Genomic DNA, 121,896 nt, shown 5'->3' with positions numbered 1-121,896 from the left:
CACATGAAATTGATGGAATACAAGCATCATATATTTTCATAAAAATAACCAAGCCACTTTATTAAACTATGGAATATTTCTTCTAAAAAAAACTATGGAATATTAAATGCTTTTTCAATTTTTCCCGTAATCTTTAACTTTATCACATTTAATATTACTCTACATTTTTTTGGTAAGTTCTTTTCACTTATCGTATCAATAGTTACTACTATATCACTGTAGCATATTAAAATTAATATGATATTAAAAAATTAATTAAAGTGGAGAGAGAAATTTATAAAATTAGTACATTTTAAACAAGATAATTTTAATTATACTGTGGATATTTTATGTTTAAATTAAGAATGATAACTGATTTAATTTAGCAATTTTTTTATTTATGTAAATTAATTAAAAATATTTTACAATAAATAACGGAAAAGTATTAAATTATCAATGTTAGTACAAAATTCAAATTTGGATTAGGAATGGAAAAGAAAAAAATTGTCAAACATTGGGTGCGGTAAAAAACGATCAGTCCATTGATCTGTGGTCGGCTATAACTGTATTTCTTTGCTTTTCTATCTATGTTTTCATATCTAAAAATGGTATATCTGACAAGGGTTTTATTAGGGTGGCAATGAAAATATCACAAAAATTTGACCAATGTAATAATGTATAGTAGAATGGTAGAAAATTGAAAAATGTAATCATGCCAAACACGAGAGAAGAGTGAGGGTCATGGATGTGGTGCTGTAGTCCCTACTTTTGATCAATGTGTCAGGTCAACCATACCTCGCTTTTCACACCACAATCACAACTCTGTGTAGCCATCCAAACAAAGAATCTTGGCCAAAAGCAGACCAACCCCCAAATACAATTTCACACACCAACGCAAATAATAAATCACATTTTCGCCGCGTTAAGTACGGAATCCAAAGATTCCCGCATGGACACAAGTCACACAACTTTTTATTTTTATTTTTTTCGTATCCACTTTCCTCACCTTGATATTCACCTCAATACCCCTCAAAGGGAAATTTTTGAATTAGTTTAAATAATTGATTTAATTTGAATTTTAATATTTTTTTTAATATAGATTTAAATATTAGGTTTAGACAAGTAGAGTCTAAATCAACTTAAGCTTATATTATTTTAAATATTCTTATTTTGGGTAAATTGACACATTTTTTTCATTCATCTTCAAAGAGTTTGAGATGATAACAATTATTTATTTATATTATTTTCCTAAGCTTATTTACTTGTTATCACATGTTAATTTACATGTAGATTCACTTTTCTTTTTTACTTTATCCCCTCTCATTTACTGTCCATTTTATTGGATTTGCATATTCATTGTGCAAGGTAATTTGGGGACATTTTCCTTTTTTATGTTATTATGATATTGGTTTATAATATTTATGGATTTGTTAATAGTTAATTTTTGCCAAAAAAAATTATTTAGTCATTGATAATAGATTTTCTTCTTCTTTTAATTGTGTTTTTTTTATTCACATGACTTAAATTGAATAAATTACTTAAGGGATTTAACTTAATTTCACTTAAAACCATGACAAGTTGGTATTAATAAACCCAATTGGTTAATTTGATCAACTTCAAATATGAATAAATTAGATGACACCTGTGTAAAATATTTATATAATTATCAATTATTATTTTCAGTTAAAAAATCTATTTAGCCACCTATAGTAAAATTTTACTTTTTTTTATCCATATAACTCAAATTCAGACATTACTTAATGATATAAAGTTTAGTTTCACTCAAACAACTAGGCAATCTAGTCAAATTCAAATATGATTAAATTATGTTAGTTCAGGTTATTAAACAAAATTTTCAGAAAAAAAACAAACTAAACCACCTTAGGATTATTAAATTTAATCAATTTAAATTAAATATATAATAAATACAATCCGATACCAGCCTAGTTGTCTATCATTAAGCGCGTATTTGAAATCCAATCCAAAACACACATATATTAGGAAAAATCACGTCCAAATTCAGTAAATAACGCATAAACGATAAGAAGTTGCTTTGTATTGATGTGTCTTAATTTATATGGAATTCGAACCAAACATGTTGTAAAATTGTATTCTATAGTTCCTCCTATTTTACTTGACGTTTAAGATTATTATACAAAATTAAGAAATATAATTAACATTTTAAATTTTGTAAAAATTGTTATGTAATTTTCCGACATTTTTCTTATCTTTCATATTAATTAGATTTTTTCATTAACATTTTTTTCTTCTCACCCATAATAAATAATTAAAGAATAAAAAAAAATTTTATTATTACTTCATTAATAAAAGTAGTAACAATAAAAATGGAGTAGTATTTAATTAAAATAAAAAAAAAAAAAATGGAGTAGTAAATTTTGTGGAGGAGCAGTAACTGTAACACACACTCGGTGGAGTTACCGAGGGGAACAAAGACGCGACGACCCGAATGCGGGCACCGAATCTTTTTGTCCTGAATCTGAATTTCTCTTTCCTTATATATAAAATGAATCTCTATCTTCTTCCCTCTTTACGCCTCCTTCGTTATCTGGGCATGATAGTTTGCGACTTCTGGGACCATAGTCTCGCTCTGAGTTAGAGAAAAACACCAAAACCACAAATACTACCATCATGGAGCTGAGTTTGGATTTGAGTTTAGGCTTTGTTCCCAAACCTCTTTCCCTGTTTTTCGCCGACGTTTCTGCGAACAGAGACAAAGTGGCCACACTCGATGGCTTCGTGCAGAGATTGGAGGAAGAATTGAAAAAGGTCGAGGCTTTCAAACGTGAGCTTCCTCTCTGCATTCTTCTCCTAAACGATGGTGCGTGCTTACCTTTTGAATTTCAATGTTATATCATTGCTGTGTGTGTGTGTGTGTGTGTTTTAGTAACGGTTTTTGTGTTGTGTGTGCAGCTATAGCTAGATTGAAGGAGGAAAAAGTGAAGTGTTCGGGAATGCAAGATCCGCCACTGAAAACCAGTTCTGGAGGAAACAAAAATGAAAGCTCTGAGAAGATGAATTGGATGAGTTCAGCGCAGCTTTGGAGCACTCAGAAAACCAAATCGGTAATTCTAAATTAATTTACCATTCTGGAATTTTTTTATTGTGTGTGTGTGTGTTTTTTTTTTTGTTTTTGTAGAATTGAGACAAGAAGTGTTTGTTTTTTTTTTTTTAACGGCAGAGAAATGAGGAAGATGATAGGTCTGTGCCAGCGAACCCAATTAATGGGAATTCGTGTGTCCTCGAGAAGGAGGGTTCCCAAGTTCCGAGGTTTGGTTTGATGGCTCGTGCTTCTGAACTGAGTCATAGCAATTCCAAGAGTGTTGGTGGAGATATTAGTTCTGGCTCCTCTTTGCTCCGTGTTGAGGTACAGAGTCAGCCACAACCGCCGCAACATATGCAACAGAATCCGAGGAAACAACGCCGCTGCTGGTCGCCGGAGCTTCACCGCCGCTTTGTGGACGCTCTTCAACAACTTGGTGGAGCACAAGGTAGACCTAGTTGACTCTTTTGTCTCATGAATTGTTTTAAAAAATGGTCTGTGACTGCAATTTGAACAGTAAAGTTGAGGTTTTTTTGGGATGTTTCATGTTTGATACCCATTTATTTGTATTTGTCCACAATTTCTTGTAATTTAAAAAGTTGCGGTAATTTAAAACCTTTAATTAAGAGAATTTGTTGCTTCTGCCATCTGAAATTGAAACTGGGGGTCTTGTCCTTTGTGGGATCAATGCGTGTACCTAATGTGTTTATTTTGTTTTGCAGTGGCCACTCCTAAACAGATTAGAGAACTGATGCAGGTGGAAGGCCTTACAAATGATGAAGTGAAAAGCCATTTGCAAGTGAGAGTTTTTTTCATTTTTTGTTTTTATTCTTTGGTATTTGATCATATTAGACCACCCACAGCACAATTAAAGAACATATGTTGAAACCTAGGTCTCCTAGTCTTTGGCTTCTAATTGGATTCACCCAAAACACAACCCATGATTATTAATTATCACGGTTAAGTATTTTATGCCTCTGGCCATTTTTTGTTGTCAAAAACTTATATGGGTCTGTGGTTTATGCAGAAGTACAGGCTTCACGTTAGGAGATTTCCAGTTTCTTCAACTGGCCAGGCTGATAATGGGTCATGGATGTCACAAGATGAATCTGGGGATAAATCAAAGGGAAACAACATGTCACAGTCTGGTTCTCCACAAGGTCCTCTCACACCTCTGATCCTAGGAGGAGGAGGAGGAGGATCTGCTAAGGGTCTCTCAAGCCCTGGACAGAACAGTGTGGATGGAGAAGATGAGCAATCTGATTGCCGGAATTGGAAAGGAGGGCTCCACCACCACCAGCTTGAAGCTGATAATCAATGCCTCTAATATTTTGCAGATAAATTATAATACAATACATAAATGATGAAGAGTTGAAGACCCAGAATTTGACAACATAAGAATAATAGATCTAACACATAGAAGAACTATAGGGATCAAGTTTTATGCTACCATTATTTTAAACTGTTTGGTAGAGAGCAACTGAGGTTTTACAAATTTTTCGGGTTTCTTCTTTTTTAAACTCGGTATAGTTGTATGGAGCTTAACTTTTACTGGGCAATTTTCATAGATTAATCCTCAATTATGCCATGTGCTTTAATTTGTGGTTGGTTTGGCTTTTGGATGTTGAATTTTATGCCAGATGCCACAAAGGTTTATTTCAGGATATTATGAACACATGCTCAAGCTTATCTGCTAGCTTTTGCATCATTAACGATAGTGTTAAATCAGTCTCTGCCATGATCGCATGAGAATATTGATGGACACTAAGTGTGCTTTTCAGCATTTTGGCTGGATCTTATTAAGGTTGACATAAAGTGTCAGGATTTTTCCAACAGCGTATCAGTTGTCAATATTCAAGAATGGCTTTTTCATACATCCAACTTAGTGGTAATCTTTCACGCGTAAATTGTCTCTCACAAACGTGGGTACGTTTAATCTTCACCTTGCTTTCTTCTTTTTTTCTTCGCATCGTGTACTATCAAGTATCAGCAGATTTCCTTGAGATTGAAAGGCTAAACAAGGCTACTTTTTGGGTAAGAATAAATTGCGGTTATTCTTTCACGAGCATCTATCCTCGTAAGTTACTTCAAAAAAATATATGCCTTTATTATACGAGATTAGATAACAAATGTGCTTAATCAAATCTGGTTCATTCAGCATAAAAAAAAACTGGTTCATTCCAAAAAAAATAACATGGTTCCATATACTTTTATTATACAATTTTATTGAAAATGATTATATGAAATATTTATATATTAAAAAAATACTTCATATTTATTAAATAGTTATATTACAAAATTAAACCAATGCATTTTAATTGCTCATCACATCCAAACAACCATTTTCAGGCTAACATATCTTTGACTCATACAAATATTGAGCTGACAACTAAACGTGCACATCCTACATGTTCATGGTGACAGTTTTGTCCCTCATTTAAAACCATATTTTTCATGGTTTCAAATGTTCTCCTTGACCGTATTCAATTATTTGGAGAACCAATTACAAATAATTTATCAAAGTTTTCAAATATTCTATTTGGCCCTATTTAATTATGTGGAGAAACTAACAAGTACAAATAATATATATATATATATATATGTATGTATATATAGTTTAACATATAGTAATTTTTATAAACACAAGAAGTATATAATAATATAAAGTACAAAAATAGAAAAGAATACATTAAATGAATAAAGTAATTTTTTAAAATTTTAAAGTATGATAGGAGTCATAAAATAACTATAACTTTATATAACTATGTAAAAAACTTCAAAATTTTGGGATGAACCTGACCTTAATGAGTCACCCCTTAACCCCTTCCCAACCTTGGTAAGAAGAATACTCATATGTTCACTCTCATATCTCTTGATAGAACTTGTTTGGAGGGCTGTTCAAGAAGAATTAATTGAAAGATGGAACAAAATTTTCCTTCTTCGAATACATGCAGCTTTTCTCTCTCACCCATGATTTGTTTTTGTTGTCATTTTCATTAAGTGTAACTAAATTTCTCTTATACATAATTCTACTTTTTTTTTTAATTTTTCTATAATAATCCTCTTAAAGTTTGAAAACATTATTACACTAACACATTTGAAAACATTACACTACATCTTCTCAATATTTTTCTCAAATCTTACACTAACATTCTCTATAAGGGAGATGAATGTAATGATTAAAAACACACGGAATAAGTGTTTTCGTAATTATACCAAATGTCAAGAAATGTTGCTGTAATTTACTCAAATAAAAACAGGTTTGCGTAGAGAATATTTTGGTAAAAGAAATTCATTAAAAAGTTAGGGTGAACTTAGAAAAGGGGTTAGAAGAATAAAAAATCCCAGTGTTTACTGATGAGTTGGGCCTTCTCACCCGGTTAGAACCCATCCATAAAAATGACCCGTTTGGATATCCGAGCCGAGACGGAAAGGGAAAATCGAATTCTTCCGCCGTCCGCGGTGGAGAGTAACCATTTTCATATTTCAGTTCAGTGGCTTAAATTAAAAACTGAAAATATTTAGCATCACCCAAACACCAGAAGTTACCCTTTGGCGCCAAAAACGAAACCTTAGGTACGTTTCTGACTTTACTAAACTGCTTTGAGTTTGAAGCAATTAACTCATGCGATTCTGTGACTGACAGGAAGCGAAAATGAAAGAGATTGTGACTGTCCAAGTTGGTGATTTCGCCAACTTCGTTGGTTCTCACTTCTGGAACTTTCAGGTTTCCCTGCCTATTTTTGTTCCTTTTAATTAAATATCAAATATTGATCTTCTTCTACACATTTTGCTTTGTTTATTGAGTTTATTTTTTATGCGTTGTCAATGTAGAGTTGCTATATGTCTTTTAAAGTAGTTGTTATAAAAATCAACAAACTTATCATATACAGACAATTTGTAATCAGATGAAAGTGTAATATTTCTTTATACTATCACTGCATGCACTGTTTACTCTAGTTTGTTTATTTCGAATTGAGCTAAACCTTGTTTCCTTTTTTTCCCCTGTTGAAGTTGCTTGTCTATAACTGATAGTACTGTTAATTGAGCATGTTTATTGTTTAATCATGTAATGTAACGTTTAATTTGTGTTCAATCTGTAAGGATGAGTTGCTTGGGTTGGCTGAGGATCCCTTTGCTGATTCTTTCTTCAAGAATCAGGATCTTAACATGGATGTGCTTTATCGTACTGGTGAGACACAGCAGGTGCAATTTTCTGCAGTTGAACTATAATTCTTTTTTTTAAAAAAAATAAAAATAAATATCTTGTATTTAACATTGTAACTAGAACTAGAAGTATGTCATGGAAGATAGAATGAGAGGTTGTGTTTGGACTTTTCTGGTTGGTATACTGCTATCTAGTGTCTTCAGTTCATGTGCCATTTCCACATTACCTGTTGCACCAGTTCAAAGAGTAAAGTATGGTTTAATTTGTTTGTGTTACTATTAACTGATACTCTTATTGTCTAGTTGGCATGTTTTTGGTGGTGGCAAGGGAAAATAGGAACAAATGATTGAAATCTGTACTTCAGTAGATTAGAAGGATTAGATATTATTGTTATGCTTACACCATTTTTGGTTAAATATGTGCAGGGTATCCCTTCATATACTCCTCGCCTACTTTCAATAAACTTAAGAGGTATTTAATTTTTAAGTATTTAAATTATTGAAGAAAAATATCAGTTTTGTTCCTTTTTGGATTTTGTATAGGATCTATTTGCTTCCATCACTGTTCTTTGAGTTGATGCTGCTATGTGGCAGCAAAGGATTCATGGTTATTCTTACATTCAACTGAATTCTGAAAAAAGAATACTGATTAAAAATAATTAGTTAATTACTAATATGTAGTAGTACCTGTTTAGTGAGCATATAATGTAAAGGTTCATTAGTAATTGTTTAAATTTTATGATACTACTAGTCAACCAGTCTTTTATTTTTGGACATGGAAATCAGGACAGCATATCAAGTTGATAGGAAAATTGTACACCATATATAACAGCATATGTTGGTTGTAGACAGTAGATATTCAAGATTGTTGATTTTTCATCGAGGTCAATTCTAGATGTTCAGTTTCGATGTGATTCCCACATATTAAAACTTTTTATGCAACATTATAGCCTTTCCTTTTTGCCCTTAAAGAGCTGAAGAAAACACAATATCTTGTTTATGTGGTGTTTCCTTCTTGGACTTCAATTTTTGTTTCAAGATCCTTGCTACTTCCATTTATTCCATGTTAAATATTGTCTTCTTTTGATCTCATTATGTTAGAATGTTTCAATTTAAACTTTTTTCAGCCTTAGATTAATTATATAATTTCTTATCCCTTTATTTTTCTTTTGGTGCAAGCACAATTTGTACCCATCCTACTTGTAATCTATTTGTGGGATTTTTCAAACTTTTCAGGATCCCTTGGATCTATGAGTTCACGTGGTACATTGTATACGGAGGTTGCTTCCACAACACTAGATGTTGTCACCTGGTGAGAGCTTTTAGTCTATACTTTCATAATCATGGTTGAAGAAGGTTCTCTCTGAAATGGATGATATTGGGAATGCTGATTTCTGCTGTGTGAATATTCTTTGAGTTACTAGTTTTTTAGTGGATTCATTGCTTTTCTTTTGTAAATATTAGCAATATGGAGATATCATATAAGGTCAGTTTTGAATAGTTGACATATGAAATACCTGAAAACTGTAAGAGAGAGGGCAGTTCTTTGCTACTCAGAAACATACAAGAAAACTCAGATTTAAAAGTATGCATAAATATTTAAAACGGTAAATTTCCTCAAATATTTAACTTGCAAACATTCTAATGTTCTGTTTGCATGTATCTTCTATTTTTTTTGTTGAGCGTCAACTTTAAGCCTTTTAGGGTATTCAAAATTTGAAATTGTTTTGCCTGCCTCTTTTTATTGGGCATGGAACCTACTTCATCGGTTATATCTGTCATTGTCTCATGGTTTAAATTTATGTTGAAACGGACTGAATGCCCATACACCAATGTGCAGGACGGGTGGAGTTTCCACCCAAGCCTCTGAACCTTATAAAAGAAATTTGTTCTTACAAAGTCTTTATGAAGAAGAGGAAAACTTGAATATGATAAATGAGATCCGTGGTTCAAATAATGGTTCTCAAAGTGAGTATGAGGATAAGGATATAACTGAATGCCTAGAAAATGGTGTACAGTTTTGGACAGACTACTCAAAAGTACATTATCACCCCCGGAGTCTATATGAATTAAATGGAGTTTGGGCAGATGTTGAGGAATTTGACAATTATGGAATTGGAAGGGACTCCTTTGCTTGGGCTGCGCAAGGGGAAGAAATTAGTGACAGGCTTCGATTTTTTGTTGAAGAGTGTGACCATATACAGGTAACGATTGTTTGTGGAAGAAATTAATGATTTTTTGTATGGTCCTTTTTATATATGAAAATGCATTGCATATGCCTTGACATGAGTAATTTAGTTCAGTAAATATAAACTCTATGCCAGAAGTACAGTAATCTTGATTCTCTAAAATGCTTAACTAACATAATTTTGCAATTCACAATGTTACTTTTAAGACTAGATATCTTGCCGTTTTCTTGTGCAACTTTGTAAACTTTGGTGTGTTATTTTCAGATTGATGTTATTATATCTGTAACTTCAAACATAGGGCCTTTGTCCATTAAATTCTAAAAGAAATTTAATTTTCGTTTGATGTGCCCTGTACAATCTTTAAATTTTGGCAATTTTGACAGGGATTTCAATTTGTTGTTGATGACTCTGGAGGTTTCTCTGCTGTGGCTGCTGAATTTTTAGAGAATATTGTAGATGAATATACAAACATTCCTGTCTTACTGTATGCTGTCCAAGGTTCTGGTTCACGCACAAATCTTCAGAGCAGGAAGCATACAGTCTTAGAGGATCTTCATGATGCTGTATCATTTTCAAGATTATCATCCTTCTGTAAACTTATTGTGCCTGTTGGTCTGCCCTCCTTAAGTAAAAGTAACGATCTTCATCACATACAATTTATTATCTTAGACAACACAATAGTCAATACCCTTCCTTTGATAATAGGCAGCAAGTATTGGTGTTTGACATGCTGCTACTTTACTAATTTAAATGGCTGGATATCATTGATGGCATTGAATTGTGTTGTACTTTATTGTAATATTGATACAATTTCCCTTACTGATGTTAAATGTATTTGTGTTGGCCGGCAGATGTACAAATTATAGATTCCAATACTCTTATTCAATTTTACTAAAATTTCTTTTGATGTCATTGTAAGTTTCTTTTTTCATGTAATTTCATAGGTAAAGCTTCCAGATTCCTCCACATTGAAGATGCGAAGCATTACCACTCAAGTGCAGTTTATGCTGCAGCACTGCACTCCATTAGTCTACCTTTTCGAATGGTTCCAGTTGGGCCTACTTCAGATGCTTGTTCTGTTTCTGGTGCTGTAGATGTTCACGGAGTCGTACAAATGCTATCAGGACAAGGAAGGCAGAATATGGTGTCAGTTCTGGATGTTGCCATGCCAGCACCAGCTTTAACTGGTAAATGTGAATAATTCTTTTGGGTAAATCTTGATAAGAGATGTATTTGATTGGTCTTTCTCTTGAAATTCAGGGGTACAGAATGAATTGTCTCTGTTAGAGATTTTGCAGCCGTTGACCCCACAAATAGCAGAGGATGTTGAAGACATGCAGGCTATTGAACACATGACTGTCCATGGAGCTCTTGCATCAGGTATTGGCTACAGAGATTTAGCGATTACTATTTTTTTTTTCATGTATGTTTTGCTTGTCTTTAAGGGGAGCCTTGTCTCAAAGTTAGAATTGTTGCCATGTGTGACTAGGAGGTCACAGGTTTGATTCGTTGAGTCAGCTTCTTGCAAATGCAAGATAAGGCTGCGTATAATTGATCCATAATGGGTCCATTCCCTCGACCGTGCCATTCTGGGAGTCTTCTAGCACCTGGTTGCCCTTTACGTTGTGCTTGTCTTAGTCTTCTAAACTTAATCAAACAGTCTCTCCACTTCAATGTTTTTGGTCCATATCTAATAAGCATATTGGTTTAATTTAGTGTATAGTATATTTTCTAAATTTCAACTTCACCATTGTGTAAGACTTATCATGAAAACAACAGATTTTGGGGTATCTATCTTTTATTAGTTATTGAATTATTGGAGGCAGCAAAGCAACATGTCTGTCCTAAAGATAAAATAAAAATATATACAAATACATGTTTCGTGGATGCAAAAGAACTCAAATATGTTAATAGAGGTTTGAAATGAAGACAACTACCAAATTTCTATCATGAAATGTTTGATAATACCATTGATTATATCTCTCTATTAATTCTGAATGAACCAAGTGATAAATTACTATATAGTTTTATGTTGTAGCATTATAGCATAGTATAACAAGTGATATTTGGTCCTCGGTTTTTGCTCTTTTATGAATCCACTATTTTTTTTTTTGTTATGGAACTCTCTTAAGTTAAATCGACATAGATTCATCAATACTTGTATTTAATTAGACAGATAAGCTCACTTATATTTTGAAGTTAAAAAAATGTGTTTCTTAGGTACTCAACCATTGGTTAGTTTAGGTAGGTTAGTGGGATGAAATAATTTAAGAAAGGTATGTTGCTTATCAACATGATTTGTTTTCCTTATTTAGCCTATTTTTCTATTCTGTTTCTTTCCTAAGTTCACTCCTTTGCATGATTGTTTTTGTCTCAAGTCTTAACCGTTCGCTGTTTTGGTTCTATAGAAGGTCATCGCGCTTCAGTTGGTCAGGTAAAGGATACCGTTGATGCTGCTTTTCTATGTGCCGATACAAGGCCAATGTTCTGCCATCTATCTGTTGCTCTTAGTCCCTTGCCAATCCCCTTGCCTTTTCCATCAATCTTTGGGAACAATGTTGGCCAGCACGGTGAATTAATGAGTGGTCAAATTACTAATTCTTCACCAAAAGGATCCCTTGTCATCCATTCCATTCCCATGGCTGCCAGATTACGATCTAGCAGTATTGTGTTACCATTCTTGGAGAGTAAGCTGCGAAATCTTCACCAGTATGGAATCCAACGACGAGCAGCGGGGGCAGAGTTACTTAGGACTTGGGGCTTTGGCCAGGAAGAATTGGTGGAAATGGAAGAGGTGTTGTCTAAAATGGTTGCGGCATTACATTCTCCTCATTTGTCATCAGATTCAGATTAGAATATATGCGTTGTTCTTCCCAAAAAAATAAAAATGAAGCCAGGTAAAAATTTGTAAGGTTACTACTTGTAACAAATTTGAAATTTGCACTGTGGTGCGCTGGCTGTTCATGTCTTTTGGCATTGTATGGGTTTCATGCTTTTTGTTGGTAAATTCCTCGAAGCCACATAGTTGATTTTTTCTTTACAGGTATAAGAAGTGGTATAAAAAATGACATCTGTGGTTTTGTTTCTTCTCATTCTTGGTAACTTGGGTGCTTGCCCGTGGTTTGAATATTCATCATGTAGTTATTGAAGTTGATTCGTGCGGTGGCTTTCTACTTCTTCCAATCTGGTTGCGACTCATGCCTTACTTTTTACCAAGACATTATTTACCCTAGATTGCTGATACTCAAGTTTTCTAGAATCTAGAGTTAGTCGTTAGTGTTGTTTTTTGGTCTTTGACCTGGTTTTGCATCACAAAACGTTTAGTTTTAATTATTATGATGCACAATGGTTTTCTATCTCCAAATTTAAATTGAATTAAATCCACTTTAAAAATGTAACGGGAAAAAATAGGTGTAAAGTTTTTATTTCTTGACGCATTAAAGAAAACCTTATTTCTTGAACGTGAAAATAAAAATTATTTTCGGCTGATGCGGGGTATAGAAAAGGAAAAAAAACTAAAAAAATCAACAGTGTGAATAACAAATAATGGTGTAAAAAGTATTAGCCTAATATTTACGTGAGTGTTGATTTCAGTTCTGTTTATTTAAGCCCTCATCTTTATGCTGGCAGGGGGAGCTTATTTAAAATGAACAATACACTAGACCTAGAGGCTATCTTCTGCATTTCGAGGAGTTATCAGCCTTCACACGATGTTTTATGTCTTTTATTTTAGAACTTATTGTATAGTTTGAGATTATGTAATTTTAACCAATTTCTATGGGACGCATTTTTTTTATTATTTAAAATATGATCATGTATAATATTGAGATTGATTGAGATAACGTAATTTCTCTAGGCCAAGCTATTTGTAACACAAAGTGGAAAAGTAGTGTTCGTTTTCTTTTTTGTTGGTTTGTTCTCCTCTCCTTCCAAACTTATAGTCTAGTACTTCAAGGATGAATAATGTATAAATATATATATAAGGAGCTAAAAATAATATCGGTGTCAGATCATGAGACCCCACGAAAAATGCTTTTGACAACTTTGATCGATCCACCTTGTGTTGTGTAAACGTGTAAGCTGTTATATATATATATATATATATATATATATATATATATATATATATATATATATATAATAATAATAATAATAATAATAATAATATGTAGTACTTATCACTCGAACCTGCCGAAGATTCCCAACACCAAGGCTATTCTTGATGCATAGGATATGAGTCTATGACCCTTGAGGTTGTGGGGCTACACTGTCAACGTACATGTTAGTGTTATGTTATTGTTATCATAAGGAATTTTATCATTCTTATATTTTTCACTCTTCAATCAAATTCATCCCTTTGACTATAGAATAAGACAATACATCAATCCGGAAACATAAGATCCCCCACTATTGTTTCCTTTATCCTATTATGCCATTCTCCCCAATTTGTTGACATCAGAATTCCCCTGGCAGAACCTCATAAGTCAACACGACGTCACCGTGTTCAGATTTTACAACAATATATAGTATATGATTTGGGTTTAATGGTGTAGTTCATCACTTACTATTTACCATTAATAAATTTATTCCCGTCATTCGATTTGCGTTTCTCTTGGCCAAACAAAAGCATGATAATATTTCATTGTAATTTCAGTACAATAACAGTTTGGTGAAATGAAAATTGAAAAGAACAATGCTATGAAATGCTTATGCAGTAGGGTATCCACTGCTTTATAATGCTATTTTTATTACTTTTATTAACATACGCTACTCTAAACCTTGTTCCAAGGGAAATCATTAAGGAGTTAAAAAATAAAGAACTTGTTTTTTTTTTTTATCAAAATTATGGGGGAAATGTATTAGTAACATTAAGTGTTATACTGTTTAGTGGATTTTTTTATTAAACCTTTTTAAATAATAATCTTAAATAAACCGTTTAAATATAATAAATTTTAGCTAATTTCATCATATTTAATGAAATTATATTAAAAGTATATTCTTGTATTCAAAATTTAATTCCAATAACTCCTTTGATTTTCCGTGATCTACTACATGACTTTCAAAATGCAGAAAGAGTATTCATGTTTGAAAAAACTCTTCTAAAATTGCAGTCTTTCATCAATTCACATGAAGGATAGTCTAGGGGATGAAATTCATTTTTTAATGAGATTAAGAAAACTAAATCAATTTATCTGAATTCTTAATTAGCATGAAATAGTTTTCTCACTCTTTATATTCAAGCCTAGAGTCGTATTTATTTTATAAAACCAGTATCAAATATTTTCTTTTCTATTTTCAATTTTTATAAAACTTTTTTAAGAAAAGTTTTTTCTCTCAACTAACTAATGTGTTAAAACACAAACTAACATTATAACAATCACACACTTCAAAAAAATTCAATTAAGTAGCATTTATATGTATCGTTTCCGTGTATTCATACAATCGGTTTTCATAAAAGATTCTATAAGTTCACCTTTTTTCTCCATTACATCATCATTTATCTTGTCACCCACTTTTCTTTCTTCTATTCCTATCTTTCTCCCTTGTTTAGAATTTATTGTAATACTTTGATGTACAAACAATATCACTCTTGTATTTTTTGGGCCCCAAGCGCATGCCGCATCAAAGTCAATTAACGAAATCGGTGAGCAGCAACCCACGGTACGTTGAGTGATACTTAACATATTGCAACACAGTATGAACAATATAAGTGGACTATTATATTGGACAAGAAGACACTTATTAATTGACTTCATGCAATCTTTGTGAAAAGAAGAACAAAAATCTATAATCTTTGTTTGGTCAACTTACCACGAAAACTTTCATCGCGAAAATTGTCGGTTGTGTACTAATCACTCCATTAATGTTGCGCATGCCGTGAAGCTGTATTTCTTTGAAGCGTTTATATCATTATATGTGCCATTTTTTACTTTATGATCTATTTATGAGCAATAATAATAATAATAAAATGTTTCCCGAAACCGTCGAAGATGCAGCAAAAGATTGCCATGACGAAATGAAATTAGAAATGTGGATTTTACAATACTTACAAAATTCGAATCCTGCACCAGAACTCTACATATATATTCCAGTGTGAAGACAGTACTGGTAATTATTTATAGCGTCTAAGCATATTTCTTGTGGGAGCTGAATACTTCTGCAAAACCTTAAGAAAGTTACGTGTTAGGGTGTTGTTTATTATTCTCTAACGTGACATTTTATGCCACTATCAGTCTTTATGTACAATATTTTTATTGCTAATTTACGAGTCGGTTGATGAACTTATACAGAATAATTTGCCGCACATGTCGTTTATATAATGTAATGGTGACGGCAGTAAATACTCTCGATCGCTTCTAGGTTTGAGTTTTAAATATAATGAAATATTATTGAGATACACACACGTTAATTTATGATAAAAAAGATAAATTAAAACCCATAGATAATACAAGCAACTGCTCAATGGGAAGAGCTTAGAATAACACTCGCTAATCTAATTCTGAAAATAGTTATTTTGCATGCAGAATCTTCTGAAAATTATAATACAGTGAAATTTGGAATAGTTAAAATCGGACCGGTCAGTGACATAAAGATGTAAAGTTTCTAAACATTCTTTTAAAAGTAAAAAAATTTAAGAAATTTAGAGAAAACCGATAAAAAAATGAGCTAGGTTGGATGAATTCAAAGCTTATTAAGTCTGTTTTTTTTTTTTTTTACCAAACTCAATCCGTTTTTATATTAATGCCTATCCAAACTAATGTTCAGCTCTACTGTTAATTCTTAGATGTAAAATTAACAATTTTTAAGGTTGGTTACGAATTAGAAATGGTAAAACTTAATTATTTATAATTCTAGAAAATCGTTATGAAATTATAATTTTAAATATACAATTTATAATTAATTAATGGAATGATTTTATTTTTTAAATTCTAATTACATGATGAATTCCAGACATCAAACAAACAGTTATATATATTTTTTCCAATACATTATTTGTTAGAGAATGAACTCGATAAATATATCATGAAACGCATTGCATAATGCAAAATAGGCAAATTTTACTCAAACGTATGGCATAGCTAGTGTGTTACAAATCTTTCTTCCACACCGAAACGACAATAATAGCGTATTTGGATTTTTATCCAGCTTTGAAGTAAATCACAAAGAAAAAATTAGTTGCTATATTGGTGTACCGTGATGTAAAATTTTGATCAAATGTAAATCACATATACTAATCTAAACACGGATGAATTGACAAACACGACAGATTTAAGGGTTTTAAAAGCATTCTGAATTCTGATTTACAATTTAGTTTTTGACGAAAAGAAAATAGGTAAAATGTAGCTACTGCTTTTAATTTTGTTTAAGAGGAAACAAAAAGGAACAGCAGATCTTCAAGATCGGTGAAGATCTTACTTTTGCAATTGTCTCTAGCTAGCTTGGTTGTCTCCTTTCAAAGCCAAGCAAACCGAAGCGGATTAATGAATCTAGCTCTCGCACGTGCGCTTCATTGACCCCTCTGTCTCTCTCTCTCTCTTTGTTATCCGTTTGTATCCGGCAGGTAAGAACTGAAGAAGAGGGCCAGAAAAGAATTATTTAGAGATGTCTAGTGTATAAAATGTTATTTGATGCCCTGCAAATTCTATTTGAGGGATTACAATTTACAATAGTCGCTGAAGACTATGCAATATAATTATAGTCAAATAGTGATGCAACAACTATTTACATGCATGTTTGAAAATCTTTTAAATCAGTGCATGGCACATAAACATTAATGTGATCTCTAATATAATCCATTTGCTCAAAAGCAATTATGGCAAATCAAGATAAACTGTTTTTCATTCTTATTATTGAAGCACTCAAGATATAAAACGCGAGTGTGTTGTGATTACTATTTAAGGATGCCAGAAAAGCAGACCAAACCTATTGCCGGGAAATAGGATGTATCTTGTATTAAATACCAACTTAATTTTCAGCTGGCATGTCGGCTTCCACAAATTACCTTTCAGAAGATTAGCTTGTAATCTCTTTCATTAGGTAAAAATCAGCAATCACAAGGAGGCTAATGCAAACAAAATGCTAGAATAGCCATTCTGATTGCAAATGCCAAGGACTTGGATTGAGAGATTGCCAAATTCCAGTAACACCCCCACAGATACCTTATAGCTTCAGAGCACAACATAGGCTTTTTGGAACATTTCCAACCTAGATATGCAAACTTTATTTTGTTATTCAGCATAATGTTTTGACCCGACCACCGTGGAACGACAAATTGAAGGTGTTGGTTGGTTGAGGAAAATATATTTTATTTTCAAAAGTTTGTATAAAAATATAATCATTTTATTATTTCATACATTTAAAAAAAAAATCATAACAAGAATATTTTTTATAATTAAAAATAAAGCATATAATACAAAAAAAGTGTTAAAGCAAATAGCTTTGACCTGAATAATTATATTTATAACTTCATTCTTTCATCTTTCATCTACTTTATTTATTTTCCTCTTATGTCTCTCCCCTCATTTTGCATCAGATTTCACGTCTATCACTATCTTTCTCATCCTTCCCCTACTTGTCTAGACTTAACATTTGCTTACTGTTCTGAGTTCTCTCATAATTGATGAACCAGATCACACGCCTCTCACTTTGAAAAGACCATTCCCCTAACCGACCCTCTGTTTCCTACCTCGAGGACTGATATTCGCTTTCTCCTGCTACCTAACTAGATTGCCCTCGTAATGAAAAAGCTAGCTAATAATTACAATCCCACACAGAAAAGCATAGAAATAATCATCATTCATAAACACATATCAGTTCACCAAAGTTATTAAAAAAAAACCCCACGTGAACGGACCTACATCAAGAGCCATAATAAATTAACAGCAGAAGAAGGGAGCTAAAAGAAACCAAAAATAGAAGAGAAGAAAAGAAAAACATACCTAGGGTGAAAATTGTTGGACTCAAAAACACAAAAGGCGCAGAGCTGCAAAATTGGAAAATCAACAAGATGGACCAACACTCCTACACTCCTCGCTCTCAGAATGTTGCCGGTGAAGGGGAAGTTGTGACTCATGATGGGTTTGTTGCTTCTGCTGCGGAGGGAGAAGTAGCTGAGCCGCAAGAGGAATGTGATGAGGATGATGATGGTGGTGAGGTTCCCCTTGCTGTGGTTGCTGTTGCATGTGGTAAGCGTTATCGAATGATCCCAAAGCCAAAGAAGGAGACAACTGATCAGCAGAACCAGCAGCTGGGGACACCTGGCTGAACCCACCAGCAGAAGAAGCCGAACCCATATCGAACCCACCACCACTGAACCGTAGAAACTCCTGCTGCTGTTGGTGTTCATAACTTCTGAACATCTCTTGCTGTTCCCTCGCCGCCACAGCAGCAGCCAACTGTTGCGCCTCCAAGATCTGCTGCTGGTGATGGTGGTGGTGGTGAGGCACCGGCTGCGCGTCGCGAATCACCAACTGCCCGCCGTGAACGGAGGCCGTCGCAGTCGGCATGTTCCCATACATGGCACCGGGAAAAGGGTTGTTAGGGTGTTGTTGGAGCATGGGAGCGGGAATTCCTTGTAGTGCTTGGGGACCAATATAATTTGCGAGTTCTTTCTTTGCATTGCTGAGTTCGACCTGGATCTGCCGGAGCTTGTGCTGGAGGACGGAGATGAGGCCCACGCAGCCGTAGACGGGGTCCCGGAGACGAGCCTCGGCCTCGTACGCGAGGGACTTAACGGCGTCGTCTCGCTGCGCCGCACTGAGCTCGTTGAGCAGCTTCGCCACGTTGCTGGCGCCGAAAACCTTGTGTACGTAAGCGAACCTCTGAGGATTGTCCGGCGGAAAGTACGGCGCGAACACGCACTCCTGTGTGCACTTTCGCCTCAGAAACTTGCACGCCGCGCACGGCGAATTCGATGATGATGACATCTTTTCCGATCTCTCTCCTTTTCTCTTTCTCTCGTCCCTCACACACCAAGGCAGCTTCTGCGATTAATTAAATCGTGAAACCATATTATATTAGATGAAATCTCTAATAAAAAAGAGTACTAGTACTATGGTTTGTTTCTCTTTCTTCGAATCAGCGATCTAATTAGTATCTAGCTTTCACAACCCTGCAGTACCTGATTTTGATTTTCTACACAAACAAACAAGAGAGAGAGTCAACAATGATAACAATAATAATTAAATCGTAATAGCTGTAAAAAAAAAAAAATAGAAGGCATGGAAATTGAGGAATCATTGAGAAAAACAAAATGGGTTATTATTCAACGAAGCTTCATGTTCCGATTTGTGATCGCAGATTTTAAAAACAGATTTCAAACGTGATATTATTAAACTAATCAAGGTCATTAAAAGCGTCTCCTAATCCTTCCTCTTTCTTTATTTTTTTCCCTCAAGAAATTAACCGACACGAAAACGATTCAATCCAGGAAGGAGAAAATAATCTGAAGCGAAAATCAATAGCATTGGCGCAACAAGAAGAAGAACGTCGAAATCTTGAAAGACGAAAACCTCAGCAGTTTTCTTTGAAAAAAAAAAGAAGAATGAAAAGTTGCACCAGTAGATCTGGATATGGCGTTGTTTGCGTGGTGGTGAAGTTTAAAGACACGAAAGACACGCCGAAGGGTTTTGCCGGAGAAAAGAGGGGATGAGATGAGATCCATCAGTGGCTCATAATCGAAATTTGTGTGATTTTGGAAACAAAAACGGTGAATATATAACAAGAGAGAGAGAGAGAGAGAACTTACTGCGATCTGTGATTAGATGGAGCGGCGCAAAGGAAGATAGAAATTGAGACGAGGCTGTGATGGCTGAGAAATGAGAGAGAGAAACAACGAAGACGAAACGAAAGAGAAGAGAGGGGAATGATATATAGAGAGGGAGGGTTTTGTTTGTTTGTTTGTTTGTTTGTTTTCTTTCTAGTTTCTTGAGCACTACTGCCACAAGCGCAAGAGCTTTCAAGACCAGCTACCCTTCCCTTCTTCATAAATCTATCTTAATAAATCCTATTTCGTCCTACCCTATATATGTCTTTTACTATCATTGTTATTTACAGTCACTATCATTATTTTCTTAACTGCCTTCTCTTTTTTAGCAATACTTCATTATTTATTTATTATATATCTTATCTTTAACAAATTTAGACTTCCACATTTAATATTTGTTAATATCACTGAGAGACCAACTCACAATAAACAAAACGCATATTTTTTACTAGGATTTTTCTGCCTTCCGCTAACATATCGTCATCAAATTCTTGATGAGATAATATAGTTCTACGAGCAAATGATTTGTAGCTTTTTGTGATGTTGATCGTATTCAAGACTTTCATATAACCTTACCTAGATCTGTTGTGGTGTTCATTGTTCAATTTTTGCGACAATTAATCGTCATGCATGTGTGTCATAAATCTTAAATGACAGTGGTGTACTAGCATAGGCATTGAATTTGTAGTTCCCAAATTTGACAAACTCAATGCATATCAGTTTGAAAATAAGATTACTGATATATATAGCTGTTGTCTTATGGTTTATATTTAGTACTACTATAACAGTTTCTTCCCAGCTCCATCTCGGCGCTTTTTTCTAATTTAGTTTAGAACGTGGAATTGACTAGTTAATCTATATTTTTTTATTCTCCTCAGGCATAGATATCAATCGGACTCAAACTCAATATCTTATAGACATTGTGATAGGACAATTAATTACTCTAAGAACCAAGGACCCCGATACTAGTAGATCTATATACATATTGTTTTGTAGAACCTTCTCTTCTTCAGATAATAATTAAGTATGAAAACAAGTGTTTTAAAGTTGCACAAAGCTTTGTTTCCCCTCAATTCTTATTTTAGAATTTTTCAATTTTTCGATTAAAATTTAGTTAAAAGGAAGAATGCCGATCCATGTCATGACTTGGTGCATTTTTCTCATACCAAATAGCACCACTTAATTTTTATATTTCATTTTGACGTTTTAACATTATGAAGACTTCAAGTGAACATACATATTAAAGAAATGTCGGTCACTGGTTGCAAGCTAAACTCTTTTTAAGTTGTGTTATGTGAAAGTTGTTTTCACAAGCCTATCAAGTGTTTGTAATTGAGTCACCCTTATTAAAAAATAATTTCTATTGTGGCCAAGTGTGTAAATGGTGAACTATAGTAGTACTGGCATTGGGTGAGAAAGAAATAAAGAAGCATTTGAATCCTAAGGTCCCGGACAATGTAAAAAAAGTGAAAAATATAGTAAAACAAAGAGTGGGGGGAGGGGGAAAGTTTGATAGTTAAGTTGAAGATCAGGCTTTTGCTGCGAAACGCAATGATGATTGTATTTTCTTTCTTTATGAACTGCAGACTGCAGCACACGTCCGTGTACCGTGCGCGTCAACCCTATTGTCACCGCTCGCTCCCGTATCCTCTCTCCACCACGCAACGCACAGGGACATTTCTGTAATCTCAAATTGAAACCCTTCCTTGCACGAGGAACGAGGGGGGTAAGGGGGGTTTGAGTGTGACCTGCTATTCCCGGTCAAATTGGATCCGTACCCAAAAAGAACAGTGGCTATTCTCCATTCCTCTCTTCCACCCCCGTTCTTGACTACTGCGCACATGCTGCACAGTCGTTTTGATTGACCTGTTACCAGCTTTTGGTATTTTCACTCATTCATTCACTTTCCTGAAGTGACTAAACCTTAAGCTTCCTCCCCCGCAAATAACTGTTCTGTTCGAACGCATTCCCCTCCCAACTCAGCCGTCACTGCTCAGGTTTTTTCCTTTTCCTTTTCAACTCTCACCATCCCCAAACATTACAGTGCAATTAGGGCATCAGCTTCAATTTAATACCACTTTAATATAAGTATTCAGCATATTAAATATCATATTCTGTACTCCAAATTATATTTGCTTTATTGCCACTTCCAAGTAAAAAAATTTCACGTACTACTACGGCCATGTGCCCATGTGTGTGAGTGTAATATAAATGTTGTTAGGTTTATATAACACAACCCATGCTCCATTTTATTCTCAAACTTTAATTGATTGTTCAAATGCCGTGCCAATGATCCAGCTTTTAATTTCGTGGTCCAACGGACACTAATTAATCTCAATAACTCGTACTCCATCCTCTCTCAATTATAAGTAAAAGAAAAAAAAAAGACATATTTCACATTTATTAAAAAAATTAATTAACTCTATTAAATTATGTTTAATATTTTTTAAAATTATCTTTTATTAAATCTTAATATCAAATATAAAAAAGTCTTTGACCTCGTTAAATAAAAATATTTTGAAAAACATGTTATTAAATAAGACATAATAATTAAAATTTACTTATATTTAAAATAATAAGATAAAAAAAATAAGAAACTATTATTGTTTATATCTGCAACAAAGAGGGAGTAACTTTTTTTTTTTCAAATGTACGTACAATAGTAATTCGCAAACTTTTGGTCGAATCACCAGCAATATTCTTGAGTGCAATTTTAATTATAGATGTGTAGACGTGTAGCTTATAATTTTAATTGTAATTTGTATTATGTGTTTTTATTTATCCGTATCAAAGACAGGTAGAAGGTTTTAAATAAATTGCTAATTCACACATTCTATTTAATCAATTGAACAATTAGATTCCTCTAATTATGTATGTATGAGAATTGATTTACGTTACTCAATAATTATATGATTTTTTTATTTAAGTTTGAAAAGAATAAATATTGAACATTAAATTATATATAAAGGGTTAAACCTATAAAAGGAATAAAATAGGCGAGTTTATAAAAAGAAAAATCTCAATAAGCATGAAACATTGAAAAAAGGAATGTAAGCAACACTTTTTCTTACATTCTCTTGCTGACATTATATCTATAATTAGATACAATTTATTGTAAATCATTAATTTGGTTGAACTAAACTTGTTATCTAATGATTTTCTCTCTTAATTTAGAAATGAAATTCACCAAAATTTATGATTTTCAATAATTTATAGTTAATCATGAAGAGAGTGTAAAAGAGAATGACACTAACATTCCTAAATTACAAAATACAAAAATAAAATGAGAGATATTGATTGACTATCTTTTCAACTTTATCCACAACATTATTCTATCAAAGACAAACTATTTGGTATTTGTTCCTTTTTTTTTTTCACAAACTACAAATGTTTTCAATGCACGGAATCAAAAATTAATTTCACTTGTGGTACCTGAAAAATGAAAGATGTTGATTGACTATCTTTTCAACTTTGCCCTCCACATTATTCTATCAAAGACAAACTACTTGGTATTTGCTCGTTATTTTTTCTGGAATAGAAATTATGAATGTTTTTCAATATATTGAGTCAAAAATTAATTTTACTCCTAATAGAAGTAAAGAAATTTTACATACTGAAAAAATACAGATTATCTCAATAATAGAATATTTTCCCATATATAAATCTAGTTATATTTTATACTATTGCATCATTCCTTTGAGTTTGTGAATTGTTTATTTAAAAACCAAAAAATAATCATTTCAAGTGACATGTGCACCAAATTAACCTTCGTATGTACAAAATGTAGTGGTGTTTTAAAAAGTCGTGTGTTTTATACACACACGAAGCGTATCACGTGGGAGGAATAAATTTTAAATGTACAATTAAAATTAATTATTAAAACTAAGATTAACTAAAATGATCCATGTATAGTTTTATAACTCTTCTCACCTTACACTCTTGCTATATATATATAACACATGTTTATAGACGTACAAATGGTACATTTCTAATTATATTATAAGAAAATTATGGGTAAGCTAATATAATGCAATAAATTGCACTTCAGCACCATGTAAGCTTGCGTTCCGTGTCTATTTGTATGCAACTTGCATTACTTAAATTACATTTTGTTTCGTACACCACCACTAGTTCAAACTTCAAACTATTCATTGTTTAAGATAACGTACACATAAAGAATATTAATTGCACACATTTGAAGAAAATCACTATGATAAAAGAATTTGGATAACAAGTTTTTATTTTTAAACCCATGAACCTATTACCCTAGCCATTGTTGCGACATTTTTTGATTTTTTAAATTATTAGTTGTATATTTATTGTATTTATTTATTTAATTATTATTCATATTTTTTAAAATAAAAGGATTTTTAATCTTTTGGACCTGATAACTCTATTGCAAATCGACACATCATTGATGGAGTTTGTTTATTTTGGATTGAATAGAAAGATGTGCAAATTCAACCCAGCTAAAACTAAAATATTTTAATTAGTTTAAGTAATGGATTTAGTCCAACTTGTCTCAAAATTAACTTGTGTACACTTGTAAAGGTATTAAATGTTTTTTCACGAATGCCTTTGGAAAAAAAACTAATTACTAATTTTTTAATGAATATGATAGAAGTATTATATTATTATATTACTAAGTTATGTTAACTTGGTGAGAAAGGAGCCTTTATTTTCTCTTTAGCTTTCCCAGGCTTGAAGTTTCAATCTTCGATCTGGTTATACGTCAGGGCCGGCGAGATCCCATATAATGCTGATATCATGCCACGTGCAAGTTACTTTATAATACCCCTTCTTGCACCTACCCATGTAATGCAGTATACTACTGCGAATATGAACATGAATATGATATCAAAGTTCATTGTTTTAACGCTTATATTGAGTGCAAATGCAATAGTAACGCAATTTATGATTATGCATAGAAATTCACGCGTAAAGAAAATGACAATGCCATCCCTATAATTTGAAAACCAACATTACTTTTTTTCAGCTTTCCCTCGTAAATCGGAATACATAACACTTCCTAATCCTGTGAATTGTGATCAACTGGTCGTTTTTTCAATACTTGTATCATAAGGTTTCGATCAATAGGTGAATTTCCGCTTGTTTGATATAATTATTTATTCATTTTATCTCATTTCTGTCTATTTCTGTTGAGAGTCCTACATCGCATATTTAACAAATTTGATGAATGTTTATATAGTTAGGTAGATTTTTTCGGATGTCTTTATTGGTTTTTAAGGAGACCTTTCGAATATCTTTGTTGTATTATAAATTTAATGCTTATATCACTTTAAAGAAAAAGTTGTTTGACTTTTTCAGTTATTTAAAATTTTAAATATCATTTAATATTAATTTTCAATTATATGTTTATTGTAGATCGAGATATAGCAGTGTATAAAATATTAATATAGTAAATAAAAAAATAATGTACTAAAAAATTAGAAATAATATTAATGAAACAAGGAGATTTATAATTCTTCTTACAAAATAATCTAGGAATACTCTTTGGTTGCAGGACTAATACGAAATTTTATTTAATAACAAAAATATTTAAGTATCATGATATTTTGTTAAAAGCTACAAAATAAAATCCATTTTGTTTTAATTTTTTTATATGTTAATTACTTTTTTATTATGTTACTGGTTTAAAATAATTATCGACTTTATTGAGTGGATTTTTTCTCTCAATTAGAATTACATTTTTTTTTCATTTGAATTAGAGATTTTATTTAATAATTCTAAGTTAAATTTCAGTCAAACTAATGATATGTTAGTTCTATATATTGTATGAATAAAATTGACTGTGGTGTGTTATCTAAAGTCTAAACACATTGTAAACGAAGGTATCAACGAACAAAAGGTAACACAATGTATAATATTGTTTAAGAAAAAGGGATAGAAGAACCGACACAACATGTGTTCTTGATTGTTAATACTTATTAGGGATACAGCAACAAAGATCGAAGTAATCATACATTTTGAACGGGGGATAAGGCCATGGTGATGTTGCTTAATTATATGTTTTGTGAGGTAATAAAGAAATATAGAAAGGAAAGAGCGATAGGTGAAAAGAAAAAAAAAAAGAAGAAGAAGAAGAAAGATCCCTGCAGGGCAGGGGGCAAAAGGGTGGGAGAATGATGGTGGTAAGTCACAGTGACTGCAGGAGCAGGATGAGCAGACCAGAGTGATGCAGTGACTCAGTGTGTTGGTGAGCAATTGCGTACAGAGGGACTCTTCTCATTAATGTATTCTCTCTCTCTCTCTCTCTCTCTCTCTCTCTCTCTCTCTCTCTCTCAGGTACATTTTTTGTTTCTTTGGTTCATACTCACTTCGGATCATTGTCTTTTCATCTTTTCCTTTCGTCCTTCTCTGTTCCCCCTCTCTTTCCTTTTCTCTTTCAGAACCCCATTAATTATGTTTTATCCACCCCACAATAATCGCCAACCTCAATCAATGTAATTACTCTAACATACAATTCAAGTGTTACTTTGTTACTACCTTAAATTCATGCCTACTTTTTATTTATTTATTATTATTATTAATTACATACAGACACATTGAAGTTTATATATCCAATTCAAAAATGGGCATTTCATGCCTATTTTTTAACTTTCTTTTGGGAGTTTCACTCAACACTCAAGACTCAAGACTCAGCTATCATATCAAAATATGGAACTGTTTTTACTGTTAATTAGGGGTATATTATGGGTTTAAATATTTTGAGTGCGAGTAAAATTAAATCTGCATCAATCATTTTTTTTTACTTATGGTCTATTTTATATAAATTTTTTAGGTTTTAAATAATGTACGGTAAAATACTTTTGTTCTTTAATGATTAATTATTTCTTTCATTTAAAGTTTAACTTTTGTACAGTTAGGAGTTATCACTTTACATATTTAATTGATTTCTTTATCAAAAATGTGGTTAAAAAATTACACCGTAAATGCGACCAAATTATGACACTTGATAAGAATTAAGATCATGGGAAGATCAAAATGAATGAAAAAGATAGAGAATATAGTTATATAATTGAGTTATCGAATTAATTCAGATTTAAAAATATAAATATAATAACAAAACCAAGTATAACTAATTTAGTTTAAATTTAAAATTTTAAAAATCGATTAATTGAACCGATCCAAACTTATTTCTTTATTTTGAATTATCGGAAGTCATGATTCGACAACACCCCGCTCCATTAAGTACAATAATTAATCAGCTACATCCACAAATGCTCTATAATGGATGCTTTTTCGATCAACAAGGTCAATCCGCGGTACACACAATTGTGTACAGGTCAGTGAAAAAAAAGCTAAATATAAGAGTTTACAAAGCAAAAAAAAGGCTGCAGAAATTTAGCTTTTTGCGTTAAATACTGTACAATATTGTTATAAAGAAGCAATAAAATATAAACATCTAAAAACTATAATTATTTAATTGATATCTCTCACTGTTTTTTCTTCTATCTTCTTTTCTTTTTGGCACATTATATCACCTATTACATTATCACTTCTTTCTCTTCTATCTTATTCCCTCTCAATGTGTAAATTAACATTGACTATCCACAAATCTTTATTCATTGTAAAGGTTTATTGGTCGGATTGGCTAAATAAAAATGATAAGTGTCCATACTTTTTAAGCTCAATATTTGAAGAGTTATGGACAAGGACAACCCAATTTGACAACAATAAGGGTTAACCCATTAGAAATATTTAGTAGAATTAACTCTAATAATATGATCTAGGGAGTAAGGCAAATACAACACTCAAGCCGAGGGCATTTCTACGCCTGTCTCAGACATGATTGAGGTGTAATAAGCAACACCCTCTCCTCACATGCGAGAAAGGTAAGATACACATTAGACCCCATGAAAAGGTGAGAATCGCTATGTATGGGCCAAATTAAAGGACACACTTCATAAATAGGCTTAATCCTGTAGACTGTAGTTACACCAACTTACGCATAATAACAAAGGCCCATTAGGGTTGTTTGAGTTCATATATCAAGCTTTAGAACTCCCTAACAAGTGTGTTCTCTAGCGTAAGCGGGTTAGTAGCTTGATGATAAAATTAAAGTAATATTTTTTCGTACAAAAATTATTGGTAAATGAGTATAATGCAATTTTTTTGAAGAAGGGTATAGTGTAATTATAGTTAGAGGAATGTTATTTTTTCATAAACGTTTGGATTTATGTTGAATTATTTAAAATTTCATTTAAACATTAAATAATGTGATTTTGATTAAATGTTCACATATTTTATACTATATGTTGATTGATGAATTGATTTTGGATCTGAAATTCATTTTGAGTTGAAATAATTTTAAAAAATATTTTGTGTTAAATAAAAAATTATATTAAATTGCATTACTAACTTACTTTTACAATAATAAAAACATTCAGATACAAAATACTTTCGTTTCAAAATCAATCACTAAAATACACATTACACCAATGATCGTTTACAAAAAAAGAATACAAAAGATAGTACTATTAATTAACCAACCGTACTAAATGAGAAATAAACATGGATAAAGGAAATGTCAGTTTCAAGTTTTAAATGTCGAGAGTACACGTTCAATTCGTCACCTCAATTTGTATATTTATATAAGGGTATAATATTATTTAAAAAATTAATTTATATTTTAAAATGATAAATAAAAAATTTGAGAAAAATATTTTCCAAAAAGAACATCATCTAAAAATGAAAAGGTAGGAAGGAAGGAGTAGATGTGATATGTGTGATGAATTAGTTGCATGAGAATTGACCAGGTGACCCTGCAGCAACATTCACTCAAAGCACTGGGTTTTGTCTCATATGGGTGGAACTCAATTATTTCCCAACCCTCCAAAACTTGAATTCTCCTTCCTTGTCATTTCCTTTTTCCTAATGCTTTTTGTCGCTGTTGACTTAGAAAATGGGAGGAGAACTGGGGAGTCCATCACGTGCATGGATTTGACATGATGGAATGAATACCAAGGAAACTTTATTGTCATTATTACTATTAAATGGATGACATGAATATTCTGATGCCATCAATAACGTCCCCTGCTCTGCTCTGCTGTGTTGTCTGATTTTACTACCTTTTTGTCCTCTCAGCCAACCAATACCCCACTCCATCTCTTTACCTATGCCCCCAAAGGGAACCCTAACCTTCTTCTTGTTGGTAACTGAGATTTTACCTTGTTTGAGAGAATCATTTTATTTTCACCGCACCGTCATGTTTTTTTTTTTCCCAATTAAATTCCTGTAAATTTATCACATTACTATAATGATGAGATTTCCTGTAGTGTCTGAACATATAAAACGCTCATACAATAAAAAAGGACATATAGAACGCCATGTTAGACTTTATGAAAGCATATTTGTCAAACATATCAATAGGGTATGGTGAGTTTGGGAAACAACTTCACTAATCATACACGCCACTAGGAAAGAGGGACCAACCAGACCCAGCAACACGTTTAAAGTCGAACAACATGTTAACAATATATAATGCAATTCTTGGCTCACAAAGCCAAAATGTTTGATAGAATCTTGAGGCGCTGCTTGCAATCATCTAAAAGTTGTACCTCTAAGAAGCGACATTTTTTTTTATGAGCACGGGAATGATCGTTAAATTTGAGCCTTCTTATAAAGTTCAATTCTACTAATAAACAACAATTTCCACTGCAAATAATGACCATCCAAGGCCTAGCCATTCAAATCCAAAAATGCATGGACCACTATTTTATTGAGATCTTATGCAATTTTAATGGAAACAACCTGTTACACGTACGGTGCAGTTAACAATTAGTTTCAACTTATAAATTAATACTAACTAGTATAAAATAATTCAGACATTACCGCATGAGTATTTATTTTCATTTGTCTTTACACTGTTGTCTTTACAGCTTTGTTTATGACTTTACCGCATTTCAGTTTATACCTTTACTTTTCGCTCTATCCATACTTTCAACTACTTTAGTCGATTAGGGAAGTTGCTTAAGAACCTACAATTAATAAAATAAACCTTCCTTAATACAATTGGCTAATTAACAAGAATTCACAATGTTTTTCTGTCAAATGATTCGTTTAACTACTTAACTGATACATTTAGCTAATAAAATAATAAAAACATTAACTGCAACAATTTTTTGTCACTGCTAATTTATTCTTCAACAAATTTAGGTGTGTTTGCTAAATTAAAATAATTTTTAAGTATTTTTTTCTTGAGGGAAAATAAATTAAGTATTTAACTATTAAGTAATTGACACTGTATATATAAATGTTTTTATTTTACAGAAACATTTATTCTATAAATGAATTTAGAATTAAAAAATATAAAAATATATTTCATTTTAGTTGATTTTTTGTCTTATTAAAATACAAGAAAAGCTTTCCAACAAAAGCACAAGAAAAAAAGAAAAAAAAAAAAAAAACACACACCGCATACCGTGGAAAAGCTCGTAGCTAAAAAAACAAAATGAAGCATCCCCAATGGCCACCAGAAAGTTATTTGGGCTGAAAGCAACTGCAGCTTAGAAGACAGAAAAAGGCATTATTAGCCTATTAGGGTAAAAAGAGCAATCGAGTTTTAAGAGGGTGGTGGGCTTTCACAGTCATTGTCAAAATGATTCCACCCTTCAAAAGTTTAAAAAGTACAAAATAATGCACACATAAGAATAAGATGTTGATATCGCACATTAGAAGGTGTTAATAGTGAAAATTATATTTATTTTTGAAAGAAAAATATTTTTAAGATAATATAGAATTTTTTATTAAATGATTCTTTTAATAAATAAATATTTAAAAGTGAGATATAAAATTTATTTTTGATTGAGTTTTTTTAGTCAGACAAACAAATTAATGATAGAGAATTATTTAATATTTAATGCAAATTACGATAATAATTTTGATAAATATATTTATTTTAGTTATAATAAAGTTGTAATTTATAAGAAAATAGAATAATTTTTTTATAATTTTAGTACCTTGATGATTTTTAAATTTTCATTTCTTACAATTAATCAATATTAAAAGATTATTTCTTAATATTTCATCGAACATCATATCTTAATAACAATATTAAGAGAAGAAAAGTAGACAAGTTAGGCCGTCCTTTTAAAAAAAAAAAAAAGAAAAACCACTCTTCCTATTTCTCTGTCTCCTTCTTTAGAGGGTCATAAACAAAAGGTCATTATTGCTCTGCAAGCAAAAGATTTTGGAGTTTTCGCATGGCACGCACGGTAGCGTGTGCGGCGGGTGCTAGTACGAAATGAATAATCGGCATTACCATTAGTGAGCATTCCACTTTTTTTTTAACACATACAGATAAACTGTAGTTCCAACATAAACCTAAGCTTTGAAACCAAGCTTTTCTTTTTGTCATTATTACCAGTTTGTTAATAAACAACAGATAAAACTACTCGAAGGAAATGTTAATTATGTGAAACCGGGCGTTACTTTAGGTCCAAGTGAGGTCCAGTTTGAAAGGCCCAAAATGATTGGCCTGGAAAATGGTGATAGTTCAAGGCCCTGGAGCCTTAAGCCCAAAATTTCTATTTATTGGACAGCCGCTGATATTATAATAAATCATAGCAAGGCTTCTTACCACAGGGTCCAAGATAGTGCAGTGGTAAATTCTTTTGCCTTTTGATTGACGTAGAAGGGCTTTTCCCCGATTTGTATTTGAAATTTTGGAGGATGCTATTTATGTAATTCATTTTGAGAAATACATGGTTCCAGTTAACTGAAATATTGATTGATTGTTATTATTTTTTTTTTATCGGTGGAATAAAAAACGAATAAAAAATTACAATAACTCATATATTTTGTTCGGTGAAGTGAAATGAACTTCCTTTGGTGATTGATTGTCCTTTATCATGTTGTATTATATGAGGATATTCAAATAAATTACTTGAGAAACATTGTTTCCTACTATTTTGTTCCGTTCTCCTTCCATTTTTCCACAAAGTTGTTTTTTGGTTTAAATGGATAAGAAGTTTCGGATGAATGCATGATTAAAGTTATGTTTAAGAAATTTTTTCGTTAGTTTTCTTCCCAGCAAAGTTAACTAATAGTTGGTAGGTATAATTGATTGGAATAAAAGTATTTTTATAAAACTAATATAAATTTTCATCATATTTATAAGTTTGTCTCTCTCCTTTGTTTTTCTTCCAAAAATGGGGTGTAAGATTTTTGGTTTTAGAATAATAATAGAGCATACAGGTATTAACATGATGCATGATGGAAAAAGAGAATAGAGTTAGAGGCCTGAATACGTATGTATTAATCTTGTGATGATGGGTCAGCATTATAGAGAGAAAAGGTAGGAAGGGTTGCACATCTGGCAGCACCCGGATTTGGCGTTGGTAAAACCGCTTCCTTGTCTGCAGAAGCATGGGCACATAACAGATTCAACAATAATAACGCAGCTGAAAGACAAATCTATCCATGATCTAATTTCTTAATTCCCTCTCCTCTGCATGCACAACAATGGCTATCATATACGCACAATGAAGCATTGTAGAATATATCCATCGCCATGCGTTGGTTCCCTACCCTCATCTTCTCCCATTCTCATTCTCAGTCTAATTCATCAACATCAACTTCGTCCTCATCTTCTTCGGCGACTCTAAAGTCTTCCCCTTCGACGTCCTCTGCCTCCGAACCCAGGAAGAACAGCCGCTCCGCCTGGTTCTTCGGGAAAAGGTCGACGTCGACGCGTTCCAGGAAGCTAACCCACATCGCCGACTTAGACGCCCTTGTCGTGCCCCCCTTGTCTCGCTCCCCCAGCACCTTCGATCGTTCCTCCACCTCATGCGTTCAGCCTCAGCCTTTGCCCTTGCCCAGAGACGCTGATTACCGTTTTCCCTCGCCCAAAGATGCCGCCGTCGACAGACCTGACGCCGCCGCCGTCGATGTCACCCTCAGCCCTGGTTTTCGAATGCGCAGGTAATATAAAATAACCTGATTCCCATTTCATTTGGTGCATGCATGATGCATGGTTTCCGGTTTCATTATGTAACTAGTAGGTCGTTATTAAAATCATTTTTCATGTTTTCGTATTTAAATGTTTATTAATTGTGCTTGTGTGCAATGTAACCAATTCTGCAGGTTTGTAGTCAAGTACTTTATTTCTCCATCCTTTCAACCAATTGGTCAATTATGAGGAAAAAAATTGGTGTACAAGACGACAAAGAAATAAATTAAGAGAGAAATATAGATCTAAAAAAGTAATATGATACTACATTAATTAGAAGAGAGACAAAAAAAAAATGTATATATATATATATATATATATATTTGTAATACAGAGGTATTTATGAATATTAGGATTGGTGTGGGAGGATTTGGTAGCTTGTACAAGGTTTTGAGTTAATTTATTTGAAAAGAGTATGTTTATTTCAAGGGCCATAAAGCTTTATTGTTGGTTTGAAATTATAATTTTATTGGGTGATTGGTGGGTGGATTTGTGTGTACAGTGTTTTTGCGAGGCAAGAGGCAGTGAAAAGTGTGGAGCAGGCGGAGACAAGCAGTCAAGGAGATGGGTGCTGGTTCCCTGCAAGAAGTGCTCCAACGAGTCCTTTCGCCAGTCCGAAAACTTGCATTAAGAAAAACGATGATTTTGTTCCATACCATTACGTCTCACCCAAAGGAAACCAGTTCTGGTCAGCACCAGAGATGCCCACATTCGACACTTCCCACCCACCTCCCGCTTTCTTTGATTTATCAGCATTACGCACCGATAAAATTCTTTCTCCCCACCAAAGCCCACCCGGAAAAAGCCTCGCTGCCCCACATCCAAAAAGCCCAACTGGCCCTTCTTCTTCTCTATCCATCCCCCCCAGGTTATCCCTTGACACCTCCATAGCACGTCGTGAAACCAATGCTCTTCTCACTGTTCACCCCTTACCTTTGCCTCCTTGGGCTGGGCCTGGGGCCCCCATGCTTTCCCCATCTTCTTCTACCTTTTCCCCTCCCTTGGCTAAGACTGAACCCATGCCCATGAAAAACCAGTGGCAAAAAGGGAAACTTCTTGGCCGTGGTACTTTTGGAACTGTTTATGCTGCCACCAATAGGTATGCTATGTTATCTAGTACAAGTTTCATAAGCATTAATGCTATTTCCATTCTCTCTTTCTTGGAATTGAAGCTCATTTAGGACTCCTTTTTTTTCCTCACAGAAAAACTGGAGCATTGTGTGCAATGAAGGAAGCGGAAATATTTTCTGATGATCCAAAGTCTGCAGAGTGCATAAAGCAGTTAGAGCAGGTTATTCATCTCAATAGTTAATGGAGTATATACAACTGTTTATTTATTAACTGTGTAAAATACACTAACTTCCATGTTGTATTTTTAATTAAGATTGTCTCACCTTAGCTATATGAAGTGTTTTATTTACCCAAAATTATTTCCTTTCTATAATTCACTTTATACATCCTCATTACCAATTTCTACCTTTTTTTTTCCAGGAAATTAAAGTTCTTAGCCATCTGCAACATCCAAACATTGTGCAGTATTATGGTAGCGAAATAGTAAGGAAGAATTCCTATTCATGGTGATTAGTTGCCTAAAATTATTCATTATTTATAGAACTTCTTACTAATATCTTTGGGTTGTGTTTTAACTAGGTAGAAGACAGGTTTTATATTTATTTGGAATATGTCCATCCCGGTTCAATGAATAAATATGTTCGTGAACATTGTGGTGCAATAACAGAATGTGTTGTTCGGAATTTCACGCGCCATATTCTATCAGGCTTGGCTTACTTGCATAGCAAAAAAACAATTCATAGGTACTGTTCACGTGCATGAGAAATATCTACCAGATATTTGCGTAACCATTATAAAAATTATTAGTTTTTTTTTCATTCTTTCAGATATTACTAATTCAATTTGGAACTAGAACATCTGATGTCATTATCTTTTTCATTTGTTGCATGTGTGCAGGGACATCAAAGGAGCTAACTTGCTAGTTGATTCTGCTGGTGTTGTTAAGCTTGCTGACTTTGGGATGGCCAAGCACGTGAGTTGTAGAATTCCCCTTCTAAAGATAATCATATTCATATCCCGAGAGAGAATGGTTCTCTCGTTGTACTACTATTTTGGATTTCTACGTATGATCAATATGATTATCTTTTCACTGTTAAAAAGATTCCTGAGGGAATTTGCATTACAAAATGCAGGCACTAAGTTACAAGTACCAAATTTTTTGTTTTGGAAATTTCTTATCTTAGAATTTTATTTACCCATTACAGCCATTGCGGAATATCGGGTACATCTGCTAATTTCTATTGGCTGAATATGTATCTTGTGCTTTAGTGCTTACTTGTAAATTTGTGACATGTACAAAAGTGGTGTGTCTCCAAGTTCTATATATGCATGCGTTATATAATTTGAATTTTTTTATGACATATATATAATTATGGTTTCTCCAATATACCATTGCCACTAGTAGCTTTTGTGTCCCCAATAATACTTTTGGGATGTCTATGTCCACAGCTAACTGGACATGTTGCAGATCTTTCTTTGAAGGGAAGTCCATATTGGATGGCTCCAGAGGTATATACTAATTAAGTTTATAACTCTATTACTCCACGATGTCTCATGCGTTCTCTATAGACACTTATTCCTCATACATGCAGCTTTTTCAAGCGGTTGTGCAAAAAGATAACAGCTCTGACCTTGCTTTCGCTGTTGATATTTGGAGTTTGGGTTGTACAATTATTGAAATGTTCACGGGGAAGCCTCCTTGGAGTGAGTACGAAGGAGTAAGTACCTGCAAACAAAATTTCTTGTCTTTTATCAGTCTGCTATTCAGGGCACTTCAGCCTCGTGTAACATAATTATAATTCTCTTTCTAATAGACTCTCTTCTGATATTGGTTAAAATTTATTTGAATTCCACTAGTTTAAAAGGAGATGCACCAAATGAGAAATGAGTCTCATTTAGTGAGACCTACATCAATTTCACCAAATAAAAGAGTGTGTCAAAAGGTGTTAGAGAATATAATGTTATTATTTCCTTCTCAATATTGGTATAAGAACCCCAATATTCATTAAAAGAACATTCTTGATTGTTTCAATAACTTCATATCTAGACATGGTTATACAAGCTTAAGTGAGATGCTGAAGTTTTCTAATGGATATTATAATGCACATAAACTTTTTATATTGCTAAAGTTTGGTTTAACAACCAGCTTAAAGCATATTTATACAATTTTTTTCGTTTGTTACAGCTTGTGGATTCAGTATAGATGCTATATGTATACATGTCCAATTCATTTTCTAACTAGGGGTGAATTCTCATCTAATTATGCAGGCCGCAGCTATGTTTAAGGTTATGAAGGATACCCCTCCTATACCAGAAACATTGTCAGCAGAGGGTAAAGATTTCCTAAGACTTTGCTTTATAAGAAATCCAGCAGAGCGACCAACTGCTTCAATGTTATTAGAACATCGATTTCTGAAAAACTTGCAACAGCCAGATGTTTCATCTTCCATGCAGCTGTATAATGGAACAAACTTGATGGTAATATAAATGTTGTGACTCTTATACAGTAGTATTTGTCATATTATGGTATTTGGTATTAAATTCATCTAATGTTGGCAGGATATCCATAGTCCCAGTGAGTTGTCTGAAAATAAACTTGATCAAATTTCTATTCAAAGTGCACATATTCCTAAATGAAAATTGGTCACTGAGAGGTGAGAATTTCTCACTATTTCTTCCATAGATTAGGCAAATATCTTCCTGCATATTTCATTTTAAACAATGAATTCATGATCCATCCATTTCATGTGCTGAGATTAGGCAAATATTTAATATCTAACAAAATAACTTCTATCTGACAGTGGCATTGCAGTGCCCTTCTCGCTCTACTATTGAAGTACTTCCTTTCCTCACTCTCTAAGTCTAAAAACTCGCCTGCAACACTCTCAATGAGATTTCTTTGTCTCTGTCAAATATGGCAATAGCAAAAAATGGTATTTAATTTGAAATGATTGCGCTGGGAGAAGTTCTCACACATTATGCCAATGGCTTGAGTTCATACGGACTTTGTTTTAGGTGACTTGCACTTGCACTTGCACCTGGAGATGTTGCAGGTTGTTTCCCGGAATCATCATTGATGCCCCTTTAAGTGACAGGCTTGTTCACTGTGGAGTTTACCGCACGAGAATATAGAAGCAGATTTTGTATAATATTAGAGTGATCCAGCAGCCACACGAGTCCAGTACAAAAAATTAACGACAATAACATCATTCTTTTTTCCATTAGATTGGTTCATTATTCGTTACACACTGATCGAATAACAACATTGTATTTCGTTTTTTAACAAAATTTCCGTATAAGAAAACCTAATGACACATGTAATTAGGTTTTCAATTTTCATGCATATAATGTTAAACTGAATTAGATTAACCAGGGGTTTACTTTTCTAGCTGAATTGTTTGAACAAAATGTATGAGTAGATATAAGTTCCTTAGGCTACAATTCAATTAGATTATATTGATCCCTGTTTTAAATGAGGCAAGAAATAAAAAATGGCTAATAATAAATTGAAAAAAACTGAAACTTTCCTTTCAAATAACTGTTACTACAACAAATAATCCTTAGCAACATTTTTTTGTCAAACACTTATTAAAAATATTATATAGATATAGGCTATATATAATATTTAATAAAATATCACGAAAATATATTAGTAATTTTATTTATATTTGATAATATTTTTTAAATGTTACAAAAAGCTTGTAGCAACATTTTTAATAAGTATTAGAAAAAAAATGTTACTAAAAGTCTTATGTGCAATAATGTGTGATAATCAATAGACATGTGTAAATCTTCAATAAGAATTTTTTTTTATTGTTAAAACTAATGGTGAATAAATCTTCAATATTTGTGGTTTCAGATATTCTTATAATTTTTTAGTTATAAAATAAAGAAAATATCTCTTATATTGTTCAAATATTAGGAGATTTCTAGAGAAGATAAATGTGTTTGATAAAATATTTTAGTTAGTTTTTATATTTTTTTATTTGGTATTTTAAAAAACATACGAAATATTTATGATTTAATAAAATAGAGTTTTAACTTTTAGCTACAATTAACTTTTCAATTTTCATTGATTTTCTAGCTAATTTTGTCTAATAGACATTTAAAAAAAGCATAATAAATAGGTATATTCAATGACGATTGTTCCCACTAGAAAGTATAATGTATTCTTAATCAAATCTACTTGTAATGTCAAATATTTCACGTCATAAATGGCTATTTCGGTATAAAAAAGAAAGTTTACCTAAGCAATATCTTCGATAGTTCCACAAATATACCTACACATATATCTGATCAAAGATTTTTTTTAAAAATCAATATAAGATTTTCGTCCCTTGAAGCCAAAGTATTTTAAGAATTACATGCCCTTCATTCCCTGTTTTGCGGCCTCTTGTTCAGCAGATTGTGGGATCATTATTTGGTCATAACATCAAAAGTCAAAACCACAAACTACTAGGTTTGTTTTCTCCAAATTAGTGCAACAATTTAGTAATTTATTCCTTTTTTTTTTTGGAAAATCCTATTTGTTACGCAAGCAGATTTCATAATAAGTGCACAAGTTATTCCCATAAATTTTCCTATTACATATTTTTAAATATTTTTAATCAATATTTATTTTAAAAAATCACCACCATCCATTTTTACATTCGCGTATAATTGTGATTTTTCTTTTGTAACAATTAACATATTCCCTCTGTCATGTTGATAGGCATTTGTATTAAGCTATACTAGAATGCGATTCCTCTTATGAGAAATCTGAAATCTAAATATAGACCATTAAATCATATTAAATGACTAAGACTAAAAAAATGCTCATTTTTAGGTGATTATCAATATATGATTTTGTGTTAAAAAAATCAATATATGATTGTATAATCCGAATTTAAAGGTTTCATTTATCATCATAATAAAATATTTTCATGAGAGTAGCCCCAGCTATATTATATGTCTATTTTTTTTTTACTGGAAAAGATCTCATATATGTGTCTATTCTTTTAAATATTACTAAAGTAAATTTTAAGTCATAAAACATAACTTAAATTCATATGTTTAAATGAATTTCACTTTCCAATTTGACATTAAAATAATGTATTTCATATAACATGTAAAATTGACTCTACGTACCTCTCTAAACTGGACAGACACTAATATTCTCTTAATAAACATTTTAAAAAACAGAATTAAGTAGTAAATATTAATAACACTGTATTTGTCTGGTACTATATCATAGAAATGGATTTGGGCTTGGGCATATCATTGATTAAGAATGGCATTTGATTCTTTTGTCTTTTGTAACGGCGTGACCTGGTGACAAATAGGCGTGTTCACGTGCATTTATTTCACTTTCTGTGTCCAACTTTACTTGTCAATATTCCATTAGTGCCAGAGAGAGAGAGAGAAGGTGAATTGAGCCATGGAACCTCCTCCATCACAATCCATTGAAATTTCTGGCCACGGATACCAAGCTGGGGATGATACACAAGACAAGGTCATCAATGAATGGTATTCTTCTTTTTCTTTATAAAATTTGATGTGATGTGAGATATAATATGTCTGATTATTGAAATACTTTAACTTTTGTTTTCTGGATATGTAGTTGCTCTTGTTGCTATGACTGTACACAGGGTCTCTTCGATTTCTTGTGCTGCAACTTTTGTTAGAAGTCTTTAGATTAAATTTCAGTGTTATTACTTAATACCAGCAATATGTAAAGTCATTGGGACATAGGTATATCGAGAAGTTCTTTTCCCATCCCCTTTATTACCATAGAATTGATGGATGATCAGAATTAACTAAGAAAAAGTTGTGATTTTTAGTTATTGTGACTTTTAGTATGAATATTCTTCGTTTCTCTGTCTTTTGGGATGCCTTTACTTTACCAACTGAATTTGAGTTTGATACTATCCAAACCGCGTTGGGAATTTCAGTAATTTTTTTACTAGCAGAGGACCCTTTTACCAAAAAGTAAAGTGGGCCTGCAAAACTCCTTTTCTCCTTTTACATGTTTGATGAATGAAGTTATTTTATCTGAATCACAATACGCTTTCTGGATAGTAAAAATGAACAAGTACCAAATACTCAAATAGTATAATATTAACTGTAACAATTGTTCATGGTGCTAGTGGGATTCAAGTAATGTAATTCCAAACAAATTTTTGAACTATATTCGAAGAATTAATCGGTTCACTGTAACATTTATGAATAATGGGCATTTGACGCTAAAAGAAAAGAAAAAAAAAAACATTCTCAAAGCGAATTGTGTAAAACATTTTGAATTCAGTTGTGATGCAATCTGTCAGAATGAGACCAGTTCTTATGTTTTGGGCTGAATAAGACCTACACTTCATAGTTTATTAGGCTTGGCTAAGGAGATGCTGATTCTATAATGACAAGGAACGCGTTTTGCATGTTAAGGTGTGAGGATCCTTGAAAGCGAATAAGCATATCCTTGAATTTAATTATTGGGAGTTAAGTAAAACAAAGGGATTATGTGATAAAGTATTAGAAAAAAAAATACATGACTTTAATAAATGTTATTAAATATATTTATACATCACCACCGAATATGAAAATCAAACTGATATGAAATTATTGAAACTTAACTAAAATTTTTGAGTTGAAATTATATATATATATAATTTTTAATATGCGTCAAATATTCATATTTAAAATCTTGTCCCTTAAATTTTACTTAGGAATCTACGGATGATGTGTAGCTAAAAAATTATTATTCTGGAAAGGCGTAAGTATATTTTTTATTCTTAATAAATAATTGATGTTTGTGTTTGTTTCTTAATAATTCTTTGTTTTGTGTTGAATTTAATAAAACAAAATTTTTGTTTTTTCTCTCTAATAAATTATGAAATTTTGTGTTTGTTTCCTTATAATTTTTTTCATTTGTTATTTGTTGAGTCTAAAAAAATTATTAATTTATTAAAGAATAAATGTAAAATTCATTAATTTATCAAAGACTAAAATGAAATATTAAGGACCAACAACAAAATTGTTATGTTAGTAGAGGTTGGGTGCAAAGCAAAATTTATTAAGAAACAAATAAAAAATTAAATATTTATTAGGGATCAAAAACATATTTAAGTGTTGAGTAAAAAAAATGTTATGGAAGCAATTATTGAAAATTGAAATAAACATAATGTTCAAGTGCAACAAAATCTTTTGATAACAAGGGAAGTTTGTTTCGTAAAATCTTTTTTCATTGTTAAGAATATTATTTCTAGAAATATAATATGAAAATATTATTCATGGATATTTTAAGAAAATATGTTTGATTATATTTCAATATTCTTGAGAATATCTTTTAAAATTAAAAACAATTCAAATGAAAAATACATAAAAAAATTAATAATATTTTAGGAAATAATTTTCCTTATTCCCGTGAGAATATGTCATTCTCATCTCTCATCATCATGGAAATAAAAATGTAAAAAATTATGATAAATTTATAATAAACATGGGTATATAATATTTCCATATTAAATTCTCATGAATGAACTTTTATTACGTGAAACAAGGCATTCTAAGAGAGTGGAATATTCCCTTGTGCTTGTGTGTAAAAGGGAATTTATAAAAATATAGACGAGTTTGTTGAAATAAATATTTATTTTACAATAAATATTTATTTTAATAAAATAAATATTTTTTTTGTTTTTTTAGTGTATTTATTTAAACAACTTCTGCTTAAGAAATTTAATTATTTTCTATCTATTTTAAGAAACAAATCCCATCTGTTTTATAAATAAAAACTTATATAAAAATTATTTTAAAGCTTTTGTATAATTTAAACGAACTCATTCATGATTGATAAAGATTATATACCAAAAAAATGTAACAAAAAATAAAGAATAGAAGACGGACCGTCAAGGGGCAGGCTATGAGCTGAATGTGGACTATCGACTATTGATATTCAATTTAATTAAAGGGACATCCATTCTATAAACCCCACTATTCTTCACTGGAATCCAGGTCGGAAATCAAAGATTAAAATTTCTTTTTTTAAGTGCGTCCACGATAATAAGGCGATTGGTCTAATCCAATTTAGTATCATTATCTAGTATTTTGCGTGCATGAGTTGATTAATTTATTTTATGTCAATTAGTTCAACTCGCAAGGATTATCAAACTTTGTTTTTTCAAGTGCATGGTATATATGTTTTAATTCCCCGTTGGTGAACATCCATCAAGATATCTTTGGATATTTAATGGTGAATGTATTAAAATAGATGGATAAAGCAAATTGAAGTCTAACAAAATGAAATAGAAATATATAATAGAGTTAATATTTCAATATGCTCTATCAAGCTCAAAGAGAGGAGAGTGATTACATACATATCTCGCAATTAAAGAGACTGAGGTGATCTTCCAATGGTGATTTCCTGTGCTCTGTATCAGTAGGGTATACTTGCAATGAGTTTAGCACTTAAGTCGTGGATTAGGGAAAAGAGGAAAACATATATTTATTATGTTAAACTTAACTTATTTTAAGAGCATATTTATCAGTAAGGTTTTATTGTTAAACAACCTGCTTGTGGAGTTGCACGATTGGTAATGAAGTGGCAGACAAAGAGAGTGAGGGAGAGAGTTGTTTCTATAAGCAACTGCCATATCACACAATCATCCATACATACAATTTGCAAGTGAAATAAAATTCTACAATCCAATAGCGTTTCAGAGATAAAAGTGCTCTAATTAAAAAATATTACGTTTGACTAGCTTAAACTAATTAAACAACATATATATCTCACATAATAGCAGTTACGTGAACTTGATCATGTCATTTCCCACAGAATGCATGGTTATTATTTCCTGTTTTGCTAGCTTTTATCATGACTGTACACACATAGTCCACCACATGACACACACAGTCAAATGTAACGCACTTTCGGTATATATCTATGATTTCTGCCTTCAAAATTCTCCTCCTATTCCCTCAATGCATACGACTTATCCTCAAAGTGCAAACTTCGCAGTGTTGGGACAAGTAGGAAAAAAGAAAACAAGACACACAGAGCACGCTGATAGTGATTATACTCTTTGTGGGAGAAGTATAAAGTCTCACACAATAGGTAAATAAAGACAAACATAAGTGTATATAAATATAGAGAGGTTAGGTCTAATTAGTTTGCATTTTTTGGACGATATAGCTCCTATGCTTGATACAAATTCATTCCAATTTACACAAACTCCGTTGGACCTGTGTGAAAATTCTAACATAGTATCCGAGACTAATAACAGTTCATAACAATCCTACCAAAATAAATTAAAAAGAAAAGAAAAAAAAGACTCAAAGTCTCAAGAAGCACAAGCTTAGACAAATTAAAAAAAGAACAATATGAAAAACAAGCCCAGGCAATAAAAAAGTAGCTACAACCTAACTAAAAAAAAGTAGTCCAAGGCTAAGATGGTACCTAAGTTACAACTGGGCAATAAACAAACCAACCTAATTAGACTTAAAGAAGTGTTAGAGAACTATAAAGTCACATATCGGTTAATAAAGACAATCAAAAGTCTCTATATTCCTCTCGTGCTTGATACTATTTTAGTATAGTCCACACTCACTCTGTATTGGACTTGTGTGAAAATTTGAACCCTTGCAAGGCCCCTATTTTCTTCATAGGGAGACGTAATGTGTCAACTATGCAGTGTACTTTATTGAATGTAGTCTTAAAGCTGTAAATTTTTTTTATCAGATATATATCATACTACATCATCTTGCCACTTAGAGCAATTGTTAACTTCATGAAGTGGGTCTACGCAAGTTCTTCACTCCATTAACGACTTGTTACACCAAAACAAAAATAGCAGACAATTTGGATTTGTACCAAACTAGAGTGATAGGGACATGGATAGTGGCTCTGCCACTCTCCAATAATACCAAGATAGTAAATGTTTTATTTTTTCCTATAAATGGTTTTAGTTTACAGCTTATTGTCACAAGCAATTCCAATTGAGTTGTTAGCTAATTTCTCTCGTTGTCATATTCTAGTTTCAACTTATGGAGTTTACCTCTAATAATATGCTTCCTTTTGTTTCAATGTTTTGGCTTGTGTTCCTAAGTCCTTTAGTGAACTGTCAACTTTATTATAATTTCTATGACTCAACTTGTCCAAACCTGACCGGAATTGTTCGATCCAACGTGTGGTCAGCTATGGCCAAGGATGCAAGAATTGCTGCTTCTCTCTTGCGCCTTCATTTCCATGATTGTTTTGTCATTGTAAATATATAAGCTGTCTCAATTTTAGTTATTCTTTTAGTTGGGATAATTTTATAGATTTTTTACATGTGCTGCTTCTTTCATTTTTTGTTACAAAGGGATGTGATGCATCTGTGCTACTTGATGATACGGGCACTTTAAAGGGGGAGAAAAACGCACTGCCTAATAAAAATTCACTCAGAGGATTTGAGGTCATTGACACAATCAAGTCTGCATTGGAGAAGGCTTGTCCATCCACTGTGTCATGTGCTGATATACTTGCTCTAGCGGCAAGAGAAGCTGTTAATCTTGTAAGACACCAATTTTTAACTATTTGGAATATAGTATTTAATATATGATATTAGAAATGCATGGATGCAGTTGCAACAACTTTCCTGTTTATCGTTTAAAACGTTCTATTTTGATCCTATAGTTAGAATTATTTTTACCTTTTAGTTCTACCCGTCTAATGAATGTGACACAACTCATGTAATTTGCATTCATCTCAAACAACATTAGACGGGACTAAAAGATAAAGAGGGGTAATTGTAGAGATCAAATGATAGAGTAATTAAACAAACAAAAAAAATATTTAATAGTTGGTTATTTGATTTTGGTCATAGTTTAATCATATTGAATGTATACATCAAATCAAACATATTAAAACCTTTGGTAATATTTTCAGAGTAAAGGTACATTTTGGTATGTGCCTCTGGGTCGTAGAGATGGTACAACAGCAAGTGAGAGCGAGGCAAATAACTTGCCATCACCCTTTGAACCTATAGAAAACATTACCGCCAAGTTTATATCCAAGGGTCTTGAAAAGAAGGATGTGGCAGTACTCTCAGGTTGGCTAATTAATACTTCCTTCACATTTATATTATATGCTTCAGTCTTGCAGGCTAATCATAAGACCAAGTTTACAAATATTCATGTCTATGTAACGAATGTATAGGTGCACACACTCTTGGCTTTGCTCAATGCTTCACGTTCAAGCCTAGGCTCTTCGACTTTGGTGGCTCTGGTAAATCTGATCCAGCACTTGATGTTTCACTCCTACAAAATTTAGTGAAACTGTGTCCAAATCAAGCTGACTCTGACACCAATTTGGCTCCCTTGGATCCCGTCACCACCAACACATTTGATAACATGTATTACAAAAACATTGTGAACAATTCGGGGCTGCTTCAGTCAGACCAGGCTCTTTTGGGTGACAGCACCACTGCTTCACTGGTCAACACGTATAGCAAGTGGCCTCTTATGTTCTTCAGAGACTTTGGAATATCTATGGAGAAAATGGGTCGCATAGGTGTACTCACAGGATCACAGGGGCAAATAAGAACAAACTGTAGGGCTGTTAACTAGATATATATCCGGCCATTTGCATTTGCTCTTTGTTGGCTTTTAGAAAACTTTGCAGAATGCAGACTTCTATTATATAAATGTATAATAATATGCTAGGGCCTAGGAGCATGTTTGTGTGTTTCGATAATTAATGGATGCAACTAGATTTAATTATCAAATACTGTATTTTTCTTTCTGTCGTGAAAAAGTTAAGTTTAAAGAAAAAATACCTCCTCTTATAAATCTCTCACTGATGTACAAATATTATTGTTACAACGTTATTATTTGACAGCAGAACCTAAAATAAATAAAAAAATCTGAGACTAAAATAAAAACATAAAGAATTAAAATAAAAAATATAGCAAAAAATTATGAGTAAATTGCACAGAATTCCTAAGATTATCTCATATTACACTATGATACTTTTCTATTTTATAACGATACTTTGAGCCTCTTCTTGAGTTGGTATGATATTTTTTTTATGGCCAGGAGGGTATTCAATGTAATAAAGGCTCAAAGATTAATAGTCTGTTTGGATGAAACAATTTAATAGGAGAATTCATTATTTTTTAAAGAATTTAAAATGATTCATGATAAAATAACTTGTTTGGATAGAATATTTGAAAAGAGATTTAATTTTTGATATTTTTATGAATAATTTTAATTGACTAAAACAGAGAGATTTCAAATTCTCTCAAAAAATATAGAATTTGAAATTCTTTTTTTGGATATGTTCACTCTAACTCACGTTTTTGCTCACGACTCTTTTTCGCTCAACACTCACAACTACGGGTGACTAAAGTTTTTACGGCCGATATCGACATAAGTTGTTTTTCACTGACGTTGGCCGATGTTATTTCGGTCAGAATTTTTTTGTATGATGTCAACCAAAACTATTTTTTGTTGATATCGGCTAAGTTTTTTTTAGATGATGTTGGTTAGGGTTATTTTCTCATTGACATCAGTCATGGGAAAATTTTGCTAACGTCAGCCAAGGATTTTTTGGGTCGTTATCATCCAGGTTTTTTCAGTTGATGTTGATCAATTATTTGTTTGGTTGACGTTGGCTAGATTTTTTCTATTGACATTGGTCATGACTAACTTTTGAGTAAACACCAGTTAGGATTTTTCAATCGACGTCAGTTAGGTTTTTTCAGTCAACATTAGTCAAAGCTATTTTTTAGTCAATATTGGCTAGGGTTATTTTTTAGCTGATGTTAGCTAGGATGTTTTGACTGATGTCAACTAAATTTTCTTAGCCGACGTCGGTTAAGATTTTTTTGCTGATATCGACTAGGATTTTGTATCTGACATCAACCAGAGTTATTTCTTAACCACATTAACTAGGTTTTTTTGTTGATGTTGACTAGGGTTTTTTCTACTAATACTAGCTAGGTATTTTTGATCGACATCGGACATGACTATTTTTAGTCGACATCAACTAGGTTCTTACAATCGACATCCACTAGAATTTTTTTGGTTGGCATCGGTCAGAGCTATTTTTTAGCCAACATCAGCCAAGGCTATTTTATAGCCGATGTTGAGTAGGATTTTTTGTCCGACATTGGTCAGGGCTATTTTTGAGCCGACATCGGATAAGTTCTATTGGTTGACATCGACCAAGCTATCTTGTAGTCAATATTGGATAGATTTTTTTGTCAACGTCTGCTAGGATTTTGTAGGCCGACGTTGGCTAAAAATAGTCTTGGTCAATGTCATTCGAAAAAGACCTTAGCCGGTATTATCCAAACAAACCCTAGCCGACGTTGGTAAAAAAATCTAGCCAACATCAACTTAAAAATAGACTTAACCAACGTTAGCCAAAAAATAGCCCCAACTGACATCAGCTGACAAATATTCCCGACATACTTTGACAAAAAAAATTCTATTTGACGTTGACTAAAAAATAGTCTTGGTTGATGTCGTTTTAAAAACATCACTGGTTGTGGTTAGACAAAACAACCCTAATTAAAATTATCAATATTTTGTATTTATAAACCCGCGTAAGCGTTTTCACTCAGCGCATGCCCCTCCGGATAGAAAAGAAAGCCACGAATCATATGTCTTCTTTCAAAGACTACTTGCGGGGAATATCCGTCCGCCACAAGTGCGGCCTCTATGTGCCTTTCGATTGCAAGTTGACTCCGGAATTATTAAAAATTGAAAATATTTTTTAATTAATATTTCAAAATTAGATTGTGTTTATTTTCTATAAAGTTTAATATTAAAATTTTATCTATTTAAAATGTAAAATTGAAGTTTTGCATATAGAAGAAATTAAATTGCCCTATCTAAATAAAGAATTTAAAATGAAAGAAATTTGAATTGATTTATTCAAACAAAACATTTGAAAAATAAAAAAAAATTAAAATCAAAGCAATTCAAATTCTAAATATTTTAAATTCTTTGAAATTTTAAAATTTCTTATCCAAATACAAGATAAAAGATTTTCGGTAGGATTCAAAATCGGAGAAGTATGGAATATAATAAAGGCAAATTTCAAGAGGAGTGGCTTAATTTTCTCAAAGGTCATTTAAGCCTAAATATAACATAGTTGTATTAAGGATAGTTCAATAACTTGTGGTGCACCAAAATAAATAATGAGTTGCTTTAAAGAATTACCTCTGATTTTTTAGGTTGTTCCCCGTTATTTTTTTTTATCAAATGAGGGCCATAACAGCAAATTAACTATTGCATATCCATTGGGAGGGTAAGCCCATACAATAATAATCACACCCAGAGAAAAACATGGGTTCCAACCCAGATGTCACGGGCAGCATTGGCCAACCAATCGACAACGAAAGGGCTACATCTCCCTTGTTCCTACTTTTGTTTCCTTTAAACTTCGGTACGATGCATCCTCTATGATCCATCGGACTCGAGCTAGTTTCCTTTCTTCTTTTTTGTTCCTACTTTTGTTTTACCCAGTATTAAATTAAAAACAAAGCCTTTGATGCATATGTAGTGTTTTTTAATACATTGAATTATTGGTATGTTGTAGCTCAAAAGTTAAATTCCTATTTAAGATATTTTCTGTCCCGGCCTATAGAATTAAACTCACATGTGATTTTACTTACTTTTGTGAATTTCTGACGCTGATTTATCACATGAAGGAATTGGAATTAATCGGATGAATACAAACAAAGAACTAATCTTCATTTCGCTTTCTATCTTTTCTTTACCTGCAGTTTCAAATTAATACACATTTCTTATGTTTTGGTTAGGGTAGGAATGAAGGAAAATGACCCTGACAAAGAAAGATAGATAGAAAAAATGGGCGAATATTTGTTTTTTTTTTCTTTTCTTGTTTGTTGGGGACAAGGAGGGTAAGCATGCGCATCAATAGTGGGGCTCTCTGATATGAAAATTCTGAGGTAGGTAGTCATCAATGCGTGAACCACCATGTCTTCTTCGTGCATGTTCAGCCTTTTTTTCTCACTCTCCCCATCATCATCACTACTTTCCGTTGAGGTTCCCTCTTTGACTTTCATTAAAAACTCCTTCGTGTTTCGATTCTTAGTAACATGATTACCAAACCCTTTTACTTACATGCCTCATTATTGTTTGAGGAAGTCAAACTTTCCATTGTAAATCGAATTAAACTTTAAAATTGTTTGATGCTATCCTCTCTAGACAAGTTAAACCATGTCACGAAAACGAAGAATTTGAACTTTGACAAAGTATAAAATGCATCTGAGTTTAATTTATGATGTATTATCTAGCTAGGAATCAATTACCTTAACTTCCCTTTTATGGGCATACCAAAAATCACGGATTGGTGTGTGAATGTGAATATCTGAAGTACCGATTTGTTGCAACTTTCTTTCAAGTGTAATGAAGAAAGTGATTTTTGAACAATGCAATCAATTAGTGACAAGGAAACTAGCTATCAAAATGTTGCATTAATTAGGAATGATTTGTTTTATCCATTATGTGCATCTTAAGTCATATCACATCACGATAACTGGTCTCTATTTTGTCTGTGTTAAAAAAATGAATAATTAAACTCTTAAGACAAGAGGCAAATTCTGTCATTTGTGGAAGTTGTTGATTTTTGGACGGAAGTTCTTAACACTATTCTATCCAATTTGAATTTTATCAAGATACTATAGTTCGTTTGTTTTTCTTTTTTTTGCTCGACTCCTACTTATTTCCAAAACACTGGCATACAAGGAGTGCCAATAATTACCACAGGATTTGGCGCCAAATGCCTAGCCCATTTCAGGAAGTCATCATGTCAGCTTCCAGCATCATCAATATAAAACACAAGTCAAAACAAGAAATCAAGTGCAGCAAATAACATAATCATAATAATGGACAGGATTTTAGAATTAAGTATGATAGTGTACTGTATGTGTGTTTCTAAATATATACTAGTATATGACAATTGTGTTTCAAGTGAGTCCAACTTAAATGATTCTATTCAACATAAAACACTAAAATAATCTTAATTTGGATGCCAAATACTCTAATTATATATATATATATATATATATATATATATATATATATATATATATATATATATATATATATTCTTAACTAAGTTTATTTCCTGTTACAACATTGCTGAGGTGATTATCAGAAGGTAACTTGTCGCTATTAAATTTCTAATAGAAGGAATTAATGATTAGATACAGTTGACTAAGTTTCTATAAATGACGCACAGTGTTACTTCATCTTTAATTAATCAACCTCTTAATTATACTAATATCAATTAACCTCCTGTAATGACTAATCAGTGGGTGCCAAGGGAATATAGCATATAATTCAGCAAAAATGATCAGGTGCCGATAAAGAAAGTAATACTACTAGGCTACTAGCTAGCTGAATCTGATCATCAAGTGCTGAAACATAAAATACGGGTCAGGATCAGAAGTGTGGGCTATGTACTTTTCTGCTTTTAAGGCGGCAAAGTAAAATGAAGTTGCAGAGGAACATTTTACGTACGTGGGGAGCTGAATCATGTTGATGGCGTAGTGAGTGGGCAGCAAGAACAACATAATGAATCTATATTAAGTCTTCGGATGAGGTTCCAATTCAAAACCAAGACAACAGAACACAAAATATAATGATCCTAATAATAATAGGACTAAACTTCAATTAGGTGTGATGTTTATTATCAATAATACTATGAGAGTGTGGACTGTGAGAATGGAATATAACAATAGTAAACAAGAAAAATGGAATAAAACTCCATTAATAATGTTCTAAAGACAATAATTAAAGACACCTTATCGTAAGAATCTCTCGAACAGTAGTCTCTTAATATCAGTTAAATTTGAAGAGACATGTAGAAGAACTTTGTAAGGACAATAATAATACATCTTTTTTTATTTGAAAGGCCAATAATAATACATCTTATATATCCTTCAACCATATGATAAATGCAATGTTACTTTTTGGTGTGTAAATAAGCTTCTTCCATGTTTTAATTTAAATTATCTCATACTTTAAGTTTATACATATCTTCGTATATAAATAAATTAGTTATTATGAACATTTTCATCATCAAATTTGTCATTAGTATTATAGATCTAGTTACAGTTGGTATTAGACTTAGTATTATAGATCTAGTTACAGTTGGTATTAGAGTCAAAGTCGCAAGAGAGGCTTAGATATTGATATTACTAGTGTTCACGACTTCTTAGTTTCGTATATTTTAATCTTTTTTGTGTTGAGTGTAGCACATGAAGGTGTTTAATCAGGTGTAGGTAAGCTTTCTCTATCTAGTGGTCCTGGTAGAAAATCTAGAAGGATGATAAATTTATTGGTTAGATAGATTAGGAATAAAGATAGTCGATATTGTCGTATAAAATTCAGAGCTAGATTTTTTTTAATGATAAATTCAGAGAAAGATTTTAAATTTATAGATTTTATTGATCTTATATTTAATAATAATAATAATAATAATAAATAATAATAATAATTTGATTATTTTAGTAAGGGTCACCTATTTTATATGAGAAACAATTTTACTTGAGTCAATTAAAGTAATTATGAATAATAAAATTCATCATTTAATAAATTATATCCCACGTTAATTTATGCGCTTGATGATAATAATAAGAGTTAATATGTTTTTGTTTTATGTAAATTAGTGCTTTTTATTTTGGTCCCAATAAGTTTTTTTTTTTAAATTATTCTTTATAAATTAAAGTTTTTTAATTTTGATTTCTGTAATTTTTATTATTATTTTTAATTCTTATAAGATTTTAATTTTTTCATTTATAGTCTTCATAAGTTTGCACTTACAGGAATCAATTTTTTTTTAAAAAAAACAAACTTACAAGAATTAAAAATAAATAAAATATCTTATAAAAATCAAAATCAAAAAAATACAAACTTATAAAAACTAAAATTAGAAAAACAAAACAACTAAAAAAACACTAAACTTAAAAAAAATATTTAAGCCTAATAATAAACCTAATGCGTAACCTTGTTTGATAACTTTTCTTTGTAATAAAGTAATGTTTATATTTGAAACTTTTGGAAGCATAAGTGGGATTGAATGGATTCTTCTGTTTGGGATTTATACTAAAAGGGTGATTCATTCCAAAGAATATCAGACACAAGACGACAAGATAGGTATAAATTTCATTGAAGATGTTAAGTTACACGAATGAAAGCGCTTATATGAGAAAAATCATATATATTGCATTGTTAGTAATTGTTCGAACTATTATTTTCTAAAATTTACTGATATAGTGTATTTGGTTACCTCGTTCAATAAATTTTGACCCCTAAAATTATGATAGAAAATAAAAAAAAAATTGAAGCAATTATTTGTTACTTTAAACTTGATTTTAGAAATGATTTTGACTGAAAGTTAATTCAAACACAAACTAAATTCATTAATACCATGCATGTCCTTCTTTGTATTTTTGTATGGAATATTGGTTTTTTTCACAGGAGGTAATTTTACTTAAATTGAACAACAAAATTTTCTTACCAAATATACATAATAAAATTTGTTTAACCAAAACATTCAAAGGAATGCTATAATAAAATTCCAAATTGATAAAATCAAGTAAAAAAAAGTTAAATCAGTGTAATTTTTTTTATTATACCATCTTATAATTTTTGTTATGTTAACTATTTTTTATACAAAAAATCAAAATAAAAGTAATATTTTACATAATTAAATATTTGGTAAATAAAAAAATGTTTGATACATTATAGATCTTATGTGCACTACCAAATAGTTGCAAAATATTTTTCTTCTCTATTTTAACCGTAAACTATGAAATTTATTGTGTATTTTACAGGTATTTAAATTTAAGTAAAATTAAAGATAAAACTAAAAATATTTAATAAAATTATTATTGTTCTTACATAATGGTAACATCATAAATAAAATGCAATAACCGATATTTTTTATAATATATTGGATTTTATTTTATGAAATAAGAAAAAATTAAGGAGATGAAATTTTTAGAATTGAAAAAATATTATAAAAAAATTATTTAAATTCATTTTCATATTCTAAAGTTTTTTTTACCTATAAATTTGATTTTTGTATTTAATAATTAGGCTATAGATGCATACAAAAATTAACGAAAATTAAATATTCAATAGTCAATAGATGCATACAAAACGTTGAAGGAAAACACGGGAAGATAAAAAGCATTGGTCTTTTGCTTTCTTTCTCTCGCGAGGTTAAAATATGTTCAGATTGTAATTTACAAATAATGTTCAACAGAAAAGTATTTTTTACATGAAAATTTTACATGGCCTTTTGTATATTATTGCTTTATTTTGGATTGAAATTCTTACATGGATAAAATTTGCTTACGTCAATTACTTAAGTTTGAGTTCCACCACATTGTTTAACCTTTTACTTAATAACAAAGGAAAAATCAAGGTACAGAACTAAAAGTGAAAAAAAAAGGTAATGTCCTTCCTAATTTTAATTTTTGAATTATAATTATATTAATAATAAAAATGATCAAATAGAATAGTCTAATATTGCACCAAAACTAATTATAAGAATCTAATATTAATAATATAAATTCAAAAGAAGGTCGAAAATTATTGTTTTAAAAGGCTATCTAGTTAGGATGATAAAATAGAATAATCAGATAAGATGTAAATCAGTGTGGAAATGCTGACCTTTTTTTTATTAACTATATATAAAAATTAATAATCTTTTATAATTTATTTTATTTGTATATTTTATTTAAATTTATAAATAAGTGTGTAAATCATACCATGAGGACCACTGTATTTTAACCCACCACAGCTTGCTTTTATTATTCCATTCCATGTCAGAAAATTTACGGCATCATTAATCAGACCATAAGTGTGTAATCTACGCGTTCTAAATTATTTTTTTTGGCATCATTAATTACAAAGTTTATACTCCCATCAAAGATTAATTGAAAAAGAAAACCGAAAGTTTCGGCATTTCATTTTCTTTTGTACGAAACGCACTCTCTTCTTCTTCTTCTTCCTCACACCATTGTTAAACAAACACTCCCCACGATCAACTAACCCAACCAACCTACCTTAATTCTCGCAAACTCCACATTTCAATTCCACTTAAGATCTCTGCAGGAAGAGCTTCTCACTTTTCAATTCAACCTCATCCACGATCCATTCACTAGCATTATTACTTATTGCATGCAATGCTTTGACCTTCAGCCACTGCACCAAATCACGTGTCTTAGTCGCAAAGCAAAACCGAATGGGTCTCTGCACTTCGAAACCCACTCATTACTCTCCTCAATCCGCCACTCGCTCCCCCGCGGCACCTTCTCAAAACGACGCCGTCACACTCACTCTCAGCGCCGAACCTCACGCCAATGGCGAAAACCAAAACCCTAAGGAGCCCGAGAACAGCGGTACGAGATCTCCGTTTTTCCCATTCTATAGTCCCAGTCCGGGCCGCTACGTGTTCCCGGTCTCTCCGCGGCGCTTCTTCAAGCGCCCGTTTCCGCCGCCGTCGCCTGCCAAGCATATAAAGGCGGCACTGGCGCGTCGGCACGGCTCGGTGAAGCCCAATGAGGCTGCCATACCGGAGGCCGAGGCGGTCGCCGGACTCGACAAGAACTTCGGATTCTCCAAGCATTTCGGAAATAAATATGAACTTGGAGGTGAGGTTGGGAGAGGGCATTTTGGGTACACCTGTGTTGCGAAGGTGAAGAAAGGAGAGCTGAAGGGACAGCAAGTGGCCGTTAAAGTCATTCCAAAAGCCAAGGTTTCCACCAACATTCACAATCACATGCATGGCATAATTAGTTATTAAGTTATTGTTTTATCCCGAATGATTTTCTGTTAGTTTTTGAAAATTGTGGTTGAATTGTCACTCCTAACTAAGATTTTAAATTTTGGTTGCGGTTTTGTCACTATCCTTGAGAATGGGGGAAATTGCGGACAAATACGGCCAATGCAGTTGCAATTGCAATTTTTGTTGTTCCAAAACACCCGAGTACAAATGCGGCCAATGCAGTTGCAATTGCAGTTGTAGAGTCCAGAAACCTTGATGTTGTGGCCGAAATCATAAACCTTCCTGCCAACTGTTGTTAGTTTTCTTGATGTTTGAACTGTGATTGGGAGATTTCATTTGGCTTGTTAGTATTGTGGAGTTGATTGGATGCGTTGGGCTTTCCAATTGTGCTGCACATGCATTTCTGCTTTGCAATAGGGAAAATTGTGTCATGGAACGATGATGTATCAGTTTATGCTGTCTAAAATTAAAATAGTACTGATTTCTGAACAAATATAGCAAAATGTTTAGGCAAATAAAATGACCAGCTGAAATTATCCTAATATAGTCAAGTATGGATCTGTTGTTTTGTTTCATTTGTAATTGAGTGAAGTTTTTACATTTTTGTTATGGTTGTCTTGATTTTAGTATTTTCCTTTAAGCTACTTTATTACAACACAGTTCCATTGTTGGATCTTTAATAGTACTGGATCTAGGCATGAAACAAGTGGGGCTTTATCAAATTTGTGAATATTTATGAAAAGAGAAGTAGACATAAAATCTATTACGAAAATCTAACACATTATTGTTGTCTATACCAGTATACCTTGTAATTTATTTATTTAAACCCCTCTAGCCTCTTTGAATTTTATAATAATTTTTTTTTTGAGAATAAAGCAAAGTCACATGTATTAACTTATTTATTTACTTATTAAATGTTTGCAATAATTTATTTTAATTTGTATCTATGAATTGTAGATGACCACTGCAATTGCTATCGAGGATGTGAGAAGGGAAGTAAAAATATTGAAAGCTTTGACTGGACACAAGAATCTAGTACAATTCTATGATGCATATGAAGACCACGATAATGTCTATATAGTAATGGAGTATGCTTCAATTATGTTGCTTGGTGAAGTTAAATGCTATAGTTCATTTTTTGTGGCAATTTGATTTATAATATCAAGATAATTTGTCCTTTTTTTTTGGATAATTAAGTAAGGAAAAGTGTAATGAGTTTTATAAATAACAGCTTTTCTTAAACTATTTTGCATGTTCTAGGTTGTGTGAAGGAGGAGAGCTGTTAGACAGAATATTATCAAGGTATTTATTTATTTTTAAAATATACAATGTCTGAATGTTTAAAATTTGAATGCCACTGATGGAAATTGGGGATAAATGGAAGTGACTGGAAGATGCAAAATTGTGTGCTTAACAACTATAAGATATCTCTTTGCTCTTTCAGAGGAGGGAAGTACACAGAGGAAGATGCAAAAGCTGTCCTGAGACAAATACTGAATGTAGTTGCCTTTTGCCATTTACAGGGTGTTGTGCATCGTGATCTTAAACCTGAGGTGAAGTATATGTGCAGTTTTTAGAGATTTCTTCTCCCCCAACCCACCCTATTTTTGTTTCATACTTTCATAATATTGAACTCAGCTGCTTAGCTTAAGTAGTCAGAGAGTCAAATGTTAGAAGTATCTTTTGCATTAAAGAAAGACCTTTTCCTTTTATGTTTGAAAATTTATTTATCTTTTGGGGAAAAAGGGGTAGAAAAAAACAAAATGGAAGCTATGGAAAAAATATTGTTGTCTTTAAATGGAATTTTTTACTCTTTTATTTTGTGTGTTTGGTTAAAGATTTCAACCTATGCAAAAGGGAAAAACACAATTTTTGATGTGCCATTCCCAGCTTTTGGATGGCATTTATGAGAAGGAACATACTTTTCCTTTTAATCAACATAAGTTTTTGTTCACAATCATCTAATACGAACAGGCTATAAGATGATTGTGATTTTGATTGATTTGTCTTCTAATTATTATCAAGTACAATTTTTGAAGATGGCTAGTTTTTGGATCAGAACTTCTTGTTCGCATCCAAGGATGAGAGCTCAAAGCTGAAGGCCATAGACTTTGGGTTGTCAGATTTTGTTAAACTAGGTATATTTTGATTCCTTTTACACTGTGTGCTATTTATTATCTTGGAGTTGCTTTATTTTTTTACCTTTCATTGTCCTTTACAGATGAAAGACTTAATGATATTGTTGGCAGTGCATACTACGTGGCTCCCGAAGTTCTACATAGAGCTTACAGTACAGAGGCTGATGTCTGGAGTATTGGAGTGATTGCATATATTTTATTATGTGGTAGCCGTCCCTTTTGGGCCCGAACCGAGTCTGGTATCTTTCGTGCGGTATTGAAAGCTGACCCAATTTTTGATGAACCTCCTTGGCCTTCTCTGTCAGATGAGGCAACCAATTTTGTTAAGCGATTACTAAATAAAGATCCACGGAAAAGAATGTCTGCAGCACAGGCGTTAAGTGAGTTTTCTCAGCAATGATTGCTAGCTCTTGTGCTTATATTTGTTACTTACAATTTGCATACTGCAGGTCATCCATGGATTAGAAACAAGGATGTAAAATTACCTCTGGATATTCTAATATTCAAGCTCATGAAGGCATATATGTGTTCCTCATCTCTACGAAAAGCAGCTTTAAGGGTATGTCTATCTATGTAGAATTTTGTCTGCTTTTAAAAACCTGATATTGATGGGAAAGACATTTTGATGAACTGTATGCCTTTTATCCTTTGATATCATCTCTCTTGATTTTTGCTACTACAACTGTGGTCTCCATTGGTCTCATATTCTTCAATTATTAATAGTTATGAGAAGTGCTATCAATACACTATTTGACACACTTTTAAACACTCTAATATTGCTTTAGAATTTGTTGAAAACTACAAAATTTTGAGTAAGACTCATTAAATAAGTTGTGGGTCCAACAAAGTATTTTGATCTTCAATAAATTTCTTCCATCAGTAAAGAATTGTGCTGCATTTCTCTAATAGGTATACTAAATTACTACTTATCCAATTTATTTTAAAGTAAATGTTTCTGGCTAAGTGAGCTAATTGTTGCCCAAATCATCTCAGTAGCTACTGTGTTGAATATTTTATAGTTTTTCTAACCAGGCAGACTCATGTTTGTTGTTACTGGAGCATTGGTTCTTTCTGTTATTTTGATTATTCCTGCTGCCTTTACTTTATTGATCACACTATATTTGCTTCTCAATAACTTAATGGATTTTTTTTTTTCGTGGGCATTGGGGCAGGCTCTGTCTAAGACGCTAACTGTTGATGAGCTATTTTATTTGAGGGAGCAGTTTGCACTTTTAGAGCCAAGCAAAAATGGCACCATTAACTTGGAAAATATCAAAGTGGTTGGTTTTGTTTCAATTTATTTTTATTTAAGATATTAAGAGGAAGGTGTTTGTCATCTCACAACTTTGAGCTGGTTAGGTCTTGATGGTAAATGCAACAGATGCTATGAAGGAGTCACGCATACCTGACTTTTTGGCATCAGTAAGTGTTATGATTTAACCATAGAAATTATGCAAATGGCATTTTGTACCCGTAGTGGTTATTAATACAAATAATTTGGGTGGCAGCTTAATGCATTACAATATAGAAGGATGGATTTTGACGAGTTCTGTGCAGCTGCCCTTAGTGTTCATCAACTTGAAACACTTGACCAGTGGGAGCAAAATGCACGTTGTGCCTATGACTTTTTTGAAAAGGATGGAAACAAGGCTATAGTCATTGACGAACTAGCTTCGGTATGGTTGATCTGACTGATGACTTGATGACAGTTTATGTATACATGCCTTTATAAATCTTTATACTGAGAATATTACTGTGCTGATTATTATATAAATGAAGATATCTACCCATTTTAACTTTCATGTTGTTGCATTGTGATATTAATATATTGATTTTCTTCATTATTTCATAGTGCCTAGTTACATTTCCTTATATTATTTGTTTTAACTAAATAACCAGGAGCTTGGGCTTGGTCCATCTGTCCCTGTTCATGCTGTTCTCCATGATTGGATTCGGCACACTGATGGAAAATTAAGTTTCCTTGGATTTGTCAAACTGTTGCATGGCCCATCTAGAAGTCTTGCAAAAGCTCTATAGACCTCAGAAGCTCGATAGAATATCCAAGAGTGCTTGACTAAACTATATGATGATCTATATGTGGCTTAAAAATTGCTAACAGAATCATCACAACCCTATCATCAAGTGATTGTCTTTCACATTGTGCCTCGGCGTATACGCTTTTAGAATGATCTCGTTCTTTAACAACTTGGAGCAGGAAGCAAACCTGCTACAGGAGTTTGCATTTTCCACTGTAAAGCTGTAGTGTATTAAAAGGGTACACTCAATACTGTAACATGTTAGAAGGTTCACAATTGAGGTGCATCATTCTTGTAATCTTGTCCACATGCAAATTCATTGCTTTGTAGTTTGTATCCAGAGGGTTTGGGGGCACTTTTGTGCTTTCAGGATTATTGTAGCTTTTGGGAATTTGTAATTTGATTTTTCTTGGATGATTTTCTCATCATTTAAAGGTGCTGATTATGTTGATAATTGGCCCGAGGCAGGAAATGTGAAGTATCTATATCCCACCTCAATTCTGCACAATTCTAATCCCTATTTGATTGTTGCAGTATAATTGTAGATGTTGCTAAACGTCTGGTATTTTACAAAAATCAGATAGACAATGGAAATGGAAAAAATTGCATACTAATAAGAATCTGTATTGTAAGGTTAATTTTTTATTTGAATAAAAATTTAAAAATATAAGTTAAAATAAAACTATGTACAATTACAATATTTTTTAATAATTAGTTTAAATAAAGAAGAGAATTAGTTTTGATTTAAAAGAATCTTTTTTTTATTTGAAAAGTTGATTATAAATAGTTGAGATTTTAGACCAAAAAAAATATATAAGATATTAAAAATAATTAAAGTTGATATATGAAAAAAAATTAATTAATTAAAAATAGAAAATATTTTTGCATCTACAATTTTAAAACATTTTTTAAAAAAATATATCATTTCACTTGTTTTTCTCAAAAAATATAAAATAATAGTTTTTAACTTCAAAAAAGAAAAATCTGTCGTTGAGAATTGAGATAGTTGGAAATTCGGCCCAAAAGTGTCGAGCGAGCCGAACCAAGGTCCAGCCCCGCTTTTTTCTTCTTTTCATTTAAAATTTTAGTTTCGAACATTTAAATTTGTCTGTGAACCCAATAACAGTTACAAGAAATGGATCATACGAGAAGAGGAAAGAACAAAGTGATGGTTCTCTCTTCTGAAGAAGAAGAAGAAGAAGAAGAAGAAGAAGAAGAAGAAGAAGACAGCGATTGCGATGAAGCGTACGAATCCGATGACGGCGACGTTGATGATTCCTCCCTCTCCGACAAAGTCGTCGCCCTCCTTCGAGGTTTTAATTTTACTAACGAAATTAATAATGCTGTGTTGATGATCAGTGCCGTTGAATTTCTATGTTTTTCGTTTGAATTTGCTAGAAGGAAAAGATATTGAATCTTTGAAATTAAACGAATGCAAAGCGTATCTACGGAATCACTGCTTGAGGATCGCAGGAAATAGAGATGTTTGTGTTGCCAGGATAAAGGAGCATTGGAGGTAAGGGTTTCGGATTCTAGAAGCCTATTGACTTAGAAGCGTACTTCAAGACATTGAAATTTTGTATGGAATTGAAAACCCAATAATCAATTGTAGATGTATTCATACTTACATTGTTTTTGAGAAGACATTTTAATTTAATTTTTCTTGTCAATGCGTTTTGCTTCAATTTGTTTCAACCAAAGGAATTATGTTTGTCCTATAGTTATTTCTAAGAAAAATTTGCGTCATATCCATTAAAGAGCAATATAGTGATTTTTCCTAGAGAAGATAAGGCTTGTTATCGTTGATTTTGAATGGTTGTTTTTACCTCTCAGAAGGTGTGTGTGTATATTTTAATATCTCAGGTTAAAACATGGAAGTGGCTACACGATTTACCCAAGATCGTCCTTTACCATTAATTGTACTGGTAAATTGTTTTTTTCTTTTTTTCTTTCATTTGCCTTACTCTTGTTGTTCTTTGAATAAATACTTGTTTTCTCACTTTCCTCAGGTGATGTTTGCATGGGAGATGTTGTTCTGTTCAGACAGAAGGTTTATGAAAAGTAATTTGTCTGCTCTGGTCATTTTTAATCAATGATTTTTCCTTTCAGTCCTGAATTGTTCCTTTCAAGTTAATTATACATTTCGCCAGGTTTCATAAAGTTACTCGGCATGGAAAAACTCTAGGAAACAGAACTGTTGCTGGGAGGGTTGTGAAGGAGAGTTATGGTGCAGCTAAACAACAACATACCTTTACTGTGAGTCTAAAGTTAGCTGCAATAAGTTGGTTACATGAAAAAGAGTCCTGTATTGCTCCTTGGTCTTTTATTCGGACAAACATAATTGGATTATATATATACTCTTGTAAACTGAGCAGAGCAATGGCTATCTTGGTTAGTGAAGTAGAGTTCTGGTTTCACTCTCAAGTTTGTCTTGAGAATTTCACTCTCAAGTTTATCTTGAGAATTTCACTCTGGTATTATGTTTAATTTTTTTATTGGTGTTGGTACAATTGTTTTCTAAGCCAATAACTTGTACTTGAGAATAGAGAAACAGTGAATCAGAAAACAAAAACAACATACTTGGTTTCGTAGTGGCATTTTATGCCAAAGAAATTTCTTAGCCAGAGTTTGCAGATTAATATTATACAGCTTTTTTTTACCAAATAAGGAACTCTTTACACATTAATAGAAGTCAAATTCTTCATCTATGTCTTGCAGGTTGAAGTATTGTGGAGTAGTGGGGTTAGGAAATTGCCTCCTCTTTCTCCGTTGCTTGTAAAGGGCCGGAATCTCTATAAACAGAAAACTTACCGGCAGGTATCAATTATTGCGTGCAAGCCTTTATCTCTGTTTTCTCTTCTATCCTCTGGATGTTACAGTTCCTTACTTTTGTTGTTCTTCATGCTCTAGAGATGGAAAAATGAAGCTGATAGAATTGAGGTACTTAGTGAGAAGCACAAACGTGGTGCAGCAGCGAGATCTATGAGATCATTGAAGCGAAAAAAGAAAAGTTGTTCTGCAAATGAATCTAAAGGTAATTTTGAACATTAGCGGATGCGTTTGTTGCATTATCTTACAGTTTTTCACATTATTGGTTACTTGTTACTCATCTCTTGCAATTATTAGGTTCGAAATGGCAGCATGAAATCCATAATAAAAAACGATAAAAAATAGGAAGATCAAATGTAGTAGATAAGGTTAGGCACCAAGATGGCATCAGGCACTTTCAACTTCGAGAGGTCACTTCGTCAACTCGAGCAACGCAGAAGGAGAAAGCATCTTCAAGCAACTACAAGGGGAAGTCACAATTGGGCTCAATTTGACCGTTACCAAGTTCCAGTTTATCCATTACATAGTTATCCACAAAGTACATACCAATATCAAGTAAATTCTCAAAGCAGGAATGTGCCAAGTGAATTCTTTTATCACAACAGAGGCCTAATTCCAAATATGACAGGATACCCACCTTCCAGGCTTCGTGTTGGTGAATTCACATCTCTGTCGCAACATCCGGTATCCAATGATATTCGTCATGCTTGTACAAACCTGTACGACTTTGAAATGAAGAATTATGGATGGAGAAAATACGGTATAGGATGTGAATTGTGATCTGTTTTTCATTAGGAAGACTCGAGAGTACACACAGTTTTGGTTTCGCCTTTTAACAGTGGCATGATCTGGGATCCCCATTTGCGCATTTCCAGTTTGTTCTAGTGAACGTTCGCATTCTCAATGGATGGAAATGGAATGTAAGCATTCTTTTTTCAAACGCGGTCTGGGTTAGAATGTACAGATACTTCAACATAGTTGCGGAACCGATATGCGATCATATATCAAATAAATTTGGTACTTGTGATATACTGTTGGATATTTGTAATTAGTATGATTTTTTTCATTTTTTGAAACTTTTTATCCATATAATTAAATATCAATAAAATATTGTTATGTTAATTATTTTTTAAAGTTCTAATTATTGATAAAAATTAGATGTTGCCAACTTATTCTGTGTACTATACATATTTTATTAATTGTTTAAAGATTTAAAAATAAAGTAATATGAAATATGTTTAAAAATACAGCAAATTATAGATATTCTATGAGGTTTATTGAGATTAACATTTACGGGTGTTTGATTTAAGGAGTGAATCACAACCGAAACTAATTGCAATTAATTTAGGGTGTGAGAGAAGGTGTTTGGTGAAAGGCAAAGTTTTGAAAAACATGTGGATTCCATGCTTTTCAACTTTCATTTCAAAATGAGATGAAAGAGGGTGAAAGTTGTATCTATCATGATTGCAGGGTACAATAGACAATGAGTTGCAACATCCTCTTGTTTCTTTGTATACATAATCAACTATCCTATTAGTATGATAAGTTATATAGGAATTGAAGGTTTGAAATTTGATCGAGTTGGTTTTTGTTGTTGACAGGATAATTAATTACGTAACTTACATTATTAATTGTGTATTTTTTTTTAATTTCATCTTAAGCTAAAATTGAAGTGAACATTATGACGGGATACAATGGACATTTTGATTAATCATTATTTTTCTACTTTTTTCTTTTATTATTTGCTTAACAACTTTAGTCAATTATTTTATCTGTTTTACACTTTGTTTCATTTTTATCAAATCACTTTATTTTACATTTTTTTATTTCGTTTCATCTCTTTTCATTTCTCACTACCAAACATAACCTTACAATAATTTTTTATTATTATTTTTCTATGTTTGCAACAACTCTCTCATACGAGATATTAGTATTGTGTATTTCAAAAAATTATTAGGTTAGTGTAAGAATAAAAAAAAAGGAAGGAGTATCGAAGTAATTTGATGAAACTTTAGGAATTGTCAATATAACTTTCTCCTCGCATTCCACGTAGAGTCAAACTTGACCTTGCAAACTTGTCAATATAGCAAAAGGCTATTGAAGGAACAATTAGTTTTCCATTGGTTTCCAACATCAGACTTCCGAGTCTGTGTAAATGAGATTTTTTTAATGAAGTTATAAAAGTATGCTTGGACAATAACTTTTAAACATATATAAACCCATGTCTATGAAAGGCAAATTAATTATTTCTCATTGCCACCAACAAGTGGTTCCTTAGTTGTCACCAACTACAAGGAGCTCTATGAATAGGTGTGCGAGGTCACCAATTATGTACTTCAGATTTGAACTTATGACAACATCTTGAGAATTTTTTGAGACAACAACGAAATATTTGTAGGTATTTTGTGAAATTATTCTAACTAGTGGCTGACTGGTTTAGGGATGAAAAAGAAACTACTGAAAGAATTATTAATTACATTGGCTTCCGACATTAGAGTTCTGAGTCAGGTGTAAATGAGAAAAAAATTCAATGAAACTATAAAAGTATTCTTGAACAAATTTTTTTAAGAATAAATTATGAAAATCTCTTCTAAGGTATTAAATACATTTTTTTCCTTTTTCAAAACATATAATTTTTTAAAAAAATTAAAAATTAACTAATTTTCTTAAATAACATAAAATTAATTATTTTTTAAACTGTAACATCTGTCCACCAAATATTAATTAATTTTAACTTTTTAAAGTAGTTTTATTTTTCCAGCTTTACCCTTTATACTCATCCACATTCCACACAGAACACGATGGCCAACACCAAAGCAAAGGATGGCAAGCGGCAGCAGCATTTTGAACAAGATGGTTTACATGCTTTGATAACCTTAGAAAATATACTCTTATTTTTCATCTTCATACTGGAGGAATCTTGTCTGGTGTCCTTTTATGTTTGACCAAAACGTGTAAATTAGCTTGCTGCAAAGATTATTTCAATAGGTTTCTATTAAATGGTCGTGTCGGATAACAGACAAAAATTTATGCCTCTTCCTGATGACAAATTATCCGGAAAAGAAAAGAAACAGAGGAGACGAAACATCTCTAGTCATCAACCGTGGCAACTTCAGCGGAACCCAGACTGAATGGGTGGGATCATCTGAAAGAGGGTAAGTTTGGAAAGAAAAAAAGATAATAAAAAGTTAAATTAAATAAATATTTTAAATCATATCAATTGACAGGTGTTGACTTATAATTGGTTGGGAGGATTAATCATAAAGTCACCAACATTTATGACGGCTCCAATATAGTGGTATATCTCATTCAACGCGTGCTGCGTGTCACGTCCCTCTCTCTCTTTGCGGACCAAAGAAGAAAAAGATAAAAGAGAAACATCTTTTTCCATTTTTAAGCCAGTGAAATGTCAATCGAACCGAACTAGCCAAATATGGCAGGAAATGTCAGCACTGCATCTACTAGCTAAACCAGGGAAATGACAGCAACCGCTAGATCCTCTAAGATTTAATTATTTTCCTATAAATAAGTTGGATATATTAATTAATTAAAATACAAACATATAGAACAACACCTTTTATATTTTTAAAATAAGTTGAATATATTAATTAAAATATAGAGCAACTTTTATATTTTTTTACAACTCGTGTAAACTATCTAAATTTAACGCTCAGTGGATTTAATTATTATAGTTTTATAGGATAAGTAGTCTTTATTTTTAATTTCATGCACTAAAAATATCCATATGCATGTGATATTTAAGCAAATGCAGAATGTTTATGTGCCGTAGAAAAGAACACGAAGTCATGGTTGTGTCCATGCAACCTTGTTCTCATCCCATTCCTCTTGGCTCTCCCCTTTTCAATGCCGGGCCCATACCAACCCTTCCAATGCAACTTGCATCCATTACCGACAAATTAAGCACTTTATCACCAGTTTGCTCAATACAATATGATTGGGTTGGTGAGCAAAATCTTTGTATATCTAAATAGTAATGTATATATATATATATATATATATATAATTTTCTTCCTTTATTTAGCTATATATAATTAGTGTATCACAAAACAAAATAACAACAAAGATGACTGATTACCTGATGATCAGTATAATCAAAGTTTAGTACACTGCTAAAAGCAAAATGCATGGTTTTTTAAAACATATAAAAGGAAAATCACTCGTGAATCTTGACCAATATATATATATATATATATATATATATATATATATATATTTTACATGAGAGAAGAAATTAATGATATGATAGACATCAAGTAGAGAAATAAAATATTGAAAATGGGAAAGGTGAGCTAAAAGAATGTAGCATTGTTGGAACGCAGGTCGATCTCCTGGGTCCAAGTGGTTCGGTCCTGAACGTGCAAGTGCCAATATGTTTGAGCCACTGCGTCTGGGTCCATTGTGCCCTCATGATCCTCTCCGCTGCTTATGCTTTCATCCCTAACTGAACTTGATGATGATGATCTTCTCCTATACACATGCACGTCCACAACATCATGCATGCAATTAATTAGACTTCATGTTAAATTGTACCATTAGTTAATGTGTATGTGGACCCATCTTTAGTTAATTCATGCATAGATATATTCATTGACATCTCTTTAGATTTTTTTAGATAGATTAGGACTTGAATGGAATCGGAATAAATATAAAAGGGAAGGGATAAGCAAATGCAAAGCAACAGATGAAACTAACTAAGGAAAACGAACCTCCTGGGTGGGGCAACAACACCGTCAATGATTACATGTGCTATGTGCACTCCCTGAGGTTGAAATTCCTTCGCAAGGCATTGCGCTAGTGCTCTCAACGCGAATTTCCCACAGCCTGTATATTTATATATGTCTCAATATTCAATTTATTAATTAGTAATAATCTAATCATCAGCTATATAGCTAGTTCCATTTTTTGCAGGGTGGAGAAAGTAGGAAAATAAAAATGATGATTATTTACATAGTTGGGAGTATCCGGCAATGCCATATAGTGACGCTGAACAGCCCGTGAAAAGGATTGTGCCCTTCCCTTTTTCCACCATCCCCGTCAACACCTAATTCATTCCATCCATTCAACAAACCATAAATATTCAATAACATAGCCAGAATTAATTTAATGCAGCATTTTAGTTTCTAGGGAACAATGTATGTATTTATAAGTTAAAAATCAACTCGGAGAGAAGTAATTTTGTCAGAAGTAATTTTGTTCAAATTATTTTTTTTGTCAGAAGTAATTTTGTTCAAATTGAATAGAATTACCATGACAGCTAATATATCCAAAACTGGAATATCAAAGCACTAATTAAGTTAGAATATATAACAAAGTTACACAAGTTGAAGTTGATTTAATTTGCTCGGTGTTTGAGTAAATGAATTTTAATTCAGAAGCCAGAAGTTGAACTTGTGTGATACTTTTTTGGGTAAGTATTTTATGCAAATATAGAAGGGGAAAAAAAGTGAGAGTATATAGGTACCTGTTGAGCGCAGTGGAAGGCAGCGACGGCGGAAACAGCTAGGGATTTTTGGAAAGTGTCGAGAGGTATGTTTTGGAAGGAAGTGGGGTTTGGAGAGAGGGATTGGGGTTGGTGATTAGCGTTGTAAACAAGAACCTCCACGAATCCGAGCGAGAGCACTCCTTCGAATGCATCCCTGACGCTTTTGGAGTCGGAGCAGTCGATACGTATTGCAAACACCTGTGCTTTCTCCTCCCTCGCTATCTCTTCCGCCACTCCAGACAATCTCCCTGCAACAAGACAAAATATAATAAAACAGAAACAAAAATGATTTATCGATGTATGTATGTATATACGTGCCTAGGTCTCGAGCGAGAATGGCTATGGTGTAGCCTTCGTGAGCAAACTTGCGGGCGATGGATCGACCCAGCTTGGGCCCAACACCGACTATAGCAGCAATATTGCCTCGTGAGGAGACAGAGCTTGCCATGCTTCTTATCATCTAAATGAAAACTAGCAGATTCTTAATTAAGGAAGAAGGAGGTAGTTTGGTGGAATTGAAGCTACGTACTAAGTAGGAATGAGATTTATTTATTAAGTAATGGAATGGAAGATATGGGTTGGGGATGATATGATATTATGTCGCAGTGTGTGTGCTGTCTGAATCAGTGTGTCTCCCTTGCTAGCGCCACTGCTCCTCCCCTCAGCACGTACCTTCTCTTTCTCAAGCTTCACTGAATAATTTAATTATTTTTTTACCAGACAATCCGGAACACTCTCTCACTGTTTTTTACATGCATATCTATTTTACTTGACATTTTCATTGCTAATCTCTCTTGTCTTTCTTACACACAACAACTATCCTTCCTTCCTCTACATGAGTTTGATAAGAAGACAGTCATTCTGTCGGAAAAAATCACTTAATGTTTACCTGTTGATAGAAAAATGCTTTAAAAGTCTTACATGACATATAACCATAAACAAACTAAAAGAAAGATTTATTAAAGTTTAACATTAATTAAAGATAATATTGATATAAATTATATGAGGAAGAATGAGGAGTACTTCTCATCTCATATTACACTCATAATTCATCTTTTAATAAATTCTCTTCATTAAAATTTAACACTGAGATATATCTATTTAATGCATCTCATTTTTAAATTAAATAATTTTAATGATTAAGATCTCATCTAAATGAGCATGTAAGAGAAGATTTGAACTTTAAGTAAGATGATTATAAACAACAAAATTTTATATAATTAAGATCTCATCTAAATGAACATGTAAGAGAAGATTTGAACTTTAAGTAAGATGATTATAAACAAAAAAATTTACTTTTAAGTACTATTTATATAATTATATATCTAAAATTTAATCAAAATTATTAGTTGAGCTGTGATAATCATGTGAAAAAAGTAATTTTCGTAATATATATATATATATATATATATATATATATATATATATATATTAACAATTATTTTATATATTTTTGTCTCTCCATATTTTTGGAATATCTTGATGGATTTTACTATCAAAGTAGTATTTTTTCTTCTTCACTTTTTCTTTTACCATACAATTTAATTTTTTTATTTTATACTCATTTTTCTTCTTTTCTCTCTTTCTTTTTTTCTTTTTACTTTATTTGCTTTCACTCCCCCTTCTTTAACCTAACACCATTAAGGTGTCTTTATCCTAAAAAGAAACCGATACGAAGGAGTAATAATGCAGGCCTTGTCATTTTCAACACATTCTATACTGTCATCCTCTAGGTTCTAGCTAGTAATTCACCACGTTACATTCCTTTATTGGCATTTTGAAGGGTCAACAATTCATTTAGTGTAAAGGAAAGTAGGCAAGCCGTACTTTAATGGCTGCAATTCAATGCATATGGCCCGGAACAAGAGTTTGTGGTTGCATCTAGCTGGGAGGCCGAAAAGAGAGGGGCCTTTTAACACATGCGTCTGTGATCTTTTCTAGCTTACATTAAAAATATTATTATTATTAATACAGTTTATTGTATTTTAATATACTTTTAACATAATATTTAATAAAATCCTCTGATAATTGTTTTTTTTATTAATTTTTAAGGTACCTATTACTTAGCAAGATCTTTTTTTTTTAACATGACTCATAACTGATAAATGAGAAGTGTACCTGTCTGTTATCCAGCGTGAGTGAGGGTTTCTGGAAGAAAGTTGGTAACCGTGAATGTTACTTTATCACGATGATGTGCATGAAGTGAATAATTGAAACACTCTTGAATTTAAGGCCTATTAATTTTAATACCTTCTTCCTACATCATAAGTGAGAAATCGAGAAAGGGCAGTGTGATTAAAAGAAACTTTGAATCATATATATGTGGAATGTATTTTCTGTTCCGGACTTCTCAATCCGGAAACATAATAGAAGGGTTTCGGATTAGCTATTCTGTAATTATGTTTGTACAATTAAGGATTGAACAATCCAGAATTTATATTTTATTTTCAATCGCTCAATTGGTAACTTTGTAACATGAATTCCAGCTGAACGCTTGATCCGTATACAATAAACTAACTGGGTTAGGAAATATGTGATCCAGAAAACAAAAAATGTAAGAAGAATGGAGTGAGAAGGAGTCAAGGAATTGGGAGAAAGAAGGTCACATAGTATGAAGTTATAATAAACAAGGGTAGTGTGGAAATATTAAAAATAATGGGGTGCATCAAGAAAAAACATGAGTTGCATTAAGTAGCTGCCTCAGGAATATTGGGCTGAAAGGTTTTCATATGAGGCCCAGGTAGATCCAACGAGCCACACTTGGTCCATTGTCCTATTTATAGTTTTAAAATCGGAGCTGTTCGTTGCGTTGCGCGATTTCGCAGTTCCTTGGACCGCGAACAACTTCTGCATGGAGTGGGGGACACTGCAGCACCTTGACCTGCGCAACGTTGGTCGTGGCGTGAGACCTCTGCAGCCACATGCAGCTACCTTCCATCCTCACCAAGCACTCGTTGCCGTCGCCATTGGAACCTTCATAGTCGGTGAGTAACTCTCCTTCTCGTGTTTGTATTGAGAATCTTTCCATCATATTGCTCCTTACCTTGAGTTCTCGTCACGTTTAATTGTATTCCATACTCCTTCTTGACTTACAACTGCTTTTGTTTTTATGCTGTTAAAACAGACAACAAACTCGTGACTCGTGAGAAGCAATACATCATGAGCACAAACATGAGCTATTTGTCTTGATGGAAGAATTAGTTACTTCATTCATAAATAAACTAAAACAATGATATCCAATTTGATGCTTGCTAGCCTTTGAAGTCATTGTTCACTAAAAAGTACATAACTTTTTGTAAAGTGTAAACCACCACAATGGCAATGCCTGGTAAACATTTCTTAACTTACTCTTGAATCTTTCATTTCTGAAGGAATGTACTAATAAAAGCAATCCTCCTCGTTGACCCAATACATCTGAGTCATTGGTTTCCTGCGCTCTTGTGAATTGACCGTGTGGACTAGACTTACCTTTTTTTTTTGTTCTGCTGCATCATTTTTATTTTTTACTATTTTTGGTAAAGGTGTTCCTAATTGGTTTGGGAGAGTGTATTGTAACAACTCCACAGATGACAGGTGGGGAAGTGACTTTAGTGAATTAGAATACAGAGAAGGGAGATGAGTGGGATTGAGAAAGGAGGAAGCAAAGCCCTTGAAGAGTCTTAGCATCTGCAATTTTTCTTCTGTTTGAGCCTTTATCTTTGATATTTTATTTTACACAAATCCTTATATGACACTAATACCAGAAGCTAAAGGACCTTGTAGAGATTCCTTCAATAAAACTGTGTTATAGTTCTAGTTTCCTATCTCTGAGTTTGTATAATTTATTTTTTGGTTCCCCATCTCATGGCTCACTTGACAGGTTCCCCGAGAAGCTGCTGCTTCTGTATGCTTCAAGACTGGACTTGCTCACCTTGAATTAAATCATCTTTCAGATACTTTGTCTTGCTTTGATGAATCTTTTCTTGCATTAGCTAAAGAACAATCTCGTGGAAGTGATATAAAAGCTCAAGCATCAATCTGTGCTCAATACAAGATAACAGTCACTCTTCTTCAGGTACTATTACTATGCTTCAATTTCTAATGGAATGAATAGAATGGACTCTGGCCTACAAGTAAATTAGGTAATTGAGCTTCTGTTTCTCTAGGCCATAATACAGTGTTGTTGTAAAACTTTAGTTACAGATTTTCCATGCTGTGAATATTTATTGTGTGGCTAAGTAAGCAATGACAGCTCACTTAAAGCTGTGTTTATTGTTGCATTGAAAGTCTTCATTCCTATATTACTATAAAGGTGTCTTCGTGACTGCAGGAAATTGGACGTTTGCAAAGAGTTCATTGCCTCTTCTCGCCAAGCACAGAATAAATTGCATTCGAACTGCCATAAAACGAAATATAGCGGTGCAAAATTATGCATATTCCAAGCAAATGTTAGAACTACTATTGTCTAAAGCACCTCCAAGCAAGCAGGAGGAATTTAGGAGCCTCATCCACTTGTGTGTTCAGAGGGGTTTGACTAATAAGTCCATTGATCCATTGGAAGATCCATCGCAATTCTGTGCTGCCACATTGAGCAGGCTGTCAGCCATTGGATATGATGTCTCTGATCTCTGTGGATCTAAATTTTCAGCTGTGACTGCACCTGGATGCATAATCTGTGGAATGGGAAGCATCAAAAGATCAGATGCAGTCACAGGACCAGTTCCTTCACCATTTGGTTGAGTCACCCAGATTATATTTGCTTGTACTGTGTGTTCCCTTGCAATGCTGTTGTATAGAGATACACAACTCCATCGTAGGGAGGGATATATACAACTGGGGAAAATTCTCACAAGTCTAGGAAAATTATAGCTTCTACATTTTGTGCACACACGGCTTCAGTTTTGTTATGATTATTTGTGATGGCCCGGGTTTTCCTTTTGTTTTTCCAATTGCCATCCAGGTGACGCTTTCTATGTAATTACAGAATGTTGTTTTCCAGTCATTTTCTAACTTATATTGACCATTTGTGAACATAGAAACACAAATGCTGATTCAGAGAATAAACAAGTTTGCTTTATAAGAAACCGCCATTTCTATATATTTCCTGCTAAAGCCTTTCAACGGACCCAATAGCAGTGTCCAAAAAGGTCAAAACCCTTTACCAAATGAATACATCACATTATTATGATAATGTACTTTTTGTGTGAACTGTACCATATACAAAAGTTCACCACAATAAAATTCAGAAATCTGTGCTGACCGAAATGTTGAGTGGTGAACAGTACCTCTCTCTAAGTTTATTGGTGTAAAAGCAACCTAAAACTGAAGTCATAGGGCATCATTTGTACCAGCTGCGAAAGGGGCTGTCTCCCCCTTCTTTCAAGGCATTCAATTGCTTCCTTTCTCAGTTCAATGGGTAGCTGGAGGCAAATCCAATCCAACAAAGATTCCAAGTCCTTTGCAAAGTCAAGTAAATACCAATCTAGTAACTTTGGAATTATTAACTTGCTTGTTTTTGTAATGCCAACTGCTGCCTGTAAATAATCCCTCTTTGCTGCTTCCAACTCATTGTCAACTTGTGAAGCTGTGTATATCCTAACCTTCATAAAATAAAAACACTTGTTTCATCAATTCAACAAACCAGGGAAAAACATAAAAAAGATTTTATCCACATCAAGATAGAAATTTAGCTTGTAGCATTTAATAATACTAACATTGTTATTGATCCTAAAAATGAAAAATGGAAAAGTGGCAACCTTTTTACCCGGTTTAATTTTGTATTATAATGATTTCGTGAATTTCTTAGCTTATCCACGCATGTCTTCTTAATTCCTATACCAGATATTTCAAATTCTCATAATATAACACCCGATCTGGTAATATTCAACCATACGAGATATTTTTTCTGAAAAAAAAATCCAAAAAATATTTAAGCAAAAAATTTAGCAGAACTGTTACGATCTGAGCTGATAATGCTGGGTTCGAGGCCAGCACCTCCAGAAATAAGGGGGAAGAAGAAGAGCAGAGAAGAAAGGGAACTTTGCGATTTTCATTCATTTATGATTCTGGCTTATTTACATACTTATTTATACTATCCTCTACTAACAGAATTCTTATCTTTTTGTGCAAAAGGAATATTACAGAATCAAATCCGTTAAGCTTGTCCCCTGCTCTAGCAACAGCATCACACGATAAGGATTGCTACTCAATTCCCTTCCTGCCCTCAAGCATAGTCTCGAAGGTAATTTAGTCTTGTGACTCTCCTTTTGGGCTTTTCCTTGATCTGCACCCTTGTATGTCCTGCTTGCACCTCTGCTGATTGTTCTGTTTGCACCTTTGCTCTGTGGTCTGCTGCTTCCCTATCAAGAACCATGACATCTTTGGTTTGGTCATACATTGTCAGACTAATAATTGATCACAAACCAAGTTATAGTTAAAAAAAAGCAATTAGTCAGTGTCCACATAACAATATTGTCTAATTTGAGAAACAAAAATACCGCAGGTGAAGAACAGCTTCCACAGGAAAGTGCAAATGTAACCAAGGGCTCTGACCATTCCAAGCCAAATATGCTTCGCAATTTCATCTCGTCATGTTTTGCAGCTTTTGGGCAGGTCTGTCGCAGGAAGCAAAGATGAAAATCAAGAGATGAATTGTAATCTACAAAGCATGACAAGGACTTCTGAAAAATAGAAAAACTTTTTACACCTCTGAAAGCATAGGCAGGAGAGTAGATTATGCACTTACAAACATCAGGTGATAAGGAAGACTCAAGATGAAGTGCTCTATTGTAATTGCATTGAGCTGCAGGCCCCCCACTTCTATTGTTGCCTGCACAAGCATTGCCAAGTTTTAGTTAACTTGAATGTTTATCTAAAGTTTCATCTTGACAGGACACTAAATATTTAATAGTGTGTGTATGTGCATGCGTGTGTGCATACACTTCAGAATAATGATGGGATGTTTTTTATTCTTTATCCTGTCTTATTAGTATTTTCTTAATTTCTAGCGGGAAAAAACGGTCGTTAGAAGTTTAGATTGAAGAGCACTGAGAAATTCTCTCCCGTCAGCATGGGATGGCAGCAAGGATTATTGTTTCTTCTGCTTTGGACACTTGTTCTTAAAAGACAAATGGAGAATATTAGAGAGATTATTGTACCTTCTGCATTAATGCTACAATCCTTTCAGGACTCTCGGGTATGCCATTCTCTAAATATGCCTAAATATACACCCAAACAATCGTGGTTACCCTCAACATGTTAGGCAAGCTAAGATGATATCAAATTGAAATCAAGTCCTCAAACAAAGGCCTAATTCTTCAGCCTTACGTTGTTTTGAGAAGTAGCAAATCAGTGACAGAAAGGTATCTTACATTCAGCATGCAGGAATTGTAAGTGTTTATCCAAAATGCAAGTTTCTCCTGATGAGTAAGATCCTTTATGTTCACAGAGGCAAGTTTCCCGAGTAGAAACCTGAATGTGTGTGTTAGTTTAGATAGACACCCATAGTATCAACCAACAGCTTAATAACCTGTTATAACTTACTTTAACCTATGGATCAGAAACACTACATATCTTGTTCGATTGAGGTCAACATTGGAGGCTTTAATCTCACACAAACTATTGTATGTACCAATATCCCTCATTTTGGATTCTGAACAGATACCATATGGATCACACAACTGATCCTTTCCCTTGCTGCATGCAGATGTAGAACTGAGAGGTGTTTTTGATTCTCCTAGTTTTTCCTTGAATGTGCCTATTCTCACAAATATTCTACACAAGCACTTGACAATATCCTCTGAAATTCTGTTGGGTGTTCTGTCAACTTCTGACACATTATCATCTAATCTCTCAGCTGTTTCTTCATCTTCAATCTCCCCCCCCCCCCCCCCCCCCCCATCTGAACTAGCAAAACAAATCATTGTTACAATGACATCTAAATCATTTTTCACATTAAATAGTACTAATTGAAAACTGTTGGATACCTGTAACTTCAAGTGATCTACACATTTATCAACTGATTCTTTTTTTATTGGAGACTTCTTCACTGGAGTAATGACTTTGGCCGTTTTCTTCTCTGGAGATTGCTTATCCTTCAGAGAGCTATAAAACAGTGGATTCTCTTTTCGCTGTCCCTCTTCTGGGATTGATGATAGCGAATCTTGTTTCATGTGCAATTGTTTCCCGTTCACTAGCTTACCAGTGTGATCAATGACAATGTCAGAGAACAGCTTTCTACTGGAAGCACTTCTAGCAAGAGAAAGTTGAGGCCTAGCCATGGTAGTTGAATTAAGCTCACTTTGGGACAAAGATTTTGATCTTTGATGTTTGGAGCTCCTGATGGAGTTCTGGTCCATTGAGTCCCTCAAATTTTCTGCATTCCTCTTAGAGGAAATGTAGACAGCTTCCTGATATAGACCTTGTCTGAAATTCACAACCTGCTCTTCTAGTCTAACCACCTCCTCCTCCAATACTGCCACTTCAGCCACAAGCTCTAATGTCTAAAAATTACGTGTATTAAAAAAATTAAATAAAAAGTTTATTATAATTGAAATACAATTGATAACTGCCTTCATCTGAGGTTTTCCTAAATTTATTGCCTGAAGCACTTCAATCGGAGTAAAAGAAAAACATGCTGCATTGCCACTTTTGTGTTCCATCTATGCACTAAGGGAAAGATGAAGAGAAATACTGACCTGTGGAGGAAGATAAGGAGGAAGACGAGGAAGGGATCCCAAAGGTCTTGTTAATGCTCTTTCTAACGCTCTGTGAACATTCTCTTCTTGTCTGAGCTTCCTCTTCAACTTATCAACCTGCACAGTTTGAACACAACATAACTACACTGCCAAAGGGGTTGTAGAATAAACACTTTGGGAGTTCAATCACAAAAGGAATATGAACATCATGCACATACATCTTGTGTCAAAGCCATTTTCCTTTCTCTATTTGATCGACACCCATTTTTCACGGTTTTCTCAGCAGTCACCATTGCCTTTCTCCCTCGAGTTTCCATCTTGTCCTGCTTTGCACATTAACTGATGCATCAAATCTGTGACACAAGCTGTATGCATGAAAAAGAAAAATAAAACGCAGAAGGACAAGACTACGTTTTTTTCATGAGAAGTGAAAGAACCCAGTTTCAGATTTGGATAAAAAGCGTAAACCTCTTCTTCATATAGAAAGCGATTGCATGATCCATAAGAATAATTCCTAAAGAGAAATTAAGAAAAAATAAAAGGCCATGCGTACGGTTAAAGTTGTTCTTAGTTTAAGCTTTTAAACCGTTTTATTTTTCAATTATTTAGAGCTTTTTTTATGAGGTATCCTCTTCAAGAAGCAATCATGCAGGCAGGAGTCGAGTAAGACCACTGTGAGTAATAAAGCTTTTTTTCTCTACGTCATCATATTCATATTCATGAATCAAACTTGAAACTATTGATTAAGCATGAATAACTCTGTGACACATTCTTTGATTTAGAATAACTCATTTAAGATTATGATTTATGTCATAATTTTAGGAGCTTTTATGCTGTATAGCCTCATTTAACGACCATTTGCTTCTAAAAATCTTGCAAGTTGCAATCAAACAGAAAAAGAAAGAAATAAAAAAAAAATCAGCTACGCTTTTGTTAAACTATAAGAAGAAGATGAAATTACTTTGCCATCATTTAAAGGTGGCTTCATTGCCTTAAGAGTGGTGTGAGCTCTGATATTCACCTACTATGCGATCACTTTCCCAGAAAACGAGAAAGAAAACAATGCAATCTAGTACTGCAAAAAAAGATGAAACATGTAAAAGTTTTATGACATTGATAAAGTAAATCTGCAAGAGGGTATGGTAATAAGCAATGATAGAAAACACAGACTTTGGAGACAGAGTCACATACAAAAAACTGAGAAAGCAGGGAAGACACGGGAACACAAATGCCGGCTTCTGCGTTTAAAATAAAAGAAGAAGAAGAAGACAAGACAACACGGATTTTTGTTTGCATAACATTAAAAAATATCGAACAGAGTGGAAACAAAGTAAGAGAAGCCCACCTTAGAAGGTGGAAGAAAAGGACGAGGTTTTAAGCTCAATGCCTCATTCAAGGACCAATGTAAATGTTCCAGTTGTTCCAAGTACCAACGTTATATGAAAACCATAATAAAACCAAATCTGAACTGATTTGGTTAATGATATTTTCTGCTACTATGCAACATTCATATTGCAAACAAATAAATGTGGTTGGCAGACATGGAATGGAAGAGAGAGAAAGAGATTCTTCAGTGGACTGTGACATGTAACTAAATAACTTTGTTTTGGAATTTAGATATGAGATTCGTGCGAAATTGGAAATCTATGTTTTATACAATACTGTATGTACAATTTGATCCACCCTCCCTCAATCATATAAATTATTACATTCTGTTATCTTATTATTATACTGTTTTGTCTGAGCTTCTTCATCTTCAATGTCTCTGAGTTTTTCTTTCCCAAATGTTTTGTTATTCAATTACAAACTTTAATTTGCTGCTTCTAAGTGATCGTGGACTTTTTGATACATTCTTAAAGCATACACAATGGGATTATGGGATGTGATTGTTGTCTGCAAACCCTCAGCCAAAAAAATAAGACAATTGTGTCGTTGGCCACTTGGCCTTGAGAGTTATAAAGACTGAGAAAGCCAGCTTTTATTATTGTTTATTTATTGCGTATAATGCCAAGTTTTTATTTTTGGTGCTCGTATAGTGCCAAGGTCGTGCTTTGTTTGACACCTTTCCATAAAATGTGACTTCTTGTCATCTATCTATCTATGTATATATACAACTATGCATAATGCAAGGCATGACTAAAGTTTTTTTTTAAGAAAATTATTCATGTTTTCGCATCGAGTAACTTGTTTAATTGCATGCTCTACAGCTTATTGAACAGAAAATTTGTGATTTTGAAAGAATTCTTTTGTTAAATTTCACTTTTAACAAAAAAACAAAAGTGCAGTTATAGATATATTGTTTAATATTAGGAAGGAGTAAGTCAAAGTATAAGGAATCCGTCGAGCAAATTACAATGGCGAATTTTATGTTATTCGCAAAAGCAAACAGATCGTTGTTGGATGGAGTCATGCAGACACAAGATTAAGAAGCAAGCAACAGTAGTCAGAGTTTTTTTTCCTTGATTTTTATTTTTTTTCCTTCCATCGGATAACGAATTTTTATTATTATTCTCAAGCTACTTTGAAAGAAAATGTTTCAAGTTAAATAGTGAAAGACCAAAGTTATAGTATTTCGGAGTCTCATTATCATACCTACTCGGACACGTTATTGTGTGCTCTACCTATTCATGGAACATCATTTTGTGCTACCTATTTTGTCTCGTGAATGACAATTTAACTCATGCAAGCATGGACTTTTTGACAAAAATGGGGATTTTGGAGAAAATAAATACGCAAACAAAAATGGGGATTTTGGAGAAAATAAATACGCAAACGAGTTCTTTTGAGAAGTATTTGTATGACTAAAGTTATTTCAAACGTCCATTTGTTTTGTAGTAAGAAGTATTATCCTGAGTGATATCTTTTTGGTAGTAATATTTTTTATTTTCTTCATTGATTATGTTTTATAATTAATGTAAAAGATATTTTTTTACATCCGTTATATTTATATCCAATGTAGAAAGTGCTTAACCCATTTGAGAGTACTTTCTCCAAAATTCTCTTTTTCGTCAAAAAGTCTGAAGCAGGTGAGAGGAATGGATCAAGCATTACGATTCTCGGATAATAGTATTCTTAAAAAATAACAAAATATCCAAATTTTGCGTCTATCCAGAAGATTTAGTTAGTTTATTTGCTCTACATTTTAAAGAGGGAAATTAAAATTAAAAAAAAAATGAATAGATGAAAGAGAGCGAGTGTGAAAGGTTGCCATCAAAGCTTGTAATGTTAGAAGGTTGCAGTCCCATTGTCCCGAAAATTACAAGTATGTGGGGATTATAAGCATTGGCACATCTGTACTATGGCAAACTTCATCCTATTCTCTTGTTCATAATCTGATATTTGCTACCCCACATCACCACACTAAGCACTAAGTTTGTGAGTTTATTTCCTTGAAAGTACCTTGAATTGCATTTGGAGTTTTGGACAAAAGCTTCTTTTTTGTCAACTTTAGTTCAAATCATAATTTTGGAGTTTCACATGGAAACTAAACTAGGTTATTAGATCATTTGTGTACCTTACCCTCTTGTCAGACTCTGTTCGCATCTATTTTAATTCTTCCCCATTATTTTTGCAGAACTATGGGGGCTTTTTTAAAAAAAAAAATTCATATCACATGATTTTTATGATCTACATGCACGGGAAATGTAAAGATCTGAAGGAAGAAAAACAAAAAATATCCATTGATTTATATATTCCTCTATATAGACCAATTTAATGCACAATCAGAAGGGTAGTCTTTATTTATTTATTTATTGTGGTTGAAGTTTTAATTTGTTGTGGCTAATACAAACATGCACTAAGGAGAAGGACAATCAAGCATTGGAATGACATCTGTTTGAATTTAGGTACGGTATTATCTACTCATATTTATATTTATATTTTTTATAAAAAAATAATTTTTATAATCATATGTTTGAATAACAAATTTAATTATCATTGTCGTATTTAATAGGTAGAATCAAGGAGATTTAATTCATTTGATTGAACAGATTTATATTATAAACTCTTATAACTATGTTAATTTCTATGGATAAAAAAAATCTTATAAATAGATAAAAATAATAAGACCGGCTCAAATAACGTTATAAAAGCTCAAACAATCAAAGCACCCTTTTAGGTCATTGTAGTTCAAATATTCGATTTTCTTTAAAAAAATCGTATACTATATTTATTCAATGTCATATTATGCATAAATTGTTCTGTCAACTAATTCTATCGAATGAAATAAAAAAGAAAGAACATGATTACAAATGAAAAGAAACTGAAAGATTCCCATTGATACAACTGGAACATTTTTTTTCTTCTAAGAAACTAAAATGCCATTAAGCCTATTTTTTTTTAATAAAAAACTAATTAAAAAACATATTTCAAATGTGTAAATTGTAGGTATGGACCGGATGGTCCCATCCCGTGTGTGAATGGAGGGTGCAAACTGCAAAGTGTCCCACCATAAAATTTTGGGCTCAATCACGTAGTAGTAACCAATGAGCAGCGATGCCATAAGTTGATCCAAAGCATAAACTCCAACGACAAGAGGTTACTTTGTTGTGATTTGTGTAAAGGAAAAAGACACGCGACTTGCACATGGGAAAAAAAATTAAAAGTGGTTTAATCTTCTAATAACCTTCATAGTTCATACATTCATTTCTTCATTGGAGTGCAATGCTGCTTCTGTTTCCTTATCAAAATATCTAAAACCTAAGCCTTATATATGAATCCTATCATAGATATATGGTTTAATTTAAGATAAATGATTTTTTTCATTTGAGTGAAATTTTTATTAAAAATAATATTAATGCACCTCATTGTGATTTTTAATACATTTCTAACATTTTTAAAAAATATATATTATTAAAAAGTAGCAAGATCCTTAACTTAAAATAACTAATTTTGTAATTAATTATCTTATATAACGTTGCTTCAACCAATGGAAAAATATCTCATTCCAATGTAGAAAACTTGCCCCAAGGCAGGAACTTATTGGATCATCGCCTTCTTCACATAGTTTTGACTGTCGATATTGTTGGTTTTTAATGTCTACCTGCCTTTGATTTGTAAATGGGCTTGCATTGCTTTAGATATTTGCCGACAGCTGTTATCTTAATCTTCGCACGTGATCCAGCGATCAAGCTAAAACTACGAGATAGCATGTGAAATGTATGTGTCCTTTTTCAGGTGAATCCCTTTGCTAAAAATAAAGGACTAATTTCTCAATGTATTAAAAGTTTATTCAAAGAATTGACTATTTTTAATAGACATTTTTTACACACATAAACTCGATAATCGAATAACTGACCATATTTTTTTTTTTTTAAAAAAAAAAAACAAGGTTATATGACAATCAATGCAACACCATGTTGACATGTATGTGCCCTGCTCTGCTCAAGTATTGAAACACAATGATGAGAGCTCAAAGCCTAAACACTACTTTTGCTGTCACTCAAAGAAACCAGCTTTGGTGGGACATTGCAGCGGCCCAATAATTTTTTCCAAAGTTAGCTCTCTCCACTATAGTGGATACTGAACTCTAGTCCAAACTCGACCTACATTTAATTAATTAGTAAAGTTATTAACCTGTATATAAACTTTTAAAAAATAATGCAAAACAAATGTTTTATATGTATTGTTTATATAATAATAATATTAGATCTTCGATGCTTCTAAAGGGACGAAAAGGTTACGTGAACTCTACTCTGGTGAATATGCCTAGAGTTTTTGGGCATAATTGCACTATTTTAATTTATTTTAAAAAAAGTAACAATTTGTGCATATATAGTGGTAAAGCCAAGAAATGAGAATTGTGTTGGAAGTATTACTCAATACCCATTGTTTGTACTACACAGTGATGGTGCCGGTTGAAATCTTTGAATGCCGTGGAAAATGGTCCTGAACTAGAATTTGGACCACCTCTCGCTAGTGATTCAATTACTACCGCCGGGACCAGTTGAATGAACTTAAAGACTGAGTGGTACCTTTCAACTTGTCTAGACACCCAAGGATGCCCTAACGGTAGTATAACTAAAGTACGGTTATATAGACGTTCTCAACTTTATTTAACTTTGCACTTCACTATTAACATTTTTAAACTTTAAAGTAAATGATGCAACATACATGTGTATTCAAAAGTACAGGATTGCATACTTTCTTGCTTCGTGCATTATGGCGCCACTGTGAATTTGTGGAGACATGGTCCCAAATTTCACTAAAATTTGGTCGACTGTCATCAACTGTTTGGCCGTGCTCTTCATGTATAATGAAATTAAGCTATTGTAACTCTTAAAGAAGCGAATTTATTGGCAAAATTACAAAAAATCTTATAATAGTCTATTCACAGAAATCATACAACAGAATGTCTTTTCTTTATTCCTTTTATTTGGTATTAATTAGCTCCTAAATAGAGCATGCCTCCTAACTCCCAAGACTACACAATAAAGACCAAGAGTGAAAGAAAACCTATAATAAAACTTGTGCGCTGAAAGTACCGGCATCAGCGTTCTTGATGGAACCCAGTTAGGTAAGTAAACAACGCTATCCCTGTAATTTTATTTATTTATTTTATTGAAACTGAAGACATCATTACTACTTCGAGTCCAAATCAGACAAGAAAAATAGCCATAAATGGGCCTAGTTGAGATCATCAAACTTTCCTTAGCCACACCGATCCAGTCCCGAGTTTAGCGACATACTTGCTGTAATCTAAAACTGCTAAATTCCTGTGTAGATTCAAATATGCAATAGAGGACTATAAAGCAATTAATCTCACATCTACTGTTAGGCTTTAGAGGACTACCAAGTACCAATAAATTTCTCGTCTAGGAAAGCAAATGCTACGAGCTCTCGTCAACCTAAAAATCTCACGTTTACAGTTTCTATGGAAGATCGGGTGTTTTTCTTTCAATACTCAATAGTCAAAACTATCCTAAACAGCGTTTTCCATGATCTTATGACAACGACACCACACCATTATTGTCAACACCTACTATATATACATCAAGTTCAGTTCAGACCAACCACACCAAGCACTTTCCCTTTACTACGCATAATTGTTCTAAGATTTTCATGTACTAATTTTGTTAAAGTAGTCACAAAATCAGAATTGTTTACACTACTAGATGATAGTGAGTGTGCATGTGTGCAGCTGTGAGTATCCCGACCTTTTTTTTCTTCTTATTAACATAGGCCCGGAGTGGAGGCAAGAAAACTTGGAATGACGTTTTTCAACTTATTAGCCTTCTTGAGAATTTGTCACAAGGGTTTGTGGCCCTCTTACAAAAAAGCTGTCGAAATTATTTTCCACGGGACTAGACTTCATGGAAGCAACATTTTTTGGAACTAACAAGTGAAGTCCAGAAAAATGGTCACCCCAAATATCATATGTATACTCATTTGCAAGTCCTGTCTCTCGTGCTTGAACAGCTGTTTGGTTGTGAAGTTGGGATCCAGGAGCTCGAGCATGGAAGTCAACAGTAGATTTTGATCCCAATCGAGATGGAAAAGTGATGGCAGGAATGGGAGAAGTAGCAGAAGGCATCTGAACAGGTAAACTAGTAGCACTTCTTGAAGCTGAATGTGGTACTTGAGAAGACTTACTATTACTGCATCTTTGTGTAAAAACAGGCTTCAATATATTTGACTCAGCAGCAGTGGCAGAAGCTTGATCATTGGCAGAATGTTGGGCAGCCACCTGTGTCATTGGACTAGGAGCCTCGGGGGGTTGCTCCACATCCGGGGAAGTTGGCCAGTTACATTTAGGTGTAGCAGAGGGAGTAGGGGATAAAGGAGATGAGGGTGTAGAATTCCCACTTTGACTGCTTGAAACTTCAGACAGTGCCGCTAATTTGGCACCAAGACTCTTCCTCTTTTTTCTTCTACCCTTTTCTTTACCAGTTTTGACCGTGAGATAACCCAACTGAGATGCTTTCATTGGGTCAGAGCACTGAACTGCTGAGGATGACAATTTTCTTTCACTTTGAATATCCCATGCATGATTAGTCTGTTCATGATTTTCAGATTTTTGTGTCAAATGCTGAGATATTTCCCGTTCAGATGGATTGCCTTGACCATAGGAATATTTGCCACTAGAGGCCTCCATTAGATGATTCATCTCACTAGATATAGAGAGCTTACTCTTTCCCTGGTCATGATGTAGCATAGGGGTTTTCTCAGCACTTTTTAAGGTGGTGTGAACCAAGTTATCATCACTCTTGTAAGAGAAATCCAAGAAGCCCAATGCAGTGGTTTGAGGAAATATGAAACAAAATATCAGAAATATTAAGGATGCAACAAGAACAAATCCAAGAAGGGATTTCTTCAGTCGCATCCAATACATGGATCTCTTGCAGCTACTTAGCATATCATTAGGGAAACTTGCTTTCATGGGTAACAGAAAAATGCCAGTGGCCAAGATGATTTCAAGATCTCGATGCACCACAGCTGCAGAAAAATCAGTTTGATATGATATCAGAAGTTTAGTTGATTCCCCAGGCTCAAGAGCAAAACCCTTACAAGAAAGAATCTTAAAACCATCCAACCCACACTCTCTCCCAGAAACTCTGATACTTTTAACCTCCAATGGCAAATCTCCAGTGTTTTTGGCATATAACTCTTTCACTAAATGTTGTGAACAGGTAGAAGTTATCTCTTTCATGTGAAGTAAGGTATATGGAAGAGAAAAGTTGAGTGTCTTGGGCATTTTAAGATCAAAATCTACACTGTCAACATGCTCAGACCTCTCGCGCAAAACTAGAGAAAGCAACCCTCCATAACCCTTTAAAGGTATCCACTCAACACCTGAAAGATTGTTTCTTATCAATGCGGAACCACTCCACCCACATCGATCAGATGGATAAAAAATTATTGGCCCCAAAGTTACATGATCATGAGGGTGCACATAAGCCTCTGTTAGTGCATTCTCTGGCACTGAGAATCCATACTTTTTTGGAGTAGCACCTTCATCTAGAACCAAGTTACTAGATGAAGAAGGGTGTAATAAATCATCTAAACCCCTACACTCATTAATTATTTCTCCTGAATTTAAGATAAGCTGCATCACAACTGAATGTTGACTGGGATTCTTTACAGTGATCCACTTAGAGACATAACTTCCAACCTGAATCATTGAAAATAACATCTCACGGTCTTTAAGCACTGACATGCTACCCATGGTTCCTTGAGACTTCCAGTTTGCCAGAACCATTTCATCTACATCTCTTGTCTCTAAAGCCTTCAAATAAAAAGTAGCAGAAAGACTTAGCATTAAATAGTTATTGGTGGAAATAAGCATAAATAATCAATAATACCAAGGCCCTACTTAGATAAACTTATCCATAAGCACGTCTAAGAGAAGAAAACAATAAAAGACATATATTATTAATACAGAATTTTGATTTTCATGAAAATTCCACATGTCAACCAATTAACATGCAATGTAAGCATAGCTGACAATACTTGTCAAGTTCAGTATTTTATACAATAATATCATAGATGAAAAGCTATAAATTAGTTAAAGGAACATACTTCCAATGCATTTACAAAATATGCCACTGGATTCAGTTGAAATGCCCCATTCTTAAAAGAATGGATAAATAAATAAAAGACGATATTCATTACTCACTAGTCTCAATTTGAGTTATAAATTAAAAACAGTTCATCAACCTGTGTTCAAACAGAATACAGACAGCCAGAACTGAATCAACTTACCTTGACATTTGGCTGCAATTGCATGCTTCTGACCATATGCCCTGTTTTCCTATTGTCAAATTGGGTATCTTTGGACTTGCCTTCTACTTGATCAGATGAATGCCTTTTCCTTTGATGTTCAAAACAAATATATAAAATGTCCTCACATGGAATCTCAATCAAGGAACTAGTTGAGTCATTAGTAAGAATCAGCAGTTTGCAGTTCTCTCGCAAGGTGGAGACTTTAGGCACAAAGTCATGTAAATCCAAGTGCCGGTGACTACAGTAAACAATGCCAACTTGAGTCACAGTACCGGGGAAAAGCAGTAAACCTTCTTTGAACTTTATACGGAAAAGTTTGGTGTCAGAAACCTCTATGACTTTAACAAAACTTAAAACATATGGGGCATCATTCCTAAGAGAGATAGCGATAGCAATTTCACCACTATCACACATGGCTAGACCCTCAAGAGTTGCTGAAATAAATATACCAACAGTATCATGAGCAGAATGACTATCTACTTCAGCTTCAATAGGAACCATAATAGTATCAGATGTGTCTTGTGAGTGCCTCAGTAAATGCAAACAAAATGCACCAAAGATTTTTCCCTCAAATCCAACCAGAATATCCATCTCCATGAGAGTTTCAGAGCCATGTGGAGCTATATCCCAATTCCTATGGGGCCTGATTGCTACAATCAGTGAACCAAACTGGCCACTATTCACAACCAATCGATCCTTGATAGTTGGGAAGAGCCAAGTATCAACAACCTGAAAATCGTTTCTCCTACAAATTGCTTCAATTTCAACAGAATTATTCCCTGAAGAAATTGATATCCAGGCAGTTATTTCTTCCACATAAAGGGTCTCGTCAAAGGGATTGAACAATGAAAAATTCTTGCTCAACCTTCCACCAGGAGAAATTTGCATACCTGATAAGGGCTGAATTCCAAAAGGAGACTCAGTAGCATATCCTTTAGCTTCTACTATGAATCCACCGGAACTTGTCTGCAAAATAAGGCTACCTGATGACAAGCCCAGACTTCTAGGGAAGTAAACAAAACAAATTAAAGCTGATTCACCAGGTCTTAGGGAAATGTCACTGAAGTTACAAGGGTAGAACTGTAAGTCTGTGCTGAATGGCTCATAGAGGTTTAATATACTATCATTGCATGTATTTGTCACAGTTAAAAAAGCTGATGATGAAGAATACAAGTATTTTTGTCCCCAGTCCAGTATAGTAGGGCCAATCCTTACGTCGGGTGAGACAGAACCATCAAAAGAATTTGATTTGGAAACCTCAGAGTTCGTTGACCAAAAACTTGTTGTCTTCTGCTTAAGTGAAGAGCCTCCACAAGAAGAAATATCATCTTTACGACCAACCTCGGTTTGAAGAGGTGGTACGTCATCCACTTCCTCTCTGGTGTTCAAAGAACACCAGACAACCCCTCCATTAAGTAACCTAAAAACACCATGTTCAGATGACCAACTTTTGTTACTTGTTTGCCTGCCATGTTGAGGTAATTCTGTACAAAATGGACTGCTGTATTGACTGCCAGATTCTCCTGGAGAAGCTTCCTTTACAATTTTCTCTTTATGAGAAAATCCAGACAATATTGATGGAAAGCAGAACGAGTGACTTTTCGGACAGACGTTTTCATAACTGTTATGGGGAGAGGGAAACCCATAGCCTAAACTAGAGTCACTAACAGTGGCGTCTGAAGAACCCAAATCATAACTTCTCTCAAAAGATGCACAACCTTCATAATCTGGTGGGTTTTGTATCCCGTTCAAAGAGCACAGTCCATATCCAGCAAGCCAGAATAAGATGCACGACAGAACCACATAACAAGTGAATGTTTTGTGCAGCAATACCCTAGTAGAAACCATAAATACAAGTTAGAAACTTTTTTTTTTGTTTTTCACCTCACAAATAAATTATGTGCAAACAAGGGCAGAGAATGCTATCAGTGCAAATATAAATACATGAGAATAAAATTAACTGATTGCAATTAACCTAGCAGCATTTATTACAGATTCTTCACACGAGCTTCATGTGGTTCACATTAGATTGATACTATCAAACAGCACATAATGCCCAAATAAAGAAACAAACAAACACATGCAAATTAAGTAATATGAAGCAATAAATAGAATTCAGCCTTGTAAGCTAGAAATATAGAAAAAGATAAGGATCCTTAACCGCAGCGCTGGGCGAAAAGTTTATAACTTTAAATAGTTACCATACCATGGCTAGAGCCAATAATCAATTTGACGATAAAAAAATCAACAAAAACGTAATAAACACTTAAACAGAGCATTTTAAATCTAGCTTCCCCGAACCATTAACCCAAATTAAAAATAAATTAGTAATAAGTAAATAAATAAAACACCCACCCACACACACACACCACGTGCTTAACCTAAAACAATCACAGTACTCCCACTCAAGTCTAAATAAAGGAAACAAACACCTGTTCAAAGTTCAAACCAAATGCGAAGAAGCGATAACGGAAGACCAAAAATAGCCACAGGGAAGGAGTATGAAATTAAATATAAAAAATAAATAAAAGAGAAAAGAAAGTGATCAAGTTCGAAAAAAGATGAAGAAGATAGCGTACCGGAGGCGGAACATGGAGAGTGAGTGTGACAGAGAGTGGGTTGATGATTAGGGTTTGACAGAAAGTGGTGGGGAAGGAGAACCCATACGACACAGCGTTAGAGGGAATTTTTTGGGATGTTCTTAGTGTCCACACAAACCCGATGAGTGGCTCTGTGAAAATTGCTGACAGGTTGGTATGGGAAAGCCCGGTTCAATAAATACACACCATATTTAAAATAAATAAATAACTATATCAATCATAATATTTTATCGAATGTTTAAAATATACTTTTACTTACTGAATTTAAGTATATTTTATGGTATACAAATTATTACTATTTTAATTTCTTAATTAAATAAATTTTAAGTTATTTTCTAAACTACTAAATACTAACAAAACATATTGATGGAAATAACATTTTGAAGTATAATATTTGTGGGAATGTGATTCCTAATGCAAAATTATATTTAAAACAATCGATCTTCTTCGACACACTTTCTTGTATGTTATTTTTGTTGTTGTTTTTCAATAAGAAATAATGAGTCGTGTCAATAATCATGAAATCCTTTAATGCAGAGTCCAAACTATCTTGTAAAATTCCAATTCTAATTGGATAACAATACAAATAATACATAAAGTACTTTAGTTAGTTTTATCCTTAAAAATAAATATAAGTGTAGGGGGCTATTTTTTATTTTATTTTTTAAGTTGAAATACTTAATTAACAAGCAAATTTAACCTAAAAAATATTTTTGAATATTTTTATTTTAAGAATTAATTATTTGTTCTAAGTTTCCCATGTAGGCGTTCTTATAAATAAATTAAAAAGATATTTGACAAAACATTTGAGTTAACTTTTAAAAAAATATTTCAACTAACTTTTATTTTTTTTAATAACTTCTAATTGCAAGGTAAAAAAAATTAGTAAATTTTAATTTTTAATATTTACTCTTTTTTTATGTCGTTGAACATTTATTATATGTATTTTTTAATATTTTCTAATTAAGGGGAAATTTTACATAAATATGTTATTTTTGTAATTTTACATTTTCAGCTATTTTGTGTTGGAAAAAAAAATGAAAGAGTAGTGGAAATAGATAGTTACTGTCCATTCTCATGGAAATATAGATACACGTCCCCTACTAATGAGAATACAAACATGAGAATATATTGTCATAACTTTCTAACAAATATGAGAAAATTATTCACACGCTCACATCTCGAGAAATAAAGAAGATGACTCCAAACAAACACTCTATGTTTTTCCTGATTTTTTTTTCTAATTAGGTCACTAATGCAATATATGATTAAAAATAAATACAAGTTTAGAAATTTAAATGAAAATAAACACAAATTTTTAAGAACTTAATTGAAAAAAAAATGCAAAAATTTAATTACAAATTTCACCAAAATTAGGAACCACAAAGTATTTAAACCTATCTTTGACCCTATTTAAAATCAATATTCAAAAATATATTATTTTTTACTTATTTTATAAGTTACTCTTGAATTTGGGTAAGAGTTAAGGATTTAAAAACTAAAATTTTAATTCAGTCTATCAAAATTATTTGTCCATGCATATCTATGAAATTCTTATTATAGATATGTAAAAGATACTCTAAAAAAGTATGTATAAGATAGGATATAAATTATAGATATTTTTTTTATCAAAAAGTATATTTATATGTAATATTTAAATCTAAATTATAGTGTAAACTATCATTTATTATAAAAATGTTGTGAATGATTAATTTTTTAATTCTATAATAATTGTTTAAAGTTATTTCTAAGGTCAATTCTAATTAGTGGACTGTATAATTTTTTACATTAATAATAAAAATTATTATTTTTTATTTATAGGAATAAAAAATAGTGTCAGAAATTTATAATAATTCGTATATTATATTTAACCAACTAAATTAAATTCTGATAACTAAATTCTTTAAAGTTACATGTTTTTAATCATGAAAATTATTATTTTTCATTTGTAAGAATAAAAAATAATGTAAAAAATTATAATAATTCATATATTATATTATGTTTAATCAACAGATTCCTTATATGATAACTAAATTCTTCAAAGTTACATGTTTTTTTTTTATCATTGTCTTTATTTGACTTTTAAAACGATAGATTTTGTTTAGTAAAATATAGTAACTTTTAATATAACAAAATAAATTTGGTGGGAGAAACGCTCATGGACAAAGTTGACTGTATTTAAACGTATTAACCTGGCAAAGTTGCTTTTATTGTGTTGTGCGGGTGCTAAATGGAGGAAAGATAGCATTTTGCAAGGCATCATACTAATTTTATATTCGTGTGGTGTCTCATCAAGGATATTTGTCGTAATAGAGTAGTTGTAGTAAATCAATTATCAATTAATTAACATACAACAGCACATACTTATTTTCTGTAATGGCATGTCACTTGCCCCCATAGAAAACCTACACAAGACAGAACATTGAAAATATTGGTAGAAGGGTTGAATAGAATATAACCGCCCTGTCTTGAGTTAGAGTAAATGGTGCACAGCACGGGTATTGAAATTTGAATCACTAGTGAAGTCTGTCACTGTCACAGCAACCCCCCATTTCATTTTTTCTGTTGCAATTAGCACTACCATATTTCTTAAAGATGGGGAATTTATTTCATGTCTTGGCGGCGCTATCACTATCACGGACCCGGAGACCATACAGCAGGGATGATAATCACTTGTGGCTATCTGGTTCGTTTGATCACGGCTGGTGTGGGCCCCTACGTAAAATAAAAGGTTTATGGAATCTGGATTCTGGACCCCTGATAGCGTTGTTGCTCATCCATCTAGTGATTCCTGCCCTCGTGTTTACCAGTTGCCATTGCTTTGGTCGAGAGAAAATAGATCAAATTAAGGTTTGAAATTTAATTTAAATAAAAATAAGTTTGAAATTTTCTTGCTAAAAAATAAGAGGGAGGGAGAAAATTTTTCAAGGTTATGTGTGAGTCACATATCTCTTTTTTATTTTAATTTAAATATTTATTCTCAATTCCCTTTTATTATTTTTTCTTTCAGGCAGCTAAATTCATTCTAAAAGTTTTTTTATATACACTCAAAGTTAATATATGCAGTAAAAAATTGGATTAATTTTTTTATGGTAAAAAATTGGATTAAAGTTAAATTTTACAAAGTGTCCTACCAAAACTGTATAATGCATCGATAAATAATATTTTTTATAGAAAATTATAATTATATTCATTTATATCATAAAATATTACTAGTATATTTGTTTTTAAGTTTTAATAAATATTTTAATAATGATAACTGCGAAATCTAAGTTAATTTGATGATTAATTTTAGTTAATAATGAGTACAATTTCTTCACTTTACTATTATTTTTAATGAAATAACGAAAAAATTAATATCTTTGCAAATTTTTTAGCAGCATAAGTCAAAAGAATAAAATTTCAAGAACTTTAGAGAAAAATTCATGCAAAAACTAGAAGAAGAAAAAAACATTGAAGAAAAATTGAAAGAATTAGAAAGTTCGCTCAGGGTGCAATCTAGGCTTAGCGAGTAAGTCCAATCTTAATGTGTACTCTCGCTCGGTGCGCAATCAAGGCTTAGCCCAAAGAAAACCCATGAGGAAGCCCAGAGGCGTGCTTAGCACGAAAATTCGTACTAAGCACGAACTCAGCGTGAAAAGTAAGTTACCTTAGATCAATAAAAGGAGTAGGAAACAAAAAGAAAATACACACCGAATCTCATACCTCTCTAGTGAATAACTCTAAAGCTTGAGTCCATCCCTTAGAGAAAATCCTCCTTTTTTAGCCATTCTCCTCTTTCTTTCTTCTAGTTATCCAGTCTCTTCTTCTATCCACATTAACCCTTAAAGTGTAAAATCTCTCATAGCTGTGAGAGACTAAACCTCATTTGTTGGGAGCCTCATAGGCTAAACTCTTGTAATGTAATCATGTCTATTATCTATTTAATATAATTTTGTTTCTATTATCATTATCTGTGCTTTTCTCGTTTGATCATCCATATAATGTTTAGAGAGTAATGCATTGAAAAATGATTATTTTTTAAAGAACTAGGGAAGTGTATCTAAATAAATTCATGGTTAGAAATAGATTGATATTTGTTTTGCCCAGTTTTTGCATTTCTTGTCTTAATGGGATTTGTTATTTTATTATTTGTAAATAAAATTTGGGGAAAATGATAAATAAATTAGGTTCTTCGTGTGGAAAACTAAAGATAGAGTATCTTAGTATATCTTGGTGGAAACATGAATTTCATTAGACAAAGAAAATTATTAGTATTGCATTACAAGTAGTTTTGGCATGGTAGGTCCTAACATTATTATATTTTGAATTCATTTTTCTGCTTTTAATTCATTATTTATTTTCTGTTATTTCTTTCTTTGATTTACTCCCAATTTCACACTTACAATTCCATATCTCTTCTATTTCTTCTAATTGTTTAAAAATTGAGTTTGCATACAATCAAAGTCCCTTTGAATTCGACACTTGGACTTTTGAATCTTTTATTACTTAAAACGAATTAGTACACTTGCCAACGAGTTAACAAATAACATCTTGAATCAAATAATTGAAATTACATAAATTTTATTGCATAAAGTTAACCCTAAACTTTTGATTTCTAGAGTGGATATTATTACATTCAACCATAATCGTCCCCAATTCACAAACGTCAGCAGAATGGTCAAGAAGTTTATTCATTTTGTTTGCCATCTAACTCAATCACCACAGAGTCTAACTCAATTTAAATTCTAGAACCATGTTATTCAAATTTCTGAAAATTAAATTATGGAACGTATAATGTACTTAGTTCTGGAATTAAAATTCCATAAGTATATTAAGGTCAAGGCCCATCTCACTGCAAAACACCAGCGTGGCCTAGTCACTATGGGCAATATAAGCCCAACATATCTTTTAACCGAGTAAAATGAATCACAGAGCAAAGCTTCTTCTGTTGACCAAAAAGAGAGCAAAGCTTCTTCGGTCCAAACAAGATTAAAATGGGCTTGTTTTGCCACAAGAAACAAGGGTCTTTTTCCATTTGGAGTGGGTTTTATTTAGAGAATCAAAATAGAAAATATTTTTAAAATTAAAATAGAATATAAAAAATGTGAATCTCACAAACATTATCTCTCTCCTCTTTACCAAACATATCTCTCTCCTTTTTACCAAACATACTATTCAGAAATTTTGAAGCTGTAAAGGAGGTCCAGGAAGACATTTGTTAGTGCTGGAAGAAGGAGCCCAGAAACAATTCAGCCCCTTTAAAACGGGCCTTATAGTTAACCTTTTTCGTAACATAAGCTCAAGGATCCAAGTCACAGTTGCTCTATGCTATGCATGGATTCAAGATTCTTCAATCTTGCGCTCCTTTTTGCACACTCCTTTGGGACAGTGTAGTGAGGTAAATTGTACCTTTTTTTAATCTAACATTTTCTCAATTTATTCACTATTTTTTTTGTCACTAAACCTATTTAAAATTGAATTAAAATAAAAATATTATAACCTCAATTGATAAACAGAAAAATATAGTTAAATTAAGTAAATTTAATTGAATTTAGCCGTAACCGAAACTTTAAGATGTTTAGTGACAAAATAAGTTTGGGAAAGTGTTGAAATTGAAGAAAAGTAAAGAGTGTTCCAAGGAAAAAAAAATTATTTTGTTTAAACTGTATGGGAATAATACTATAAAGTGTCTCAAGGTAAACAAAGTAATAAATGCATGGCAATTACAAAGCAAAAATTTATTGCTAATCGACTCGATTCAAATGGTTATGGCTTCTGGGCTTATAGTTCTTGCTCGTGAATTAGTAAGCTCTTGTTTTTGGATTAAGAGCATCAATATTCTTTTTTTGCTGAATATATAGAGCAGCAATGTTCTTATCATTATTAAAATGGTCCAAAAAGGTTACATCAAAGGTGAATTACATTTGTTAATTAATTAAAGTTTGATACTAAAATCGATTTAGTTTTATTCGTTGCCTATTTTTAATGTTCAAATTTAACATATATAATAAGATCATATATTTAAATATCGTGTTGATCTTTCTTGATAAATTTCAATATTAAATAAGTAAGCTATACTTCTTTGGTGAAAATAAATAAGCTGTATTTAAAGCTCACATCAAAACAAAAATTAGACTCAATTTACGTACACATGACAATTAATTCATCTACTTAAAGAGTTAAGAATATTCATTCCCTCCTTTTTCAATGAGAAGAAGCATTGTTTTGGCGAATCATTTTAGGCTTTTAGCTTTTTTAAGGCTATAGATTACAGAATTTAGCTAGCTAGTTTGTGCTTGCGATTACGTATTGCTTCGATGATATTGATATTGATATGTTATATAAACACGCTTCAAATGGATTCAGTGCATATTCTTGGATACTTAATTAAAATAATGAAATGGAAATTGAGAATGTATACAGACACAATTCAAGTTTTGATTCACCATGCACCTTGGGAAGAAAAGAAATATGATCTGTGAACAAAGTTCTAGCCACCTTACCTAGCTAGGACGTATAGGAAACACTATTTAGGCATTCCTAGAATTTTGTTAAGATCTCCGGTTTAAAACCATATTATTTAATTAATTTATCGTGACCATGAGCACTTTCAACCTTTCATATCTTTGAAAGTCAGGAAAAATTAGATGTACCAATAACCAAACAACAAAAACTGTCAAGACCCTTTGACATATACTATATATGCTCAGACTCAGTGCCTGGGGAATAATCTGATAAAGTAATCAATAAAATTCAGATTAGTACTGACAGCGTTGCTTAAATATTAGTCAGTAGGCTCCAACAAGTGCTAAAGTGAAAATGTACTTTTTAAGGGAGAGAGAGTGTGTTTGTGTATTGTGTGCCTTTGTAAGTGAATATTTTAATCAAACCATATGCCGTACACAACGCATGCCACAACTTGCAACTTTTATAAGCTGAAGCACGAGTGTTTGTCCCCATGTACAACCAAACCCTAAAAGAGAAAAGAAATCTGTTTTAGAGAAATCTACAAACAGCTGTCCTAGCACTTTGGACAGCATTCTTTCCGTTTGAATTAGTGAATGTATGTTGTTGGTTGTTAAAAAGTACTCTAATTTGTGGGGTCAGATTCTACAGGCGTTTGGTTTCAGCTTAAACTACCATAACCGCCATTAGGTCTAATATGCACAAGGAGGAGGAATGGTATCTAGCACATCATTACTACCCTAGGTTGTGGCCTATCTTGCCTCATCCTCAATTCATCACTCCCCTCTTGTTCATGAAACCTATTTTATTTAAGAAAATTATTGCGTGAATGTGGAAAGATCAAAGAAGAGAAAAACTGTGAAAAGAAAAAGTAAGTGAGAAGTATTGTGATAAGAAGGAAAGAGATATATATATGAATAAAGTTAAATTACTTATTTTATCTTTATACTTTTATGATTCTTATTTTTGTAATTTCTATAGTTTGAAAGTGATTTTTTTAGTCTTTATAATTTATATTTTAATTTTTTTTAGTCCTTATATTTTTTTAAGTGATTTTTTTAGTTTTTATAATTTCTTGATTTTTACTTTTTTAGTTCCTATAATTTTTAAATTACAGAAACTAAAAGAGAATTAAAATAAACTATAAAGACTAAAAAAATACTTTTAAACTACAAGGACTAAAGAGAATTAAAATGTAAACTATAGGAACTAAAAAATTACTTTCAAATTATAGGGATTAAAAAGATAAGAATCATGAAACTATAGGGAGTAATTTAACCTATCAATAATATTAAATGAAAAAGAAAGTGATCGAGTATATATTTATGAAGATCCAAGTTCCAAATATGTAAGGAGCTAGCTAGTTATAAATTAATTGTATAGTTCCACACCCGAAAATACTATTTTAATTCACATCGATAAAAAATTTGAGCAAGTATATCTTAGGGAAAAACTATAACAAAAGCGAAGTAAAAGAATGTTAAAAAAAGTATTGGTGAACAAAAATGGAATCTTTAATGTTATGATATCGATAATAACTTCCTAGTTGTCACGATTGGTTAAAAGATAATTCTTGATTAATATATTCCAATTTCAGCTTCTGGTGTACAATAAGAACGTAGCCATCTCACGATTAAGTAGGCATATATGATCCGCGATTTCAATGTCATTGCGGCGCCAATTTATAACATGAAAAAAAAAAGACTCATGAATAGAGTTGTTGATTTTGATAGTTTATAATCTTCTACAACAGTAAATATATATCTAATTGTACTTGGTTGTTTCTGTCCATGGTGAAATTTCTTCTTGTCTTTTTTTTCTTTTTTCTGATGTTCATTTTTTTATCAGCCAATTTATTAGACATATGCCTACAGATCAATTGCAGCATGCAGAACAGAAAACATACATCAGTTCCTGCAACATATAAAAGGCAATTATAAAGTAACCCGTTATAAGCAGAAAACATCTAGACCCAATCCTGTTGATAGAGACAAGGTGCATGTGTATCAATTCAAGGATATATGTGATTTCAGTCCATGGCAAAAAGGCAACAAATTAAAGCTTACTGACATATTAATTTGTATTTGTATCCAGAAAATCAGATAGAAGTGGCACACCGCACATTGAAATGAAATCAAGCGTGAGATATTTAGATACATATGTAAAAGAAAGACTACATTTCCCAAGCTAATCTAACCATGTATTTTCTCTCTCTCTCTCTCTCTGATTTGTTAAGATGGTACATAAGTTCATCAGCTATAAATACACTGTATTCGTGTATGTCCGTATGTGTTTAGGGCAGTGTAGTCAAAATTAATATTTACACTCAATCACAAAGCTTCAAGTTGCACCACATCACTAAATAGTAGTGCAATATATGCATTTTAATTTGACTACAGGAAATTTGGGCATTGCCAATTAATTAATTGTTGATGGAGTGACCAACACCTGGACTGTGACCAGGGGAAGTTGGCCTAAAATCTTTCTCTTCAAATTCTACTCGCCCTTTTCTTCCTTGGTGTGCAACACCATCAGTGGTTCCACGATCACCAACACCATGAGCCACAACATTGCTGAATTTTTCACCATCTTTCGAGCACCGATTGTTCAACCGAAGCCTCAAGTGCCTCTTTCCTTCAACATAGAGATCTTGGTGGTGTAAGATAAAAAACAAGAGGAGAACACAGGCAATTCGGAGGTTTGTGTTTGCCATGAGCAATTTAAACATGATTCGAAAAGAGAAAGATATATATGAATATACAAGAGAGAAATGGATAAGGGCGTGCCTAGCTAGCTACTTCCAATAGAGGGAAAGAGGAAGGTATGTAGTAAGCTGATGCTGAAAGCTCTTGCATCTGCCAAGATATTTATATCAGTTAATTAAAACAAAGTTGGATATAATTTAATTAGAGAACTTGTAGTTGCACAACTAGTTTAGATAACTTTTTATATAAAAGAAAGAAACAAGAGGAATAAAAGAATGTGTGATATAAAATGATAAATGTAATGAAAAGATATAAAATAAATCATTCATAGTGCATTGATTAATCGATACATAATTGCTTTATTTATTTTTTTATTTGGTATCACTTTAATTAGGATCTTTATTTCCCACTGGTACTTCAAGTATCCTTACAAACTTTAGTAATTTGAATAATCTTCAATTAGAGTTTAATCACATTTATAACTCATCATTTATTTTTAAGAATATATTTTGCTGAAATTAAACCTAAGTCATTTTTACAAATTTGTTTATATTATTAACTGAGTTATATCTATTAAAATTAGAATTATTTTAATTAGTAGTAGTCTTAAGAGTTTGAATTTTATGTATGTAACAATAATAAATACTAAGAATGAGAAATTTGGTATTTAAAGTAATTTTCCCAGCAGATCAAATTAAGATTGTTTTCCGCCGCAGATGATAGATGAGATTTATATGAAAAAAGAGAGACAAAATAATATATATACTTCATTTAATCATTTAATTGTATAATTTTGGACCACTGCACGTGATGTCTTTCACTCCTGATCGTTGGGAAAGATTCCGCGGAGACATCCTATGAATTAAAGCGGATGGCGTGTATTAACTGTTTAAGCCCAACCTCTCGAGTAAAATAAAGGTTGTGGTATCTAGTTTCCTTTGTCTGGCCGTATTGTTCTTTCTGTCTCTCTATGGGGCCATCATATATTTGGTATTCTGTTTTTCTTTTTCATTTTTAAATTTAGATCAAGTTAAAAAAATATAAATTAAAATTAAAAGATATACAATATCATCATTAATTGTAAATAGTAGTCAAATCACGTCTTAAAGAAGAATAACTTGAGTTCAACAGTGCAAAACTTTGTAGAATAGAAAAACTTTCTAATGCGCTACAATTTTCTATTTTTCTTAATGAAAACAGAAAGTATTTATAGTGAATGGATTCCTAGTTACAATTTTCTAATTCTTTTTTTGGAAACGAATAAAAAATGTTTATAGTAAATGGATTGGTTACACATTTCTTGCATACAAAAAATATAATATATGTCAGCAAAATTAACTTATTATTATTGTAGTTTTTATTACTCCCTCAAGTCTTTCATTGTGTTAAAATAGACCTTGTATTAAGTAGTTTTTATTGTTTTAAAATAGTGTTTGCATAAACACATTTCTCATCAGCAAAAAAAAAAAAAAAACATAGGTTTTTACTGTGTTGAAATAGTTGTTGGGGTCGAAAACGAATTAGGAAGACACAAATTACCTACACCTAGTGAAACCAAAAAAACAGCAAACATGCATATATTTTTGTTTGCCGATATTTAAAAAAAGAAAAACGCACAAACCAAAATTGCATAAAATAGATTAAAAAAAACAATGACAAAGAAAACTGAATTTTTAAAGTGCAGTAATTGAAGAAACCTCAACAGAAAATTAATGAGAAAGAGAGCAGAGAGGAGAATAAATTGCACATACAAGATTACGTGGTGAACTACTACGACGTGAGAGAATGGCCACTCAACCCTAGAATAGAAAATTAATGCCTAAAAGAATTATAGGCTGCATGTATATACTGGTATATATGCTGCATGTAAAACTGCAGTATATACCGGTGGTGCCTTTTAAAAAAAAACAGCAGTAGGTGAATTCCAAAAGAAACAGCAGTAGCTTTAGGGGGTGTTGGGTATGAAAATGATAGTAGAATTTATGGTATTTTATAGGACTACTGTTAATTATTTAGAAAAAGAGATACTAGGTTCTATTTTGTAAAAGGGATGAGGTACCCCTTGTATCATGTTTAATATTTGCCGACAAAATGCAACAACCAAGAGATCGAGAGCAGCTTCATTATAAATCAAGAATTTAGATCAAGATACAACAAAGATCTTTTAGTTAATTCGTACCCCTTTTACGTGCAAGAAGGATCCACGACAAATTTCAAGCCCTAGCTCCCATGACCGTATAGTACATTTAAAATTGAGTATATATGTAATTAGGATAAAAACACACTCATTTATTTCTTCTATAAAAAAATAGAGGTATTATTATTATTATTATTTGAAGACAGGCATTTTTCCCTGTCGTATCTATCTACGTTTTAAATTAATTAGGGTCGTCAAGTGATGTTAATAACTGCTGTAAATAGGGATAGTTTTTAGAATTAGTTAAAGGATAAAAGAATTAAAAAAAATGTGTACAGAAAATAAAATATTTAGTTATTTACATTGTTATTAACATACATTATTATTCATGCAAGTAGCATATTAATTATATTTGTTCGACGTACGTAGACAGCAACAACATTTTCCCATCATACAACTGAAGGGTTGCTTCTAAACATTAGTATTCTTTTTGAAAGGTCACTGTTGACGCTTCCTGCGTCCGCATGCGCCATTCTGTTTTCAAAGTCATTCTTTTGGCCTTTTTGCATGGGATTTGGTGTTCACTATCCCAGGTTAATATTATTTCTTGGATTGCATGTTCATATATAGCTAGTAGTGTAAAACAAAGTATTCTGCTACCAACCAAATTTTGGTTTACATCAGAAAATGTTCCGTCCTTGACTACTCCTCCCCATCTGGCCAAACTAAAATTGCAATGATCGAGGCTCCAACTGTGGTACGGTACCCAAATGAATTAAAAAAAGTCTTGCTAATCCTTGGTTAAGAAGCAATAAATAAAAATCTTTTATTGTTAGACTTATGTAAAAATCACAAAAAAGTATATCATTACATTTTATAATAAAAAAAAATCATTTTTTATTCTTTTTACTAGTATCCTTAAAATACCAATTTTGAATTTTCTTTTAAAAAAGTAAAGAAAAAATACAACAATTTTTTTAACAAGAAATAACACAAATAAATGACAAATGGTTGTGGTTTCCCTCTGATTGGATTATGATAATTGTTTTTAGAATCACATCATCGTTCAATAACATGTTTTAATAAAATATAAATACACCTTTTTTATGCAATTTTGTATTATTATTTTTAATTAAAATTAGAGTTTCATCCCAATAATATATGTAAGAAGGGTGTTAGCAATAGATTATCTAGTACACTCTCCATTATTAGTTAAAATTTATTAAAAATTATTAAACTATGAGTGACTTTAAAAATATATTACTAACACTACCAATAGTAAGGAATGTATTTAAAAAACTGAATTAAAAAGTATATTGTTAACCTTTCTTATGTGTAAACATTTAATGCAAACCTTTATTTAAAAAACTTCTAAGATAAAATTTCAATTTTAATTGATTAACATAAAAACTTAGGTTTGAAATATCAAGCGAGAATAATATGCATTTTAGTTAAAAAAATGAAGTCAACAAAAATTAAATTTACCAATAAAAATTGAGATAAATGATAATAATTCTTGATCTTAAATATAAAATAAATTTTGTCAGAAAAAATATTAATCTTATATACACTTATAATGTCATACAAAATTAATCAGCATGCCATCAATACTTCATATAATACTATGATAATAAAAAAAATTAGATTGTCTACCACTTGAATGCACAGCCTCAAAATATTTTTATTTAGAAGAATAATGATATTTCAACGCTTCATAATTTAATTAAGTCATTCTGTATATCAACATCAACATTCAACTCTAACTACTTTTAAATTGCGGTGAGGAAAAGAAAGGAGACAGTTGATTTGTCAGCAAACCAACATAGGATGATATGACCCATGTCAACTCTCATCAGTCTTTCGTGTCAGTATTCTTTTTTGGTTTTTACGTCATTTGAAATTTGGGTTTAGTAGAGCTAGCTCATCCTTGGCCTCCTCTCCGTTAGTAGCTGATCAGATAAACAAGTTTACAACTAATTACACTTGAAAGTTAGTATGTAAAATTGATATATATATATATATATATATATATATATATATATATATATATATTCCCTGGCCAACTTTTGATCTGTTGATGAAATGGTTTACAAGCTAGCAGCAGTCTGGCCTATTCTTATAGTAACCTAACCTAGCTAGGTAGATCAAACAATATGAAATTAGGAATCGGCTTATGCAAAATAATATATATACTTTTCCTGTTTTCCAATAAAAAAAAATTGTACTAGTAGAACTATAGAAGTGGTGGGGAGACTAACTACCTAGCATTGTTTGAAAAGGGGAAGTAGGCCGGTGTCTGGCATACTTCAAAAATTAATTACTAGCTAATCAAACAAAAACAAACAATACCTAGGAAGTGGTGAGAACCACTGAACCAGTGATGGAGTGTAGATAGAAACTAGTTGTTTTACCTTTTAATTTATGTAATTTTAGGTTTAAGTTACAAAAATTCACGAGTGAATTGTTATAATGCAACATCTTATTTTATTATGTAAAACATATATTATGATAGTTTTATATATGATAATTTAATATTTTATTTATGATTTTTGTTTCTAATAATTTCATATTATTTTTTATACGACAAAAAATATTAGATACTAATGAAAAATGATAACTAAGCATTAAATAAAAGTTAAACTATTATCGTTTGTGTGCTTATTATGCTATAACTAATTAACCATATAATGCATCATATTATTATACCGGTTTAATTTCGATTTTAATAAAAGATTATACCAACAAACACAATTCTTACGTGTAATATTATTTTCTTAATTTATTACTTTCTTTATAGTGTGATTTACTTGGTATATAATATTAAAATTATATATTTTATCATAATTATTTCAGTCACTATTTGATCACAGTTGCACTGTTATACTTTGAACCAATGTCTTCGAGTATTAACGACTGGTTTGAATAGCTACACCTAGTAATTTTTTTTTCTGACTACACCTATTAAATAATTACATCAACTAGTTTTCAATTTAATTTTAATTATTTCAGTTCTTGAAAAATATTGAATTCCAGCCTTGCTTGCCATGCAAAGCACATATGTGATATTGTTAGGTTTTGCACTTTTCGTTGAAGTTGTTTTGGCTATTTTCCAGTATCAAAATCTCATTGATACCATTATTAAGATCTATTCTTTAAATGGATGAAATGGGTGGAGATATGTATCATGTTTTGCTCCTCCCATCTATTATATCTTCCCAATATTTTACCAAAGCACCCTAAATTCAGCGGTTATTACTTTTAATTAGAAAAAAATTGCCATGGCTATTCTAGATTAATTAAAAGGGTTTTCTTAAATAAATCGTTGGTCTAAGTAATATTGAATTTGATTCTTTTAAATAAAATTTTTGGTTTAAATCTTTTATGTGAAAAAAATATGATTAAAAAAAATATTTCACTAAAAATGATTAGTCAGATTTTTTAGTGAAAATTAATTATTTGTAAGACTCATGAATACTTTTTTCATCTTTTGTCCACCAATGATATATGTTCACAAGATTGAACTTGTATATTTTTAAAGAATACAATCGTACTAATTATTTGCACGATGCTAATAAATAAAAGCTAGATTTCGAAAGAGATAGAAAGCTAGAGAGACGGAAATTTTTGTAGAACATAACAATAGCATGTTATTATCAATTTGGATCTTCTTCAGTAGCTGCATGGACAAACACAAATATTTTTGTGAGTGCCACTTGGCAGAAAGCTTATTACAAACTGTGCTAATACACGCATGCATAATAAGAAGCTAACCTTAAAACAGATGTATGGATTGCGGCGACCACAAAATATGCCTAACACTAACATATTGAAATGAAATAGCATTATAATAAGGATAGCAACATAGATATAAGAGCACTTGTAGCTGTTGCATTTGCATGTTACTTATTGATTAGTTGTTAACAGAATGGCCAACACCAGGGCTATGGCCGGGAGTTGTGGGTCGAAAAGCTTCAACAAATCCATTCAAACTTTTAGCAATAGTCTCTAACTGGCTAGGTTTTGCAACAGCACCTTTTGTGGTGCTCATTGCCTTAACGGAGACAGGTTTTGGTGACTTAGTGGTTGCTTTCAAACCCCTTCCTTCTATGCAAAGGAGTTCATATGATAGGAACAATAGTACAAAGAGCAAGCAAGTGCGAGTGAAATGTGCCATGGACAAATTAATTCAAAAGGGGGGATGAGAAAGTAAATAATATTGAAGGCTAAAGGAGGTGGTGTTTATGGAGAAGAAATTGAAGGAGAAGTTAATTTGATATATGAATGAACACTACTTCAATGAAATTTAATATTTATAGGCCATGAAAAGGGGAAAGCATGTGCTCCAAACACTGAGGGAAGACTGAAAAAAATATGAAGAGCCAAGAATCAAACTAGGGAAGATTCCATTGCCATACATATTCGTGACTTCAAGTGTAAATAAATAATGATCTATGAGGGAAAAGCACGAATAAACAACACCAAAAAGTGAACAAACTTGGTAGTTGGGTGAAAGGAAAGGAGTTATGGGCCACAAGTTTTTCTGCTCATGCAACTTTTACAACTTTCAATGTTTAAAGCAAAACATTTTTTTATCACACTCCTTTAAATATATTTTTTTATTAACTAAAATTTATTAAAAATTAATATAAAATAAAAAGAGAAAAATGTTAAATAAGATGTAAGACTCATAAAATATTATAATTTTTAATAAACTTTAAACAATAAAACAAAATGTGTTTACAAAAAGTATGTTAGAGAATCTAACAATTTTTTTTTACCTACACACCATCTTAACTTCATACCATGATGTTGCTCGGGAGAGATCAGAAATACCTTCGAGTTTAGAATGCCAATTTCATTTGCTAATTTTCTTTTCTCAGCTGACAGGGAGAAGTGGAATTGGGATTTTGTTACTATAAGGTTGATAATATGTTTAATGGAGAGTAGACATTTTAACAAAAAAAAAAAAAAAGCGTATGTACGATCATTATTTGTGCTTACAATATAGAATGGCCAGGTAATATATGAAGAATAATAAATATGCACCATTCTTTACGTTAGCGTTTACTGCAAGTGATTAATTGCCTTCAGGAGAAACATATGCATGTAGAGTCTACCTAGCTATAATCATCTATCAGCTAGATTTGGTTCTACAGTAAGTTTTGCTCTAGCTATTTTGCAATCTGGACCCATTAGGGTGAAATTCCAGCGAGTTTAACGTCAATATATATGTATCAGTAGTGCATTTATGATACATAACACACTATAGATGGATAAAAAATAAGTAACTCTCTTTTTATAGGCACATTATTTTGCTTTATAGTTAATACGTTAAAAGAAAAGATTTACAAACACTGTAAGATCGATTTCAGAGTTTATACTTAGTTGTTATTTGTAAAACTGATGAAAAGAAAATTTCTATAACTACTTAACTATCTTCTCTACTATATATTTTGTCAATATATATAAGACATTTTATATCTACAGTAACATTTCTAATTAAGCTTTATTACACTCATATCACACATTCATTAACTTGATTAGTGTGTCTAGCTATATATGCAGGTTTTTGCAAGTTTTGTGGCTTGCTAGTGATTGTTGAATAGCCTCGCGTGTCCACCACGTTGGGAGGTACCGAAAATCCCCCACCCCCAAAACAATTATATATATATATATATATATATATATATTCTCAGCCATTGCACAGAGAAAATGTCTTTTAATTTCGTTTTAAACTTAAAAATCGAGTACAAAATTAATATATGGGCAACAGAATCTGCAGAGTTAAATAGAACCGCAAAGGAAGGTTTGTTTGTGATGCAAGTTGCAATGTGTCTCAACCGCAACTATGCTGAGACTGTCTAAAGAGCAGAAACGCACATGGTGGGAAGCTTGAGTCTTGTGAGCTCCTGCAAATTGTCGTTCTTTCGATTCCTTTTGTCCTTGGAAACATAGCCGCCCTTTTTTAAAGCTATGATGGAGTTGTCAAGAGCTTAGGCAATAAATTAAACCATCCGAACAATATTTAAACCAATCAATAAGGAATCTAGCTTACACCATAGGCTGCATAGGATCCAGTTTCAAATTTGCGGCTGGTCGAAATTACCACAATAACCCATAAATATCCATTGTAGCCTAAAGTGTGTTTGGATTTGCATCACAAAAGTAATTTTGAGACAAAAATAATTTTGTGAATGAGTAAAAATTATTACTTTTACTTTCATTTAATTTTTATCCATTCAATTTATATTGAAATGTACTCGTAACATTTTTAACTGTAAACTAAAAACGTATTAAAAATATATTTGTTTTAACATTCAAAATCCTCTAAACGAACATTCATCTAAGAGTTAAAATTTGTAGTTTCTCATAGAACTAAGTTTTGAAGTGTGTGTTCACACATTGAAACATTAAAACAAACACAGTATTTAATTTAGTCTCTAAATTTATATCTTATTGTTATTTTAGTTCCAAAAACTAAAAAAATAAAATCAATTAAGTTTATGATTTTTTTTTAGAATTTTATTTAATTAATTTAAAGAAATTATTTCATTTTGGTCCCAAGTCAAGGGATTTAAATTTTCGTATCTGTCTTCAGCGTATTTTTAAGATGTTAAATTTCGTTTTTTTTTTATAAGATTTATATTTGATACATTATAATAATATTTTTTTAACAGGAATATATTTTATTATTATAATATCTCTTATTGTATATTCTCGTGTATGTTAGCTTTTGTTTATTAATTAATTTGGAAGAGAGAAAGTTGTCGGTATTTCTTTTGATTACAGTGGCTGAAATACATGCTCGCGGTTGCTTGCATTTTTTTAATCTTTAAGTAGGATTTTAAGTTAGGTATATTATAACAATTCTCTTATTATTGTTTTTTCTCCCAAAATTAAATAATTAGGTGAAAAAAATTAAGTAAAGAGAGATAATTAATTTTAAAAACAGTAAGAATAGTTTTAAAGAAAAAATATAAATTATTGATAAATTTAATGTGATTAATTATATTAATAAATTTTCTTAAACATCAATAAATTAGTTAAAATAATTTTATATATATAAACGGATGTAATAAGTTGTTGACGCAAAAGAGACTTGCAAATTTTATTTTTTTTGAGAGTTGCAACCAATTTTAAAATAATTATCGCAATACTATTTTTTTATTGGTTAAAGTAAAATATTTTATAGTACTTAGAAATTAAACTCTTAAAAAAATAATTTTTGAAAACATATTGAGTTTGAGTGGGTAGCCTTTCCAATTATACAGATGAAAATATATAAATGCAAGCACTCGTGATTTACACTTCATAATAATATTAATTGAGGATTGTACAAAAAAATTACCAAATAATGACCATGAAAATAAATATTATAATTATTTGTACATATTTCAATTGAAGTAATATATAAATGCCTTTTTTTTTACCTGTGGTCATATCGGATTAATTAATGTTCATTATTTTGCTAGCCAGTCGAACTAAAGGATGATGAGTTTAGAAGAATTTATTTTCTTTCCCATATATAAACAGAAAACACGAATGAAAATAGGAATATTTTTTCTCAATTAGTGGTCTAATTTAATTTATATCACGCTTTTTTAAACGATCTAATTTCAGCGGAAACAAAAACATGAAGAAATTTGTGGATGAAAAAATTTGAAAGAAAACGAAATAAAAGAACCGTCTTTTTAAAAAAAATAAAATAAAATTGAAGTATAAAATGATTCACATGATTGTGTGTGAAACCAACGTTATTCCGTGAAACTCAAAGAGAAAACAACTAAATGGGTTTTTTTTTCTTCAAATTTTTAGATGCAAATTTTGGTCTTTATTTTGATTCCTTCTTAAACTGTACCAACATTTTTTTTTCTTCTGATTGATTGTGGTGTCTCTAACTGCTACTACTTGCAAATGTCTTTGAATATTGACTGGTTTACCTGAATGCATGTAATCAATTTGTTAGTTTTCATATGCTTATTAGATCATCAAAATCTTAAGACATTTTTTTTAAATTCAAAACCTAAAAACATTTTAGACTAATAGACCACTTTTCCCTAATTTTTCATCTTTTTTAAATTTATATGAAAATGGTATTGTTGGCGTTGTTAGATTTTTTTTTTCTTTTTTAACTTGATTATTCTTCATTCTTTTAATTAACTCCGGGTGCCTTTGAATTGATTAAAGCTGTAACCTTTTGTTTTGGATAAACCCTAAATGTTCTTTCCGAATTCGCGATTGTCCACTGAATCCTATAACTCTTTCTTATGGCAGGTGCCACTCCTTGTGACATGTTTCATATGCTTTAAATCATAATGATAATAATAATAATAATACTTAATTTGCTGTTAGAAAAAAAAAAGTTGGAACCTTAGTTGTTGATTTTATCATATTTTTTATTAAATTATTGGGCTTATTTTTTATTCGTTGAAGATGAAATTTAGAGATTATTTTTGAAGTTATTCTATAGCGCATTTCTAGTTGCTCTTCACTTTCAACAGAATGTATCTGAAAACACGTACACAAGAAAAGAGAGTTTCTTACTGCCTAAACCAGAAAAAGTGGACTAATAATCAACTCTTAACCTTCCTACTATACTATATATGTAGCCCAGTCGAAGTTTGTACGATAGTACTAATTTACGATCCAAATGTAAAAATAAAGCTAAAGAAACATTAGGAAAGTAAATTGGTAGTTTATGTTTACCATAGTACTAATTTACTTAATAATTTGAACATACTTATTTTTAAATTCTGCTTTAGGCAAAGAGAATAGAAGTTGTAAAAAAATACCATTTTACCTTTTTTTAAAATGTCTTATAACACAAGTTCGTTTTTCTTTCTTCTTTTTATACTAAGGATATTTCTCAATTGATTCTAATTCTTTTTGAGGTTTAAACTATTGAATGAGCCTTGTTAAGTGACTTATCCTATTTCCACCCTTAATTACAACAGGAATAAAGGAACTACTCCCTAATTTTATCCCTTTTTACTAAATATAGAGATGTATTATAAAGAGAAATTAAAATGGAAAAGTACAAGCAATTATAATACGCAGTTAAAGGGTAAAATAGGTAAAAGAAAAATAGAAACAAGAAGAACAACGTTGACTTTATTATCCTTATAGTATAGATTATGCATGTTATTCTACAAATATTAATTTGATAAAATCATTTATACTAAATGATCCCCGATTATATAATTACCGTAATCTTTACTACTTTGGATTTTCAAGAGCCCCTTGCAATTTTATTGACAGTAGTCATTCAAGCTTCCTTACAGTCATGTAGTTAATACGACTAAAAAGATAATTATATATCAAAACTAGTAAGAAAATAAGTCGTAAAGCCAGAGAAATCCATTAATTTATATAAACAACGAAATGCTTCTTATTTTGCAATTTACATTACACAAACTTTGAAGCCAAACACATGTGGCATGCACGGTCTGGTGCAAGACACTAATACTAGTGCAGAACAAGGAAACTGATCGATCGGGGACATCATTATCTTACACGTACGTAAAGCTAGAACCTAAACAAATTCTTAATTTCCATTTTAAACATAAAGTAAAATTAAGTTGCACAACCGAAAAATAACACAAATAGTTAATTATTGATTATGCGCACACCTTAGTAATTAATTAATCTTGTTTTGACGAGGATGGCCAACTCCAGGGCTGTGACCTGGGTCTGTGGGTCTGAAATCGTTTTCAAATGATCCTGCATCTGCCACAGAAGCTTTAACATCTGGACTATGAACTAATGTCCCCATCACTTTCATACCTTTATCTTCTCCTTCAAATTTTTTATGACCAACACCAGGGCTGTTTCCTGGTGTTGTGGGTCGAAAGGCATTTGCATGGTCTGCACCTGAATCTCCAGAGTCAACATCAGCAAATTTGAATTTTGGGACAATTGGTGCGTCAATTAATTTAATGCTGGTTCTGAGTGGAGCCAGAATTGTAGGTTTTGTGTTTAGCAAGGAGGAATGTTGGTTCAATGGTTTTATCTGCCTTCCATGAGCAAAAAGAGAACCATGGCAGGCAACTAGTACTGCGACGAAGATAGTAAAATATTTGTGCATGGTCTGAAACTCACCCATGATCAGAGAGAAATGGAAGCAAGAATACTTGAGGGGCTTTTTGGCTAGTGAGGCTAATGCGAATGGAGATGATATGATTACAAGCTCAGGAATCTTCAGCTATTTGTAATGTTTTCATCGTAATTACCACCGTTAATTCTTGCTTGATCAAGTATAAATGTGGAATGCGTGTATAACTGTATATGAGCATAAAGATTTACTTTAATATTTTTTCTATACAAAATTTAATATATATATTTTTTTCATTTTCATCCTTTTAAAAAAACATATTAGTTCTTGTTAAATATATTTCTTTTATTTTTTATCTTTAAAATATTTTAGATATGATTTTAAACAGTAAAAAATAATTTTAACAATAAAAAAATATTTTCTAAAATATTTTAAGAATGAAAAATAAAATAAATATATTTTGTAAAGACTAAAATGATTTTTTTTACAAGAAGAAAAATAAAAGCTAAATTACATAAAAAAATGTATTTAAACCAATTTAAAACATACACATTATTTTCATCTGATTTTTATTTAATCTTTTCTATCATCGTTCTTAATTTGTCTTTCATTATGACACTTATATAAAATTTATCACTTTTTTATTTATTTATTTTTTCTTCCTTCCTGACAAATTAAATGGGTAATGGGCTGGCCATTTATCATTACTATTTTTCTTTAAAAAAACATGGTATTAGATTTTGGAGTCATGATAAAGTTCCACGCCATTTTAAGGTGGATTACGGTGAGATAGAAAAAAAAAATGGAAAGAAAATTATTATCTATTAATGTAAATAAATAGAAGAGAAAGTGAGTAAACATTTACCATTTTTCTAGATTTTGTAATGAGCTCTATTATCCTACAATCCTTTTCCTTGCATATTTTTCATTTCCATTAAATTTTTTAATTCCCCTCTTTGATTTTATCACATTATCTATCATTTTCATTCTTCCCATCATTTCACTTCTTTTTATTTACTCCCTGTATGTAGTGAATTATGTGCACCCTAAATATATTGTTAACAATTATTTTTATTTTTATAATTAATTTCTTAAGTACAAAAAATATTTAAAAAGGTAAAAGTAAGACACAGAAAATAAGATTTTAAAGAACCACGCATATTCTAAACATTAAATATGATTTATATTGAACATTCACTTGAATATTTCTTGTCTAATTAAGAAAAAAAATAATACATTTATGTGGTATTTTGAAGCTTTTTGTTATTAATTATATTGTCAAAACAAATACATATTTTAATGTTTAAAAATTTAAAATTAATCAACTTCTTATTTAATAATTCATAGAAACAATATTAGGACTATTTGGAATTATCATTAAAAAGTTCAATTTTCTTGACAATTTTTTTAAAATATTTGGAATTAATAATTGTATTTTAATAATAATATCAATAAAGTTATCAAATAATATTAAAAAAATAATGAACCTGCTATTTGTGCATTTCTTAAATAACAGAGAAAAGTAAATATACTTGATACAAGTTAAAGTATAATATTTAATATATTGAAACTTAAAAAAATTTATTCAAATATTTTAATTTAAAATTCTTAATAAGTGTTTTGAAGATATTCATTATAGTTAAAGAATATTTATTAAATTATAAAAATATACCTAATTATGTAAAGGAAAACTTTTTTTGTATTCTCATTAGCTACTCCTATGTTAGTATAAATCAGAATATCCAATTTGGAGAGTAAGACTTTTAATTAGACTTTTTCAATACTCTCTTTCTCTTCTTAAGAGATGCATTACTCAAACTTTCACCATTTTATCTTTATGTATATATTTAATCTTTTTAAATGTCTATAGCTTTTAATAAATCATCTTTTACCTCATTCTCTAAACTGATTTTCTATAATTTTATTAAAATAAAATGTCAATTAATAAAATAACTTTATATCACAATTTATATAATTTATTTTAAATAAAAAGAATATAATTTATATATTAAAAAATACTTATTTATTGTGATTTTTAATTTTATAAAATAAATATTCGTTGACAGCTTAAGATACTAGTGATAAATACTAAAAGTTACAGATACTAAATAATTGAAAATCCTTTTAGAAAATGTTTTGAGATTGCTGCGTTGTGTTATTGGTTTTACTTCAAAATGGACTAAAGTCCACTTGTGCTGCGTGTGGCGTAACTAGTAATTTGGCAAGCCATCATTTGGTGCATCCAATTTGATTCAAGATGAATTTGTTGATTTGTTTTCAACATCGACCGTCACAACTTCCCCATCTTTTTCAAAGCCATTTATGAAGTAATCGCAGAGGAAAATTTGTATTGCATTATATAATATCTTCACAGGTTGTAGTTTGTGAGTGTATATATATAAGTGAGATAACAGTAACATGTAGATATTTTATCTCCGTTAACATATTGGTTTCAGTTCTTTGAAAAAAAAAAATATTGGCTTTAGGACACAAAAAAGGATTTCGTTAATTTTTTTTAATAGCCTCGTCTCACCTGCTTCCCCATTATATTTTCTGCCTTCTCGCTCTTGTTCTTTCTCACTGCCTGCTCTCTATCTCTCTTTTTGCGCTTTTGCTAATAATTCTTTAATTAAAATAATAAACTATCGAATAGGTTTTATTTTATTTTTAATTAAAACTCTTATTTTAAATGTTTGCTTTAAAATAACTTTTAAACTAAAGAAAGGCTTTATCAAACCTAACCTAAAATGTATCATTGTGTGTATTTTTGGCATAGAATATTACTTTTACACTTTTCGTCTTTTTTTATTTTATTAATATAGCGTCTATAGCTATTATTTGTTTATGAACATAATATAAGCCGAACCATACGTTAAATTCTTTTGTCTGTTGCTGGTTTTGTTTTTTTGCTGCTTTTGAGCCCACCATATTACGACACTTAAGTATTTGATGGTTGCGCGATTATGACAAAGTCCTAGGGTTGTTGTTTTTTCCTTCTTGACAGATTGACATGTACGAATTTGCGAGCTATGATATATATATATGTAAGTATGTAAAGCAATGAAGGAATTAAAGTTGGTCTACTTGCGCACCATTCAAAATGGACCCTGCAGAAAGATGGGGATACTCATGTTGCTTCTCTCCACTTAAAAGAGTTGTGTTCGTTAATTATACTATAAGTGAACGGCCTCTGTTCAATTTCAAAATCTTTTTCAATTCCGTGATAACTTCTTCAAGAGAAAAATCTTATATGATCTGTCTATAGGATATTCTCAATATTTTAGAAAGTATTCCGCGATTACAATTTTGACCGCAATTGCCATCGCATGAGTTATATGTGTCCACAATTTCTAGTGATGACAAGAATCGCAACAAAATTATTATTGCAACCACAATTTAAAATCTTAGAAAGTCTGTAAGGTCACAAATATATCTTTGTTTACGGGATGCTATGAGTTCTAATGGGTTGCTGCATGATTGAGCTGCTGCAAATGTAAAGAAATGAAAAGATTCAAAAGCTAGCATTTTCTTATTTATTTTATACTTGCTACAATATTTGATAGTACTAATTAAAATGCATTTACATATGGTCTACTTGATTGGGAAATGCGTGAAGGTTGGAAAGTGATAGACCAAGATTTGGCATCAATAACCAAACCGCTTGGTAGGCCCGAATCACAAAATTGGTGGTTGAGACATGAGACTGCATTTTTATATGTACCTGTTCTTCTGCATCACCGTCCAAAAGGACCAAAACAAAACCCATTTCTGGCATTTTTTAGATGTAAAAATTAATATCTGGGTGATCACTAGCCACATAGATATATATACTAGCTAGAAAGAAGCTAGTAAACCACCGGATTATATATATTTGCTACTTTAGAATATCCTTGACAATAATGGGAATGATGTATGTGCCTTAAATTTATGTTATAACTCAATCCTAAATTTAATCAAACTTATTCTAGAGATATAATAAGACCAATACAAGTAACCCTGATCGCAGCAAAACCACCTATGATCGCTTCACCTCGGATGCTGATGATTATGAATTAATCCAACTCATCACTTCCATGAATATAATGTCGACCAATTCTCAAAATAACAATCACTTTGGGGCAATTAATCCTATCTCACAATCACTACGGTCAATTGCACGTAGTTACTTATTATGAAAGACATCTTCTCCTGTTGCTAGTAAAAGCTTTTATTAAGTGTGTGTGTATATATATATATATATATAATTTTACTAGAAAAAGGGATGGTCTACATGAGGGCCGACGTTTGACCAAGTTTAGTCATTATTCGTTATGATGATATGCGGGAGGGAGATACGCATTTCCTTTTTTACTTTGAATATGCAATTTTTTCACTCCTCATATCTGGCATGAAATCTTTACTTCTTTAGATTCTAATTTAAAAAGAAAGAATGTCTACGTACTATATATACAATCCTAGTGTGTAGGTTGCGAGAAGACTAACTTTGCTCAATAGCACGTATTAATAATGAAGTTAACTAATAAGAAATATATTATTATTTTAAACTTAACAATAATATTTTGACCTAATTTTTTTTGTCATAATTTAATATTAATCGGTTAAGTTATACCAAATGGATTTATACTCAAATTTATGAAACTTGTGAGTTGGGATTGGCTGGAATGGGTCCCTTGATTTCATTATTTTTCTGTGTGTTGGTACAAGTAAATTTAGAATTTTTCAGTTTTCTGAATTTAATTTAAATTATAGTGTATTTATTTATGTTCAGCATCATATATATATACTAAGGAATATAACTATTGTGAGATTTGAGTCAGATTTATATTTATATAGCACGAACATTTACAGAACTTTTGCTCTAAATGGGGTAATACCTGTAAAGAGTATATTGACTATTGAGTATAATGTATAATTTTGTATCTGGTATTAGTGTAACAAAGAAACTTATTTTAATTAAACTAGCTTATAATTAAACTCGGAGTCTTAGACTAACTTGTCAAACACAGAGGTAGCGTCAGTGATGCTATAATTAATGAAATGAACCGTGCTGAGGAGAGCTCAACGGTGGGTAATTAAGCAACTAATTAGCTGGCTACACAGTGACTAGCACTTGCATTTGTCACCCAGCCGGTCATTTTTGTAATCAATTAACATAACAATATTTCATCAGACAAAGTCGTCGATACCAATTAAGCTTAAGTCGCTGTTCCACCCAGTTTTAGTGGAAATAAAGAAAAGAATCTTCCGAAAGGATGGCTCCTCGGACTGGGGAACTCGTAGTTTAATTATATATCTCTGCAGACCGCATTCTCTGGTAATTAATTGGTTAGGGTTCAAGAAATTGCCAATTAAGAATAATTACTCAAAAGGGTTTGAAATTGTCAAAGAATATTATATTGTTAAATTTGTTAATTTTTTTTAGTCAGAAAAATTTAAAGTCATGATCCTTCTCTTCTCTTTTTTCTCCTTTAAGAATTCAATTATTTGATTTAAATATATTAAGTTATTTATATTTTTTTCCATACAATAAATACAAAGTCCATTTATTTGTGCTTAAAAGAGTGATTTTAATTAAGAGATTTATCTCGTTGATTAAATAGTATTCATAAGTTGTTATAAATTGTTTGTGGTACTTGAATTTTACTTTTAAATAAAAATTAATATTTACTAATAAAAAAACTTCATGTGCATTACTATGTTAGCATTAGAATTTTATGTTTTTTTTTTATCAGAAATAACCGCACAAGATTAATAATGGTATGAAAAGTACCAAATCTATTACAAAATGAATGTTCCAGAATCAGCCCCTTATACAAAGATATTCCATTTATGACCACCGTTAAGACATTGAGGAAAAAAAAAATCTCAATCTCCCACCCGTGGCATTAGAATTCCATGTTAGTATTCAACATTGGCATGTCATCTATCAATTTGTCATGTCATTGACAATAAATATTGAGCTAATTAACAATTTGGATAAAATGAGCAAAATAGAAAATTAAAATGGTAAAATGTAAGAGAAAAAAGTCAAAGACAAAATTTGTGAGCGATAAACTATAATTAAGCTTAAAAAATTGTTAGTCCAATGAACTGAAGCACCCTATGCCTTGTTGTAAGGCTTTCTTTTTTTTTTTTTATCAGCATTACAAGGGTTTCTTCACTGGTAAAAACAAAATGAGTCAAATGAAATAGTGAATTAAATATCCCAACCTAACTTAAGTAATAAAGTGGTTAAATGGACTTGTCCAAAAAAATATCTTTGGATTTTTGCTATTTGCACCTCCTAATTTATAAAGTATAAAAATAAATAAAAATTTATTTTTAATCTATCATTATTAATTTTTAAACTTTATTTTTTTTCATCCCATCTTAATTAATTTATTATTCTTTAAACCCTAGCTCATTTATATTATTCATTAAACCCTGATCATTTAATGAGTTAAAATAGACAAATTAAGAAAATAGTGTCTAACTTTTTATTAGTATAATGTAATTTATTTCATTGTTAATGAGTTAAAACTTAAAATAAATAAAAAAGCTATCAATTTTTTTAAAAAATCAACTAAACCAAACGTATGTACTAATATTAGACGCTGGAAATTACTATTGCATTTGTCGGGTACATAATCCAAAATATTCATAATAAGCTACGCGTGTCTGAAATCTAGAACTGATTCACAATCATAATCTCAAACTAATCCACCCACGCTGCTACTGCCTTTTTCGGCTTGTATTAATTTCGCTCCGTAGCTTTCCCTTGAATAAGAAATATATAAAGTGAAAATTCCAACCTTAATTATCCAAATGACCATACATATATAACACCTCACGCACTAAAGCTTGTGGCAGTTATATATAAATTTAGTTGTGAACGGTGTGTCCAACTCCGGGGCTGTGACCCGGTGCGGTGGGTCTAAAATTATCAACGTCACGACCTGGAACCGCCGCGGAGGGTGGCGTTGGTGGAGACACGTCAGCTACATTTGTTGTTGAAATGCCACTATGCATTTGATGTTTGATGGTTTCACCAGACTTGAGATACCTTCCCTCAATGGAGTGGAACCCTTGGCAGAAAATGATCAATGCAAGCAAAACCAAAGACAAGAGGAACTTGTTTTGAGCCATATAATCAAGTAATAATTAACAAGCAGTGTTCAACTATAATTTTCTAAGCAAGCAAGTGGAATCGCCTAGATATTTCAATTGATCCCAGTGGAGGCTTTTTATAGAGCTCAACACAAGCTAAGGAATAGTGCACGTGGGGACCTACACGTGTCATCTCCTAAGTAGTGGGCTGTGGGCAGCCTTTGGGCTTTTTTATTTTATTAGTTAGATTCTCAAGAAAAAAAAAAGAAAGAGGAGATGTTCTTTAATAAAAATTATTTATTTTTAAAATACTATTATAAATAGTATAAATTTTATATCGCAATTTTTAGTTTATATTATACTGATTATGGAAAATAAAGGCACCTTCTGTCTGTCTACATTCTTATAAAAATAAAATAAAAGGGGATATAGATTAGAAGCAGAATAGGAAATGAAAGTGTGCAGTTAACTCTATAGAGAAATAAGGGAAGTTAAATAGAAAATAAAATGTAAAAAACATATAGTTACTTAACAAAAAACAACTAATGAAAATAAGAGTAAAAATATTTAATAAAATATGAAACTAAAAGGGGAGATCCCATTGTAATAGTTTAAAATTACATGTTTTTTGAACTAGCACAAATGACTGACCCTGACCTAAAATGTAATGCCAACCTAAAAGTTCATGGCAAGAATTGGGCTGAAGTCATAATAGGTGATCCCATAGTTGCAAAGCGAATTAAATGTACCATGAAACAATCTCGATCAAGATCAAGAGTAAATTGAGAGAATAATACTCTATAAACAGGTCATTGTTACTCTAGTGAAATTTTTATAGACTCTACAATTGTAGTCCCTTTACAGTTACACAAACCATTTACACGTGTGTTTGGACTAGCATCCATTTCTTCCAAAATCATGTCCAAATTAGTTTTGACGTAGAAGCTTCCGTCAGTAGCTTGAAATATTCATGCCCAATATATGCAAGTTTATCCCACTGGAATATTGATCCAAACATGCTATATCACATTATCACTAGCCTCTACTGAGAGAACCACCGCAAATAATACTTTAGAATTCTCGAGCGGAATCAATATCAGACATCATACTTAGACTAGCTAGTTGGCACTTGGCATATTTTTTTTATTGCTTACAAACATGTATATTTTTAATTTAAAATAAGAAATTTATCATATCAATAACTAAATATATTCTCTATTTTCTTCTTCACAAAACTCCACTTTCGAACGTATTTTTATTTCATTACACAAGTGCGCCTGTGGTCTATATTCTATTCGATTATATATATATATATATATTCATAGAACTTGCCGCTTTGCCTGTCATTGCATGCATCGTGCTAATAAAATGGTGGTTGTTCACTTTTGCACCGCCTAATTTATGGGTCAACATAAATTTACATCACATGACTGGAAAAGGCAATTCTTCATGGGTATTGAAGCCATTTTTGTGACGATTGTTCAAGATTGAGATCATTAATGTATAGGGGACGATAAAAGCTGGAACATTGTACTTCAAGCAATTAATTTAATGTGTTCAGGTATGGTGTTAAGTTGCCAGCTTTGTTATACCTATAATAAAATAATAAAATGTCAAGTTGGTATGCTAGTGGCCTGGTTCACTTCGGTACAAGAAAAAATGAAAATACACAAAAGTTTAAAAAAGGAGTTTCAAGTAATAACTGTTATTAGAATATTGATTAAATAATTAAAATATTTATTATAAAAAGGATAAAAAATTATAAATTACATAATTTATATATTTTATAAAAATTAATTGTTTAATTAATATTCTAAAAATACTATTATGATTTGTTTTTTTATTGATTATAATATTAATATGAAATAGTCTCGTTAATAATAATGATTAATTTTTGTTAAAAATCATAAGCATAATATATTTTTTTAATATAATTTATTTCATATTAAAAGTTTAATCAAAATTTAAATTTTAAATCACTTAATTAACCGAGACAAATTGTTATTAACTGTGTCAGTCTTGGTTTGTTTATGATTTGCCTTTTAAAATTATAAAAAAAATTAACACACCCCTTAGCTGCTTAGCAGCTTTTGTGTGTCTCTCTTAATTATGTGTGAGCTTTTCAGTATTGGAGAAGATATACTCTCTCAACGTGCTCGGAGAAGATGACTCTACCAAAAATATCTGTATAAAAAGTTTCCTTATTGAATAGAGTTACTGTTTTATAAAAAGAAGACAAAATGGAATGTAAATTGATGGGTTTATTATTTAATTTTAAGAATAACTGCATTTTGTCACTCTTAGTCATGGGTTCAATATATAATAAAACTGACTAAGTATATTCTTCCTGATTTAATTAATGAGTTTTTGTGACGGGGTAAATGATTTTTTATGAAGAAAAGAACTATAAAAGGGTATTTGGATATGTCATAAGCAATGGTGATGTATTTTTCATTGTAACTCTTTTTTTAAAAAAAAAATTGATGTATCTTTTTATTCAAATCTATGGAATTACCGGTTAAACTCGTCTTTTTTTCTTTCATTATCTTTTCATTGGCGTTTCAGTTTTCTTATCATTTAAGCTCTTGTAATGATCCCTTCCCCCCAAATTGTTGAAAAGGGTAAATTGACTTTAGAGGAACCTGAAAAGGCAATTGAACCTGAACTTATAATAATGCACTACTCATAATTCAAATACATTATTATACTATTACTTTCCAATTAAATACAGACTCCAATGAGATAACAAACTTTAAAAAAAAATACTTCTTTTTACATCATTGTTTTTATTTAAATTTAAAAGAGGTTAATGTTAATTTTGTATGTAAATTCTCAACTAACTATGAAATTTACATCAGTGTGTCATTTTTGTATCAATATATATTGTGTTTTAATTTTTTTTGTTTTAACCTGCACGAAGATTAATTAACCATTTCTCTCTTCTGAGGACAGTGGATCTCCGTTAGGAATTCACTTAGAGTAAGCTTTCCAACTAGATTGCAACTGAATATTAAGGTGAATATTTTCCAGCGTCATGGTTAAAAGAATTTGTGCTGTGGTTGGTTGCAAGTAGCCTTGGCTGTTAGTGCAACTTCTTTTTACAATCGGCACATGCAATGCAATACTAAAATAGTCTGCCTTAAAGTTGTGGAGGCTAATTCTACTTCGGGAGCACAAGAGAGTTCTTTGGCCCGTTAACCCAACCCAGCAAAAACTGATTGAATTGGATCGAAATGTATAATCTTGTTCATTTCAAATTTTGGTCACAAACTCACAATTATGTCTTATATATACTTGTTTGAGTCAGAAGGTTCCGAACCAACATTAGAGCATTTTCACAATTATGTCTTATAAATGTCTAATCCTTTTCATTTTGAATGTTTAATCCAGTTTATCTGTTGTGCACTGCTGTAATATTCTTCCTTTAGCTTTGGTGTAGTTGGGCTCGTGTTTTTGTCTTTGTTGTTTTAATTTAAGCAATAAAGCTAACAAGTGATGAGATTTTTTTTCTTCTTTCCTTTTTGTGTGATCAATTGTGTTGCAACAAATTTACTTGCTGTCTAAAAGCGCAATAGATCCATGTGATGTAACCGTGTTAATGAAAGAACGGTACCACGTCACCCAAAGTCAGTGATCAAGTAGCAAGCTTAGTCATTTTCAAATGCTGACATATGTTAGAATGTCATTAGTGTCGCTGCCTAATGAACTTTAGACAATTAGATTTTCTCAACTTCTTTTTAGTAAAAAATAGTATCACGTGACGTCAGTAAATATAGCGAACTAGTATGACGATATTGTTAACACCAAAATTAATTAATTTTTATCAGCCAAATAAATAATGTTAAGAAATTATTCTACAAAAATGTTTCTCATCAAGCACAAAGCCTGATTGCCATTGGTATTTGCTTGCTCTACCCATAGAGGAGGCATCAAGATCGATGATGAACTGTCTTAGAGGCTCATCACAGTGGGAAAAAAAAACAAATCATAAGTTAAAAAGTACTTGATGCCCGTGACTAAGAAAAGCTAAATTCCTAAAACAATTAATAGTTGATCACGAAGTGGTGACAAAGGAATATACATGTTCACCAAGGAAATTATTAAACACCGGTTTGAACAAAACAATGCTCCTCTCTACTTCAATCAATTAGCGGCAAAGGAATATACAAGTTCACCAAGGAAAGGAAAAAAAAATAAACAAAATAAAGACTACAAAGAAACAAGAAGCATTCAATTCATCAACGGTGTTAGTTGATCACGAAGTGGTGACAAAAAAAAGGCATCAGAACACTGAGGTAATGTTCCAGAACCAAAACCAAAACTTTTGAACCCTGAGGCTTTCCTGGGGGGACAAAAGATCAGAAAAGTTGGTATGGTATTTACACCTTTCTCCAGCAATTAGAATAGAAGAGACTACGACTAATAGTCAGCTTCAAGAAAACTCTCATAAATGGTTCCTTTCAGCGTCTTGTTAACATCGTCCCAGTTCTGAATGTGGTCTGACAACGGTCCTCTATGTATCTTAACGTGACGGCTCGTTAACTCCATCTGTGGCAATCCTAAAAAATCTTGCACATCTTTTAGCTTCTGCATGAAACACAGTCAATGCAATAATGTAATGAAAAGTGAAAACGGGGAAGAAATAAAAGTGAATGCAGGAAGACAGAGTTGGACTTGGTTAAAATGTCTCCAGGGGTGCACATTAGAGAACAAAATGCAGTTATAATGTTTGACTAGAAGAACATCAACAGTTGAGACTGATAAAATGTATAACAAACAATGAAGTTGTTAAAATCTCAACAACTGATTTTTTTTAATCAACACATATATATATAACTATACTTTCTGAAGTGTTACCCTTCACTATAGGAGATCTAAATCCATTAATAAAATTGAAATTTCTTCCTTTGTTATCATATTTTGGGACAACTATTTAGCTAACTCAAATTCAATACCTGTGAATCACATAGCAGTTATTACTA

At 31.9% G+C, this 121,896-nt stretch overlaps 12 protein-coding genes, 3 long non-coding RNA genes and 1 pseudogene across 25 annotated transcripts in view; 10 read left to right on the top strand and 6 right to left on the bottom strand.

Moving 5' to 3' along the window:
• Positions 1-2,530: 2,530 nt before the first annotated feature.
• LOC114375036 (transcription factor HHO5-like) lies at positions 2,531-4,647 on the top strand. The gene is made up of 5 exons (XM_028332773.1): positions 2,531-2,818; positions 2,911-3,062; positions 3,179-3,488; positions 3,763-3,839; positions 4,068-4,647. The coding sequence occupies exons 1-5, from the start codon at positions 2,629-2,631 to the stop codon at positions 4,365-4,367; spliced, it is 1,029 nt and encodes a 342-aa protein (XP_028188574.1). The 5' UTR covers positions 2,531-2,628; the 3' UTR covers positions 4,368-4,647.
• A 1,767-nt stretch (positions 4,648-6,414) lies between these two features.
• On the top strand, positions 6,415-13,257 carry LOC114373675 (protein misato homolog 1-like). Of its 4 annotated transcripts, none has more exons than XM_028331188.1 (11): positions 6,435-6,616; positions 6,687-6,767; positions 7,145-7,246; positions 7,634-7,679; positions 8,444-8,519; positions 9,048-9,411; positions 9,780-10,029; positions 10,341-10,583; positions 10,657-10,776; positions 11,805-12,293; positions 13,027-13,257. In XM_028331188.1, exons 2-10 carry the CDS (start codon positions 6,696-6,698, stop codon positions 12,248-12,250), a joined length of 1,719 nt encoding a protein of 572 aa, XP_028186989.1. In that variant the 5' UTR covers positions 6,435-6,616; positions 6,687-6,695; the 3' UTR covers positions 12,251-12,293; positions 13,027-13,257. The 4 variants fall into 4 exon arrangements, with proteins under 4 accessions (XP_028186991.1, XP_028186989.1, XP_028186990.1 ...); XM_028331189.1 differs by lacking the exon at positions 13,027-13,257 and adding an exon at positions 12,440-12,579; XM_028331190.1 differs by lacking the exon at positions 13,027-13,257 and having other exon boundaries at positions 6,415-6,616; positions 7,145-7,232; positions 11,805-12,545.
• Positions 13,258-16,572: 3,315 nt separating this feature from the next.
• On the bottom strand, positions 16,573-20,387 carry LOC114375023 (LOB domain-containing protein 36-like). Of its 2 annotated transcripts, XM_028332761.1 has the most exons (4): positions 20,144-20,387; positions 19,517-19,530; positions 18,336-19,379; positions 16,573-16,964 (listed from the first exon to the last, which is right to left on the bottom strand). In XM_028332761.1, exon 3 carries the CDS (start codon positions 19,320-19,322, stop codon positions 18,396-18,398), a length of 927 nt encoding a protein of 308 aa, XP_028188562.1. In that variant the 5' UTR covers positions 19,323-19,379; positions 19,517-19,530; positions 20,144-20,387; the 3' UTR covers positions 16,573-16,964; positions 18,336-18,395. The 2 variants fall into 2 exon arrangements, with proteins under 2 accessions (XP_028188562.1, XP_028188561.1); XM_028332760.1 differs by having other exon boundaries at positions 18,336-19,530; positions 20,144-20,259.
• A 12,191-nt stretch (positions 20,388-32,578) lies between these two features.
• Positions 32,579-33,323, top strand: LOC114376666. The gene is made up of 2 exons (XM_028334877.1): positions 32,579-33,106; positions 33,269-33,323. The coding sequence occupies exons 1-2, from the start codon at positions 32,697-32,699 to the stop codon at positions 33,321-33,323; spliced, it is 465 nt and encodes a 154-aa protein (XP_028190678.1). The 5' UTR covers positions 32,579-32,696.
• A 153-nt stretch (positions 33,324-33,476) lies between these two features.
• On the top strand, positions 33,477-37,558 carry LOC114376664 (mitogen-activated protein kinase kinase kinase 5-like). The gene is made up of 11 exons (XM_028334873.1): positions 33,477-33,514; positions 33,637-34,233; positions 34,338-34,425; positions 34,626-34,688; positions 34,785-34,948; positions 35,103-35,178; positions 35,655-35,714; positions 35,798-35,923; positions 36,474-36,683; positions 36,765-36,859; positions 37,007-37,558. Exons 1-10 carry the CDS (start codon positions 33,477-33,479, stop codon positions 36,840-36,842), a joined length of 1,500 nt encoding a protein of 499 aa, XP_028190674.1. The 3' UTR covers positions 36,843-36,859; positions 37,007-37,558.
• Positions 37,559-39,418: 1,860 nt separating this feature from the next.
• LOC114375557 lies at positions 39,419-40,065 on the top strand. Its single transcript, XR_003658784.1, has 2 exons — positions 39,419-39,710; positions 39,805-40,065. It is a non-coding gene; the product is annotated as an uncharacterized LOC114375557 (long non-coding RNA).
• Positions 40,066-44,149: 4,084 nt separating this feature from the next.
• LOC114374594 (peroxidase 10-like) lies at positions 44,150-45,985 on the top strand. Its single transcript, XM_028332255.1, has 4 exons — positions 44,150-44,435; positions 44,534-44,725; positions 45,100-45,262; positions 45,370-45,985. The coding sequence occupies exons 1-4, from the start codon at positions 44,217-44,219 to the stop codon at positions 45,777-45,779; spliced, it is 984 nt and encodes a 327-aa protein (XP_028188056.1). The 5' UTR covers positions 44,150-44,216; the 3' UTR covers positions 45,780-45,985.
• An 8,165-nt stretch (positions 45,986-54,150) lies between these two features.
• On the top strand, positions 54,151-59,667 carry LOC114373474 (CDPK-related kinase 5-like). The gene is made up of 11 exons (XM_028330937.1): positions 54,151-54,957; positions 55,945-56,075; positions 56,248-56,289; positions 56,432-56,540; positions 57,047-57,125; positions 57,209-57,505; positions 57,575-57,684; positions 58,298-58,405; positions 58,485-58,547; positions 58,634-58,801; positions 59,025-59,667. The coding sequence occupies exons 1-11, from the start codon at positions 54,445-54,447 to the stop codon at positions 59,160-59,162; spliced, it is 1,758 nt and encodes a 585-aa protein (XP_028186738.1). The 5' UTR covers positions 54,151-54,444; the 3' UTR covers positions 59,163-59,667.
• A 605-nt stretch (positions 59,668-60,272) lies between these two features.
• LOC114374391 lies at positions 60,273-63,112 on the top strand (annotated as a pseudogene).
• Positions 63,113-66,063: 2,951 nt separating this feature from the next.
• LOC114374047 (very-long-chain 3-oxoacyl-CoA reductase-like) lies at positions 66,064-68,343 on the bottom strand. Its single transcript, XM_028331643.1, has 5 exons — positions 67,812-68,343; positions 67,473-67,741; positions 66,959-67,052; positions 66,718-66,832; positions 66,064-66,478 (listed from the first exon to the last, which is right to left on the bottom strand). The coding sequence occupies exons 1-5, from the start codon at positions 67,951-67,953 to the stop codon at positions 66,301-66,303; spliced, it is 798 nt and encodes a 265-aa protein (XP_028187444.1). The 5' UTR covers positions 67,954-68,343; the 3' UTR covers positions 66,064-66,300.
• A 1,905-nt stretch (positions 68,344-70,248) lies between these two features.
• Positions 70,249-72,563, top strand: LOC114374048. Of its 2 annotated transcripts, XR_003658513.1 has the most exons (4): positions 70,249-70,477; positions 70,618-70,821; positions 71,353-71,547; positions 71,803-72,563. It is a non-coding gene; the product is annotated as an uncharacterized LOC114374048 (long non-coding RNA). The 2 variants fall into 2 exon arrangements; XR_003658512.1 differs by having other exon boundaries at positions 70,618-71,547.
• LOC114374046 lies at positions 72,541-77,483 on the bottom strand. Of its 6 annotated transcripts, none has more exons than XM_028331639.1 (9): positions 77,339-77,483; positions 77,130-77,243; positions 76,387-76,491; positions 76,169-76,285; positions 75,458-75,973; positions 74,218-74,301; positions 73,970-74,086; positions 73,614-73,831; positions 72,541-73,067 (listed from the first exon to the last, which is right to left on the bottom strand). In XM_028331639.1, the coding sequence occupies exons 2-9, from the start codon at positions 77,154-77,156 to the stop codon at positions 72,770-72,772; spliced, it is 1,482 nt and encodes a 493-aa protein (XP_028187440.1). In that variant the 5' UTR covers positions 77,157-77,243; positions 77,339-77,483; the 3' UTR covers positions 72,541-72,769. The 6 variants fall into 6 exon arrangements, with proteins under 6 accessions (XP_028187440.1, XP_028187439.1, XP_028187441.1 ...); XM_028331638.1 differs by having other exon boundaries at positions 77,360-77,483; XM_028331640.1 differs by lacking the exon at positions 77,339-77,483 and having other exon boundaries at positions 76,387-76,533; positions 77,130-77,324.
• Positions 73,090-74,445, top strand: LOC114374049. The gene is made up of 2 exons (XR_003658514.1): positions 73,090-73,713; positions 73,975-74,445. It is a non-coding gene; the product is annotated as an uncharacterized LOC114374049 (long non-coding RNA).
• A 5,527-nt stretch (positions 77,484-83,010) lies between the features above and the next one.
• On the bottom strand, positions 83,011-88,638 carry LOC114375120. The gene is made up of 3 exons (XM_028332868.1): positions 88,468-88,638; positions 85,868-87,722; positions 83,011-85,391 (listed from the first exon to the last, which is right to left on the bottom strand). Exons 1-3 carry the CDS (start codon positions 88,479-88,481, stop codon positions 83,394-83,396), a joined length of 3,867 nt encoding a protein of 1,288 aa, XP_028188669.1. The 5' UTR covers positions 88,482-88,638; the 3' UTR covers positions 83,011-83,393.
• A 28,051-nt stretch (positions 88,639-116,689) lies between these two features.
• LOC114376649 (precursor of CEP3-like) lies at positions 116,690-116,953 on the bottom strand. The gene has a single exon (XM_028334855.1). It carries the CDS (start codon positions 116,951-116,953, stop codon positions 116,690-116,692), a length of 264 nt encoding a protein of 87 aa, XP_028190656.1.
• A 4,011-nt stretch (positions 116,954-120,964) lies between these two features.
• Positions 120,965-121,896, bottom strand: part of LOC114373863 — a 4,515-nt gene continuing 3,583 nt past the window's right edge. Inside the window, exon 6 of the mRNA XM_028331418.1 lies at positions 120,965-121,501. Within this exon, the coding sequence (XP_028187219.1) occupies positions 121,334-121,501 (168 nt within the window). The 3' untranslated portion in view covers positions 120,965-121,333. The remainder of the gene's footprint in view (positions 121,502-121,896) is intronic.

Source organism: Glycine soja, chromosome 11 (assembly GCF_004193775.1).
Source record: "Glycine soja cultivar W05 chromosome 11, ASM419377v2, whole genome shotgun sequence".
Taxonomy (NCBI): domain Eukaryota; kingdom Viridiplantae; phylum Streptophyta; class Magnoliopsida; order Fabales; family Fabaceae; genus Glycine; species Glycine soja.
The sequence above is the reverse complement of the archived record's forward strand: the minus strand, read 5'-3'. Positions and strand labels throughout refer to the sequence as shown.

Bases quoted from the DNA above. Each gene is read 5' to 3' on its own strand.
- LOC114374046 (XM_028331639.1), bottom strand. From the start codon at position 77,156: ATGAAGCCACCTTTAAATGATGGCAAA. The intron at 74,302-75,457 runs GTATCCAACAGT...ATGCTTGTGCAG, and splicing joins TAGATCACTTGAAGTTACAG to GCAACAATAGAAGTGGGGGG. The intron at 74,087-74,217 runs GTAAGTGCATAA...TTCCTGCGACAG, and splicing joins TTCCTTATCACCTGATGTTT to ACCTGCCCAAAAGCTGCAAA.
- LOC114375120 (XM_028332868.1), bottom strand. The intron at 85,392-85,867 runs GTAAGTTGATTC...TTTTATTTGAAG, and splicing joins AATTGCAGCCAAATGTCAAG to GCTTTAGAGACAAGAGATGT.
- LOC114376666 (XM_028334877.1), top strand. From the start codon at position 32,697: ATGCGTTGGTTCCCTACCCTCATCTTCTCCCATTCTCATTCTCAGTCT. The intron at 33,107-33,268 runs GTAATATAAAAT...CCAATTCTGCAG, and splicing joins CCTGGTTTTCGAATGCGCAG to GTTTGTAGTCAAGTACTTTA.
- LOC114373675 (XM_028331188.1), top strand. From the start codon at position 6,696: ATGAAAGAGATTGTGACTGTCCAAGTTGGTGATTTCGCCAACTTCGTT. The intron at 6,768-7,144 runs GTTTCCCTGCCT...TCAATCTGTAAG, and splicing joins CTCACTTCTGGAACTTTCAG to GATGAGTTGCTTGGGTTGGC. The intron at 10,584-10,656 runs GTAAATGTGAAT...CTTGAAATTCAG, and splicing joins GCCAGCACCAGCTTTAACTG to GGGTACAGAATGAATTGTCT.
- LOC114376649 (XM_028334855.1), bottom strand. From the start codon at position 116,953: ATGGCTCAAAACAAGTTCCTCTTGTCTTTGGTTTTGCTTGCATTGATC.
- LOC114375036 (XM_028332773.1), top strand. From the start codon at position 2,629: ATGGAGCTGAGTTTGGATTTGAGTTTAGGCTTTGTTCCCAAACCTCTT. The intron at 3,063-3,178 runs GTAATTCTAAAT...TTTTAACGGCAG, and splicing joins GCACTCAGAAAACCAAATCG to AGAAATGAGGAAGATGATAG. The intron at 3,489-3,762 runs GTAGACCTAGTT...TTTGTTTTGCAG, and splicing joins ACAACTTGGTGGAGCACAAG to TGGCCACTCCTAAACAGATT.
- LOC114373474 (XM_028330937.1), top strand. From the start codon at position 54,445: ATGGGTCTCTGCACTTCGAAACCCACTCATTACTCTCCTCAATCCGCC. The intron at 56,541-57,046 runs GTGAAGTATATG...TTTTTGGATCAG, and splicing joins ATCGTGATCTTAAACCTGAG to AACTTCTTGTTCGCATCCAA. The intron at 58,802-59,024 runs GTATGGTTGATC...CTAAATAACCAG, and splicing joins TCATTGACGAACTAGCTTCG to GAGCTTGGGCTTGGTCCATC.
- LOC114376664 (XM_028334873.1), top strand. From the start codon at position 33,477: ATGAATATTAGGATTGGTGTGGGAGGATTTGGTAGCTT. The intron at 33,515-33,636 runs GTACAAGGTTTT...TTGTGTGTACAG, and splicing joins GTGGGAGGATTTGGTAGCTT to TGTTTTTGCGAGGCAAGAGG. The intron at 35,924-36,473 runs GTAAGTACCTGC...CTAATTATGCAG, and splicing joins CTTGGAGTGAGTACGAAGGA to GCCGCAGCTATGTTTAAGGT.
- LOC114374594 (XM_028332255.1), top strand. From the start codon at position 44,217: ATGGAGTTTACCTCTAATAATATGCTTCCTTTTGTTTCAATGTTTTGG. The intron at 44,726-45,099 runs GTAAGACACCAA...TAATATTTTCAG, and splicing joins CAAGAGAAGCTGTTAATCTT to AGTAAAGGTACATTTTGGTA. The intron at 45,263-45,369 runs GTTGGCTAATTA...ACGAATGTATAG, and splicing joins GGATGTGGCAGTACTCTCAG to GTGCACACACTCTTGGCTTT.
- LOC114374047 (XM_028331643.1), bottom strand. From the start codon at position 67,953: ATGATAAGAAGCATGGCAAGCTCTGTCTCCTCACGAGGCAATATTGCT. The intron at 67,742-67,811 runs GCACGTATATAC...GTCTTGTTGCAG, and splicing joins CATTCTCGCTCGAGACCTAG to GGAGATTGTCTGGAGTGGCG. The intron at 67,053-67,472 runs GTACCTATATAC...GGAATGAATTAG, and splicing joins CCTTCCACTGCGCTCAACAG to GTGTTGACGGGGATGGTGGA.
- LOC114375023 (XM_028332761.1), bottom strand. From the start codon at position 19,322: ATGTCATCATCATCGAATTCGCCGTGCGCGGCGTGCAAGTTTCTGAGG.